Source organism: Triturus cristatus, chromosome 10 (assembly GCF_964204655.1).
Source record: "Triturus cristatus chromosome 10, aTriCri1.1, whole genome shotgun sequence".
In the NCBI taxonomy this organism is placed as follows: Eukaryota; Metazoa; Chordata; class Amphibia; order Caudata; family Salamandridae; genus Triturus; species Triturus cristatus.
In genome coordinates, this window is record NC_140593.1 from 328,627,025 (window position 1) to 328,771,203 (window position 144,179).

Here is a 144,179-nt window from a genome sequence, read left to right on the forward strand (position 1 = left end):
ACCGTTCTTTAGCCCACTCTGCCACCCCAGTTCAGACATGGCCATATGCAAATCAGTCTGACCCTGTGCCTCATGGGAACAGTCCAGCCCGAACTGCCAAGCCATGTCTTCCCTGGACCGGAAACAAGCTTCCTAGGACCGGTTTCTGGCATTTCAGCCGTCTTCAGCCAGGCTTGCTTGAATCCAGTGGCAAAGTGAGCAAGGGACTCACGTCTGAGCATACCCTGCCAACTTATGGCGAACAAAGCAAAAACCAAAGGAAATGATGGACGGAGTGTTGAACATTGCAAGCACTCACCCCCAGTCAACTGATCTGGGTTTAATCCATCACCGTTCTTTAGCCCACTCTGCCACCCCAGTTCAGACATGGCCATATGCAAATCAGTCTGACCCTGTGCCTCATGGGAACAGCCCAGCCCAAACTGCCAAGCCATGTCTTCCCTGGACCGGAAACAAGCTTCCTAGGACCGGTTTCTGGCATTTCAGCCATCTTCAGCCAGGCTTGCTTGAATCCAGTGGCAAAGTGAGCAAGGGACTCACGTCTGAGCATACCCTGCCAACTTATGGAGAACAAAGCAAAAACCAAAGGAAATGATGGACGGAGTGTTGAACATTGCAAGCACTCACCCCCAGTCAACTGATCTGGGTTTAATCCATCACCGTTCTTTAGCCCACTCTGCCACCCCAGTTCAGACATGGCCATATGCAAATCAGTCTGACCCTGTGCCTCATGGGAACAGTCCAGCCCGAACTGCCAAGCCATGTCTTCCCTGGACCGGAAACAAGCTTCCTAGGACCGGTTTCTGGCATTTGAGCCGTCTTCAGCCAGTCTTGCTTGAATCCAGTGGCAAAATGAGCAAGGGACTCACGTCTGAGCATACCCTGCCAACTTATGGCGAACAAAGCAAAAACCAAAGGAAATGATGGACGGAGTGTTGAACATTGCAAGCACTCACCCCCAGTCAACTGATCTGGGTTTAATCCATCACCGTTCTTTAGCCCACTCTGCCACCCCAGTTCAGACATGGCCATATGCAAATCAGTCTGACACTGTGCCTCATGGGAACAGTCCAGCCGAACTGCCAAGCCTTTTTTCATAGGGTCGAAAACATGGATGGCTCAGGTCTCCGACGTATTATTTTCAAAGGGAATCAGTGACACCTTACAACATGGAGGCGTGATTCTCATGTGACTGGCGGATGCTGGTGTGTGTGCAGGAAATGCTAAGCTTTAGCATATTAATTTAAAAAATATGATGGAATTAAAACTGATTTGCCAAACACTGGATTATCCACTTAACCTTTTGTGTCAAATTTCAGAGCTAGGCACATGACGTTGCTTTAGCATTGGTTTTGATTGCTGCTATGATAGGCACTACAAATGTACTGTGAAATCTGTGATATGCCTGCTGAGAAAGTAAAAACCAAAGGAAATGATGGACGGAGTGTTGAACATTGCAAGCACTCACCCCCAGTCAACTGATCTGGGTTTAATCCATCACCGTTCTTTAGCCCACTCTGCCACCCCAGTTCAGACATGGCCATATGCAAATCAGTCTGACCCTGTGCCTCATGGGAACAGTCCAGCCCGAACTGCCAAGCCATGTCTTCCCTGGACCGGAAACAAGCTTCCTAGGACCGGTTTCTGACATTTCAGCCGTCTTCAGCCAGGCTTGCTTGAATCCAGTGGCAAAGTGAGCAAGGGACTCACGTCTGAGCATATCCTGCCAACTTATGGCGAACAAAGCAAAAACCAAAGGAAATGATGGACGGAGTGTTGAACATTGGCAGCACTCACCCCCAGTCAACTGATCTGGGTTTAATCCATCACCGTTCTTTAGCCCACTCTGCCACCCCAGTTCAGACATAGCCATATGCAAATCAGTCTGACCCTGTGCCTCATGGGAACAGTCCAGCCCGAACTGCCAAGCCATGTCTTCCCTGGACCGGAAACAAGCTTCCTGGGACCGGTTTCTGGCATTTCAGCCGTCTTCAGCCAGGCTTGCTTTAATCCAGTGGCAAAGTGAGCAAGGGACTCACGTCTGAGCATACACTGCCAACTTATGGCAAACAAAGCAAAAACCAAAGGAAATGATGAACGGAGTGTTGAACATTGCAAGCACTCACCCCCAGTCAACTGATCTGGGTTTAATCCATCACCGTTCTTTAGCCCACTCTGCCACCCCAGTTCAGACATGGCCATATGCAAATCAGTCTGACCCTGTGCCTCATGGGAACAGTCCAGCCCGAACTGCCAAGCCATGTCTTCCCTGGACCGGAAACAAGCTTCCTAGGACCGGTTTCTGGCATTTCAGCCGTCTTCAGCCAGGCTTGCTTGAATCCAGTGGCAAAGTGAGCAAGGGACTCACGTCTGAGCATACCCTGCCAACTTATGGCGAACAAAGCAAAAACCAAAGGAAATGATGGACGGAGTGTTGAACATTGCAAGCACTCACCCCCAGTCAACTGATCTGGGTTTAATCCATCACCGTTCTTTAGCCCACTCTGCCACCCCAGTTCAGACATGGCCATATGCAAATCAGTCTGACACTGTGCCTCTTGGGAACAGTCCAGCCGAACTGCCAAGCCTTTTTTCATAGGGTCGAAAACATGGATGGCTCAGGTCTCCGACGTATTATTTTCAAAGGGAATCAGTGACACCTTACAACATGGAGGCGTGATTCTCATGTGACTGGCGGATGCTGGTGTGTGTGCAGGAAATGCTAAGCTTTAGCATATTAATTTAAAAAATATGATGGAATTAAAACTGATTTGCCAAACACTGGATTATCCACTTAACCTTTTGTGTCAAATTTCAGAGCTAGGCACATGACGTTGCTTTAGCATTGGTTTTGATTGCTGCTATGATAGGCACTACAAATGTACTGTGAAATCTGTGATATGCCTGCTGAGAAAGTAAAAACCAAAGGAAATGATGGACGGAGTGTTGATCATTGCAAGCACTCACCCCCAGTCAACTGATCTGGGTTTAATCCATCACCGTTCTTTAGCCCACTCTGCCACCCCAGTTCAGACATGGCCATATGCAAATCAGTCTGACCCTGTGCCTCATGGGAACAGTCCAGCCCGAACTGCCAAGCCATGTCTTCCCTGGACCGGAAACAAGCTTCCTAGGACCGGTTTCTGACATTTCAGCCGTCTTCAGCCAGGCTTGCTTGAATCCAGTGGCAAAGTGAGCAAGGGACTCACGTCTGAGCATATCCTGCCAACTTATGGCGAACAAAGCAAAAACCAAAGGAAATGATGGACGGAGTGTTGAACATTGGCAGCACTCACCCCCAGTCAACTGATCTGGGTTTAATCCATCACCGTTCTTTAGCCCACTCTGCCACCCCAGTTCAGACATGGCCATATGCAAATCAGTCTGACCCTGTGCCTCATGGGAACAGTCCAGCCCGAACTGCCAAGCCATGTCTTCCCTGGACCGGAAACAAGCTTCCTGGGACCGGTTTCTGGCATTTCAGCCGTCTTCAGCCAGGCTTGCTTTAATCCAGTGGCAAAGTGAGCAAGTTACTCACGTCTGAGCATACCCTGCCAACTTATGGCAAACAAAGCAAAAACCAAAGGAAATGATGAACGGAGTGTTGAACATTGCAAGCACTCACCCCCAGTCAACTGATCTGGGTTTAATCCATCACCGTTCTTTAGCCCACTCTGCCACCCCAGTTCAGACATGGCCATATGCAAATCAGTCTGACCCTGTGCCTCATGGGAACAGTCCAGCCCGAACTGCCAAGCCATGTCTTCCCTGGACCGGAAACAAGCTTCCTAGGACCGGTTTCTGGCATTTCAGCCGTCTTCAGCCAGGCTTGCTTGAATCCAGTGGCAAAGTGAGCAAGGGACTCACGTCTGAGCATACCCTGCCAACTTATGGCGAACAAAGCAAAAACCAAAGGAAATGATGGACGGAGTGTTGAACATTGCAAGCACTCACCCCCAGTCAACTGATCTGGGTTTAATCCATCACCGTTCTTTAGCCCACTCTGCCACCCCAGTTCAGACATGGCCATATGCAAATCAGTCTGACCCTGTGCCTCATGGGAACAGTCCAGCCCGAACTGCCAAGCCATGTCTTCCCTGGACCGGAAACAATCTTCCTAGGACCGGTTTCTGGCATTTCAGCCGTCTTCAGCCAGGCTTGCTTGAATCCAGTGGCAAAGTGAGCAAGGGACTCACGTCTGAGCATACCCTGCCAACTTATGGCGAACAAAGCAAAAACCAAAGGAAATGATGGACGGAGTGTTGAACATTGCAAGCACTCACCCCCAGTCAACTGATCTGGGTTTAATCCATCACCGTTCTTTAGCCCACTCTGCCACCCCAGTTCAGACATGGCCATATGCAAATCAGTCTGACCCTGTGCCTCATGGGAACAGCCCAGCCCGAACTGCCAAGCCATGTCTTCCCTGGACCGGAAACAAGCTTCCTAGGACCGGTTTCTGGCATTTCAGCCATCTTCAGCCAGGCTTGCTTGAATCCAGTGGCAAAGTGAGCAAGGGACTCACGTCTGAGCATACCCTGCCAACTTATGGAGAACAAAGCAAAAACCAAAGGAAATGATGGACGGAGTGTTGAACATTGCAAGCACTCACCCCCAGTCAACTGATCTGGGTTTAATCCATCACCGTTCTTTAGCCCACTCTGCCACCCCAGTTCAGACATGGCCATATGCAAATCAGTCTGACCCTGTGCCTCATGGGAACAGTCCAGCCCGAACTGCCAAGCCATGTCTTCCCTGGACCGGAAACAAGCTTCCCAGGACCGGTTTCTGGCATTTCAGCCGTCTTCAGCCAGTCTTGCTTGAATCCAGTGGCAAAGTGAGCAAGGGACTCACGTCTGAGCATACCCTGCCAACTTATGGCGAACAAAGCAAAAACCAAAGGAAATGATGGACGGAGTGTTGAACATTGCAAGCACTCACCCCCAGTCAACTGATCTGGGTTTAATCCATCACCGTTCTTTAGCCCACTCTGCCACCCCAGTTCAGACATGGCCATATGCAAATCAGTCTGACACTGTGCCTCATGGGAACAGTCCAGCCCGAACTGCCAAGCCTTTTTTCATAGGGTCGAAAACATGGATGGCTCAGGTCTCCGACGTATTATTTTCAAAGGGAATCAGTGACACCTTACAACATGGAGGCGTGATTCTCATGTGACTGGCGGATGCTGGTGTGTGTGCAGGAAATGCTAAGCTTTAGCATATTAATTTAAAAAATATGATGGAATTAAAACTGATTTGCCAAACACTGGATTATCCACTTAACCTTTTGTGTCAAATTTCAGAGCTAGGCACATGACGTTGCTTTAGCATTGGTTTTGATTGCTGCTATGATAGGCACTACAAATGTACTGTGAAATCTGTGATATGCCTGCTGAGAAAGTAAGGCTTTTTCCCCTGGTAGACACAATATGGGTGTGGCAATGACCTGCAGAATGAGGATGTGGGAGAGAGGGAAATGGCCACAAACTGCTGCGAAAGTAAGGCAGCAGGTGTTTCCTCAGTTGGAAACGCAAGCTGTGGTAGTGGAATATGCGATGTTACATCGCATGCGGTACAACGCATGCGATTACAACGTGGTCATTACAACGACCACTTTGTTACAATGGATACCATTACATCGCAAGTCATTTATACGACTTGCTGTAGGGGGCACACTGGATTTAGGAATAGTATAATTTACTATTCCAACTCCAGCGAGCGCAAGAGTTGGGAAGGTGATGGAATAGTAAATTATACTATTCCTTGGTTCAAAGTGCCTCCTACAGCAAGTCGTAGAAACGACTTGCGTTGTAAGGGTTAGCGTTGTAACAACGCGGTTGTTGTAACAACCGTGTTGTAATCGCATGCGTTGTACCGCATGCGATGTAAACGCTGCTTTGCGTGTAGTGAGACTGGGGTAGGAAAATACAGATTAGTGTCAGGTTCTTACCGGATAAGGTTCTGCAGGAGCGCCACCGAGTTCCCACGATGCTGTTGCTAATTCCCAACTTTCCACTCTCACACCGTGTATCTATCAAACCCTAGAATACACAGGTAAGTAGGGAAAGAGGGGAGACAAAACAAGGAAAGAGGGGTAGCATCCAGAGAACTGCAGTCTTCCTCTCAGCTGTGGTCTGGGGACCGTGGAAATCTAGAAAGGCACAGAGACTAAATGAATAATGTGAATGCACTTTTGATCCTCCCCCCACCCCCACTGTATTGAGGGACAGAATAGCAGGATGCCTACCTAGCGAGGGAATAGTGATGGTTGCAAGGTAGAATCTTAAGGAGGCTACCAGGACAGGCGCTGGTGTGAAGCAAGACAAACCATCTTGTGTTACAGCGTCTTTCTCCAAGATATCATAAAAGACAAACAATACAGGGATAAGTAGTACTTCCTACATGTGACTGTTACACCCTCAAACTACCCCTGCACAGTACCTTGGTTTAGCAGGAACAGGACTTTGAACGGAGTCAGGGAAACCACTGCCAGCCGAAACGGAGGATCCAATCCAAAACCAGGACCTTAGTGCGAGGAATACTGCAGGACACTACTGGACTGGAGAGTGCTTGGCTTGAAACAAAGGTCCAGGTGAAGGAAAGACGGAATCTGAAGGGATTTTGACACTGGGGGGAGTGAGAGCGGTTAAACCCGGCCGGCCCACGGGACACAAATCCGGTAAGGTGGGCGGAGCACACCGCTACCCGCTACTGTCGGTTAAGACCGGGAGTAAGGAGAACAAAAGCGCCTGCGGCGCGTTAGAGGGAACAATGCCCCGAGCGAGAGGAACAAACACCTGAACGCGAAGCTCCGAGCTCACCGGAAGTCAGGCTTTTCAACCTGCCTGACCTCGTTGCGCCTGCGCAGTAGTGGGCGGCCATCTTGGAGGGGAGCTCGTTCGTCCGTGGGTTGTAATCGGCAGGCATGACAATTAGAGCACAGGCAGGGATTGGAGGACCGGGGTCTAGCGTGATGGACATCAATTCGGGAGATGGTGCCAAGTGGCACAGGCAATGGAGCAAGAAATAGGGGTTGCGGAACCAACTCCAAGCCAGCAAAAAAAGTTGAGCCCTTGGGTGAAAAAGGATACAGGCACCAGGAGGCAAGGACACAAATACCAGCACTTCTACAGCACCGCTGCTACCAGGGGCCTCTCTTGGGTAGTAAGGCTGGAGGTGTAGTCTTGACATTTTCCAACAATCATGTTGGTTAAAATACATGATATGAGAATCAGGGAATAAGGGGGGTTTAAGGGGCAGTAAGTAGAAAGGGAGAGGACTGTGCAGCCGCGGCCCAAGCAGGTAAGAGTGATGGGTCGGTGGGGCCTAAGGGGGGTACAACAGACGATAATGAGGGAAAATTAAATAAATAATTAATTTTTCCTCATCAGCATCTGTCGAAATCCCTCCCACCGGTCCACACTGCCCCACCGCTCTTACTTGCACAGGCCGTGGCTGGGACTGCAAATTGTTAGGAGTACTTCAAAATCAATATTTTGTAAACTAACAATTTTTCAAAACTTTAAAACAGGGACAATAGTGTGTGTGTGTGTTTTCTCTGTGTGTATGTAAAAATCCCAAGTGAAATCCGACAAGCACCTCACCATACCCAGCTTAAAGCACCTGTACCCAACTATTTACTATAGAATACTTTTATTAGGGGAATGTAACACCCCCCCCCCCCCAAAGCTAGGCCCCTGTCTGCCACGCTAAGCAATGAAAAGTCAGCACAGGTAATACCACAAGACTTGTCCTTTGCTCCTTGCCAAAAGGCTGCCATTCCGTTAACACAGGGCTCTTCAAACCTTTTAATGCTGCATCCTACCGGAGTAAAAAAAAAATCATTGACCCCCGAATGACAAACATATTTTTTCTACAGTTATTTTATACAATTGGCAGCTCTAAACATATTTAACAATTCAAGCATTACAGTTATGTGCAGTATACCTTATAAAGTACAATCAAATATATGATTCCCAACATGCTATAGGTGCCCTGGTCTCTCTAAAGTATAATATTATCCATAGTGGCAGAAATGAGGCAGGGGTGGAAGTTTGAGGGTTATTTGTAGGCTCCACCCCTTTGACTCCAAACTTCCAGCCAGGATATAGGTGACAACATATGATTCTGATGGCCCATTGCAGAGTGACAAACTGCCATTGTTTTTCCACTATTAACACAATATTGTTTACAGCAAGATGTTCCTCTTGGGCAGTGTTTGGAGCACCCCTGAGATCAATACAGGCACCCCCCCCCCCCAAACCTCCCAGTTTGAACTACCTTGCTCTAACACATGCTTCCCTTTCTCAGAGACTTACTCCTGGCCAAGCATCTGCTCTATTAGCCAAGGCAATACAGATGTTGCAACATGACAGTGGCTCATTTCCACACACAACAATGCCAGGCCTGGTTCCCCAGAGTGGATAATTGCAGGGGACACAGAGCACTATAAATGAGGGAAGGCTCAAACTCCTTTGCAATCAGTTTGCTTCTCTCTCATGGTGAGCGATACAGTAAGCTCAGGTCTGCTTTGGTTATCTGTAAATGCAGATCTCCTTGGGACTGGCGGAGGGCAACCACAGTGCACAAAGGTTTGCTTAAAAGCCCGTGGCTGGTGCTATCAAAAGTAGGGGTGGCAAATACCAAGCCTGCATACTCTGGATCCACCTCATGCCCCTTTTATTCCACACCACGCACCTTTTTTCTTTTGTGGTAAATAATTTAATTTCCGGGACTTAATTTGATACAGAAAAATAATAAATATAGCTCAGTAAAATAAGAGGCAGAATCCGTGATATTAGAGGTTCGGAATGGGCTTTATTCCAATGGACGATTCGAATCGCTGACTCCAGGTTCCATCACCACGGAGGTTCAGGAAGTGAAGTACATATTTTATTGATAAGTAATCACTTTTATACAATAGGCATTACAGTGAAGCAAATGCAGGAGGCGTAACAATTGATAGTGAAGATAAAACATACATGCGTAGCAAAAGTAGGCGTAACTGGGTGTAACTAAAGAACGTCATCAGGTATGATGTCATAATGGGGTGGTTCCATGAAAGAATTTCGCAATGTCAGCAGAAATACTTGACAGAAATGCACGCGCAGCGGCATAACGTATGATTGACGTGCGACTAGGGGGTGAAGGGGATTTGACATTTAACTCTACATGTGGCGACAGATGTCTGGAGGGTCAAGTCAACCTAATCCCAAATCATATCTAACATCCTATGTTTAAAGAACTATGTTATCCAAAAGAGAGGTCTCTTAGAATAGAATCTTATTCTATACTGACTATACTGACTGTTAGTGCGTGTACAAGCGTCTAAGTGTCTACACTAGATGCGAGGGCAGAAGTCTTCCATAATAATAGGGCTATGAATTACTTGCATAAAGACAGAGAAGCCGGGCCTCTGCTCGGTAGCTGGAAGGATGTTTACTTAAACTACCAGACAGGAATGCATTGGGCAGGGAGCGGAGCAGATAATTTCGAAGGTGAAATACAGTTTTTGGCAGGCTACAAGCTGATGTCAGGCACCGTTAGCTGCGCAGAGAATGAGGACAAAGTTCATGGATACAGATGCAGGCTCAGACTGGAGCTCTCAGAGGCAGAAGGCAGGAAAAACTTGATGGCAGAATCAGGGCCTACTTGCCTGGACTGTAAAATGGCATAAGTGAACCATATAAAGCCGGTGGCCTTTCGTACTTAGGAATGGAATATCCGGCCCATTCATGGCGGATCTGAAAGAGGACATGTTAACGGTGGACGCACATGTATTTGCGTCTTCATAACTGGAACTGGAGGGAACATACATGTACTTGTGATTTATACATGAAACCGTTGGGGTCCAAGATAGGGGACATAACTGATCATAAAAATCCATATTTCCACATTCCCTCCTTGTCCCCTACTTGCCCGTCAAGAGATATCAATCTTCATCAATCCATTGATCTGTTCATATAGCATCATTTGTTCTTCTTTTTTCTTCTGGGACGAACGAAATCTTGGTGGTGGAATACACGATGTGGCACACAGACCACAAATCGCTGGTCCACATTGTAGGCATAAGCAGCAACTGAATAGTATGAGAAAGCCAATACCTAGGAAGGATAGGACCTTCCATCCAAAGGTATATAATACACTCCAAAACCAACCGGACCAAGTCCAGGTGCCTGGATTCTGGTGTATCTGGCTTACAATCTTATGAAGACGAGTTATGGCTTTATATACAGATGGCGAATTTTCTGGTACGAAAATGCAACAACTTGATCCGATGACCCTACAAGCTCCGCCCCTATCGGCCAGGATGACGTCAAGGACAAGACGATTTTGAAGCACAACAATCCGCATAGCAGACTGCTCTTCTGTTAAATTGCCTAAAGCGGAAATAGTTTCGTTCACTACTGCTTCAAGGGTTCTAGTTAATCTACGTATCAGCTTACTATTAGTGACGGTACCTATATAGGGAAAGAGACCTTTATTGAAATCTGTGTATTTTTCCCATGCTGTTTCAGTGTAATCGACTATGGGGAGATCTCTCCTTTCTCTATTCTGTACTAAATGAATATTTCTGTGATAATCAGGAGGAGCTAGAAAAACAGGTGGCAAAAGGAATCCGATGTAGCAGGTACCATCCCAATCTAGAGGCAGACGTATATATGCCGTCTGACCACATATAAAATAGGAATGGCGGGAAGCTCTAAATGTCGACTTGCCTTGATCACTAAATTCTATTACAGTGGTGCATCTACTATGGCCCATATGTATGGAACCATTCTTTCTTACACATAATTCACCTTTTACTGGAAATACTGACATGGCGGGCAAAATTGGAGTAGCTTCGGATTCGACATTTAGGATCATAAGATTAAGCGTAAAATTACCTAATCCATACACTTCGTTTTCTAGATCAGTTCCTGTTCTTTTGGGGAGTCCCTCCTTGTTGGGGTGGCAGACTTTAAGTAAAACTAAGTTCAGATTTCCCCATACCCCGTTGTCTTGGTAAACTGCGGAATTAATTAAACTAAACCATGCTCCACAGGAGCCGTTGTGTGTGAACGGGTATGGAAAGAGAGGTAGAATTCCTTTATAATTCTGATAGGGAGGGAGTCGGCCACATATCCAACAATTTGTAGCATTGCTAACCTGATGGGAATGATGTAACATACTAATAAACGTGTTATTGCGCAGCGCAAATCTATATGACAATTCATGCGGAGGTAATTCACTAAAAGAATGTTCAGCAGTAACATTATAAACATGTCTAGAAATAGGATAATATATGTGCAACAATATACTTGCAGTAATTATTAAAAGACTTAAGAAAAACAAAATTAATAACGTCACTGTGCAATGACTACGCAGTGATTTACAGTACGCATGTCGTTTCAGCTTTATCCTTTTGTTTCTTTCTCTGTACAGGTCTAAGGGGTACATGTCAGAGACAAATTCGACCGCTTCACCTTGGAGAGGACTTAAACAATCAAATTGCCTGACTGGTTAGACCTGAGTTTTAGTTTATATAGTTCACGACTATTTAATTCAACCAAAGGAAGTTTAGAGTCACTCGGGGAAGACACGCAAGGTGTGTCGTTTACATCTGATGGTAGTCCATGAAATTTCTTGAAATGACTTGAATGTATCCAGCCTTTTCGACCCTCGATCTTCACGGCTGTCCTCGTCGTTAATAACACGAGCTGAGGCGACCTCCACCTAGGGTCCAGCTGAGACTTCCGATCAAAGTTCCTCACTAAGACCAGGTCTCCTGGAATTACGTCATGGGGTTTCACCTCAGTGTTGTCGGGAAAAGCTGCAGCTACCTGTGAACGACAAGATTGTAGTGCAGACATCAAGGAAGCCAAGTAATCTGTCAGCATGTTACAGTCAATATCAGTTATTTTGCGTGGTATAGGCGTCCCCCACATATTTGGTGGTCTGCCAAAGATCACCTCATACGGGGATAGCCCTGTTCGAGAGTGTGCTACCATTCTCATGTAAAAGAGTGCAACTGGTAAAGCTACTACCCAGTCGACACCTTTCTCTCTACAAATTTTGGACAATCTAATTTTCAGGGTCTGATTATGTCTTTCCACGAGACCTGCTGCCTCGGGGTGTCGGACACAGTGAAACTTCCACTGATAACCTAACAAAAGTGAAACGTGTTTCATTAGTTCGGATGAGAACGGCTGGCCGTTATCTGAGTAGACAACACGTGGTAAACCGTACCGTGGGAAGAATTCTCGAACTAACTGTTTGGCAGTAGTCGGGGCAGTGTAATCTGAAACCGGGTATGCCTCTGTCCAACGGGAAAGAGCACAGACAATTACGAGAACATATTTGAATCCTCGACATCGTTCCATCTGGATATAATCCATCTGGAGGACTTCAAAAGGGTGATCAGGAGGCTGAAATCCACCCTGTTCTACGGGAATGCTTTTTCCTGGGTTAAACTGACAACAGATCATACAGGTACGGACTTTTTGTTTAGCTGCTGCTCGTAAATGTTTGTTGAACCAAATGTGTTGGATGCTGTCTAGCATAGCTTTTTCTCCTAGATGTGCTGGACTATGTACAGTGTTAATAATGACTTGGACCATTGAATCAGGAAGGAACCACACAGATTTTTCCTTCGTCATCCATCCTTGATCCGTTTGGATCCCTCCTAATTCAGTCCATTTCTTTATTTCGTCTGGAGTAGCATGTGTCTGTATGTCAATTACGTCAAGAGCGGGATCCTTAACTGTCATACAATGTGTTGGCGTCGGGACTATTGTCTTTGTCATGTCGGATGTTTGAGTTTGAGCAGTCTGTTTAGCTGTTCTGTCAGCTAGATCATTGCCTTGAGAAATGATATCAGTAACTTTCGTATGAGCTTTACATTTCATAATTGATATGGCAGTGGGTAGATGTATTGCATCTAATAAGGCATGAATGAGGGGTCCGTGCTGAATGTGGGCACCGTGAGAAGTTAAATAACCTCTCTCTCGCCACAGCACGCCGAAGTCATGTACAACTCCGAATGCATAACGTGAATCAGTGTATATGTTGACTTTTTTATTTGTGGCTTGAATACAGGCTTGTGTCAGAGCGATGAGCTCTGCTGCTTGAGCGGACAAGGTATTTATACAATTTGTTTCAATAATTTCAGTGTCTGTTGTGACTGCATAAGCGGCCACTAACTCTCCTGTACCTGTTCTCATACATGAACCATCTACATACAACGTCAGGTCTGGATCTGACAGTGGAACGTCTGTCAAGTCTTGTCTAGGTTTCGTCGTGATAGTGATAACTTCAATACAATCATGTGCAAGTGGGTCTGTTCCCTTTACAGGTAACAGTGTGGCAGGATTCAATGTACTACAACGTCTGATTTCTATATGTGGCTGAAACAATGTTAATTCGTAACCGGTGAGTCGTGCTATAGTCAAGTGTTGTGTCTGTGTGCGGTTCAAGGGAACCTCTACTGCATGTGGTACTTGTACTGTCAATGGATGTCCTAATACTATGGCATCGCTTTGTCTGATTGCTAAAGCTGTTGCTGCCACTGATTTTAGGCATGCAGGCAAAGCCTGAGCTATGGGATCTAATGTACTAGAAAAATAAGCACACGGTTTGTGTGATCCTGCTTGTTCCTGAGTGAGTACTGACAAAGCAGTACCTTCGCGTTCTGTAACAAAGAGTGTAAACTGTTTATTGTAACATGGTGTTGCTAGGACAGGTGCTTGACATAAAGCTTTCTTTAAACTTTCAAAAACGTGTGTATGTTCCTGAGTCCAAGGGAGGACAGTCGATGTGGCTGCCTCCTGTGTTGTCAATTGAATGAGTGGTTTTGCTAGAAATGCATACTGAGGGATCCACTGCCTACAATATGAAGTGAGGCCTATGAAAGCCCGCACCTCCTTTTGTGTCTTGGGTATCGGCATATTTGCAATTAGCTGGATGCGATCTGGTGTAAGCTGCCTTCCCTCCTTGGACAGCGAGTGACCAAGGTAAACAACTCGCTGGACACAGAATTGCAGCTTAGAAGGGGACACCTTGTGCCCCTTTTCGGCCAAAAATTGTAATACCGTCAGTGATGCTTTCTCGCATTCAGGTTCGTTTCTAGCGGTGATCAGCAGATCATCGACATATTGAAGCAGGGCAGTGTGGACTGGCATGTGGATACTGTCGAGTTCTCGTTTCAGTGCTTGGCTATAGATGCTGGGGCTTTCTGTAAATCCTTGAGGTGCGCGTGTGAATTTAAAGCTACGTCCATTTAAACTAAATCCGAACAAGTATTGGCTTTCCGGATCTATTGGGACGCTGAAAAAGGCATTCTTGAGATCAATTACAGTAAAGAATGTTGCTCCGGAATCAATAGCTGTCAGTAATGACGAGATATCTGGGACCACAGGGAATTGTGGCACAATGCATTTGTTCAATTCGCGCAGATCAATAACCAATCGATACACTGGCGGGGCCTTTGGATCTGTTCGTTTAAGAATCGGAATTATCGGGGAATTACATACATTGGAGTCTGTTTCCACAACCACTCCTTGGACAATGAGCTCGTCAATAATTTGCAGTAAAGCCACTACAGCATCTGGTGGTAACTTATATTGTCGCATTCGTGGTAGTACCACTCCTGCCTTTAGTGTAACTCGGTATGGTGTAATATTCATGCAACCAACATCAGTAGGGCCTTGTGCCCATAAATGTGTAGGTAAAGTCTGCAATCGGGGATCCATGTCTCGAGACACATAGTGACCTTTGAAATCACGTAAAAACAATCTTACTCCTTCCGGAGAACAACATATTATAGCTCCTAGAGCTTTCAGTGTTTTTATACCTAACAGGTTTTCTGGACATGATTTAGTAAGCAATAAATCTGTAGTTCGGGTCAAGGGTCCTATCGTAAGTGGAAGAGGCTGTGATACTTCATTAACAATAGGTTTTCCTGAAAAACCAAGGGAAATATTCTGTGAGCCTGAGAGGGGTGCCCCTGGAACTTCACTACGTTTTATAGTTGTTCGACTTGCCCCTGTATCAAGTAAAAATTTTCTATCTTGGCCTAATAGTTCACTATGTACATAAGGTCCTTCTTGGTCTACAGGGACCTCGATAAGGGGTAAGTCAACTTCCCTCTCTAGGCTGGTTCATGCGTATCGTTGATAATCAGGATAGTCATACTGTGCGGTCTGGTACAGCTGTCGTGTCGTGGTTTGTGTGGCAGCAACAGGCAACGCTGGTGCGGCTGGCACAAACTGTATAGACTGTTGTGGAGCTGGCATGGACTGTGCATGCTGCGGTGCTCCTTGTTCATTCTGATCCTGTCTAGGTGGCCGTGGTCTTTCTTGTGTTTTACCTGTGGCGATATTACGCTTCAGGACTGGGCAATCGTGTATGTAATGACCTGGTTGTTTGCAATAGTTGCATGTCCCTTTTACAGGTCCTGCTGAATCACCGGACTGTGTCGTACCCTTTTTATGACCTTCAGCTCGAACTGTCTGGGAGACTAGCATTTTCATTTTTGTGTCTTTCATGCGTTTCTGTTCATGTTCTTGTTCCTCTCTAATTCTATTGTAATGGTACTGTAACATTTGTAACATTTGTGATGGGGTATTACCTTGCCAGGTACTCTCGAATTTTAATACTCTGTTCTTCACCTGGGGCAAGGAATTTTCAACTAATTTTGTCACAAACAGATGTGGGTATGACTCGCTACTTGCTTTTATACCACTATTTATACCAAAACATTTTTCGAATCGGGCATAGAAATCACTAGTGTCTTCATCTTGCTTTTGTTTACAGGCTGAGATTGCACCCCAGTCTTCCTTTTTCGTGGTTAATAAACGTGGCAGTACCTGTACTAGTAAACCTGGTAGTGCTTTAGTTTTATCCCCAAGCCCCGAACCTGGACCTCGGGCCTTTTCTTCATTTTCTAATGCTGTCCAGTCTATCTTTTGGTCTCCCACCTCCCACTCTTTTTCCTTGAGTTTTTCATAAATGCCAGCAGGCATTAATACCTTTAATATTGTCATAATGTCGGGCTAGGTATACTCTCCCATGAGTAACATGTCTTTAATTTCTCGGTGAAAACCCGCTGGGTCTTTGTCATGACTGGGTACCACTTTCTTCATTTCTAACAATTCTATTTTCGATATGGGCGTATATACATATACACGTTTAAACTCATTGTCCTCGCCTTTTATTGGGTGTACTTCTCGTAAGGGATTCTGTCTGTCCATGTAATACGTCGTTCTTTCCTTGATGGGCAGTGAGACATGTTCTGGGCATACGAAAAGAATGTACTGCTTTCTTGATTCTAGTATATCTCTAATTAACTTAGTACCTGAACCTCTCCATCTATTCGAGAGTAATTCAGTCAATATATCGGGTAAAAGACCAGGATCGGAATGTTGACTTTGATAAAGTATAAGAAGTTGTTGAATCATATAAATCCCAGCTAAACGCTGTTCATCTGGGGTGAGGTTCAAAAATGTGTGTGCTACTGCATCATCACCATATTTTCCGGGACTGTCAACCCAATGAACCGCTGACCTGGCTAATTCTTGTTCATCCATAGAATCGAGTAAATGGTAACCCCTTCGTTCTCGGAGTAATTTGTCAGCGGCTTGGAACGAATGCTCGGGGGACCTTATATTCATTATAGGTGTTTGGAAATTCCTGTTATTATCTGAACATATCGGACGTATCGGGTCAGTGAAACATCTAGTACTATTACAAGATCTTCCTCTACCTACATAGGCTATGGTTTCTGACTGTCCTGTGGGCAGTCCTGATCCTTCCTCCTCCTCATTTTGTTCAAACTGATCTACCACTAATCTCTCTTCGTGAAAGCGTTCTATTTCTTTACGGATCTTTCGGCACATGGCTATTATACATTTTTGCCTGTCATGTCTCCCCTCTGATATATTCTGGCTCCATCTGGTAAGGGTTTGCATTATTTCCGGATCTACCCCCGGTCGGTCTTGATTTCTGATCACACAGTTTATGAGGAAACGTAACAGTTCCCCCTGTATCTCCACTTTCTGGTATTCCATAGCTCTGTAAATACATTCAGAATCTCGCCCTGTTTGGACAAAATGATATATATTGTCTAGATGCATAGTCATTCCTGGTAGCTTTCCTAAATACACCGCAGCTCGTCTGATACGTAATGATGCCAGGATCATTTCGTCCTCTTTTCCGGGCACAGGGTCATATCTACAATCTACAAGAAGTTCCTTAAGCGTGCGGGAATTTATGAGTTTGGGGGTACGTGGATGTGCTGATTCTTGAAAAGTAAGTTTATTTATTCTGGGTGGCGTAGAAGAAATGTTGGTAGCACCTCCGGTAGCCCCGTCTGGGGTATCGGGCGTGAAAGGATTCGTTGAACGCGATACAGCAACTATAGGTGTGGACACAGCTGTAGAAGCAGCTGTAGGAACAGATGTGGAAACAGATGTGCTTGCCGGAACTTGTGTCAGGATTTGATGCTGTAGGGATACAGATACTGGATCTTGGCGTTGAACCTCCCCGGCAGACGGTCTATGTGGGGCGGAGTTAGCATACTCGGGAGCTGCGTCATCTAAATATGAGGAAAGAAAAACATCTTCTGCTGTTCTAGGATGCCCCTTAGGATGCATTTTTATTGGGAATAATGGGGGCGGCAAGTCTTTTGGTATCTCCGGAGTAGCCTTAGGTAATCCCTCGGCCAGAAGGGGATACATACCATTCATAAGGGCATTTCTTTGTCTGTCTACTTGTTCTGATTTCACTCGTGTACCTTCTTCAATCAATAGATTTTCTCGGACTTTATTTGAATTTTCCTTACTCTTCTCTTCCTGTCTACGTGCTTTTTCTGTGCGTCTATACGATTCTTTACGCCATAATTCAATGGCGTCTTTCTGTGACTGTCTGGCTTTCCTTTTCCATAATTCTTCCTCTACTTTCACGATGCAATCTGCATCCCAGGTCCCAGCTGCGGGCCACCTCTGACTTTCTGGTAATTCCTTAGTGTAGTCTACCCATAGATCAAGAAACAATATGGCGTCTAGGCCATGCTTATGATACATGAAGTACCCTGGAGTGTCCCTAGGAGGAATGGGAACAGCTTCTTCGAGTACCCCTTTTCTAGTTGTGATCCGTCTTAGTTTCGAGAAGAGCGGCATATTGAGAACTGATCTGATACTTGGTCTTGAATAAACTTAATACAATGAACACAATAATGAACAGTCATTCACACCACAATATGCAGGACGTATTTACACATTTAACATTTAACGTTTTAAATGAGCAACAATGATGATGACGATCTAAGAAAACTTAATCACAAGACATAATCCTCGACATTAACGGAATTATTCTGAATTTATATACTTGATATACTAGATATACTGCTAAACAGTACAGATACACTGCTAAAACAGTGCAGACCGGATTTGTGTACCCAAACCCGTCTGGACCGGCACAACTTATGTGCACGCCAGAACGCCTCCCCAGTAATGGTACTCACCGGGTAGCTCGGAACAGAAGGCCTCGGAACGGAACTGAACTGAACTGGACTCGACTCGACTCGAAAACTTCGGAAACTTCGGAACATCGGAAACCTCGGAACTTCGGAATTTCGGAACTTGGTGGGCCTCTGTATACCTCGGATCTTGCTCTCTCAGCTAGGCTCTGGTCGGGATACTTCGCACTTCCCACCGCCTCGTCTGGGTGTTGATCGCAGCCTCAGTCGCCCCCGCTTGACCGGAGGGAGATACAGGAAATCCTGCTGGTACGCGTTGTTGTCCGTCCAGCTGTGGCAGGAGACCGGGCCTGCAACGCACCGCCGGCGCGTGAGATGAGAAAGTGTCCCTGTTCGGGCGCCATTCATGTGGTAAATAATTTAATTACCGGGACTTAATTTGATACAGAAAAATAATAAATATAGCTCAGTAAAATAAGAGGCAGAATCCGTGATATTAGAGGTTCGGAATGGGCTTTATTCCAATGGACGATTCGAATCGCTGACTCCAGGTTCCATCACCACGGAGGTTCAGGAAGTGAAGTACATATTTTATTGATAAATAATCACTTTTATACAATAGGCATTACAGTGAAGCAAATGCAGGAGGCGTAACAATTGATAGTGAAGATAAAACATACATGCGTAGCAAAAGTAGGCGTAACTGGGTGTAACTAAAGAACGTCATCAGGTATGATGTCATAATGGGGTGGTTCCATGAAAGAATTTCGCAATGTCAGCAGAAATACTTGACAGAAATGCACGCGCAGCGGCATAACGTATGATTGACGTGCGACTAGGGGGTGAAGGGGATTTGACATTTAACTCTACATGTGGCGACAGATGTCTGGAGGGTCAAGTCAACCTAATCCCAAATCATATCTAACATCCTATGTTTAAAGAACTATGTTATCCAAAAGAGAGGTCTCTTAGAATAGAATCTTATTCTATACTGACTATACTGACTGTTAGTGCGTGTACAAGCGTCAAAGTGTCTACACTAGATGCGAGGGCAGAAGTCTTCCATAATAATAGGGCTATGAATTACTTGCATAAAGACAGAGAAGCCGGGCCTCTGCTCGGTAGCTGGAAGGATGTTTACTTAAACTACCAGACAGGAATGCATTGGGCAGGGAGCGGAGCAGATAATTTCGAAGGTGAAATACAGTGTTTGGCAGGCTACAAGCTGATGTCAGGCACCGTTAGCTGCGCAGAGAATGAGGACAAAGTTCATGGATACAGATGCAGGCTCAGACTGGAGCTCTCAGAGGCAGAAGGCAGGAAAAACTTGATGGCAGAATCAGGGCCTACTTGCCTGGACTGTAAAATGGCATAAGTGAACCATATAAAGCCGGTGGCCTTTCGTACTTAGGAATGGAATATCCGGCCCATTCATGGCGGATCTGAAAGAGGACATGTTAACGGTGGACGCACATGTATTTGCGTCTTCATAACTGGAACTGGAGGGAACATACATGTACTTGTGATTTATACATGAAACCGTTGGGGTCCAAGATAGGGGACATAACTGATCATAAAAATCCATATTTCCACACTTTTTTCTCACTAGTGAAAGTCTTTTCTCATCCCTGTTATCCTTCTTTGGCAGTGTTTTTTTCTTCTTTACCTTCCTCCTTCTTTCTCCCTTTTATTTTTTTCTCTCTTTTACTTTGGATCAAAGCTTTTTAAGAAAAAATAGGTGCAGGCTCCAAAAATTGGTGCAGGTGATCCTTACCTGCAACCACCGACTCAAACCAAGTACTAGGCAGCTCTTGGGCTCCACACTCTGCAACAGTAAAGTATCAGTAAAAAGGTAGGCATCCTTTGATGCTCAGGAATGGGCTAGGGATTGCCCCTTAGGTTATCCGGTCAAGGGACGAGTTCACCTCCATACCCACACCCATAGCCCCTTTTCCTCTGTCTGGTAGTATTACATAATCTCACCACAGGGGAGCCACTAGGAGTCAGGTGTTAGCCGCACACTGGTAGGAAAGCCTTTTGATTTTCGGCAGGAAAATTACAACTTTCCAAATGTGTCATTTCCAAAGGAGTAATATAAAATCCTACTGGATCATTAAGTTGGATTTTAAATTACTATTGCAATGAGTCTTTGAACCATTTTGCTAGCTATTCCCAAATTTCATTTAGCACTTCATAAAGGTAATAGTGTAAACCAGTGTTAACCTATGAAGGAGCTAGCTTTGCCATAGTGAAAAACAACTTTGGACATTTCTCACTGCCAGGACATGTAAAACATTAATATTATTAAGGATTTTATGACGTACCTTAGGGGAGACTTATAAGTATTAAAAAGGAAGATTTAGGCATGTCAAAAGGTTTATTTTGCCAGGTCGACATGATAGCTTAAAACTGCACATACAAGGTGCAGTGGCAGGCCTGGAGACATGCTTTACGATGCTACTGTAGTGAGTGGTACAGTGTGTGCTGCCTCCCACTAGTAGCATTTAATTTACAGGCCCCATATACTAGGAACGCAGAGTAAATTAAATATGTCAATCAAATGTACTCCAGTTTTACAATGTATAACAGGGAGAGCACAAGCACTTTACCCCTGGTTACCTGGGGTAAAGTGCACCAAGTTCTACAGATAACAAAAATAGTGTCCAGTAATGAGGCCAAAATCCCAGCAGAGTCTGCAGGAAGGGCATATTTCCAATATATGTGCACAGGGAGGCACCCTTCACACTGAGCCTCGATACTTCTGTTTTTATTGGTAGGAAGATAAGCAGCTCCCCTAGGTGAATCGCAACACCCCAAAACCCTACATATCAGTTGCTACCAGCCAGTACCCCTAAACTCTACAAATCAGTTGCTAGCAGCAAAGATTCGGTTGAGCTCACACTGTGCTACAGTAAAAGCAGACCTAAAAAAAAAATCAAGAAAGAAAAAAGGCAAGAAAGAAAGAAGGAAAGAAAGAGAAAGAGAAAGAAAGAAAGAAAGAAGGAAAAAGAAAGAAAGAAAGAAGGAAAGAAAGTGAAAGAGAAAGAAAGAAAGAAGGAAAAAGAAAGAAAGAAAGAAAGAAAGAAAGAAAGAAGGAAAGAAAGCGATAGAGAAAGAAAGAAAGAAGGAAAAAGAAAGACACAAACAAAACAAGAAGGAAAGAAAGAGAAAGAGAAAGAAAGAAAGAAGGAAAAATAAAGAAAGAAAGAAAGAAAGAAGGAAAGAAAGTGAAAGAGAAAGAAAGAAAGAAGGAAAAAGAAAGAAAGAAAGAAAGAAAGGAAGAGAAAGGAAAGGAAACAAAAGGACAAGAAAGGACAGGAAAGGACAGGAAAGGACAGGAAAGGAAAGGAAAGGAAAGGAAAGGAAAGGAAAGGAAAGGAAAGGAAAGGAAAGGAAAGGAAAGGAAAGGAAAGGAAAGGAGAGCAAAATGCAGTCAGTCAATGGGAAGTTAACTAGTGGCTTAATTAGGCTCACTGCCTCATGCTGTATGCTCTAGTGGGTGAAAGCAAAATAAGAAGGACCCATGAACAGATTAAAGGATGAGAGAGGTGGCTGAAAGTCCACATATGCAAGTATAATATACATATTTTACTAAAATCAAAAGGTCTTGGCTAATGCACATTGCATAGTTTATATTTACAAAAAAAGGTCGACCTCCCGTTTTCCATTCTTGTTAAAAGCCAGTAATCACCTCAGGAAACGGTTCTCAATAACATTGTAAACATTTTACCAACACAAGGAAAATCATTGTTGCCTTTCATAAATTCATTGAAAGAGGCAGGCTGTCTGTCTGGCTGGGTGTCTGCCAGTCGCTGCTCATCAGCTGAAAAGCGATTTTATACAAAGAAGTAATATGAAAATGTTCATTTCATAGTATTTCTTCAGTGGAATGGACTAGCTGAATCACTTTTTTAATGGAACTTTGGAACATGAAGGCCAGGACAATCACAGAGCAGTGTCAGGGGCTTGTTTCTCTTTAATGCAATGGCCTTGGCAAGCAGACATCATTGCAGAATGTCAAGGATTCGTAATCGTGAGAAAAGGAGTCCATGTCCATTTCCCCCCTTAAAACGAAAACGAAAACTGCCTATATTGATATCACAACACAATTGTATATAAATGCACTGAGGATATTAGTTTTTGTGATGGTCACAAATTGCAGCTGTGAACCTTTATTTACAAAAATTAAAATCGATAACAGCAAGCTAGACATCTCGACTTTGAAGAGCCTGAAATGCAAGTTCTTAGGGTAGTTTTTTGCAGCCTGTAAATTATGTAAGTAATGTAAGTAGAGGGCTTTTTAAATCTGTAACATATTTCATGTGTAACTTGCCTAATATCAAGCTTATTTTATTGGGGCCCCAATAAAAAGGTAGTATCAATGAAGTTGTCGGCCGAGCTGCTTATGGTGTTGAAACACCATCAGCTTCTGTGTGAGAACAATCTTGGAGGTTTGCCAGACCAACCATTCTTTGACACCTCAGTTGATGGACTCAAACGTTTTTGCTGGATCGCGTTAGGTGAGAAAATATTTAGTTAAAATTTAAACTCAACAAGGTGGGACACAAAGGCTTACCAAGAGAAAGAAAGATTAAATTAAGGTGGTCTGAGAAGAATATACACCTTTTTAGAAGAAACTAAGACACAAGAAGGAAATTCTAAAGGGATGCAAACAATTGAGAGTCCTCATTGATTTACCTGAATGTTTAAAAGGGACCTTAGTATGTTTGTGATTTTCTTGACCCAATGCCAATTATACTTTCTACTTCACCCCACATTGTCCTACAGAGCAGTCTAATACTGTTTATAATATCTAATTCGTATGGGCATTGGCAAATTTTCCTCTTTGCAACACTCATTGCAGGGAGAGGATGTGGCACAGTTGCCAGAGCTGCCGACTCAGATTCGCATCTTGCCGTCGGCTGAACATCCGGTGATTGTGGGCAAATCATTTAATCCCCCCTGTGCCCATGGACAGCACCTGGATACCCTCACGGGTGATAAGCCGCGCTATATAAATCTACAAATAATTTTTTATTTGTAATAATACCCTGTTACAGCAGAATTGCTAGGTCATGAATTTTGACTTATTTCAAACTCTTTGTAAAGAAATGCATGTTACAAAAGATTAGCAAAATATGTTTAGGAGATCTTAAAATGAGACTAAGAATGAGGAATAGATTGTACGTATGCAAGTTATATATATTTTAGATCAAGTGATAAGAGGTGAAACATGCAAAAATGTATTCGTTTTGTCTATTTGCTATACAGATACTTTCTTGTGGCAAAGCTTCACTGCCTATCTTGTAGAAGCAACAAGGGTCAAAATTGAACATAGACCGAACACTGAGCCACAAAATGATCATACTGGGGCCACATGGGATGTTTTCATTAAGTTCAGGATATTTTTTATTTTATTGTTTACGGAGCTATTAGACAAGTGTAAATGAATGCTTTGATAATGGAAGGCTGGGCATTTAGAAATATCTGTGATAAGTGATTTGTAAAAACATAAAATATGCCTCTGGACACGATAGAGAGATGGTGATAGGTATCTTAAAAGGTGTCTTAACATCTGGTAGAAGACTGAATAATAAGGGGATAGGCTCAGGAGTTTCAGATGTCATGTTGCCATAAGAATAGCAATACTTTGAAAAAGGATCCAGATCAAATGTAGCAGATGTGTTACCAACCCCTTCATCATGTGACTCTACATTTAATGTAATACTAGGAAATATTTACTAAATGAACTGAAAGAACAAGAGGTTTGAAGGATGTTTAGTGAAGAAAGTCATGAGAAACAATTCCCTTAACTTCAGTGTCACCTATTGGTATCCTGGAATTGTTTATTAAAGAGAAAGGATCTTGATCAGCAAAGTCAGGTATTCTCTATATTAAATGCATATACCAAATCAGCCCTTTAGGTCAGCACCATACCATAGGAAGTCTGCTATGAGTTAGCTAATTACTGTATTGCAAAGATCAGAACAATTTATTGGAAAATAAAACAGGCTGCCTTCTCGGAGATCCGACTCATATCCATTCCCAAAATATGACAGGGCCAATGTTGGGACTCCTTTTCCATGATCTCAGAAGAGGAGATCCTATCTGCTAACTTCTGCACCAGATCTGGCTCTCTGGCAAACGTTTACCCTGAGTCAACTCTCTATACACATGCTTCAAGTATTGCTATGAAGATGACGGAAAACGCACCAGACTGCCTATGGCAGTGGTGCCAGAATCCTGGAAAACAGGAGTCGTCCCTTTCCTACTACAAAAAGAAAACCGTGCAGGGAAAATTGTTTTCTAACCAACTGGGATATATGTCACAATTTCGAGGTTGAGATATAAACCTTTAAAAATATTGTAAACATAATATTAACTACCACAGTATCTTCAAGGCAAGTATTCATAGTGAAGTCTGGATTTACTATTTTTGTATACCAATTTTATAAGTTTAATAAGAAACTCTAAACAAAATATGAACTAATGAGAAGAAAAACAATAAGCAGCAGTTAAAGTAATCCGATCGAAATATGGCTTTCAGTGAAGAAGTTCACGCCAGCAGCGAGCATGGGGGAAAAATCACAACCATATTTTCCACACTGAGGTGTTTGTGAGATTTGGGGCATATTTTGACCTCCAGCACTGAGAGATGAACTTTCTAGAAAATTCTAATGTGATGGATCCCTGGCAACTGGTAGGGGGAAGAAGTTAATCTGAGTCTTATGCCTGGATGAAATCGAGACCCTTGTGGATGACTCCGCGAATGCAAGATCACTACTGCTCGATCTTTCTGTCGCCTTTGGTAAGGATGGCTCATTATATGTCTAGCCAATGTCTATCTGAAGTTGGCATTAGTGGAATGGTCCTAAAATGATCCAATTCTTTTTTTACAAGTGTTCTCAGAGCCTGGCCCTACCCTCTATCAAACCTGATAAAGCTCAGATTGGGTGCATGGTGCAAATGGGCACTACCATTGTTCCTATTTTGCTTAATGCCAACACAACCCTATAGTAAGATCTGATCGTAGCATTTGGCTACAGGACTCTCTCATACGCCAATGATATGCAGCTAATTATTAGGCTAAATAGGTAATGTTCCTCTTCCATAATGAAACTGAGAACTGCCTGGAAACTATTCAGCAATGGATGAGAGAATTTTCCTATAGCTTGATCTGAGCCTGACTGAGCTGATGTTGATTGGCAAGAACATCACCGAGTGGATAGCTGGCATGGGACTACCACTCCCAAGCTCCGCCTTTCAAGTATTTAGGGACATGGTTCAGCAGGAGATGACACTCAAAAACCAAGTGAACTTGGTTGTAAGCTCCTGTATTTATCTTACATGCCTGCTGAAGCAAGCCTTTCCTGTTCTTCCTAAGAAGGACCATTCCACTCTTGGTGCAACTTGCATATATTCCAGGGTGTAATACTACTGTAATAGTCCCTATCTGAATCTTCCTAAGGACTTCTTTTTTTATTTTATTTTATCTTTAAGTTGTTCACAGACAAACATGCAAAGTAGTCGGTACATTGATAATCACAGAATGCAATGTCAACGCATCAAGTCGCCACATATTATAATAACAGTACACCACACCATACATTTATCACATTGTTGAATATCTGGAGATATGGTGCTGGCGTTTAGTAAACGCCCACAGTACCCACATCCAAGCTATCAGTCCCTGGCGAACGGATTGTCACACTTTCAGACTTTGAGTTTCTCGCTCTGAGCCAAGCACTAAAGGGCTCCCAGATATCTTTCGGGCAAGAGGACAAGGGCATGAGTTCCCAGTAGTTCGTAAGCTGTTCTTGGAAGTTACATCTTTCACCCATTCTGCGATTTGTGGGCATCTAGGGGCCCCACTTCCTAAGTACTTCTTAATTTCTCCTGAGCAGGTCAAGAAAAAGGCAGTCAAAACAATGATCAAACTACGCAGTTTTGATTGGGCCTCAGCTGTCAGAAATGGCATGCATTGGACAACTGTATAACAAAGGATACAGTTTTAAAAGCTCTCACTAGCCCATTATTATTTTTTAGAGAAAACTGAATTCACTCTTCATTTCTTGCAAACCACTCCTGGATCTGCCCTGCACTTAGCTCAGGCCCTGCAGTTCTGTATTCCTATTGTTAAAAGAGAGCATGTGAAGTAATTCCAAATGTTAACACCCTAGGAGAGGAATACCCTGCTTTTGAAAATCCAATGTATCTCAAATCACAGGTCTTTGTGTTTTTAAGCATTATTTTTACCCAGATCTTTAAAAGTACATCTTTCTGGTTCTAGGAATTCGATTTGATGTCAAATAATGTATTAAATGTTACTATATTTATCTAAATTGGTGTGGTAGTAGTAATCCCTGAAAAGAGCTTCAAGAAACACAAAGTTTAAGCAAATTCAATTCCACATTCTATACAGGTATACCTCCAGCTCAGTTTAGGTTTGACACAGGATACTGGGATGAGAAACTTGAGCCTGTTTTTCAACAGATAGTAACTGAGGGAGCAATGCCGGCTTCTTGGAGAGGGTCTATAATTGCTCTCTCTTCAAGAGTACAGATAAATCTTCTGCAAAACGTTACTGTTTTGTGGCGCTTATCTACAATGAGGCCAAGTACTTTGCGAGCACACTCCTCACGGAATTAACAGCTTGGGCCTCTGAAAAGATGTTGCTCTCAACATCAGATAGAGAACCTAGCAGGAAATGATCACTCAAATGTTTACCTCCGTATCCAGAATTGCTCCCAAGAAAGTTATATTTCTTGACGGTTGCAGAGTTGACTTCTCCTCGTTTAGAGTGAGGCCTAATCTGGCAAATAGTTCTATGCAAGCCTCTGTTGACAACTGGGCTGACGCTTTCGATGGAGCCTTGACTAGCCAGTCGTCGAGGTAAGGAAACACTTGGTGTTTCTGTCTCCTTAGAACCGCTGCCACTGGAGCCAGGCATTTTGTAAAAATCCTCGGGGCCGATTTCAGACCAAAAGGAAGCACCTTGAATTGGTAATGATCTTCGGCCACCACGAACCGAAGGTACTGCCTGTGTGAAGGATGGATTGGGATATGGAAATACGCATCCCGTAAATCCAGTTTGGTCATATAATCCCCTGGGTTTAACAGCAGCAGAATATCCTGGAGGGAGATCATTCTGAATGTCTGATCCTTGAGGTAAGTATTTAGGGATCTGAGATCCAAAATGGGGCTCCATTGAAGAATGTTTTTCTTGATCAGAAAAAAACGGGAATAAAATCCCCTTCCTTTCTGCGAATTCGGTACCGGTTCTATTGCTCCCTTTCGGAGCATTGTCCGAATTTCTTGACGCATCTGATGTAAATACTTGACCTCTTGAAATCTTGGAGGTGAACAAGGGGGGATTTCCAGAAACTCTAGAGTATGACCGAATTGTATTATGTGGAGGACCCATTGGTCCGTCGTTATCTGCTGCCAATTTTGATGATGATAGGAAATTCTTCCACCCAGGGGAATATGCGACATATGAGGAGTAAGTGTCACCAGAATGTCATTGTCTTCGGGTGGTGTCTTTCCCTTGGCGACCTCCTCCACCTCTAGGAGTAGATTTTGTGAAACCTCCTGTCTGTCTCTGTGAATATTGTTGACGATATGGTTGAGATGATGTGGAGTAGGAAGAATAGCGGCCTTGTTGATAACCTCCTCTATAAGAAGGTTGGCCCCTACCTCGTGAGCCACGAAAAGGAACTTTTCTATACTGTAATATTCCCAGAGATTTCGCTGTTTCCGTATCCTTCTTGATACTCTGTAAGGCCTCCTCCACATGCTTTCCGAACAGATCTTCCCCATTGAATGGAAGATCCAAGATCTTATTCTGGACTTCAGGCCTAAAAGATGTTGAAAAGGCCATAGTCCTGCCAAACTAGATGGGATTCCCCAAACACACTGGAGCCACAACTAATATCTCGACCCTATCCCTATTGATTGATGCAGCAAAAGGAACAAGGTTGCCTATGTACCTGTGCTTTATTGACAATAGGTCTGCTTTTGACGATGTTTACTGTGGCAAACTTTGAAGCAAACTAACTAATTGGAATATTCCAACTGCTCTATTGAACCTACTCATACTGCTGCACACGGATACCAGGGTGCAGGACAAGTTGGGTCCTGGGACATGCCTCTCCAGACTTATTTCCACAACTAAAGGGCTGAAGCAGAGGTGTGTTCTCGTGCCTACTTGGTTCAATATTTTTTGGCCCATTTTCACATCAAAATGAAATGCCTGCAGTTCCTACGCCCTGAAATTAGGAGGCATCGTCCTTTCCTGTGTCCTATACGCTGACGACTTGGTCTTAATAAGCCGCACCCAGGTTGGGCTGCAGTGCCTGCTTGACGTCACACGGAACTACTCTACAAAAATGGGTCTGGTCATCAAGTTAGAGGAAACAAAACAATGCCAATTAACACTGCAATGAGAAGACCACCAAGCTAGTACCTGGCCAAGCAACAGTTGGAGACAATAGGCGAATGTAAATGTCTGGGAGTCATCATAGATAATAGTGGGTCGTTCAATCCCCAGAAAGATGCTCTGAAGAGAAAACCTTTAAAAACTTTAAGAATAATGATCTGGGCCAACACTGACGCCATTACTCAGAGTGATTCAAGCAAAGCTGGCACCAACTATAACGTATGGGAGTGAACAACCCCTGCATTGGAGGGATGCATCCACTTTGGACAGCATCATGGTCAGGACACACAGAACGATCGTTAACCTTACCAAATATACATCTCGAGCGAGATCAGGCTTGAATTTGGGCTTATATTAACTGTTGTCATAAAATCAGGAGGGCAAAGCCGAATTCCCTGAGCTCACACCTCTGGATTGAGCTACAGAGCAGGATAGCTCCCTCGCCAGAGATTACCTCAAAGAGTCGCTAATTATATTGTTGCCTGTTTTATATTAATTGCGCTGTATGATAGGATTGAAAGTATGGTTACAATAGACTATATCAACTACATGCAACCTCTTCTGTTGTAAAACTAAATAGAAACAAGCATTGGCAAAGCCAATAGGTTTCGCCTGTGCAAGATCTATTGGCTTTGCCAATCTTTTTTTTTACAAATTCCATAGCAGCATCAAATTTAAGCACTATGACGTGGCCACCGTTGACTGTACCATAGTGCATTCTTTCACTTTAAGCCATATTACACAGCAGCTGCTGTGCAACGAATGAAAAAAACATTGACAAAGCCCTTAGATCTCGTATAGACGAAACCTATTGGCTATGCCAATGCTAGTTGAAAGAGTGTTAAAGGCTGGCTGTTTACTGTGAAAAGATGTTATCAAGTGCTGCAACAGTTGTTTAAGTCGCCACATTAAATGGGCCTTAAAGACTTTGAATTGCCCAAGAACACAAGATGTTAGGGTGACACAGAGCCAAATGAGCTTTTGTAGTGTAAAATGTATCAGCTCTGTTTGTAATCTCATATCCTGTTACGGCAATTATCAATTTCTTTGAACTTTTTGAGCCATGAAACGAAAATAGGGCCCCACAATGCCCTTGCACGCAGTGCATATTAGTAAAGACACAACATGCAAGAATAAATAAACCATACAAAACAACACACAGTAAATTAGAAAACAAACACATGAATACAGTCACCAAAATGTATTTGCAAGCAGTGTACATAACGTGCAGTAGAGGAAAGAGAAATGTTGCTTTATTTTTGGGTGAATCTTATTTTTAAAACACACGTCATATGCCCCTATTCAGGTCTTTAAATGGGCCTGGTCTCACCAATGCTAAGCACCGGCAGTTTTTAGGTCTCACCTGGCGTTGCAGCGCAAATGCGCGGCTAGCTCTATGAGGCTTCTTGTAATCAAGCCAATTTCAGAAGTGGAGTCTAGGCTCCGACCCTTCTTTCCATAGGACTGCATCATCGCACATGCTAAAACCTGGCTTTCCATTGGGAGTTAGACTTTTTAGTCGCTCCCTGTGACCACCCTGTCTCCTTTTGGCCCTGCCCACCCGGACTGGATCTTTTATTTGCCGCAGTACACAGATTCTTTTAATTAGTGGGTAAGCACTTCTTTTTTTACCATTCGTGTAATGTCTGTTTACCATGGTGGTCGCTTCAATACTTATAATGGCTGACATTTTTTGGGGGGGGGGTTTGTTTCGGTAACTCGTTATTTGGTTTTTCGGGCTCTGTGTTTTTCCGACCGCCCGGACCGATAGTGCATGCGTCACCAGAGGTAGGACTGAACCTACCCAGCGAGGAAGCTGTGCGCCACACAGCCAGCACTGAGGTGAAGTGAGTCCCCCCCTGCGGCACCAAGAGTGGACGTGCACCCCCGCCAAGCAAGCTGGTCGGCCGCACCCGCGCTGCATCGAGAAGTGAAGACCTGGCGCCACCAAATTGCCCCCAGAGAAAAAAAAAGAAGGAAAGGACAAGCTGCAGTGCCCTCCGGTTGTCTGCAGCCCCATGTGCTTCACCCGCTACCTGTACACACGGGCCCTCCTCTACTCATGCTGCCTGTCCCTGCTCTGTGGGCACTCTGAGGGGTCCAGGAGCTGCACCCTGAGAAAACAATGTAACAACTAAGAGCTGCTCCTGTCTCCTTTCCTATAATATCTTAAGGAATTGCAAGTAGGGGACGGTTAAATGTTTGTGTTTGGCTGCTGCCATGGAGGGTCGGTGTCAGGGTGTCCTCCCAACAAGGTAACAATTAAGAGCTCCTCCAGGCCAATGGTAGGAAAAGGACACACTGTTAGAGGTCACGCTTCATGCACCCTTTCTCTATGTAAAATATAGAAAACTACAAGTCCCAGAATGCCTGGCCAGAGGGAGTACCTTGTATGCCTTCCCATGCTGCTTTACGTCCAATCAGGTGACTGTTGTCGGCATATAGGCTGCCTGCTTACAATCAAGGATGCTTGGCCTTACTTCCTGGTTTAGGACCACGCCCCCTTGTTTCCCGTTTGAAACCTTCCCGGATCGAGTCCTTGTTTCCAGCTGATTCCTCGTTATTGAGCCGCTCCACGAGCCTGAAGTATCGTGAGTAAAGCTGCGTGGGAATTAACTAAATTGTACACCTTTGTGGGTAAACGCGCACTGCCGTGCGCTCTCAAGGTGCTTTGTCTGCTGTTAGCGCTTTGTTGCTTAAAGTGCGAGAAACGCTGGGTGAATATTCGCCTGTTCCGCTAGCGCGGTGTCCGCGCTCATTGAAGTACCCAGACCCCCCACAGTACAGGAGACGCTGCAGTCTCTTCCGTTGCCACAAGCGCTGGTAGCGCGGGACGCTGAGACACGTACAGACATACGCTGCAAGTCTACATCCAGACCTTCCATACCTGTACTTCTTCGACACTCGTAGTGTCCAAAATCAGTGACAAAGAGAAAGGACTATTGGATTGTTGAAAAGACTTTTTTTTTGTTTTGTTTTTTTTATTGAACTCTCAACTAAAGCGCATTGTAAGACGCTGTTAGCATTATTCATTTGAACTCCAACTTCTCCCTGCTTGGTTAGAATCTGCCCTCTTTCCCCAAGTATCAAAGAGGCGAAAGATCTTCAAAATTGGAGTCATCCTTCTGTTCCTTTTATAGAAGAGACCTTCAGTCCACCTCCCCAGTTATGAGTGTGTGAGTATGAGAAGGCATATAATGTAAGATAGTCATTGTGGGTGGTCACACGGGGTTACAACACTTTCTTGTTGTTTTGTGTTTTCTTGTAGAAACCCTGACACTCTTGATCTCCCTGCCTGTATCCCGGTAGAAGACCTGGTGGCCCTTTCTGGTCTCTTCGCGCTCTGGTGGGTCTATGTCTTCCTGTAGTGTGTCTATACCTATAGGAGTCTGGACCCTGTGAGAGCAAGGAGACATAATCTTCGCTCCCGTGGATTGGACTCTCTGTCGTGGGACCACGAACCGGACACACACTGGTGTCTCTGGCTGTGATATAGACAGGACAGGCCGGTGCCACTGGAAGGTCTGCAATGCTGGAACACAGGCAGAGAAGGGACAGGCTGGCGTCTACAGGACACCGTACTGCTTATGAATGTTCTGTAGGGAAGAGGCAGGGAAAGAACACACCAGTGTATTTGAAGAGCGCGAGGGAATGGACAGGAAAGGTACAGGCAGGTGTCGTTTACTGTTCTGTTGGTTTGAGGGCAAAATGCTCAGCCGGTTCCTTTGAAAGGCCGATAGTTTGAGACTTAACCCAATAGTACCTAATAACGGCACCGAGACAGAATAGTCAAGCACCTATAAACACACACAGACACAAGACGGTCTGGAGCCCCTTTGTCGGTAGGATTGGGTTAGAGTCACTCACAAGGAAACCTGACTTTTTTTTTTTACAGTTTTATATAGCGCGTGCGACTTACATGAGCATCCAACTACATACAAAAGGATCAGATGCCTTCTTTTTAAGGCACTTGGAGATTAAGCATTTCGCCCGGAATCACAGGATGCCGAGCCAACGCCAGGACTCAAAACTGGTTCTCAAGTTCCAAAAGGCTGCAGATGTAGCCGCTTAGACATGTCTCTTTCTTGCCTGACGTCAGTGCTCCTGCCTGTCTGCCTGTCTAGCCATCTCTTGGTTTCGCAGCAGCCCGATCCAGCCCTGCTCGTCACGGGATGTAAAACTGGCAGACAGCTCTCGGACATGAGTAAAACAGCCTTTGTCTGAGAACTCCTTGGCTCTGCCCTCTCACTTGCCTCGCAGTCTCTCGGCGTGGCATTTCCTGTTCAGCCCCCCAGAGCTGCAGTTGTGGGCTCTGCCCTGTGCCTTCTGCCGTGGGGTGGCTCTTCTGGTGTCAGTGTGTTTATCTGCGCCAGCATCTCCATGGCAGATCTGTGTAGGGCTTCAGTAATCTCAGCTCTAGCTCCAGACGCGCATTGTTCAGCACCCCTCTTCCAAATGAACTTTGTTTCAGTCAGTTTTAGGGACACTAAACCCTGCCTGCCTTGTTATTTTATCATTACAGTCCAGCCTCTGAGTCCCCGAAGACCCACCAAACGGAGTAAAACCGGGCTGTGTTTATTTGTTTGCTTTGCAGTGGATTCTTAATGACACACGAAAATGCTTCCAGGCAGCTGCGGGAATTTGATAACCACTGACTATAATTGTATGCGCCATGCGCGCTTTCACATTCCAAGCAGCCCGCGACAATGGGGGCCGCTTCTTTGAAGTGAAATAGGTCTCCCATTTACAAGCGTTTGAGCTATTGGCAATGTAAATGACAATGCCTTTTATTTATGTGTTAATTATCAAAACAGATAAATAAAAGGCATTGTCATTTACAATGCCAATAGCTTAAACTCTTGCAAATACGAGACCTATTGCATTGCAAATTCTTGTTTAAAGGGGGGCTAGAAACAGGTCTCTATCAGGCTCTGCTTTGTGCCCTGCACAGGCAGTCCGTTTTTTTCCGGACTTCAGTGACAGCAGGCACACCGATGTGCACATGCGCACTAATCACTTGTGGAGAAGTTATGGCATGCCGTCATGCCGTCATGCCAGGTGAGCGTTGTTGGGGAAGGGAAATTCTTTAAAGAGAGTCGTTTTCTCTCTGGGTTTCCCTTTTTGAAACTCAGGAGCAGCAACATTGTCGTGGTATCACCAGGGCTTTAAGTGGAACCTTTTTCAATATTATATAGAAGCCATAGTTGCTGCTTATTTATCTTATGCAACTAACAACCGTGGACAAAGCCAATAGTCCTGACTTGTTGGTATGATGTTACTTGTTGTATGGCATATCTGGATGCAATGACAGAAACAGTAAAATACAAGTCGGGCGGTACACTATGCTAACCACAGATTTTTAGTTTACATCTTTTTAAGCCACGCCCTAAATTACGTTGGCCATGCCCCTTTGAGAGACCCCCTAGTCTTTTCATCCCACTTAAAGCCCTGCCCATATTAAAAAATGCACCCAAAAGTCTAAAATACATTTTCTTTGTTACAGGGTCTACATTTTTGGTTAAATATTCGTAAACATCAAATCGAAACTGATCCATCCAATGCAGTTGCACGCAGTGTAATTCACGACGTAAAAACGTGCAGTGAAAAGATGATAAACTCTGTGAAAGAAAACACAGTTAATTGGAAAATAAACAAACACACAAAGGCACTAGCACAAATTGTAAAGGCACGCTGAAACTCAAATCATATGCACAAAGACAGTGGCACAAGCTTTATTCAAAATTCAACAAACCTGAAAGTAATATGCACACATTACAAAATATTAAAGGCACGGGAAACTTGGACATGAGATGAGTCCCCATTTTGAAAGCGCGAATTTCTACCTTAGGTGGCCTATGCAATGGTACTGTACTCCACATATTTTAAGCTTTGCCGCAGGATTTTCTCATCCCCGTGGGTCAATTCCTGATGTTTAATACTGTAATACACAATGGGGCAGATTTACAAGCCCCTTGCGCCACTTGTGCGTCACTTTTAACATGGGAAAAATGACGCAAAAGTGGCGCAAGGGGCTTATAAATCTGCCCCAATGTACACACGTCCTGGCCGCAACACACCGAACCACCTCCCCCGCAAAAAGTCCTGGCCTCAATACTGCAATAGTTCATCCTAGAAGAGCAGTTGCAAGGCTGTACAAAACTCTGACACAAATGACCAAACCAAACTGTCAAGTATTGAAAGCAACATAGGAAGCTGCCCTGAATGACATTGTCAGACAATGCATGGGACCATCTTACCCTAAAACCATCTAGGGCATGGGTACTCGCATACATTTCCCTGGGGGTCTGTGGCATGCTCAAGGGCCCCACTGATGCCGGCAATGCGAGGGTCGGGGTGATGAAAAGTGGGCGTATGGGGACATAAAGCAGATGCATGGTGCGGACAACGAACCGAGCCTTCACATGACATCTGTCTGCCACCAACGATCTATTCTCATGACCAAGAATTAAAGTCAAAGCATTAACTTCTTTTTTTTTCTTATCATCTTTATTCAAATTTTAATTTTTTCCATGATCAGCACAAACTCTTAAACCATATTTATACAGTGAGATTTCATCCAGATTTTCCAACAACTTGCTTTATAAAAAGAGATGAGCATTCGCGAACCATGAACCATCCATATAAGAGACAGAAATAAACAATAATACGTCTGTTACATAATATAATCCAAGAGTTAAAGTAAATGGGGCTCTACCATACATCAAACATTTAGCTGCCTGCGAGATTTGTAACATTTTAATTAGTTTTGTGTGACTCCTTCCATCTTGCTAAGGGGGCCCAGATACGCCGGCCAAGTAGTCCCGCTTTTTTTCCCTTTCTCTAATATATAGCTCGGTCCAAAGTAAACATTGAAAATAATCGTGAGAGCCACTGCTGAAATGTAGGAGGCAGCGGATCCAACCAGACGGAAGCAATGCTAATCCGGACTACAGCCATAGCCAAAAAGAGAAATTGATATGCCGGATCTTGGACATCCCCAATGCTAACTCCAAGCAAGATCGTGGCAGGGGTTAGCGTGACTTTCAGCCCCAATGACAGGTCGAAGAACTTCCCAATAGAGTCTAGTAGGCTTTCAAGGCGTGGGCAAGAAGCAAACATATGTATAAGATCCGCCGCAGACAGCTGGTTCCTACCGTCCCACCCCATTGTGCTATTCTCACCGGGGTATAATACAGTGTAAGTGCTGTGCTTGAAGCCCAGCCGTGCAGATAAAAGTCTGACCTAATTCTAAAGAATCAAGGAACCTCTCTGGTTCAGCACCCACCCGTTCCATCCATTTTCCCGCATGCTTAGCCAGATCATCTGGCTTCAGTGCAACCAATTCAGCATATAAAAGCCTAATATGGCCCTTCCTGCTATCTCTAATAGTATCTATGACTTCAACTTGATGAAAGCCGTGAGACCCCCCCCCCACCTTCTTACTAAAAAAGCTTCGGAGCTGCAAAAATTTGAAAAAATTACCTCTATCTTATCCATACTCCAACTGAATGTCACTAAACTGGCGAAAAACCTCCTCCTGTATTAAATCCCTGACTTTTCGAACCCCCCTCTCTGACCAACCTGCCATGATCCCATCTGAGAAGATTTCGGGAAGCATAGGATTTTTATAGAGCTGAGTGTAGTAATTAATTCGCCCAAGACTAATCTTTTTTTAAAGTGCCGCCCAGATTTTAAAGGCGGCCAAAAGAGTCCTAAATTTCGTCTTCTTGTAATAACTGGGCTTGCTAAATATCATAAAACAATTCTCAGCATAATCCCCGAGCAACAGCTGATATACATCAGGAAGTGCTGCTTCCTCATTACAGTTGGCAGAAGAAGCACCAAATAGTATACTCGTATATTGCATCCCAATAATAAATTCTGAAATCCGGAATGGCAAACCCCCTCCCCCCCCCCCGTTCACATGGGAGTGACATAAACCTGAGAGCCCTCCTAGTTTTCCCATGTGACCAGATAAATCGATTCACTATATTCTCCAACGTTACAAACCAGATCTTCTCGAATTCCAACGGTATTGCCCTAAACAGATAGAGGATTTTTGGTAGAAACATCATCTTCACCACGTTGCCACGGCCAACTAAGGACAGGTGTAGATTATTAATTCTATCAAAGTCAGTTCTCGCCTTTCTAATTACAGGCCCAATATTCCTGGCAACCAAACTCCCCAAATCAAACGTAATCCTAATACCTAGATTCATTGCTGATTCAGTTATTCGAGAATCGGCCATAATAACATACCTGTTTTTGATCATTTGAGTTTTAGCTTTATTCAATGCATACCCTGAGAATCTACCAAAATCCTGTGTTACCGCCTCCACCACCATGAGCGCAGCAGTCGGGTTTGCGGTGATGATAGCAACGTCATCGGCGTAGGCCAATACCTTGGATTCCAGGCCATGGGACACAATAGGATTGATTCAGCTATTAGCCTCTAATAGCCGGATTAGGGGATGGATATATATGGCAAATAGCAGGGGTGAGTATGGGCATCCCTGCCGTGTTCCACGCTCAATATTGAAAGGTACAGTATAACCACCATTTAACCTGAGGCGAGCTGTAGGTGCCTCATATAACACTTGGATCGCTTTAATAAATCCTCCCCCTAAGCCAAACCATTTCATGGTCTCCCACAGGTAATCCCAGGAGACCCTATCAAATGCCTTCTCCTCATCTAGTAACAGAGCTGCCATAGGGTCCCCTGAGATCTCTTTTGCGTCGAAGAGTGTTATTAATCGGCGGACATGCTGCATTCTAAACCCATGTTGACATGGGTGAATTGTGTTCCTCATAATGCCATTTAGCCTTGTTGCCATAGACTTTGAAAAGATTTTGACATCACTGTTTATAAGAGTTATTGGCCAATATGAGCCAGGCTGCCTCGATGGTTTGTCTTTTTTCAGAAAAATTACTATATCCACCCCAATATGCGGTCTCGAGGGACACACTAGGCAAGCAAGCCTGAGAGGATTTCTCCGACAACGCTCGAGATCCTCCCTACCCCTCCAGCACCATGAGGCGCATTGTTGCCCGCTAAATAATATACAAAGTTAAGATACCGTATGTATTAACGCGCATGCTTATTGGTTGCAGCACGTATCTTTAATTCTAATTTAGGTCACTTTTAGGAGAGGAAGGCATAGGGCTGGACCTTGTACCTGCCCTGAAGAAGAGCTGAGGGGAAGCTCGAAACATGTTGACACCCACTACGGACAACTGACGCATTATAGCCAGACCCCCTAGGGACTCATCCCTTTTTAATATATCAACTAGGAGAAAGAATAAAAGTCATTTAGCCCACTAGTTAGATATTTTTAAAACTCACTCCACTCCATACACAACACCACACCACACATAGTCTCACGAAAGTGCTCCTACGTATATCCGCAAGTCGTAGTACGCCTCAACCCGCAGCGGGTTGTGATGGCCCCTATGATGAAGCATGTTACCGTGGGGAAACCCTGGTGAGTGAGGGGACTCAAGAAAGGACATTTTTCCTTCTTTTTTCTCATTGTTTTTCACCAACATTTGAGTGATCATTTCCTGCTAGGTTCTCTATCTGAGAGTTCAGATTTTTTGATTATATATCCGCCCCGGCCCATGACTCCGGAGCAGGTCCGCCCCTTTGAGCCTGCCAAATAACCTCAAACAGATCAGATCTTATTATATCTGCAAAATTTTTATAAAACTCTAGCGGAATCTGGTCAGGGCCCGCAGCCTTGCTAGATGGTAAATTTTGAAGAGCACCCATTATTTCGGCTTGTGTTAAAATACCCTCAAGTGCCTCCCTATCTATTGAGTCAATCTGTTGCAGGGGTATCTTATCTAAATACTCTTGTATTACATTTGGCGCCTCTAACGATTCGTTACTATAAAGCTGTTGATAATAAAGCTGGAAGACCTCCATGCCCCACCCGCTCGCTAAACTCATGGCAGTGTTTTCTTTTTTGCTAAATATGTTTCTGCAGCTTTAACCGCAATCCGCTCTCCAACTTCAGCTTTATTTACCGCCAACAGTAGCATTAAATTTAAATCCTCGGTAGATCTACTCATATTAACAGCGAGGGCCAGTTCCTCTTCTATTTTAATTAGCTAATTTCTAATTGCTTCCTCCTGTTGTGCCTCCTTCTTTTGATGGTGCATGCTGTAACTCATTGTTTCCCCGCTAAACCCGGCTTTAAATGTATCCCAAACTATCCCTATGCTTGCGGTCTCCCTATTAAAATCCCCAAATTCCTTAATCCACCCCTTCATATGAGAGACATAACCTGGGTCGTATAACAGTCTCCGTTCAAAAGTCCAACCCCGACTTAGCTTAACCCACCCAGAGAAGGTAACTGTGAGGACTAATGGGTTGTGATCAGAGAGTATCCGTGGATACTTCTCAATCCTAAAATTAGAAATAAACTGATGTGATGCAAAAAAATAATCCAGTCGTGAAATACCCTTATGTGGTGCAGAAAAAAACTTACTACCGGGGTCTTTACGTTTCAGCTGGGCCCATGCATCAGTAAGAACATTATTACTAATCAGATTTGTGAGAGCAGCGGAAACCCTTCTTTTCCTACCCAAGTATCTACCTCCCGAGGTACCCCAGTGAACCCCAAGCCCATTAATATTAAAATCCCCACAGATTATAACCGGCATAGGCCACATTGCAAGTTCAGAGTCCAAAAGCTCGAGTACCTCAGGGTCATCACCAGTTGATCCATATACTGAGAAGATAGTATGTTTTTCACCCCCTACAGAACATTCGGTCATGGCCCACCGACCTCACTGATCAGCTGCTTTTCTAAAAACCTTTGTATCACTCCTACGGGTTAGGATTGCTACCCCTCTTGTACGTGTGCCATGTATGATATCCCCCATAAGCTTATATCCTAGCTGTTCCAGGTTACCTCCCCTAAAGCCTTCTATATGAGTTTCTTGGATGCAGAGTATATCTATGCGTAAAGATTTAAACAAAATTGCAGCCTTTTGCCTTTTACTTTGGTAGTTTAATCCACAGATATTAACTGTAGCTATTCGTAAACTCATATGAATTAATTCCCCAGTTTCGACCAAATATCACCATCATCCTGTCAGGTGCCGAGTCTAGGCGCCTACCGCGGCATAGGGTGTAGACTACAATTCCCAGACACCCCGCTGCTTGATGGGCGGGGCCTCCTCGTCATTGCCAGGCGGCACGAGGCACCCGCGCGCGTAATCCTGCCTATTCCGTGCCATGAGGATTCACGGCTTCCCAGTTCCAGAAACGCTGGACTAAGGAGACTTCCTCCCCCCGCGCCGCTTGGAGAAAACCGATGCTGAGGGAAGCGCCGCAACGATAGAACACTCGTGCAGAGACCGCGTGCTGAGGTAAGCGCTGCCGTCTCTGCTGTTTGTAACCCAGGCTGCTGGACTTTGTATTTGCTTGGGGACGCAAACATGTTTTCAAGCCAGCGCTATTGGAAGCGCTACTTAGACTGGGAGTCGCGCGTTGCCCTCCATTGGCTCCTGGCATTTTGCAGCTTAGAAGGGCAGAAGAGAGCGCTGACGTAAGCGCTATCCTGCCCGGCCTCCCTGGTTTCCTTCCTTCCTGGAACAAGGTCGTGGGGGTAGTGATCGAGTTGTAGAACACAAAGCGGGGCTTTGAACAGATCTACAGCCCGCCTTTTGGAGCAGAAGTTCAGGTGACTTTTCCGCAAATACAGGGAAGTGCTTCTTTGACTATTTTTCACTACCTTGGATTACATTGGCGTACTGTGACTTCTGAGTCCGGGAGTATTAAGGGCTGATGGGGGATGCATTAGTAACCTTCTCCTCTTTTGGACACGCCTAAACTGTGAGCAGGAAAGGAATGAGTGTGGGTATGTATGTGGCCGAATGTTCGTGTTGTAACTGCTAGTTTGATTGATGGTGGTTTGACATGTCTTGCTTTCTCGTTGTAGGTATACAGCGTGTTTTCGGGAGAAACGTATCTTCGTGTTGGTACATGTGTCGTAGTACGGAAGGACGGCTCCCTAGGTAATAGACAGGGTTAGTGAGACCATATGAGGGTAGCAGAGGTGTGTAGACTATGTGTTAACCGTGTGTGTTCTTTTGTTACAGGTCTCCTCATCCCCACTGTTCCTACCCTAATTCCTTTCCCTCGCCTGATTGCCTTAATACTTTGTGTTGCATTATTCAGAGTTGGGGACGTCGGGAGCTGGACCCCTTTGTGCTTCGCCCGGATCCTAAGGAGTCACAGTGGATCTGACACATCCTACCGCCTTTTAACATATCAGAACTTAATTTTGTTCTTACAGAACTCATTCTACTCACATTTTGATTACCGAAGGTCATCTCTATACCTCCCCTCACATATAGTACTGTGTCATGTTGTGCTGACCCTGACCCATCCCACCCCACTGCCCCACCCCCACCCCCCCTACAGCCCTTACAGGCAGATAGGTCAAGCATGACCTATATATGGCAGCCGATCTCGCACCTCAAGGAGTGCCGGGCCTCTCACAGCCCCGAGGCCCCCTGAACCCATACACCCATGTGGATTCACCCCCGTATGTCAATCTAAATTAGTGACGAAGACCAAATCACCCAGCCATAAAGCAAATAGTTAACCTCAAATCGGCTATGTACTTCATCACCCACATATCTAAGTCTGAATCAGAAATCTGGGCTAAACATCTGAAGTTGAGCACCCTTGTGTGATACAAACTGTTCCAGTCCGACCCCTGGCCTCATTAAGCTCAGTTAAGTATTCTTGAGCTTCAATTTCAGAGAAAAACAGTCTAACCCTTCCATTTGAGATAACCTTGAGCCATGCAGGAAATAACAAGAAAGCTTTGCAGCCGACCCCCTGAAACAGAGCTATCATCTGTCGAAGTCTCCACCTCTGCTCGACCGTAGCATGGCAAAAATCCGGCCGAGCGAAGAAGGTGTGACCCTCATAAGTCCGCTTTGAGTCAGGTCTTGCCCGATCTATTATAGCCTGCCTTAATAGAACATTTCCTACAAAGATCAAAATAGCTCTAGGTCACTCCCCTTGGCTATTAACGTTTGTTCTCTTAGTCATTGGGAAGCAATCTGCCCACTGAATTTCCATCTCCCAATCCCTGTGGGCGAGGTCAGGAAAGGCACCTTTCAACAGGGAGACGACAAGGCCATAATATTCTCCCCCTCCACATTTTCTGTCAGACCGAGTAGCCGTACATTGTTTCAGCATTGCCTGTTTTCAAAGTCTTCGAGCTTCCAGCAGACATCCAGAGATTGCTTTTCCTGGGATTCTTTAAAAGCTTGTAGCTTGTTGACTTCTACCTCTACGGCAGCGGTTCTTTCTTCCACTTGTGTTACCCGTTCAGACATGTTGGTGCACACCTTATTAACCTTGCGGATAGCCCCTTGCAGGTTTTTAGTGGCCTGTAGAGATTTTTTGCTCTCCTGTTTAGCCTCCACCTGCATCTGTTTAAGGGTAGCATATAATAGCTCCAGTGTTGGAGAAGGAGCAATGTTTTCTGAGTTGTTAGGACTACTGGGGCCACCTGGAGCCCCTTTAGCAAGGTTGGACCCACAGCCCAAGCTCGTAGTCAATATTGTTGCAGAATAGTCCCATTCAGGTTTACGAGCTGTGGTGGAGTCTGATTTTGACGGCCTGGCTTTAGGTTTGGCCCGTCGCTTTGAATTGGTGGATCGGCTGCGTGGTGTTCTCTGTGTTACAGACGACTCCCCTGAGACAGTCTCATCCGATGTTTCAAGCTCACTGAGCTCCGATGACTCAGAGTCATCGTTTAGAGAATAAAACGTATCCCCTTCTGGGGAAAATAAGGAAGCGCTAAACCATAACGGTATGGAAATCTGAACGCTATAAACACTAGGCCTACTGCAGATATTACCCACATCCTTCATCACCACCACAGGCTGTGCCTCCGACTGTGCCGCAAACTGTATTTCCGCTTGTGGAACTGCTTCCATATCGACGCTTACCAGCAAGCCATTGCCGTTGTCGGACTCTGTGGACACAGATTCAAGGATCGCTGCCTCTCTATCCAGTGTATTAACAATAGCGGTGGGAGGGCATCGCCCGGCAACCATAGGGCTTTCCTCCCTACTCGAAAACTTAACTGACTCACCAGACATCTGTGATTGTGGTCCCTTCATCGGCCCCTCAGCTTTTTCCTTGCCAGATGCAATCATTTCAGTCTATTCAGTCTCCTGACTCCATACATCATTCAACTCCAGTCCTGGATTTCGAGCTATGCCAGTATCGGCAACAGGCAGAGGTAGAGGGGCACACTGATCCGAATCCGTCTCCTCGATCACAATACCCGTCGCTATTCTACCCACATCATCCTAGCTGGATCCGCCCAGGTCAGCCACCATAAGCCCGGCATCTTTCTGGAGCACTGTGAGACCGGGAGTAGCGATGTTCGAAGCCGCTATCACCCTGAATGCCTCGGCAACCGTCGGCTGCCGCAGGGAGCCCTCCGTAACAGCTGCAGCGGCGCAAAGACGGTTGCTACCCGCAACACCGGCTTATTTCATTTTCATCGCACTGTCTTCGCATTTCTTTCTGAGGCCCCCTCGCCGCACCTTGCTTGAACCTTGCGCTGTGTCCACTGCGCCATCCTTCAGTTTCTCTTTGGATCCCTTTGGCTCATTTGGCTCTTTTAATTATTTCGCCGTCTTGTTTGTTCTGGGAGCCATACTTTGTTGAAGATGTCGGCACAACCTCCGATGTAGCAGAAGAATCAGCCGGAGGATCACGCCAGACCCCTTTGGCCACTGCAAGGGCAAACCGCGGCTCCCCGACCTCAGTACTCGAATATCCATGCCAAGCCATCTATGCGGGTGAGTCCACAAAACCATATTATTCCGCTCCTCCGAACATTTTAAGGTGCCTCAGGGAGAGTGAGAGTCGGCACTGCTCTCGCTGAGGTCAGTTGGCGGCCATCTTGCCTACTGTAAAACATGAGAGGAAAAAAAAGATACTCATCTGGTGGCTGATTGCAGTGTGTGAAACCAGGAAACTTGGGATCATACTGGCTTTCCCACTTGACGAAACTGTGTGATCCTAGGCAATTTGATAATTTCACTTTGCCACCTATTACTTCATTTATTTTTAAACACACTTTACTGCCTTTTACATGTATCTCGCATATCAACAGACCGCAAATACATGTGAACATTCTGTATGTTTTCTCCTAGATTTTGGTTGTCATCTTTTACACTTACAGTTTGTTCTTACAATGTTATTATTGTTTCAGGAGCTGTAATGCATTCCCGAGCTCAACATGTCTGCAGCCCGCCTCCCTCCCCACCCTCCTTCTGAATTTGGAACTTAAACTCTACCCCTCCCTCCTCCCCCGGCACTGCTGTCTCCTATTGTTACAGGATAACTCCCTGTGATCACATTTACTATTTCTTGTTGTGTGTAGTTCTATCATTCGGTCGCCACTATCTAGCTCTAAGCCCTTTGCCGCCTATTACTTCATTACCACATATGAGAGCCCCTTAAAATAGATGAGTTCAGGATGTGTGCTGTACAAAACCTTCTCTTGTGTTTTATTTAATAAACCATAATTTTGTTCCAATTATAGAACAACCAAGGCTACACACAAGGTCCACCTGACAAATGTCTTGCCTCTTGTTTCATTAATGGCATTGTTTTCAGAATGGGGGCGGCAAGAATGTTTCCAAGGACATGTTTGAAAACAATCACTGCTAATAAAGGCCTCTCAATGCAGTGATTTAATTTGATCTACTAAGGTAAAACACTCACGCATGTTAATAAAATACACTTTTTTGGAGTTTACAGATAGTTTATCATATTTTTACATATTTAGTGCAAGAGATCGTAAAAACTAAATATGTTCTTAAAGATAAGTTGTCTAGCACACCTTCTTTTCGTCTTTACTGTTACTTTAGTTAACGTGTAAATAAAGGGTGCCTGTTTGTTTCACAGCTTTCTGAATGTCCATGCCCTGTCAAGTGAACAGCAGCCCAGTGCTGCTGTTCACCAGGGGGCCGCAATAAAAGGTCTGGAGGGCCGCATGCAGCGCCAGGCTGTACTTTGAGTATTCCTGATCTAGAGGAATGCACAGTTTAAATGAATTCAATATAACATAATTCAGTGAACGCCCTTAACCCCCTACAGTTTACGCAGAATATTTTAGACCATTCCAACCCAATACCAAAGATACAAATCAGATAAAGCAATCCTGCTCCACATGTTCTGGACATGCACTTAATACAACAATTCTGTAGACAAATTACAGAGTCAATGCAAAAACCCACCAACATACAATTAGATAGGTCCCCAAAATAGGCCTAATAACTTGCCCCAAAAACACAAATTTGAAAATAGATTTATAGATTTGGCAGTCATACAAGCTAAAATACTGTTGGGTCAGGAATGGAAATCAGAGAGCACACCCCCCTACACCCCCTCCATACAGACACAATTGAACAAGGAACTACACAAAAACAATGACAAAACAGCAGAAACAAAAAAGCAAATGTGTCTAAACAACTGCCTGGGACACAAACACATTCAATCTATCTAAGGGAAATGTTGATAAATCCCATTAAACATAAACTCTGCCCCAGACACGGACATTCTATTACACACCAATACCACAGTTGCGGTACCCGCTGAGCCACTGCCATTCAAGAGATACACAGCATTCACTGCCTCCTCTTCCCTGCTATCCTTCCCTGTTCCCACATTTTATGGGTTTACCGTGATTCACAACCTCTCCAGCATTGAGCTCTTTGCACCATTCAGAGTTGTTATGAGTACCAACGGCTCATCCCTGGTATAGTGCCAGAGGGTGTTCAACTTGATTGCAATCACACCTGCATATGTCTGCCTAACAAAAAGTCTAAATTTGACATATATTTTATTTTTCAATATTATTTAGTCCCCTGTATTTTCCATTTTCTTTTCTCTTCCCCTCTTTCTACCTAGTTCTTTTTTTAAAACATTCAGAATAATTTTGTTTAATTTCTAATAGAATTAAAGGTTCTACTGTCAAATGGACATGAATGTAAACTGCTTTGTTCTTGCTGGTGTACCAGAAAACAATCAAAGGGGCATATTATCAAGGGCCGGCGATAAATATCGCAAAGCGAGCTTGCATATTTATCGTTGGCTATCTCTGGAATTTATCGCCCGGTTAGCGCGTTATCAACAACGTGCATCGCCAAGGCGATAAAAATTCCAGAGAGTTGGGATATCGTCGTTTTCCATGGTGGAAAACGGCGATATCCTAGATGATAGGGCCTGTGGTTTTAGCCACACAATCCACCCCCCATGTTAGGTATGCCTTAGTCAAGAATTTAACAGACGTTAAATTCCTGCGTTAAGGCATACTTAACGCGATTTTATATATCGCTAACCCTCCTTGATAATATCGCGAAGCTGCCTTCGCGATATTATCCCATGTTGTTTTCACAGCCACGCCTCTTTTGCATCTCATTATCGATGTGCGGCGTGTGAAAAAGGGGTGATACATCAAGGAATCACGCGCTACCGTGCCCTTGATAATGCGATAATATTATCGACGCTTTTCGCCCAAAAACGGGCTCTAAAGCGGCGATAATATTATTGTCGCCCCTTGATGATATGCCCCTAAACAATATATCAATCATTCAAGAGTTCTTAATTTCGGCCATTGTGGCCATAAAAGCACAAGTAAAAAGTACGGCACAGTTCATACATTTACATTTTCCAAAGGTAAAGTGCATGTGCATTGCAGTGTGAAAGAATTCCGAATATAAGTTTTAAAATGTAATAAATACATAAAAATACACATTTGTAACATTTAAAATTTGAAAAGGGTGAGGTTGGTAGCAATTTGTAATCACAAAAATGGGGTGATATGATCGAATTAGACGGGGCCTAATTTTAAAATGGCTCGGCATACACGCCACATAAAGAATAAGTATCAAGAGACTAAATACACAATAGGCATGCTAGTATCATTTTTTAGTATCCTATAGGCCTCCGCACAGTGATTTGTTCCGAGGTTTCTACATACATGTAGTAACCATCGGTGTCTAGCCTTCTTGTATGCCGGACAAAAAAAAAATACGTGTTGGTCAGTCTCCGAAATGTTATTGCAGACTGGACAACCCTGAGTCAGAGTGCCCCCCCCAGTTGTTTGTAAAGGCACGAAATGGCAATACTCCGTGCCTAAATTGTAGATAGAGCTTTTTGGCAAGGAGAGGCTGGATGACATCGAGAGCAGGTTCTAGCCTTTATTGCTCTTTAACCTCTAGGAAGGATACAGTCAATATACCAGTCGCGGGATTCCTCTTTATCTGATTAAGTTTAAATTCCCTAAAGATCTTTGACAGGGTCTTCTTGGATATTGATAAAGCAGCTTCCTTCAGCGTTAGCCCATAGGTCGCCCATCCCCATAGCTTCTAGAGTTTTTGATGTAAGCCAGCCATGGGATTTTACTTGCTCCCTGTAAGTTTAACACTTCCTTCAGCTCTTCTCTAAAAACGGCTAATTCTGGGGTACTCCATAAACGGTGCCAATGTAAGAGGGGTCTGAGGGCAACTTCCTCTGCAATTGGGCCGACCCCAAGATCCATTCAAAGTGGCATAAGTGGCATACTTATGGGGAGACCTAAGAGTTGCCTGGCAAAGGAATTCTCATTCTTAGAAAGGGGGTTGGATGGCCGATGGCCTCAGATTTCTGCCCCGTACATGGCCGCCCCCTTTTATAAATTTCCATCACCGTTCCAACCATTTTATGAGTACATTTCCTGAGCATCTTTGCTAACCCCCCGTTGCCTGGGCCAACTTTAGGCTAGCCTTCTTTATGTGTGCGCTCCACTTCATTTTCTCAGTAAGTGTTAATCCTAAATATTCGAAGACGGTCACTTTCTCTAGTGGTTTCCCATCTAGCTGAGGGTTTGGTTGTGTTGTGTTTCCTGAATGAAATGCCATGCATTTAGTTTTCTGTGAATTTATGTCTAAACCCCTACTTTTGCAGAATAAATTAAAGATATCTAGGGCCCTCTGTATTCCCACAGGGGACTTCGATATTTAGCGGGTATCGTCGGCGAACATCAAGGCGAGAACCTTGAGGTTCGCCAACCTGAGAGCATCTATGTCCCTCCCAGCAAACAGGATCTCCACTAGGCCGTAATATATAAGCAGAAAAGGGTCAGGGCCAACACGCACCCTTGTCATACCCCTCTATCTATGGAAATGGGGTCAGTGAGCAATTTTTCCCGTGCCTGATTTGGGCTTAATTACATTCATGGAGCTCTTTCATCTGGTGGCAGAGGTAGAGACGGGCCCACAAATTTAATAGAATGGACCACAGTTTGTCCCTGGGGACCAGGTCAAATGCCGATTTTAGGTCCACAGAGAGCAAATAAAGGCTGCCACCCTCGAGAAGCACTGTCTTCCAGTACAATAGTTGCAGCCTAAGAATTTGATCTATTGTGGACATTCTGACTCTAAAACCTGCCTGGTAGGGGCTAAGTATACAATACTCCTCCATCCAGCTCTCTAATCGGCCCAACAGCACTCATGCGTATGTCTTCTGGGTGACATCCTTGATGCTGATTGGGCGATAGTTAGCGGGAAGGAGTGGTGAGCCCTTTTTAGGCCTCGCTGAGCCAGCGCAGGCGCCGCAAGAAATTTAGTAAACAGGCTTTTCAAGGTGCTACCAGAGGCTTTTCCTGGCCCCAAGCTTGCGTTCACGAGCACGTGCACGCGCGCAGCCGCCATCTGCCTTTCTTTCAAGGCTCATTAAGCCTTACAGCATGCTCCTCCACCCCCCGCGCGGGCCTCGCTCTGCCTCTGTCTTGCTCGCCCCTGCCCCTCCCCCACCCCCACCACAGAGCGTGTCTCGCGGCCGCCACTTTTGCGCGCACCACTCGCTTGTTTATTTTTTTTTCCAACTCCCGGGCTTGTTTCTTCTCACTTCCAGCCACCCACGGCTCTCCCCTCTCGTGATTCTTTCTCTTTTTTCGTTTAGCACGCGCGCGCACACACAACTCCCGCTTCTCCCCCTCCCCAACCACATCTCGCGGCCGCTCGCACACACGTGACCAATGCTTGTTACATTTCATTCATTTCAGCATTATTTCGGCCACTCGGGCCATAAAAGAGTATAATAAGATAAACATACAATAAAAAATACATGTTGAGCGCCACATGTTAAAATACATCAATTAAGAGTTACAGCATAGCAATGGGAAAAAGTGTTCAATCACCGTGTTTAGATTTTATGCAGCGATTACGATTTATCCACATGGCTGTTAAGAATTTCGCAACTGCAAATACTGTGGGTGCAGATAGATCGGTTTTTAAAATTCTATAAGCTGGAATATGCTGCTTAAAGCCCAGATTTTTTAGAAGTGGAAGGATCCAATATCTCCTTGATCTATGATAGGCTCAACAAAAAAAAATTATATGCAAGTCAGACTCAGATGGGTGGCCACATGCTGGGCATTGTGATGCTGAATTTGATTGCGACCAAGTGGCAGTATGAGCTCCTAGAGGCAAAGTGCCATAACGCCATTGTAGATAAAGTTTCCTAGTTAGCGTTGGTTCAATGTCATCTAGGACTGATTCCCGGTAATATGTGTCTTTAAATTCCAGAAAATGCTCAGTTAAGCACCCCGCCCTAGCCTTCATAGATAAAACACGTAGATTGTGCTCATAGTAGGCCTGAGAAATGGTTTTGCGGGAGATCATTCGGCATACATTAGCTGGGTTAGACCACAAATCGGGTCTTCCTATTAACTCGCAAGAATGTTTGACGTAGAGAAGCCATGGTACTTGGTCAGCTCTTGTAAGGCGCAGAATCTCTTGTAACTCCATTCTATAATTCTCAAGCTCTGGAGAGCACCATAGTTTGCGCCAGAACATTAGGGGTTTGAGACCAAGTTCCACCATTATGGGTCTTAAGCCCATATCCAATCTTAAGGGTAGTAATGGTGTACTTGGTGGTAGGGCTGTCAACTGCCTCAAGAAGTTATTCTCGATGATCTGTAATTTCTGGTTAGGTGTGTGTCCCCAGATTTCACCGCCATATAACCCAGCCGCCCTAGCCTGAGTTTTATAGATGTGCAGGCGTGGGCCTAGTGGTTTACAATTCAGCCCACTCAACGTCCTAGAGATGGCACCCGTCATCTGGGTTAACTTCAAGTTTACTTTTGTCTGGTGTGAGTCCCACTTCATTGATTGGTTAAAAATAACTCCCAAATATTCAAAGGTATATACCCTCTCAAGACTAGAAGCCCCTATCCGCGGGCTCGGTCGGGTTACGGCGGGCGGGTTGAAGATCATATATTTAGTTTTTGTGGTGTTGATCTCCAAGCCGTGCGACTTACAAAAGTCGACAAATCCATCGAGGACCCTTTGTATGCCCATAGGAGATTTGGAGAGCAGCAGGGTATCGTCTGCAAACATAATTGCTGGTACCCTGCTGCCCGCCAACCTAGGGGCATCAAAATTACTTATCTCATTTAGGTGATTGAAAACCCCGTTGACCAAGAGGCAGAAGAGGGTAGGTGCAAGCACGCAACCCTGTCTAACCCCCCTGTCAACGGGGAAAGGTTCCTAAAGGGTACCTCCTCTGACACGCCTTACCCTTGCAAAGTTGCCCTGGTGTAATTTTTTCAGGATTTTAAGCAAGTCAACCGGGGCCCCTAAAGCTGTCAGGACTGCCCATAGTTTGTCCCTGGGGACTAAATCAAATGCCGCTCGCAGGTCGACGAATATGGTGTATAAACTACCCCCCTCAATTGTTACTGACTTCCAGTAGAGAAGGTTTAAGCGGAAAATTTGATCCACCGTTGAAACCCCCCTCCTGAAGCCTGCTTGGAAGGGATTCAGAATGTTGCAGTCTTCAATCCAGACCTGCAGTCGGTACAGAATCAGTCTACCAAAGATTTTTTGTGGGACGTCTATAAGACTAATAGGTCTGTAGTTGGCTGGGAGCAGAGGGGAGCCCTTTTTGTAAATAGGGACAATCTCTGCGCCCAGCCAAGTAGCAGGAACCTCCATACCACGCAAAATGCAGTTAAACAGTAAGACTAGATAGGGAGTCCAGACATCCGGCTCCTGCTTAAAGAGGTCACCCGGAAGACCGTCCAAGCCAGGAGCCTTGCCTGATGCCAGACCGGCTATAGCCACTCTAACCTCCTTGGCTGTAAACAAGGGCATTTCTATGGAATCTTCAACCAGTAGAGGATGAGAAGCGACCGGTTCCCCGTCCGGTAGCTGATATAGTGAATGAAAATGGTCTGACCATGACTTTGATGAAATATTCGGCTCTAATGCTGGAGCCAATTCCGTTGAACCAGTATTCACTGTTCGCCAGAATAAGCGTGAGTCACCCCTAGCCAGAGATACGGAGAGGGTTTCCCATCTTTGGTGTTCCCATTCTTTTTTTGCATTACATGTTAAGGTTTTATAAGCAGATCTCTTGGCTCTAATTACCTCACTTCCCATACCCGCCTTAATAGAAGTCAATAGGCTTAATTTGGCGTTGCGGCAGGTCTTATTGTACCAAGATGGTCCAGCAACGCAACCATTTACCCTCTTTGGTATGCGAGTGAGGATTGCGGATACTGTCTCAGAGAGATCTCTGTGGCACTGCCCTAGTTGTTCTTGTTCGCTCTGAGTTGTATCGCAGGCCTTGAGTGCGTGAACCTTTTCGAGTATGGGAACAACCCTCACATAGAGCATTGATATCTTCTCTGGGTTAGAGATAAATCTCTCCCACTTTACTCTACGTCTATTTTGTGTGAGGCCAAGCCCAGCCTCCAGGGACACCCTCTGTCTCAATTTAGGGACTAAGCCAGGGTGAGCAAATTCCAGTTCCAGCGCGTTAAGGTCACTGTCTTCCCTGGGCAATACCCGGAAGTCAATAATACATGACCACAGTGCTAGGGGGGCCAGTATATAATCCAGTCTTGACTCCCTGCCTTTGCTATTGAAAGTGTAGCTAGCTGGTTTATCCGAGGTTGCCCTACCATTACATGCCCGCAGGCCATATTTCATGGTTAGAGCGGTAATTTGTGTGGCAAGAGGGGTCCAAGCTCTAGGGGCCGATGCTTGCAAGGGAGGTATGGACCATTCCATATCCTCTTCCGCGGCTAAGTCCACCAATAGGCCCGGGAGGGGCTCGTAGTGGGAATTAAGGTGTCCACCTATCAGGAGAGAGATACCCTGCGGGATGTTATCTAAGACTACTGCCAGCTCCTCTATCGTATGCGAGGTCTGCGAGATCTTAGTTGGTCTGGAATATACGTTAATCAACAGGAGACTATTTGCGTTCGGCCATTCAAGCCGGACCACAAGGATGTCGGCCGAGTTTTGTGGAGAAACAACAGCCCTACATCCCAAGTCAGTGGATACCCAAGTAGCCAAACCTCCCGAGGGATGTCCTATGCCAGCCCATTTTGCCAAGGCAGAGAATGTAGCAAAACCCACATGAGGGAGATGTTCTCTCGCCCAAGTTTCTTGGAAGAGGCAGATGTCTTGGGCCTGAATATATGCGCTCCATTCCGGACAGTTAACTTTATTTGCCAGACCCGCCACGTTCCAGGATAGGATCTTAAGGCAGGGGCGATTAGGTCTTTCTGATGCTATAGTTGCAGAGGGAGCCTCCCTCGTATCCTGCTCTAAGGGTGGGGCTTCCTGTGTACTCGCCACAAGGAGTGCAGATTCCTCGTGTGGGCTAGACATTGGGAGGAGGATGCCAGGATCTTTCTCTATGGCTTGTTGTACTCCAGTAGTTGGGATCTTTTCAGGTGGAGCAAATAACCTAGTCTGTATATTAGTAAAGCCATTAAGCCCAAGAGATACCTCCTCCTCTAGCTTTGTTGGTCAATCCACCATGTCGAGACTACTAAATCTATTGTAAATGGGAAAGCAGTCGAGACGTGGTGGCCTAAAATGGGGGATAGCTCTTAGTGCTCTAGGGACCTGGTTTCTTGCCCTTCTAGACACTAATTCCCAACAGTCCTCTCCTGGTTCGCAATTAGCAGTAGGATAGAAAAAGGACAAAGGAAGGGGGTGAATCTGTGACCCTTGTGCCTGATGAGGCCAGCTGCAAATGTGCGAGACAGTGGAAGGATCTGTAAAATTGATCAAAGCTCAATCTCCCTGGATTGATTTCCTGGTATTTCATATCCAGGGGATTCGCCTCACGGTCAGCACCTCACTATATATTCCTTCTGGTAGCGGCCTATTTATTGAAAGCCAGTGGATTACCTTATTCTTCAGGGCCCCCGTTGATTCTCTAATAGAAGGATTTAATTTGGGGATGCCAACTAGAATTACGGTATATGGTATTGCTTCTGGCGGTAGATCAATAGTTCTATAATTTGGGTCATAACCGTTGGTGGTCGTAAGGGATGCGACTATCTTCGGTTGTTCGCTTAAGCCATTAGCCTTTGTTGTAGGAATGTGGGTCAAGGGTACTGCAGAGGTGATGGTGGGCTCCTGCAGTTGCATGGGTTGTGAGATCAAACAACCCGCCTCCCCTACAGTCTCAGGGGTGAGAGTGTTAATGGTAGCTAGTGAGTTATTACGTGAGATCTGATTGTGTACATTGGCGCCCTCCGGTACACGAGTCGGATCCTTCTGTCGATGCACTAAGGCTTTTTCTATCTTTACTAAACAGCTTAGAATAGGGTTAAGTAAATCCCTCAAAAGTATACCAATGTTCGATAATGTGAGGCCCTCCTCTCCTGGAGCAGCAGTTATGTTTTGTTTGTCTTTAAGCTGGATACTAGAGAGTAGAAGCCCTTGTTTTTGAAATCTACTCGTGACTTTTTTAGCCGTAGTGGTTACATTGTTGTCACGGAGGGAAGAGCGTTTAGTGATTTTAGTTTTGCCCCCTCTTATACTTTGTGCCCCTCCCTTTGTTTTTGGGATAGCTCCTTCCCTGACATGTACAGTGGTAGAGTCATGCTGAACTATGGGAGTTGGGGTTGACTCTTAATCAAGCAAACTGGGTTCGGTGGTGGTGGCTAATGTAGATAAAATAGGTAGTGGGAGGGGTAGTGAGCTAAACTCAGTGTGAGTGGAGAAGTCATATTCGGATAAAGAATTCTTAGAGTTACCATGTACCGAATGCTCAGATACATTACGCACTGTTGCATTTACCCCCCCCTCTTCCATCATTATACCACTGACTGGAAGCACAGGAGATGAAACATGTTGCAGGGGGCCCAGAGAAGATCTTCTAGCCCATTCTAGCTCTTGAGAAATGCGCCTTTCCAGTACAGTAATTTCATCTATAAGAAGGGACCCTGCTTTGGCAAAATATGTGTCCAATGTACCTGTGGGGGCCCCCAAAGCCGACGATGTTTTACTCCTAGTTGCCCTTGGAGACATCCTTGACTAGGCAATTGCACAAGACGTGCCGGTTGAACTAAGGGCAAGGAGATTGTCCTCTTCCTTCCTCGTCCGCCCTCGAACGGCCTCAAACGGCCCGCTCTTTGCCCGGTCTTCGCCCCGGGCTTCGACCCGCACGCATCCCGCTAGCGCGTGTAGGCGGGGCTTTGTTAATATAGAGGAGAGAGGCAGGAATAGGGGAGGAGTCGGGAAGAGGACCAGGTGCAGCTGGTGTGCAACGCGCACAGCACCCTGGTCCTCGCAGTCCCGTGTGCGTGGTAATCCGGTTTCAAACAACGATGTTTCCCCTTTGGCAGAGCACAGCATACAGCGTGGCGACCTTCACAACGTGAGAGCTGATGAGAAAGGGAAACCCAAATGTTCTGCAACCAAGTCCAAGCCTTCGAGCGGCTCCCGCGAAGCGGGGGCCGCGAGGCGTGATAAGGTCTGCGGGGGAGGAGTCGGGAAGAGGACCAGGTGCAGCTGGTGTGCAACGCGCACAGCACCCTGGTCCTCGCAGTCCCGTGTGCGTGGTAATCCGGTTTCAAACAACGATGTTTCCCCTTTGGCAGAGCACAGCATACAGCGTGGCGACCTTCTCAACGTGAGAGCTGATGAGAAAGGGAAGCCCAAATGTTCTGCAACCAAGTCCAAGCCTTCGAGCGGCTCCCGCGAAGCGGGGGCTGCGAGGCGTGATAAGGTCTGCGGGGGAGGAGTCGGGAAGAGGACCAGGTGCAGCTGGTGTGCAACGCGCACAGCACCCAGCTCCTCGCAGTCCCCTGTGCGTGGTAGTCCGGTTTCAAACAACGATGTTTCCCCTTTGGCAGAGCACAGCATACAGCGTGGCGACCTTCACAATGTGAGAGCTGATGAGAAAGGGAAGCCCAAATGTTCTGCAACCAAGTCCAAGCCTTCGAGCGGCTCCCGCGAGGCATGATAAGGTCTGCGGGGGAGGAGTCGGGAAGAGGACCAGGTGCAGCTGGTGTGCAACGCGCACAGCACCCTGGTCCTCGCAGTCCCGTGTGCGTGGTAATCCGGTTTCAAACAACGATGTTTCCCCTTTGGCAGAGCACAGCATACAGCGTGGCGACCTTCACAACGTGAGAGCTGATGACAAAGGGAAGCCCAAATGTTCTGCAACCAAGTCCAAGCCTTCGAGCGGCTCCCACAAAGCGGGGGCTGCGAGGCGTGATAAGGTCTGCGGGGGAGGAGTCGGGAAGAGGACCAGGTGCAGCTGGTGTGCAACGCGCACAGCACCCTGGTCCTCGCAGTCCCGTGTGCGTGGTTATCCGGTTTCAAACAACGATGTCTCCCCTTTGGCAGAGCACAGCATACAGCGTGGCGACCTTCACAACGTGAGAGCTGATGAGAAAGGGAAGCCCAAATGTTCTGCAACCAAGTCCAAGTCTTCGAGCGGCAAACATTTGTTTGGGGGCCGGAACAAGAGCGCGTGTGTTTTGACTCGCTGTTCGTTTCTTGCTATAACATTTTTTACATCTCCCCGCAATGTGCACACATAACGGGAGATGCTGCGCCCCCTCATCCGTGTTAACATACTTTTAATTTATGTGTTTTTGGGACATAGCAAATGTAAATATGTACAGTTTGTCATCTCAGGCCATGCTTGTTTGTGAATATTCCAATATACACAAGAGGGTACGTCAGGATGGCGCGCCTGTTCCTGGGTCCGCTTTTTTTGGCTCTGCTGCTGTGCGTTGTCACTCTGCAGTTTATGAAACTAATGTGGATGCGCTGCCTACTGCCTCTCAGAGCAACCCCTTGCCCCCATCCTCGGCAACCTTTCGACCCTGGGTTTTAGGCTGGACCCTGAGACCCTCATGCAGGTACGGTACAAATTGCACAGAGCGCTCCTTGTGATCTTGACTTGTACATCAGTCTCGCTTTTATTCCGAATTCTTATGTGTTTCAGGAAAAGGACCCAAGCGAATGTGACACTATCTTTTTTAAAGCTATTTGGGCTTCAAGATATAAACACAAAAAGTACCAGATAAAAAAGCTTTGCAGATTGATGCAGAGCGCGCGCCGCCAATGCTTGTTGGAAAGTTGCCATCCTCCTCCCTCGTTATCTGTCCTCTGCGAAATAAGTGTTTATACTTGCCTATTTCCCACATGACATACATATATCTGCCGTATGCACACCTTTGTGTTGCGTAAGAGTGAAACATTTCTATGTTGTTTTGCTTCTCCTGTGTAAAACGTTGAAAGTTGTTGAACTCCACTAAATGTAAATAAGGGTTTTGTCTGTTTACTTCTGTTACCGTTTTACATTTTTTTTAGATACATATCCATATAAGGTGGTGGGGCGGATGTCCTAGATTTTTTACTGTGAGGCACGTTTACGTTATGTTGACAAGTATCTGTACTAGAAGAAACTGGTTGAAAATGGCAAAAATGCCAATGTCGCGGGCTACTGTGGAACTAGGCCCGCTCATTTCGCCATTCTGTCCGCACTCTGAAAAACAGAAACCATGTTTGTGCCCTCTAGTGGCATGTCAAGCAAGCTAACGCTTCTGTCTCCCAGATATGCGCATAAACGACCTTAACTTGCTTCTAAATGGCATCAAAGTAACTTTCGAAAGTTGACATTTTATTATTTCAACGTTACCAATTGTGATAATGTATGTTTGCACACCGTTACAAAACGTTAACACTATTTCATAGAACTGTGCAGCAGAATCGAACTCCTCTAAAATGTGACACGACCAGTACTCGCATCGTGCTTAATATCTAAGACTAGACCGTGTGTGAGCTGTCGCAGCATTGGCAGATATGGGCATGGCGGGTGAGCTCTGTAATGCCTGCATTTTAGCCCACAGCACCTTGTACCCTTTAACTTACAGTTTCATTTTTAACAACGTAAACGTGAGCTCAAAATCTGAGCATGCAAAGCCGCCGTTGGCTTAAAAGTTAAAACAGGCTGACCGAGTGACCAATGACAGCAACAGAAACAAGTTACCCAGCACAATATCCTTGGTGCAACAACATCAAGTGTTGCATGGCTAAACACTTATAAGGTCCCAAAGGCAGGACCTATTGGCTATGTCAATGCTTGGTATAAATTGGAATAATTTCCGGACCCAGCCAGGTCGTGGGAATCGACATTCCATGCATGATAGCATTAAACAGGGTCCATGAATATAGGGCCCAAATATTAGGCTCATTACGGAAGAGGTTATCTACTTAGGGCATCCATTATCTCTTTTAAAGAAATTATTGGAGCATCTAAAACGAGTGACTGCTAGTGGGGGCACTCATTTATGGCCTGCCCTGCTTCACCCTCTACCCTTGCATATAGGGGTTCAAAGTGGGCCTTCCAAACTTCTACCCCCAGGTTTGGTTCTATTGCCAGTTTACCCTCTGTGCAGCCAGTATTTACTAAATTCCAAAAAGTACTCATGTCCCTGGAACATAAGGCACTTTTCAGGCTTTCCCATTTATCTCCCTCCCATTGTTTCTTTGCCACGTTGATTATGTTTTTGTGGGCTATCCGCTTGTCTTTTATTAAGGGTCTGTCTTTGGATTTGATAGCTAGAACTAGTGCTTGCTTAGCCTTACGGCAATCGCCATTGCACCAAGGGTGACCCAGGGACTTCTTTCCCCTGGATTTTGTAATGGGAAAAAAAATATTTTCCAAATCAGATACTAGACCTTGGGGGTTGTTCGCAATTTCAAATAAGGCAGTGGTAGATACAGCAATTTCACTACGTTGATTTGCAGCCTCGAGATATGGGATGACAGTTTGTTAAAAGGGAGGCTAGCTTTTCCTGAGATTTACAAAGTGCCCCCCATTTAACTCTCCTTCTGCAACTAGTTAGAGTTAACTTAGGGCCGGTTGGAGGTTGGCCTGTGTGAACATCCCTGGGGCAAGGCGGTACCATCTCGAGAATCAAGGCATTGTGGTCACTGTCATATCGAGGCACAACCTTGAAATCGATCACCCGGTGCCAAGATTTGGTGCCCACCAAGATATAGTCTAGAATGGAAGAACTTCCCGGTCTGTTGTAAGTATGATTCACAGGGGAGTCAGATTTTGTACGCCCAGGGAGTGATTCAATGTGAGGGTGTTCATTTGGAGTACCAGTGGAGTCCAGGCCCAGGGTTAGCCTTCGGCTCTGGAATGGCCCAATGCTGGTCCTCCTCACTGATGTCACCCACAATTAGGTCTATCAGGGGTTCAAAGTCACCGGCAAGGATCACCAGAGTGTTATCAGGAATGGTATGCAGAAAAGTTGTCAATTGCTCGAGGGTTGTCGACTCCTGGCTATGGCTAACTGTGCGGGAATAGACATTGATTACAGCTATTCTAGTCTTGGCGGGGAAGCTCAGAATAACGCAAAGTATATCTCGAGAGGATACCTCAACCTGTTTTCCGTGCATCCCAGGTGCACGGCAATCCAGGTACAAAGTCCCCCTGCGGGTCTTCCCCTTCCCCCACTTGTAGCTGCTAGGCAAAAGGTCGCATAGCTTAGTCTGTGAGTGTCCTCCTTAGCCCAGGTTTCCTGGAACATGCAAATGTCATTTTCTTGGATGAAAGCTCCCCACTCCGGATTTTCTAGTTTTGAGGTGAGGCCCGCAATGTTCCAGGATAGGACATGGAACTTGGGTGTGTCGTTTGATGGCTGTTTTGGATTACTGGGTTCCTCTGTGATTGCCCTAGAGCCGTTCCCAGTAGTGGGACTGTCGGCTCTAGGGGGTGTGGTGTCTATAATCACCCACTGATGGCCTATGTGTGTCTGTGGGGCCTCAATGATGTGCCTATTGCAGTACATTTGGCAAAGGCCCTTCCACTCCCTCGCTTTGGGCTCTTCCCTCTCCAACAACCCTCTTGATGACCCGATGGGCTTTCTGTCTAGAAATAACAGGACTCTTGCACAACTCCCTCCATTCAGGGAGATCCCACCAATAATCCCTCTGTGAATTTAGTTCCATTTTCAGTGGCTGTGCTAGTTTTAGTCAGTCTACTGCTTCTAGGGATGCAAATCTATTTGCAAGTGGGAGATTAAAAAACAGTGGGCTTGATTGATCCTGCCCAAAGTGATATTTTTGCTGGTACTAGTGCCTAAACCCTGCCCCACAGACTGGCCGCAAACTATTTTCTGGGGCAAGTCTCGGGGGGTAGAAGTACCCCAGTGGGAGAGCCAGATGCCCCCTTCCTGCCTTTGCTGGTTTCACATTAGAAGGGACCTTATAACCTGGGGGTTTCTGATATTAATCACAATGGTGTAGCCAGGTATATCTTTTGGCCTCTGGCCCACCCATCCCACTCTACGTGTAAATAAGATTTCACTAGCATCCTTATACGAGAACTGGAGTTGTTTTGTCAGCTAAAAAATGCATTTATTTTTTAGATCATAATGCGATTCCCTTTGTCCCCTGTTAAGTTCTGGTACTCTAGTTAGGATCATGACATACAGCGTTGAGTCCTAGGGGAGATTAATACATGGTAGGGCTGGTCTTCCATCTACTACTTTTATTTGTGTGTCTTGCCCCTCTTTTGCTCTATACTTTGGCCTCAAATGCTGCGCATTGGCTTCAACTAAAGGCATTTCTGGGCAGGGTCTTTGGTTTCTGCCACTCTCCCAATCCCGTCTGGGCTCCTGACTTTGTAGGCGAATGGTATTTCTTGGCTTGCTAGGAATCTTCACATGCTTAATTGCATCCTCCTTGTTACTCTGAATTTGCGCGGGCAGGCTCTGGTTGGTTTCTGGGGCGTGGTCTACTCTCGAGTGGACGGGACGGGTTTGGGACATGCGCTGCTGGGGGGTACGTCCACCCTAAAGTTAGCATCTACCTTGCCAACATAGGTTTCTAGCAAAGATGTAAGTTTGTCTACCCGGGAGGTCAACTCCTCCTTAATGATTTTTCTTATTTGCAACTGCAGATCCATTACCAGATTTGACACCCAGGATGGTTGTTCTGAACCTTCATTCACCTGTCCGACCATCCCTCCCTTCCCCAAGTCACCGTTCTCTACAAGTTTCATAGCATCCTTCTTCTGATTTCTCCCAGCCTTCATAACAATTTTGGCATTCTCTTGCTTTCCTGGACCAGAAGGGGGATCCTCAGTGTGCAAGTCCGAGGTAGGTGTATCGTGTACCAGGGCACATGTCCTGGACTGGGACCTAGAGGAGACGGAATCTACAGTTAGCGGGGCAGATTGTATATCAGAGCTAGTCGGGGGAGGGACTAGGTCCGGTGTTATCGATAGCCGTCTTTTGGTCAGTTCGATTTCGGTTGATACTGCCCCATAGCCCTCTGGAGCATCTTGTTGATAGAGGCTGGTGGCTTGTTGGTGACTGCATGGTTAATGTTTGTTTTTTCTATATGCAGGTGCGTCTCCCCATTTTAACTAGTTAGCAAGGACTTATTCTGCCTTATCGATGATCTTAAATTGCAGAGAAAAGTCCGGGGCAGCAAAAAGGCTGCACACAGCACGCGACTCCCACATAGGAAGGAAGGAGGGAGAATTGCAAAAGCCTCTGGCCTGGCTTAAGACAGAATTAAAACAGAAAATAGGACAATTGTGGTGTAAAAGCACCCACCTTAAATTTCTACTTCCGACGTGGCTTCGTTTGCTAGAGATGATTTTCCACGGACAACTAAGGGGGGTGGCCCAGTCAAGCCTCTTCCGGGCCCTGAGGGGCGCAGACGTGCCTGCCCTTGGCCCGCGCTTTGCATGGACACGGCCAGGGCACGCCCGCACGTGTCCCGCGCTGCGGGAGTCCCGGACGCAATTATTTGATGTGTGACGTGTGCAGCGTGAGCGCCACCCTGTGGTCCTTGGGGGTTGTGGTCTTCTGTCCCCTCCTCAGGACGTGTCAGATGGCCGGCAAACACAGCAGTCACTAACGGGCGCAATATCAGAGTGAGGCACGTACACTGTCCTTGATCACCCTGCGATTTAAGCGCAAAAATCCCTCCTCCCCCCAGCACTCCTGTCTCCTATTGTTACAGGATAACTCCCTGTGATCACATTTACTATTTCTCGTTGTGTGTAGTTCTATCACTCGGTCGCTACTATCTAGCTCTAAGCCCTTTGCCGCCTATTACTTCATTACCACATATGAGAGCCCCTTAGAATAGATGCGTTCAGGATGTGTGCTGTACAAAACCTTCTCTTGTGTTTTATTTAATAAACCATAATGTTGTTCCAATTATAGAACAACCAAGGCTACACACAAGGTGCACCTGACAATTGACTTGCCTCTTGGTTCATTAATTTCATTGTTTTATGAATGGGGGCGGCAAGAATGTTTTCAAGAACATGTTTGAAAACAATCACTGCTAATAAAGGCCTCTCAATTCAGTGATGTCATCTGATCTACTAAGGTAAAACACTCATGCATGTTAATAAAATACACTTTTATGGAGTTTACAGATAGTTTATCATGTTTTTACATATTTAGTGCAGGAGATCTTAAAAACTAAAGATGTTCTTAAAGATAAGTTGTCTATGACACCTTATTTTCTTCTTTACTGTTACTTTAGTTAACGTGTAAATAAAGGATGCCTGTTTGTTTCACAGCTTTCTGAATGTACATGCTCTGTCAAGTGAACAGCAGCCCAGTGCTGCTGTTCACCAGGGGGCTGCAATTAAAGGTCTGGAGGGCCGCATGCAGCACCGGGCTGTACTTTGAGTATTCCTGATCTAGAGGAACGCACAGTTTAAATTGATTCAATATAACATAATTCAGTGAACGCCCTAAACCCCCTACAGATTACGCAGAATATTTTAGACCATTCCAAACCAATACCAAAGATACAAATCAGATAATGCTATCCTGCTCCACATGTTCTGGACATGCACTTAATACAATAATTCTGTAGACAAATTATATAATCAATAAAAAAAAAAACCAACATACAATTAGACAGGTCCCCAAAATAGGCCTAATAACTTTCCCCAAAAACACAAATTCGAAAATAGATTTATAGATTTGGCAGTCATACAAGCCAAAAGACTGTTGGGTCAGAACTGGAAATCAGAGAGCACACCTCCCTACCCCCTATCCATACCGACGCAATTGAACAAGGAACTACACAAAAACAATTACTAAACAGCAGAAACAAAAAAGCAAATGTATCTAAGCAACTGACTGGGACACAAACACGTTCAATCTATCCACGGGAAATGTTGACAAATCCCCTTAAACATAAACTCTGCCACAGACACTGACATTCTATTACACACCAATACCACAGTTGTGGTACCCACTGAGCCACTGCCATTCAAGAGATACACATCATTCACTGCCTCCTCTTCCCTGCTATCCTTTCCTGTTCCCACATTTTATGGGTTTACCGTGATTCACAACATCTCCAGCATTAAGATCTTTGCACCATTAAGAGTTGTTATGAGTACCAATGGCTCATCCCTAGTATAGTGCCAGAGGGTGTTCAACTTGATTGCAATCACACCTGCATACGTCTGCCTAACAAATAGTCTAGACTTAACATATATTTATTTTTTCAATATTAATTAGTCCCCTGTATTTTCCTTTTTCCTTTCTCTTCCCCTCTTACTACCTAGTTCTGTTTTTAAACCATTCAGAATACTTGGTGTGTCATTTGTAATAGAATTAAAGGTTCTACTGTCAAATGGTTGTGAATGTAAACTGCTTTGTTCTTGGTGGTGTACCAGAAAACAATCAAAACAATATATTAACAAGCATTGGCATAGCCAATAGGTCTCGCTTTTGGGACCTTCTAAGGATTTAGTTATGCAGCACAATATCCTTGGTGCAACCACATCAACTTTTGCGTGGCTAAACACTTATAAGGTCCCAAAGGCGAGACCTATTGGCTATGCCAATGCTTGGTGTGGTTGTGTGTGTTGTTGTGTGTGTTTGTGTGTGTGTGTGTGGTTGTGTGTGTGTATGTGGTTGTGTGTGTGTGGTTGTGTATGTGTGGTTGTGTGTGTGTGGTTGTGTGTGTGTGGTTGTGTGTGTGTGTGGTTGTATGTGTGGTTGTGTGTGTGGTTTTGTGTGTGTGGTTGTGTGTGTGGTTGTGTGTGGTTGTGTGTGTGGTTGTGTGTGTGGTTGTGTGTGTGTGGTTGTGTGTGTGTGTGGTTGTGGTTGTGTGTGGTTGTGTGTGTGTGGTTGTGGTTGTGTGTGTGGTTGTGGTTATGTGTGTTGTTGTGGTTGTGTGTGTGGTTGTGTGTGTGTGTGTGTGTGTGTGTGGTTGTGGTTGTGTGTGTGGTTGTGTGTGTGGTTGTGGGTGTGGTTGTGGGTGTGGTTGTGGTTGTGTGTGTGGTTGTGGGTATAGTTGTGGGTGTGGTTGTGTGTGTATGGTTGTGTGTGGTTGTGTGTGTGTTTGTGTGTGTTTGTGTGTGTAGTTGGGTGTGGTTGGGTGTGGTTGGGTGTGGTTTTGTGTGTGGTTGTGTGTGTGGTTGTGTGTGTGGCTGTGTGTGTGTTTGTGTGTGTGTGGTTGGGGTTGTGTGTGTGTTGTTGTGTATGTGTGATTGTGTGTGTGGTTGGGGTTGTGTGTGTGTGGCTGTAGGTGGGGTTGTGTGTGTGGTTGTGTGTGTGGTTGTGGTTGTGTGTGTGGTTGTGTGTGTGGTTGGGGTTGTGTGGGTGTATGTGGCTGTGTGTGTGTGGTTGTATGTGTGGTTGTGTGTGGTTTGTGTGTGTGTGGTTGTGTGTGTGTGGTTGTGTGGGTGTGGTTGTGTGTGTGTGGTTGTGTGTGTGTGGTTGTGTGTGTGGGTGTGGTTGTGGGTATGGGTGTGGGAGTGGGAGTGGTTGTGGGTGTGGTTGTGGGTGTGTGTGTGGTTGTGTGTGTGGTTGTGTGTGGTTGTGTGTGTGTGTGTGTTTGTGGGTGTGGTTGTGGGTGGTTGTGGTTGTGTGTGTGTGTGTGGTTGTGGGTGTGGTTGTGTGTGTGTTGTTGTGTGTGTGTGTGTGGTCGTGGTTGTGTGTGTGATTGTGTGTGTGTGTGTGTGTGGTTGTGTGTGTGTGTATGTGGTTGTGTGTGTGGTTGTGTGTGTGTGTGGTTGTGTGTGTGTGGTTGTGTGTGTGTGGTTGTGTGTGTGGGTGTGGTTGTGGGTGTGGTTGAGGGTGTGGTTGAGGGTGTGGTTGAGGGTGTGGGTGTGGGTGCGGTTGTGGTTGTGGGTGTGGTTGTGGGTGTGGTTGTGGTTGTGGGTGTGGGTGTGGTTGTGGGTGTGGTTGTGTGGTTGTACGTGTGTGTGTGGTTGTGTGTGGGTGGTTGTGTGGTTGCTGTGTGTGTGTGGTTGTGTGTGTGGTTGTGTGTGTGTGTGGTTGTGTGTGTGTGGTTGTGTATGTGTGGTTGTGTGTGTGTGGTTGTGTGTGGGTGGTTGTGTGGTTGTGTGTGTGTTTGTGTGTGTTTGTGTGTGTAGTTGGGTGTGGTTGGGTGTGGTTGGGTGTGGTTTTGTGTGTGGTTGTGTGTGTGGTTGTGTGTGTGGCTGTGTGTGTGATTGTGTGTGTGGTTGGGGTTGTGTGTGTGTGGCTGTAGGTGTGGTTGTGTGTGTGGTTGTGTGTGTGGTTGTGGTTGTGTGTGTGGTTGTGTGTGTGGTTGGGGTTGTGTGGGTGTATGTGGCTGTGTGTGTGTGGTTGTATGTGTGGTTGTGTGTGGTTGTGTGTGGTTTGTGTGTGTGTGGTTGTGTGTGTGTGGTTGTGTGGGTGTGGTTGTGTGTGTGTGGTTGTGTGTGTGTGGTTGTGTCTGTGGGTGTGGTTGTGGGTATGGGTGTGGGAGTGGGAGTGGTTGTGGGTGTGGTTGTGGGTGTGTGTGTGGTTGTGTGTGTGGTTGTGTGTGGTTGTGTGTGTGTGTGTTTGTGGGTGTGGTTGTGGGTGGTTGTGGTTGTGTGTGTGTGTGTGTGTGGTTGTGGGTGTGGTTGTGTGTGTGTTGTGTGTGTGTGTGTGGTTGTGGTTGTGTGTGTGATTGTGTGTGTGTGTGTGTGGTTGTGTGTGTGTGTATGTGGTTGTGTGTGTGTGTGGTTGTGTGTGTGTGGTTGTGTGTGTGTGGTTGTGTGTGTGGGTGTGGTTGTGGGTGTGGTTGAGGGTGTGTTTGAGGGTGTGGTTGAGGGTGTGGTTGAGGGTGTGGGTGTGGGTGTGGTTGTGGTTGTGGGTGTGTGTGTGGTTGTGTGTGTGGTTGTGTGTGTGGTTGTGGGTGTGGTTGTGGGTGTGGTTGTGGGTGTGGTTGTGTGGTTGTACGTGTGTGTGTGGTTGTGTGTGGGTGGTTGTGTGGTTGCTGTGTGTGTGTGGTTGTGTGTTTGGTTGTGTGTGTGTGTGGTTGTGTGTGTGTGGTTGTGTATGTGTGGTTGTGTGTGTGTGGTTGTGTGTGGGTGGTTGTGTGGTTGCTGTGTGTGTGTGTGGTTGTGTGTGTGGTTGTGTGTGTGTGTGGTTGTGTGTGTGTGTTTGTGTGTGTGGTTGTGTGTGTGGTTGTGTGTGTGGTTGTATGTGTGGTTGTGTGCGCGGTTGTGCGTGTGGTTGTGTGTGGAGTTGGGGTTGTGTGTGTGGTTGTGTGTGTGACAGTAATACTAAAAGCATCTCAAAATAAAGGAACACAAACATTGAGTTTGTGGAAAGAGAAAGCACGTTGTAAGTCAAACGGGCGCAGCAAAGCATTAACACAACAACAAAACAAACAAGATCACTTAGCGAAGACTGAGTGCTGATAATGGATACACACAGCCCATCATCTTAAGAGTTTGATTGCAGCCAATGTGCACTCAAACCTGCCCCCTCCTTGTGAGTTGCACCCCATATTTCATGAGTTGTAACTGCTGCACCCACCATAGCGCTTTGAGATCTAAAGCGCTACATAGGTCTAATCGATTAACCAGTCGCCAACATGCTGTGCTTGTAAAGAGAATGTGCCAAAAGTTTCCAGCTTCCTTATCAACGCCAACGAAAGGACTCCCTGAATGGTGCAACGGACATGAAGCAGCCGCTGCGATCAGAAATAAACACTGTGAACGTTGTCCAGTTTCACAGTAACATTTCCTTAATGTTCTTTAAGTCACAAAACAGTAATACTAAAAGCATCTCAAAATAAAGGAACACAAACATCAAGTTTATGGAAAGAGAAAGCCCATTCTAAGTCAAACGGGCGCAGCAAGGCATTAACACAACATGTTCTTTGATGTTTGATGTTCTTTGAACGAGAACAACAAAGGGGCGCCGCGAAAGTGATCGCGGGCGAAAGTGAAAGTGATCGTGGGTGCTTAATGAGCATGGCAAGGTTTGCCAGCCTCTGCTCCTAAGCACGTGCCCGCGCACATGCACTGTAGGTCTAGGCTGGCCATGGTAGCATTTTTTTGAGCCCTCACAAAAAGTCTCGCCAGACCAGCGCATGCGCTGGGTCAGGCGAGACCTAAAAAAGGATCTTTCAATGACTAGGTTTCATGTACTGCCTGCTCCTATCACATTAACACAGGGAATTGAAGATCCAGCTCTCTTAGGAACATGGAAGATGCAACATCCGAGAGAAAGAGATTTCAAATTCTATTCAAACGCACATAAATAATATACAAAAATCAGTACAGAGCTTTGACTTGGAGGTTGACCCATCATTCCCTGTAAGAGACTTTTCAAAAGGTAAATATGTGCCGCCATATTGGGTTACTGTGAGAAAGAGACCGGGGCTTGTGAAGTAGAGGCACTGAAGGAGTTAACTCCCTTCGGTCCTTCTCCTCTACAGGACGAGGAACAGCCCCTTCGACGCCATATCCAATGGGAGTCCGCAACGCAGAGACCAGGGGCGGAGCCTAACCCAGAAAGAGAAATCCCGGAAGACGCCGGGGTGTGCGTGTTCAAGAGGCTGGAGGTGGAAGGAACAGAGCAGAGCACCCAGAAGGATCGAGGACGAGAAGCAGACGGAGTATCCCAGCATCGAGGACGAGAAGCAGACTGAGTATCCCAGGATCGAGGACGAGAAGCAGACGGAGTATTCAAGGATTGAGGACGAGAAGCAGACGGAATATCCCAGGATTGAGGACGAGAAGCAGACGAGACCCACCATCACCGGGACGAGAAAGAAACCACCGAGTGGGAGGTGTGGACGGAAAACTGGTGGACACCCCCGGAAGACGCCACAACGCCGCCGTAGCTCTGGAGAGCTGCGGCCCTCGCGGTACGTGGGTCGGGGCAAGGGCCATAACCAAACAGGAGGAGAGCGGGTGGTGGGCCCAAGGGACTCGGGGGAGGGGGGGATTCACGGAGCAGTCACAAGTGGGGGGGAGAAAGAAACCCACGATCTGTAATTTTTATCTCACATCACTTCCCTCACAATCCCTCACTACTTTCTGTTTCCTTGATTCTATGAGTTGTATGACCATGACTACCTGAACCAGCACAAAGTGCGGGGAGAAGCCTAATGTGGGTTTCCTCTTTTTGATTTTGGTTGGTACCATCATTCCTTTCTTTCCGTAAGTTCTAACAAGCCGCTGTCTGGGGCACAAGCAGGGAAACACCCTTTACTCTCTTCTTCGGACGCACTAACGGTGACGGCACCTTTGCACTGTGTGATAAGAAAGAAAAGCATATAGGATATATGCAGTGACCGCCTTTTTTCTCTCTTTTGTTGTTGGTTCCTTTCGCCGGGGTTGTGCCATCACCGTCCGAAGACGAAGACGAGCAACATCACTATCGCCAACTCCCTGGACGTACCCAAACAGCCATTTCTCATCATCACCTACCTTACCATATACTGGCAAAGTTTCTATATTGACCTGGTACAATAAATGAAGCCATCATTCAACCGTCTCTAAGGCCTCCTCGCTTTATTTTCCGCCCATCCCTCTCACAGTTACTTTTGTTGTTAAAGAGAAATCGGTGAGCTCTGTTGCTTCCCAAACAGAGATTTTCCAAGTGATTATTAGGGGCATCTGGATCTCTAAGCAATCGGGGATATAGGTGGGCATGTTTGTGGAATAGAGGATGACCTACGAAATTTGGAAAGGGGATACTGTGACGCATGTGACAAACGCTAGTTGACCTTAATTCTAGGTTTGAGGGGAGAAATGAGGCTGCAGAAGGGGAGATCACGCTTCCCAGCAGGAGAACTAGAACCATATTGTACAGAGGGTCAAAAGACCAAGCAAAGCGCTTGCCCTCTTACGTTGACACTCTTGGAGAGCGCAGACGTTGTTCACATTAAGAGTGACAAGGGCAAAGTCGAGTATGAGGCTGATACATCTTGCAAAAATTCATTTATTTCAATGATGATCTGTATCGTTCCAAAATTACCTCTATAGCAGCCGATATCCTCTCATTCCTTGTCATGATTGAACTTGAATGGTTAGATGATGCCCAACCCCAGTATTTAGATGTAAATTTTCCACGGAGTAGATTATCCGTATCATTCTTAGTCTGTCAGCGGCCAGTGCTGTTCTACAAGGAATACACTCAGATATTAGTGCCTTATCTACTGGCAATGAATGAGGATGCAAGGATGATAGGCTTGCTACTGTCCTCACTTTGGAGGCCCTGATTCTTACAGTCATCAAACTGGATGAGCCGCATGACTGATGAGACTCATATTGCCTGTTGTCAATGATTAACATTGATAACAAAGTCCTAACTGATTGCTAACAAAATCTTTATTTATTTATTTTATTTATTTATTCAATTTATAAGGCGCGACAGCTACCCAAAAAGGGTTTTCCAGCACCTGGACGGAACTAGATGCAGCCAACAGTACAGAAAAGGAATTATTGATTAAATAACCAAGTTTTTAATGAACGACGAAACTGGGTGTAGATGGTTTCCTTGCGAATAGCAAGAGGAAGGGAGTTCCAAAGGGTAGGACCGAGAAACAAAAAAGATTTGCCACCCATTCTGGCAAGTTTGAACCTAGGCACTGAAATTTTTTCGAGCGTGGCAGAGAGGAGATGGCGAGTAGGTATGTAGGGGCAGACAAGAGTGTGCAAATATTCAAGTGCTAAGCCCCACTTGGTCTTGAACATGTAACTCAGTGCTTTAAATTTTTATCAGTTTTTCAATTCTGAACCAGTATAGATCTCGAAGGTGGCCAGAGATGGGAGAAAACCTAGGGACCCTACAAAGGAGTCTTGCTGCTGAGTTCTGCACCAGTTGCAATCTACGGGTCACAGCCTTGTTAGCACCCAGAAAAAGAACATTACCGTAGTCCAGCCGTGAGGTGATAATGGCATGGACTACTGTTTTCTGGGTGGCATTAGGTAACATCCAAAGGATCTTCCTAAGCCATTTTAGAATGGTAAAACAAGTAGCTGTGACCTTGACTGCTTGATGGTGCATCGTCAGAGAATCGTCGATATAAAAACCCAGGTTACGGACATGATCCACTGGCCGCGGAAGAGCACCCATCTCATCAGGCCAGTGGAGCCAGCCCCAAAGGTCTTTCTTTTTGCCAAGGATTAAGACCTCGGTTTTATTACCATTAAGCTTCAGATAATTTTGGCTCATCCATGTTGCAATTTGTTGGAGCCCCATCTGAAGACCAGAAGAGAAGCAAGAATCAGAGTTGGAAAGTGAAAAGATGATCTGAGAGTCATCTGCATATGTAAAGAGAGTCAGACCAGCTTTGTCTGCAATGTCCACTAAAGGCCTAACGTAAAGATTAAAAAGCAAAGGACTTAGTACAGAGCCTTGGGGTACTCCAAAGCGACGAGTGGACACTAGAGCTGTCTGAAGCAGAAAAAATCTGAAAGGAACGATCATCCAAGAAGGAGACAAACCAATCCAGGGCTGAGGCACAGATACCGAAAGACCACAACGTGTTTATTAGCATAGGATGGGAGATAGTATCAAACGCCGCGCTCAAATATAACAGTATGAGCGCAATTGTGTCTCCAGCATCCAGGTGAAGGCGTAGTCTTTTAGTGACCCCTAGTAGAGTGGTCTCCGTCGAGAAGCCTGCTCTAAACCCAGATTGCGAAGGATGGAGGATTTTCATAGTTTCAATAAACTCGGAGAGGTGGAAATGAATATGTCTTTCAAGAATTTTAGAAAAAACAGACAGAAGGGAGATTGGCCGATAGTTAGCAAGGACCATAGGGTCCGCAGTGTTTTTTTTTAACAAAGGAACAACCATTGCATGTTTCCAAGAAGAAGGGACTTTGGACTCATATAATGAAGAATTCAAAGCTTTCAGGATAACATGCATGTGGAAAGGGCCAAGTTGTTTTAGAATGGAGATGGGTAATGGGTCATTAGGAGAACCAGATTTAATTTTGTCAAGAATAGTACCAAGGGAACTCAAATTAAGAGGGGGCCAGGAAGCTAACAGGGGAAGGGTAGTAAGACATTCCGTATAAACAATAGCCAAATTTGAAGACGGCAACACACAGGCCATTGTAGTCGGTTGTTGTTGTAAGGGTCGGTACAAAGAAGAGTTGGTTATGTCCAGGTGAATTTTCTCAATTTTACACGTGAAGAAGAGAGCAAGATCTTCGCACTGATTTTTATTTAAAGGCAGAGGATTTACTATGGTTTCAGATCCAGCAAGATTTTTTACTAGGCCAAAAAGTGTTTTAGGGTAATTAGTGGCGTCAGAGATAGTTTTGGAAACATAAGTGGCTCTGGCAGTTTTACATAAATTGTGGTAAACTTTTATGGATTTTTTGTAGACTTCTTTCAGATCTGGCACATAATTTCTTCGCCCTTTCCTTTCCAGTGCTTTACATTTGGATTTCTTAATTTTTAGGGTCTTGTTATACCAAGGAGCTGAGGGACGATGGTAGATCAGTTTTTTCTTAGTCAAAGGAAGACACAAATCGACAGCATCAGAAAGCCAGGTATGAATGTTTTTGGACATTACGTAAACCTGTGAGTCGAGAATAGGTACATTTAAGCTGAGAGGATTATTCAGAGCAATTGAGTCTATTTTTTTCCAGTCTCTTTTAGACGTCATAAACAAGGGGAGTAAGGACGTAAAGATAGATGGGAGAGAAATTATAAACTAAAAGGAAAGACTGGAGAAAATGAGATCAAGAAAATGTCCTGCATCATGTGTGGGGCCAGAATTACACAGGTTGATATTCATGGCCGCGAGATCTGCAATAAAATTGATGCATGTAAGATTAGAACAGTCTTCCAAATGTAAGTTCAGATCACCAATTAGTGAAAAATTCGTAGAACTCAAAAATAAAGGAGATAAAAGGCCAGGCAGAGTTGTTGCCCAAGAGGTAGAGGGGCCAGGTGGGCGGTAGACCAATAGGCCAGAAAAAGTAAATTTAGGATTCAGTGTAATTTTTAAAAAGCGCGGCTTCACAGTTAGGAAAATCTACTGGGTCAAGTTTACATTGAAGGTGTTTTTTAAAAATAATGGCAATTCCCCCGCTCTATCCATTCTAACGATGGCATAATTGGATGGTTGAGCTATTGCAGTATCAGGACCAGAGCTTTCATTAAGCCAAGTCTCAGTGAGAAAAAAAGTATCAGGTAGTTCCTCAAGGAGAAGATCAAAAATATCTATTTTATGCTGAGGGAGTGAGCGACAGTTAAGACTGAGAAACAGAAACTTTTAAGTGGGGGAGTCATTTAAATCCGTAATAGGACTAAGTTCCTTATCCATAGTAAGACATGGCTGGGAGAAGGCAAATGAGCAGTTAGAGCCCAAACAAGTATTTTTAGCAACGTTGTCAACTGCCAGCTGTGTGCAATCAGATTTACTGATCGGGCGTAGGGCCAAGAGTTGTTTTGCAGAATATACCAGCCTTCAAAGAGGCATATTGCCTGTTGTCAATGATTAACATTGATAACAAAGTCCTAACTGATTGCTAACAAAATCCTTCCCTTAGTAAGTTACTTAGACCGCATCACTCAAGAGTCATACCTGGAAGATTCACATCCCCTAACCTTCACACAGTTTTTGTCATGATCCACCAGTTAGACCTTGTGATCGACGCAGTTACTGCATTTCTCAATGCCACAAAGGTGTTTGACTCATTAGAATGGAGCTATCTTTTTTCAATAATTGAACAAATTCGTTTTGGTAGCCACTTTGTCAGCTACACTAAACTCCTGTACAATAACCCTATGGCATAATACGACAGAATGGCTGATCTTGGTGACTTTATATATGTCTAGGGGCACCAGACAGGGGTGTTTTCCATCTTGTCTGTAATTGCCATGGAACCCATAGCTGTAGGGCTAAGACAACCATGCTGAGAGTTACCTCAGTTTCAAAACAAGCCACCTCATCATATGACCGTACACTGACGATGTCACCCTATTCATTAAAGATTATGCTGTCAATATTCTATCTAACATTCTGGTATTTAATATATTTGAATCTATGGCAAGTATCTCTATTAACATGAACAAGACTGTAGCCTTCCCAATCACCTGATCAATATTTCAATGCCCCCTAGAATTCCCTTTGGAATGGTCCACTACATCTGTCAAATACTTTGTTATCCACATTAGCAGAGACATTGAAACTGCTGTGAGTGAAATCTATGGCATGGCTGTTGCCGACCTTGAAGACCAGATTATAAAATGTATGAAACTACTGGTATCCTTAGTAGGCAGGTTGGCTATAGCCAAAATGGTTGTTCTTCTAAGGTTTTTGTATCTGTTTGTGAATGCACCCATCCCTTTCACATAGTATTTCTTCAGGTACAGCAGGAGGTTGGAGGTGCCTTGCTCTCAGCACTCCAACATAAACTGATCTTCTATTTGAGCCTCCTGGCAAGGAGGGAGATTTGTAAAAAGTGGTACCAACCTCTAGCCCCAAAGTGGCACAACTGTCAGAGGTCAGTGAGGTATTTCAAGGAGTTGAACAGGAAAAATCAGAATAGGTCAGAGGATGACGGGCTTTGGTACCTGTTGAAGATAGCATGAGTAACACCTCGTCCAATGATTGAACCCCTCAGGTCAGCGGTGGCTGGGGACCTCAAGCCAAGGTGCCACAGCCTAGAGAATTTGACTAAGCTTAGCCCGATATTGAGCACTATTGGTTGGCAGAGTTCAGATTGTACTTATAGGAGGTGATATGAGGACAAAAAAACTGTATTTCTTCTGGTTGTGCTATTGCATGATTAAACTCACTTGGGCTGGCAATCAACCACGAATAAAGTGGGAAACACTTACTCTCCCCTTTGACCAAGGAGGACTATCCGCTCCTGATTAAGAACTGTACTACCTCTGCGCTCAGACCCTCTGTGCATTTCTAGTATCACACGATTGACATTACTATGTTGAACACTCCACTTATTGCTTTGCTGCTCCGATGGACCGCTGTAGCTAAAGTGGTGGTGCAGGCACCGCCGCTCTGACTTCCCTATTACAAGTTGAGCTGCAGGACCGCCATAGGACCCTTGCTACCGCCAGGGATCCACGATCCCTGACTGTCTAGCAGTGGTCTAAGGCCCACAATATGCTGGCGGCGCCGCTGCTGCACCGCCAAGCATATTACGAGTTTCCTCACAACCATGGTTTTCATGGGTGTGAACCTGCCATGAAAACTGTGGTGGTGAGGAAACTAAGGGGGCCCTACAGGGCCCCCTGGTGCCTCAGGACCATGGGGATGCAGGTAGGGGAGCACATGGTGTGCTCCCTTAAATGCATGGAGCCCCAGTTCCTGCATGGCATGGACTTAAAAGTCCATGCAGTGCAGAAACTTGCTGTGGTATTCTCATTGCGATGCCTTTCTGGAGCTCACCGCTTGGTACCGCCAAAGTACCGCCCACCAGACCAGGAGAAAATTCCTATTCTGGTGGGGTGCCTCAGTATGGCTTTGGCGGTGTGGCAGCGTGGTGCTGGCGTGGCGGTCCGCTGCCACACCTTGCAAGTCCTAACCAGGCCCTTCCTCCAGATTTCCTGCCCACCCCTATATTTGCATCACTGGTGATGGTAATAGATTCTCCATCTCCCATATACTTAGGGCCTGATTATGACTATGTCACGGTGGTGGTTGGGCCTCGCCGCACCGGCGGTCCGACTGCCCTATTATGAGTTGGGCGGTCCCCCCGCCATAGGACCACTGCTACCTCCAGGGATCCCTGGCGGTCTTGCAGCGCACCGAGGCCCGCAATATGTGGTGGTGCCGCTGCAGCACCATCAAGCATATTACGAGTTTCCTCACAGCCACAGTTTTATGGTGGTGAGACTCCCATGAAAACTGTGGTGGTGAGGAGACTAATGGGGTGCTACAGCGTCCCCATGAGGCTCAGGGTCATGGGGATGCATGCAAGGGGGACATGGTGTGCCCCCTTGTATGCATGCAGCCCCAGTTCCTGCACGGCATGGACTTAACAGTCCATGCTGTGCAGGAACTAGGTTCTTGCATTCCCATTGTGTTGCCCTTCTAAGGCTCATCGCCTGGGACTGCCAAAGAACTGCCTGCCAAAGCAGGAGAAAACTCCTAACCTGGCGGGCAGTCTCAGTGCGGCTTTGGCATTGTGGCAGCTGGGCGCTGGCGTGGCGTGGCGGCCCGCTGCCACACCACCAAAGTCGAAATCAGGTCCTTGGTGTCCGCCTATACTATGCTCTCAGCAGGATGCCTGTGATCCATGTCAAATTATTGGTTAGAATATACCACACCCCAGTGTCCATGCAACTTCTTGGATTCCGAGATGTGCTGGCCAGAATGCAGACTTCCTCCATCTGGTGAGGCCACACTCAGCCATGGCCGGTTAGTGAGCTGAAATAATGGGGGCTTTGACAGACACGATTGACATTACTATGTTGAACACTCCACTTATTGCTTTGCTGCTCCAGTCAAAGACATCCCATCCCATGCTAGCAAGTATACTGCTTTGCTTATGCTAATGGATAGGAGGAGAGTGGCGATTCATTAGGGATGAGCCCCCTTACCAGATGTCGGGACTGGGTGAAGGATGCTGTGTATTGCAGGGAATGGCGGAACTCCTTCTGGGAATTGATGCCGACCTAACCCGGAACTAAGGACATAGGGGACCCCTCAGGACATACCACCTTCCGCATTCAGCAATATGATCCGAGAATTCCAGTCAGTACTGCACTGACACAGACCACGCCCTGGAGATGCCTGTGTGTCAAATTCTGCAAGGTTGCCATGGTTGTAATTCCAGCTTTAAGGAATGTAATCTTCTCTGAGGTAAATTCATATCTTTTTCGAGTGCGCCAATACTTGGTGGCTAATGATTAGCTTTTCATTGTGAATGAGACGTACATCTAAGCCCCTTCCTTTACTCTCTGTGTGTGGTGGGTTATCTCTGTTAATTTTTGAAACTTTATGAATAAAGCACCAACAAAAAAATGAACTTCTTTCTTATAAGGAAAAAGGCAAAATAAGTAAAATCGCTCTACAAGGGCCAAAGACACCAATTCAAGATTTCACACAAACAAGCAGGTCTTCTAAATGCCTCAGACAAGCTAGAGGGGAACTGGAACACACATTATTTTTAGAAGCCGCACGTAAATTACTTTTTGTTAATCAAAAACAATCTGAACTCTGCGAAAAGGCTGATTGATTCTTTCCACATAAGCTTAACAAATGATGGGCTAGAAATCACATTGCAGCTGTGGAAGAAGACTGAGAGGGGATTTACAACACAACGGTGGGAACTGTCAGAATATTTTATGACTTTTAGTGCAACCTCTGTATTTCACAGGGATGCGAAGAGCAGCTGCATGACATGTCTTGCCGATTTCACATTCCCTACCACAGATCCAGATGAGTTGGTGCAATAAGAACCCATTTCCACATGTGAGAGTGACTATCAAGTTTTTAACGACTAATAAAGCTTCAGGCATATCAGCTTTACATTCATTTTACACTTTTACAGGCCTTTCAGGTGTATCAGTAGATCCGTTGATTAAAGTTTTTAATTATTCTTCCATTGGTGCAGAGTGATGGAAACATTGACAAAAATCTACATTCATCTTATAGTTGAAACTTAAGCACTCATCCAAATTGGGCTCAAACAGGCCAGTGCTGTTAGAAATTGGGTTTCCGGTTAGCAGAGGTATGTACCCTTTCTAAGCATGAACCACAATACTAGTCAGGGTAAGTCACAACATACCGTAAATTATCCTTTGTTTACCCTCTGGTAGCTTGGCACAGAGTAGTCAGGCTTAACTTGAGAGACATTGTGCAAAGTATTTGTGTAACACTTTACACAGTAAAACAGTGAAAATACCACCGAAAGAGTCCACACCACATTAGAAAAAATATTACAATTTTATAAATAACACAAGACCAAAACAACAAAAATCCAAAATGTAGAAGTCAAGATATTAATTTTAAAAGAATACATGAAAAATAGTGCTTAGAAGCAATAAGTGTTTAAATGGGATATCTGACCATGCTAAACTGGGGCAAAGTCAAAAGTTCAGCCCGACTGCAATGGAACATGGGCCAGTTACAGGAACCCACTTGGGCCAGCTGAACCAAAGTACCTTGATTCAAAATATGTCATCAACCAAGATGTGAGGTGCAGCTAAAGCGATGCCTCTGTGTTGAGCCATGCAGTGGACGAGATGTGTTGATTTTCTCCACGCAATTGCGGCAATGCATCGGTCCTGAGAGTGAGGTATTGGATCCAAATGCAACGTACGGTTGCTGCCCCCACAGTAGGTGATGCGTCGATTTCGACGGTATCATGCTGGTCCCGAAGGTGATGCGCTGGGTCTTCTCCACGCAGTGACAAGGATGACCTGGTTTTGACTCACACAAAGGCAAAGATGTGCCGGTTCCAATGATGATGCGTAGGTTCCGGTTGCAGCAGCACTTTATACCCACTTCCAATGGCCCAGGACTGGATTGGCACCACTTGGCAGGGCTAGACTTGCAGCACGCAAAGTCCAGGTGCTGTACCAGGATGAGTTGAATTCTTTGATGTCCCTGAGACTTAAAACAGGAGGCAAGCCAGAAAGCCCTTGGAGTAATTCTGGGTTCAAGTGATGTAGGTCCAGTCCTTCTCACCCAGGCAGCAGAACAGCAGGCAGCAGGGCAGCTCAGCAGGGCAATAGCACAGCAAGGCAATAGTCAAGCAAAGCAGCAGTCCAGCACAATGGAGGTCCTTCCAGCAGCCCATCAGTTCTTCCTCCTGGCAGAGCGGTCACAGGTTCAGAAGTTTACTGAAGTCATTGTGTCAGATGTCCAGTGCTTATACCCTGTTGTGCCTTTGAAGTGTGGGAGACTTCAAAGAAAGCTTTGAAGTGCACAGAGGTCCTCCCTTCCTGCCCTCATTCCAGACTCACTACAGGGAGGTATCCTGCCCTTTGTGTGGGGACAGGACAAAGCCTATGCAGGTGTAAGTGTCTGCCCCTCCCATCCTGCGCAGGATGTCCCATCAGGATGTTGATGGTCCACTAGTCATTCCTAGGCTCCCTTTTTTGTGGGGATGTCTAGAGGGAATGCACAAAGCCCAGCTGCCACCCACCCTAGACTTGTATTCAGAGACAGACAGCAGGCACAGAATGGCAAAAGTAAAAAAATGCCACCTTTCTAAAAGTGGGATTTTTAGACTTGCAATTTAAAATCCATCCTCACCATACGTTGTGGTTTTAAATTGTGAGTCCAAAGTCACCAAACTTGAAATGTCCATCTATTCACAATTGGGAATAGCACTTAAATGATGTAATAAGGTAATCCCAATGTTATCCTATGGGAGAGATAGGCAGTGAAAAATGAAATTGGGAGTTTTCACTATAAGACCTGTAAAACCTAAAAGTGCATTTCCTGCCTTTTAAATGTGTTGCACCCTGACGTGAAGGTCATACAGGGCCTACCTTAGGGGTGATTTATATGTGTAAAAAGGGAAGATTTAGGTCTGGCTGAAGGTTTGCCTTGCCTGGACGAAATGGCAGTGTAAACTGCACAGACAGGATCTGCAATGGCAGGCCTGAGTCATGGTTAGAGGGCTACTTAAGTGAGTGGCACAAGGAGTCCTGCAGGCCCACTAGTAGCATTTAAACAGGTCCTGGCATGCAAAAATATTTGGGGAAAACCACCTTAAGGCTGTCAGATCTACAAGCACCATTTTTAAATACATATGTAAATAAATTCACCAAATTTCGATTCCTCCTCTTAACCTAATGTGGCCCAGTCTAATGTCTAGCTGCCAGGTGGGATTTGTTCAGAAAAGACAGACCTGGGATAACATACGTCAAGCTGTAGACTTAACTGACATAGCGGAACAAACTAAGTGAGGTTAGCGTTTCTCAGATTAGATGCAGCAAAGGCATTTGATATGGATGGTTTCTAGAAAACCTGCTTTACATGGCAGGATTAGGCAAAGTGATGCAAACCTTCATTCCTTCTATGTTTAAACACCCAAAGGCAAAAATGAAAGTCAGCAGAGAAATGACAGCTAACCGGAGCCAAAAACGATCATCCACTCTATTTTTTTTATTTCTTTGCAACCATTCTTAAAAAAGATTTAAAATAATCCCAGAATTAAAGGTATGACTACTCAGAATGGACAACACAAGTTAGCTTTGTTTTCAGACAATGTAATTTGTTTTGTAATACAACCAGAAACTTCCTTCCCTAGTGTGGTATCAGAGCTCTTGCGTTTTCCAGCATTTTCCGCATTTTAAAATTAATTGTGTCACGTTAATGGAAATTAATGTGTCATATCCATTAAAACTCAGTCTTAGTCCACTATAAGAGGTGGGTTCTATGTACACTTACAACCCATCAAATATTAAGGAATATTTCCCCTTCTAAGTTGGCCAATCTATATGGCTGCAATCTTCAGCATGTACTAGATGCACTCTTCAAAGATCTATATAGGTGGGGCAGACTAGAGATTTGATGGTTCAGAAGTGTTTTGTCTATTTGAAAGAATTTCATCCCATGCATCATGAATGTGGTACAGACACTACCTCTCAGGTTCCCTAAACCAACCATTAATACTATTCAGCAGAAAAAAGTAGCTTTCAGATTGCACATTAGCTCTCAGAAAATTCCCAAAACAACACTATGGTGCCGATTCCGATCCTGTAAAACCCGGGTACGAATGGTCGTACGGAGCGTATTCTCCATACGACTCGTACCCGGGAAATCCACCTTACAAAGCAGCAAGTACGATTCGTACAGAAATTCCATTTCCGTACGATTTGTACAAAACTACGTGCGGCGAAAAAATACCCACAATTCCGATAAGGGACAACGCGTACGTGACGTCCGTACGGAGTCAGGCAGCGTTTTACGGACCAGCAAGTACGATTCGTGCCTACGTCACTCCGCACGTAGCATTTTTTACGGGAGCCAAAAACTGCCGGGAAATTGAGGACGACGCAAACAAGGAGCACCGGTACGCGACGGACAGCCATGGACCCCATCCTATGTGTCATTCCGGCCCTCCTAGCCTACGACCTGGTGCACAGAAACCGACGCAGACGCCGCAGAAGGTCAGAACAACACCCAGGGGCAAAGGGGTGGAGTGGGGGGGGCGAGGGGCAGGAAACATAACACCCCCCAAGTTAAAACATATATATCCTGCACATAACTTACCCCCATGGTCTGGTCACTTCGGGGGCGTGTCCACCAATCCCACGTACCGCCACAACAGAAGTGGACGTGGACGCGTACCCGTCACCACTACAATGGTGGTACAGCCCGTACCCACGCTCTGGGGGCGTGGGTACGGGCCGTACCACCATTGGGGTGGTGATGGAGGTGTTTGCGCCGTAGCCACGCTGTGGGGGCATGGGTACGGCCCGTACCACCAGTGGAGTGGTGATGGAGGGGTACGCGCCATACCCACGCCCTCACAGCGTGGGTATGGCGCGTAACCCTCCATCACCACTCCACTGGTGGTCCGGCCCGTACCCACGCCCCCACAGCGTGGGTACGGCGCGTACAGCCTATGAATGCGGGGTTAGGGTCCATCCCACCTGTACCCCTACGGCACCAGTACAGAATGGATACAAGGCGTACACACGCCACGAATGTTGGCATAGGGCCTGTTGTAGCATATAAGCAGTATATTGGTGTGTGTGTGTATGCACAGGACAGGAGTGTACTGCACCAAGGGGGCGGGTGGGTTGGTGGGTGGATGGCTGCAGAGGACTCCCAGCAGTGGACAGAGACATGGGGGAGGGTGCATATCACTCCCAGCAGTGCCCAGACATATGAGGGGTGGGTGTATATCACTCCCAGCAGTGCCCAGACATATAAGGGGTGGGTGCAGAGGCATCCCAGCAGTGCCCAGACATATGAGGGGTGGGTGCATATCACTCCCAGCAGTGCCAAGACATATGAGGGTTGGGTGCAGAGGCCTCCCAGCAGTGTCCAGACATATGAGGGGTGGGTGCAGAGGCCTCCCAGCAGTGCCCAGACATATGAGGGGTGGGTGCATGTGACTCCCAGCAGTACCCAGACATATGAGGGGTGGGTGCATGTCACTCCCAGCAGTGCCAAGACATATGAGGGTTGGGTGCAGAGGCCTCCCAGCAGTGTCCAGACATATGAGGGGTGGGTGCAGAGGCCTCCCAGCTGTGCCCAGACATATGAGGGGTGGGTGCAGAGGACTCCCAGCAGTGCCCAGACATATGAGGGGTGGGAGCAGAGGACCCCCAGCAGTGCCCAGACATATGAGGGGTGGGTGCAGAGGACTCCCAGCAGTGCCCAGACATATGAGGAGTGGGTGCATATCACTCCCAGCAGTGCCCAGACATTTGAGGGGTGGGTGCATGTCACTCCCAGCAGTGCCCAGACATATGAGGGGTGGGTGCATGTCACTCCCAGCAGTGCCCAGACATAGGAGGGGTGGGTGCAGAGGCCTCCCAGCTGTGCCCAGACATATGAGGGGTGGGTGCAGAGGACTCCCAGCAGTGCCCAGACATATGAGGGGTGGGTGCAGAGGACCCCCAGCAGTGCCCAGACATATGAGGGGTGGGTGCAGAGGACTCCCAGCAGTGCCCAAACATATGAGGGGTGGGTGCATATCACTCCCAGCAGTGCCCAGACATATGAGGGGTGGGTGCATATCACTCCCAGCAGTGCCCAGACATATGAGGGGTGGGTGCAGAGGACTCCCAGCAGTGCCCAGACATATGAGGGGTGGGTGCAGAGGACTCCCAGCAGTGCCCAGACATATGAGGGGTGGGTGCATGTCACTCCCAGCAGTGCCCAGATATATGAGGGGTGGGTGCATGTCACTCCCAGCAGTGCCCAGACATATGAGGGGTGGGTGCAGAGGACTCCCAGCAGTGTCCAGACATATGAGGGGTGGGTGCAGAGGCCTCCCAGCAGTGCCCAGACATATGAGGGGGGGTGCAGAGGACTCCCAGCAGTGCCCAGACATATGAGGGGTGGGTGCAGAGGCCTCCCAGCAGTGCCCAGACATATGAGGGGTGGGTGCAGAGGACTCCCAGCAGTGCCCAGACATATGAGGGGTGGGTGCATATCACTCCCAGCAGTGCCCAGACATATGAGGGGTGGGTGCATGTCACTCCCAGCAGTGCCCAGACATATGAGGGGTGGGTACATGTCACTCCCAGCAGTGCCCAGACATATGAGGGGTGGGTGCAGAGGACTCCCAGCAGTGCCCAGATATATGAGGGGTGGGTGCAGAGGCCTCCCAGCAGTGCCCAGACATATGAGGGGTGGGTGCGAGGCCTCCCAGCAGTGCCCAGACATATGAGGGGTGGGTGCAGAGGCCTCCCAGCAGTGCCCAGACATATGAGGGGTGGGTGCAGAGGACTCCCAGCAGTGCCCAGACATATGAGGGGTGGGTGCATATCACTCCCAGCAGTGCCCAGACATATGAGGGGTGGGTGCATGTCACTCCCAGCAGTGCCCAGACATATGAGGGGTGGGTGCATCATCCTCAGATGACCACAACTCCATGGGTCCATGAACGCATCCCCAATGTGCGACTATGTTGAGAGTGCCATATCAACACATCATTGACAGCAGTGTTCCACTCCCATGAGGATGGATGTCATTCCCCCACTGCATGACACACCACATGTGGGTGCGATGACAAATGACACATGCATACCCACCCCTTGTGGAGGCTGCACAATAGACACACTGAGATCATGTCACAAGACTGTATAGCACAATACACACACTGAGATCATGTCACAAAACTGTATAGTCATGTGAAACCCACTAAACTAAGAGAGCCAAGGAGAACACACACTGTCACGCACATTCCAGGACTGATAGGAATGTACAGGTGCTGGCACAGCCACCAAGTTGTTGTCTCCCATGGAAGGAATAGGGTGGACCACCCACAGATACAATGCCCACAATTGTCAGTCAGGTGACCAAATACCCTGCAGAACAAGTACTATATGTGTGCTAGGCTGGGAGTACCCACATGCATAGTGCGGAGAAGGGACCATTTTCCCATGAAAGCATGGCAACATATTCTATACACAAGTAACGTGACTACCAAGGATGGCACAGACGATGCAGCCGGACACATTGCTGAGCAGGTATGGACATAGTTGAAGGGATCCATCAGCCACCAAGGGAATGTAGACACAGGTCAGCACAACAATGGTGCAACTTCCTGCAGGGAAGATGTCAGGTGCCACAGAGGAAGGAACACTCCTTGGGACAATGTCTCAAAACCCAAAGAGCATACACGACCAAAGAATCAATGCAGAGACCTTGTGATGCCACACAGATACCAGGGTCCACCCCATGAGCAGCAGACTACTACATTTCCCAGATACCCAACACATGATCACCACCCCAACTCAAGGAGCATCAGCACCAACATCAATACCTGAAAAGCAATTGTCAGCAAAGTAAAACTAAATGCTTTATTCAGCATGAAAACAAAAAGTATAAAAGGACACTATTTACAAAGGCCATAGGCCAGTCCAGACACGAAGTCCTGGGGGGGGACACATGGCCATGCGTCTCCCCTAGCTTGCCTGCACATCAGATACCTCTGGTTGATCGACCGGGGTGGGGGCATCATGTGGGGAAGGACCAGGCACCGCAGGGACAGGAGGGGGTAGGGCAGGTATTGGGGGTGCAGGGAAGGACGACTCCACCACAGAGGGTGGGGCAGCACCAAAGGTGGAAGTCAGTACTGCGCTGCACACATCCGCAAGATCTTGCAGCGTCTCCCCTGCACCCGAAGGAACCACAGGCCTCAAGGAGGGGGGGGGGGTCGGAGGGATGGGTTGCAGCGCTACTGGGGGAGGAGGTGGACAGGGGAGGGGACTCCACTCCCCTACCCGTGGAGTGCCTTGCCCGTTTGCGCGCAGGTGAAACAGTGGGGCTGAGGCCCAGCACAGCCAAGTAGGTCTTCTTCTCAGACTGTGGGGCAGGGGAGCCGAGGGGAGTGACATCGGAGGGACTGGGGAGTGAGGCATGCGGACTCCTACTGTGGCTGCGTGTCCGCCTGTGTGCCCTAGACCCAGTGGGTGTGCCTTCTTCCCCTTGAGTGTGCGTGACAGGAGGTGTGCGCTTGCCCTTCCCTGTTGGTGTGCTGCCTGTGTCTGGTGTGGTGCCTGCCGGGGAAGGTGTGTGTGTGCTTGGGACAGGAATGGGAGTGGGAAGTGTGGATGGCGCAGGGGTAGGTGGGGGGACGGAGCGCTGCAGGAGACTCACTGCTGCCGTCAGTGACGAGTCCATGGACCTCAGCAACATCCGTTGGTCAGACATCACTGATGACACGCCCTCCATGTACGACACCATCTGTGTCAGCAGTCTGGTGTGGCCATGGAGGACAGTCAGGATCGATGTCTGCCCAACCTGCAACGGCCGCTGAATGTCCACAGACTCGGCAGTGAGGGCAGCAGGGGAGACAGGGGCAGTGGGTGCGGTGCCTGGCACGAAGGAGACACGTTGTTGCCCTACACGGACAGAAGGGACCCGAGCAAGTGGGAGTGCGGTGATGGGAATGGAGGGGGCGGTGACAGTTGCAGTACTGCTGCCAGCTATTGGAGCAGCCTCCGCCCCCTCAGGGAGTTCAGCCTCAGACCCGTCTGTGTCGTAGTCGGTGGTGGTACTACCCGGTTCCTCTGCTGCACTCCCCTCGCCCTCCGTGCCACTTGATGCTGCCGACTCGCCAGGTGTGGTGGCACTGGTGCTGGATCCCTCCTCCACGTCCGTGCAGGTGTCTCCCTCGGTGTCCCCCGATGATGCTGTGGGCAAGGTGAAGAGACAGGAAATAATCAGTCAGCTGTGTACATCTGACACATGAGTCCAAACTAAATAGGTCACAGTGCATATCATGAAAAGCATCATGAGGAACATCTAGAATGCCCAGCACATATGTAAGCCCTGCACTCCCCAGTTGGTTCACCCAACATGCCCCCTGAAATAATGAAAATCAGGACACCACAGCAAATAACTGGATATCCAATTATACAGAGAAGCTAGTGTCTGTGAACAGTGGAGCACAGGCAGACCATGACGGCATGCCACCTCCTGGTCACTGTGAACGAAATAGTATTGGTGCACCCAATGCCAAATAACAGACGCCAATGCTGAAGGGGTCCCCACACTCATAGACCTGTGAGTACTGTAGAAAAGCAAATGTAATACTATCTGATCCATTGGGAAGCACAAAACTTTACACAATTGACATATTTGGAATGTGTGAATGTCCCACCTGTGGAACAGAACACACATGTGCATGAATATCAGAAGTCACACAGGGAGGTGCACACAAAACTACATTTACACAGTCATAGTATGAGCTGTCCGCATAATGGCAAGAAGCCAATGTTAAGAAGAAATGTGGTATCAGGAAGTACACATACATGGCACCTCGGTGGTCGGGATGACTTGACACCGGTAAGTTGCCTTCAGCAACAACCAAGGACTAACCCAAATGCTAACACACTGTGGGAACATAGATATGTATAAATCCTAAAGAACTTTTGGCCTGAAATGTGCCCATGTTCTAATTGTGCCAGCGTGTACCACAAAAGTGTAAAAGTGGTACTTGTGCACTCCCTTGGGAGACCTCTGTCATGCAGGCACATCATTGTCCTTCACAAAAATCAAAGTGAAGCATATAAACTATTGGGACATGTTGACAAGTGTAGTGAGTGCCAGGGCACATGCCTTCTTGAATAACAACTTAAAACATGCCACCTGTCACATGGCCATCCGTACCATGATGACACAGGACAATGCATTAGCAAATGGCCCTGAAATTGTGTTGGAATAAGGAGCACCTGCACTGAGGAGACACCCTGATGTGAACGAAGAATGTCCACACAGATGTCAGCACACACAGACCAAACCACATAGCATCTGTAAGTAAGTAAGTAAATATTTTATTTGTACATGATTAATTAAAATCTTTACAAGTCGAATAAAAAACATTTAAAAGGACAATTAAAAATTGCAAAGAGAATTAACCAAAGGGTATTTAAAAGTTCTCTCTGTCCTGTGCGTTTGCCAAGTTGATTCAGATTAAAGTGTTGCATTGTTAAAATCAACAGTCCTCAAGCTCTCATGTATCTGACTCCGGGCAGTTCAAAGAATTTTACGACCTGACAGTTTAGTTTTGTTTTGCTGGGATTGAAGCAAAGTTTGACTGCCTGTCTGCATGTCCGTATACCATAGGTTTTGAATGAGTCTCGCAGGAATTTGCATCTCAGATCTTTCAGTTTGGGGCAGATGCACACTGCGTGGACAAGGTCTTCCTTTCCTGCTTTACACAGACGGCATTGTGGATCAAGATTTTTCCTTATCCAGGGCGGTAGGTGAGGATATACCGGGATTACGCCCAGACGCATTTTTAAAAATTTCTCTTTCATTCTTAGGTTCATGCCCACATTGAGGTAAGCCTGTGGTTGCATTGGACCATAATCATTAAGGATTACCCAACCATGTGCTTTTTTTGTCAGGGCCTCCTTGTCTTCAGTTTTAGAGATGAGTCTAACTACTTTTTTGGCTGTTTTTTTAAACGTCACATGGTCTGTTGGAATGTCCCATAAGTTGGATAGGCCCAGCACTTCAAGAGAGTCAATTAAATACTTCCTCGCTGATGATTTTTGATGCTGAAGAGTCTCATCCCAGATGTTAGAATTTAGGGAATCATTGTTGGCGTTACGTATCTTGTGCCAGGCAGTGACGTATGCACACCGTCTTTCTAAGGTTTGTTTCGCGATGCCAAATTCCAGTCGTATTTGTGCTGAGGAGACTTGTTTTGGCAAGTTAAAGATGAGCCTGTAAGAGTTTGAGATGATTGTGTCCAGAAGAGTGGCGTCTTTTCCTTGAAGGGGTTCGCTCCCGTAGGTGAGTGTTGGTTGCAGTTTTGCGCGAAGTACTTGGAGAAGTGGATAGAAGGTCAGATCTGGGAGTTTAGTTTTTAAGGATTTTAGGGCAAGGGAGGTTGCCATTCCCTTGCCTCGCAGGGAGTCCAGCTGGGGTTTAAAAGTGATCTTCGAGTCCAGTATTATGCCCAAGTATTTGTAAGTTGTTACGTTTTCCAATCGTTCTCCATTTATATGCCAATTATGTTCTCTTTTCTTTTTGTAGTTTACTGCCATAACCTTAGATTTATTGAAATTTATCTGCAGTGCATTTTTATTTGAAAAATCGTAGATGGTGTTTAGAAGGTGCTGAAGACCAATGGGTGTCTGGCTGATGAGCACCAGGTCGTCTGCATACAGCAGGTTGGATAGTGTGGTCTTCCCTAGCTTTGGTGCATGGCAGTATTTTTTGTCTAGTTCGCCGGGCAGGTCGGCTAGGAAGAGGTTGAATAGCATTGGGGCTAGGACACAGCCTTGTTTGAGGCCCTTTGTTGTTTTTATTGGTTTTGAAAGATGTGTGCCTGCACCAAGTTTCACTTTAATCCAGGTGTCAGAGTGTAGTGCTATCAGTACGTTTAAGAGATGAACAGGTATGCCCCATTTGGTCAGTTTTTGCCATAACATGTTGCGGTCTACATGATCGAACGCTGCAGTATAGTCGATGAAGGAGAGATATAAAGATTTATTGTTATCTCTTGCTGATTCCATCAGTAGAGTCAGGGCCGTGATGTTTGTAATTGTTCCTTGGCCCTGACGGAATCCGGTTTGGGTGTTCGGGATTACCGAGTTTGCGGCGGCCCATGAGGTTAATTCCTCTAGTATGTTCCCTGCAAAGTATTTAGCTTCTACGTCAATTAGTGCTATCAGACGGTAATTTTTTGGGTCTTTTTTGCTCGAATGTTTATGGATTGGACTGATTATTGAACCATGCCATGACTCTGGTAGAAACTGATTAGTTTTTGCGTAGTTGAATAAAGATGTTAACGCTACGCTCCAGAACTCTACGTCGTTTTTGTAAAGCATTGATGGTAAGCCATTGGGTCCAGGGGCTCCTGTTGGTCTTCCTTTCGCTATTTGTCTTCTGGTGTCTTCAGTCCCAATCGTCGATGGCTGTGGATCTGAGACTGTTGAGGTGTCGGCGGCATTCTTTAAATCGTTCAAGATGAAAGTGCTGCGTTTGTTGTTTGCTTCTCTTTGGTGGTATCCTGGTACTACCTCCACGTCATCCGTGCTCAACCTCCTTAGCACTTCCTCTTTAGTTGTAGCCTCGCTATTAAAGTGACTGGCTAGATGGTTTATCCATGCTTCTTCTGTGATGTTAGAATCTATGCCACCATGGTCAGGATTTTTTATTTCCTTGATCATTCTCCAGAATTTAGAGCTGTTTTTTTGTTTCGCTTCGTGGAATAGTTTTGCCCACAGTTGATCGTTTTTATTTTTCTGTTTCTCCCATTTCTTCTGTTTTAGTGTTTTTTTAGCTTCCCTCAAGGTTGCCTGCACATCTGGAGCACACACCCGTCCCAATAATGGATGAGCAGGAAACTTGTTTTTTAACTTGTGACACATGCTGCAAAGCACAAACTTGACACCCTGCACAACATGCCTGGGTCACTGCACGTTGAGTGCCTGTCCAGACAATCATCACACACTGGTCAGACCTGGCAAGGAGACATAAGGTATGGACATGTAGTCCTTGCCCGCAAAAACAACCCATACCTGAGACAATGTGATTGAGACAGCTCAAAAAGTGACACCTCTCAATCTGGGTTTACTAAAAAGTGCATCAGGAAATCCTAAATGTACTCCACATCACCTCGTGAGGCTGCCAACACATATTTGTGACACAATACCTCAACAGATTGTTGGACATAGACACACAGGCACTGGCCAGTGTGAGGATGCAGAAGCAAAATGGGGTCAGCCTGTACAATGGGCACACTTTAGATAAATACAAATGAGGCCAGGGAACAATGCCACGGAGGGAAAACTATGCTTAACACATTGAGAATGGGCACAGTGTTGGATGACACACATGATACCGAGGCAAGTGTGTCTTAGGGTACTGAAGTGGGCACACTGCTCCATGGGCCTGGAATTATCTGACTGTAACATGAGCTACCGTCCCGGCACTATGCATATCTCCCACTCATGCACATCATGTCTGAGGCCACAACATCGGTCATGCATGCTGCAAGTCTGTTCATTTGAACATTCACACTCCTATGTTGAGACTCAGCATCAGTGCCAACTGATATGGACCCCCAAATTACTGAACAGGACAGGGCACAGGCAAGGTAACAACACATGTCTCAGACCCCACCCCCACATGATGCAGACAGCAATGTGCACTTGGATTAACTGCCAGCCTAGATGAGCATGTGCAAGGGAACACATGTCAAGGAGGGGAAAGGAGGAAGAACAGCAGTGGATGACTTTGGGGAACAGGAAATGCAATGCACATATTAACCCTGCCAGTGTATCGATGCGACTGGGCACTTCCCAAAGCTGGTGACACACAACAAACACACATGTACCTACCCCCTTGCTGCTGCTGCATTGCCTGTAACTGCCTATCCAGGTCAGGGAAGACCACCGCCAGGACACGCTTCATTTGGTGGGTCAGGCGCCGGCGCCCGCAGTTCTTGCCTTCTCGTGAGTCCCCCAGCAGGAACCGGGCGAGCCTCCTGGTCCAGCACCGGATGTCCTGCCAGCGTTTCCTCACCTGTGCCAGGCGCCGACTGCGACCCTCCAGAGATCTGACGGCCCGCTTCCATATCTCCCCCTTCTCGTAGGCGGTTACCTGTGAGGATGACAAAGTGAGACAACATCACTACACCTGCTCCATGTCAATGAGACACACATTTGAACATCTTTGATATGTTGAACAGGGCATAGTATGCTGCCAACGAATGGCACCTTTGTCATAGGGACATTAGGCTCAGTGGAAGCCCCAATGCACTACATGGCATTGAAAGTACACAGGTGGCATGAGGGGTGCGACACACTCCCTGATCATGGCACACACTGGACATCACAAGCAACACAAAGCTGATGGCCAGGACCTCCAAGCAGTCACATGCCCCAGGCCACTGACCCAACAACAGCAGACTACACAGACACACACAGGCACAGATCATTCACCTGCCAGTGGCAACAGCCGATACAAACCTATCTCTGCACATGTGCCACTTGCCTGGGGGGTGTCACAGGCGTGGGGCTAGCCCAGCAAGTCAGACACACAGCACGGATCACTTCTCACATCAGATGGGTCGAGCTGTTGCCTCCTCCATGCAGCTGTGGTGCAACACTCCACATAGACACTCACCCACATGACAAGGAACATTCACACACATCAATGTTCAGATCATTTGGACACTCTCACCACAGGTCCACTCAACTCACACACATCTGTGGGTACAGTCACCTGTCACACGGGGGGAACACTGAATCACCTCAGGACTATAGAACAAGAAGGGCCAAGAGGATTAGCTATGCTGAATGTGCCATGCAGCATGCAGTGAATGTCACAGTAAGCACAATGCAAGTGAGGAGTGCACACATGAACCACATCATGCTCTGCATGACAGACATGAGCCATTCCCCCCCCCCTGGGACCCACTCTAAACAACATTTCATGTCTGTCACACCTGGACACAATGCCAGAAGGGCCAGTCACAAAAAGAAGGGGCACAGTCAAAGGTAGCGGAGTCAGCACTCACCTGCACCCCTGGTCTACCATACAGGCTGGGGAACTGTGGGAGGATGACGTCAGGCAACACCTCATTCTCTTCCTGTGTGAATGGCTGGGCCCTCTCCACAGACCGCGATATGGTGCCAGAGGAATCACAAGCAGCAGCAGTGGTGTTGAATCAAAGGTTGTGCAGGCAAGTGCCCTCTCATGGGTTCTGCCTGACTTATATCTGCCTTGCTGGCCTATTTCAGTAACAGGAGTGCAGAGTGATTGGTCAGACTCCTTTGCATCCTACGTTTCCTCCAATCCCTTTAAACATACACCAGTGATAGCAGTAGCATTTTTTTGAATTTGCAGCATCATGTCAAGTCAACAACCACGTTGCAACAATGTATATTGTGGCCAACTGCTTTTTCCAGGCCACATGATGGAAAAATGTGAACTTCAAACTGGGTATCCATGACAACCAGCATGCATGTAGGCCCTAATACTTGTCCCTTATGTGTCCCCATTGTAAATTTCAAATCCCCACACAGGTACGGTGCGTTTCACACGTACCCCTATGGCACCACTACTCTAGTGCTACGGGCCGTATGTGCATGTGTAGGGCCCGTAGCACTATGGTGGTGTTGCCGTACGCGTACGCCATAGTGCTATGGGCCGTACCCGCGTGTGTAGGGCCTGTAACACTATGGTAGTGTTGCCGTAGGCATACGCCATAGTGCTACGGGCCGTACCCGCGTGTGTAGGGCCCGTAGCACTATGGCAGTGTTGCCGTAGGCGTACGCCATAGTGCTACGGGCCGTACCCACGTGTGTAGGGCCCATAGCACTATGGCAGTGTTGCCGTAGGCGTACGCCATAGTGCTACGGGCCGTACGCACGCAGGTACGGCCCGTAGCACTATGGCAGTGTTGGCGTAGGCGTACGCCACCGTGCTACGCGCCGTACACACGCGGTTACGGCCCGTAGCACTATGGTAGTGTTGGCATAGGCGTACACCACCGTGCTACGGGCCGTACGCACGCGGGTACGGCCCGTAGCACTATGGTAGTGTTGGCATAGGTGTACGCCATCATGCTACAGGCCGTACACACGCGGGTACGGCCCGTAGCACTATGGCGTACGCCTACGGCAACACTGCCATAGTGCTACGGGCCCTACACACGCGTGTACGAGCCGTATCTCTATGGCGTACGCCTACGGCGACACTCCCATAGGGATAGGACCAGTGTGTACACGTACGTGTGTACGGTGCGTACACAAACGCGTACTCCTACCCAAACCCCATATAGTGATACGACCGTACACATGCCCTCAGAGCGTGTGTACGGTGCGTTTCACAGCTTACACTGGTGACTGGAGGCGCACAGGAAAGGAATGGAGGTGTCTGACTCGCACAAGGATGGACATCAAGTCATTGTCAGTGCAGTGCTTCATGTGTAGGGCCTAGGTGTGTCAGGCAGTGAGCTGGCACATGTCTCCTCATGTTTTAACCCAATAGTTGTGTGATGACCTGTGTACACATGTCATGTGTGATGGGGCACTATGTGGCGCACTTCCCCTTCACACCTTTTACATGTGTGCATGTAGTTCAAACTTGTCAAGCACTGCATCACTGGCATGGCACAGTCACCAACTCCCGCAACTGTCCCCTGATGCCAGGTACACGGATGATGACACCTGACATCTCACTACCAGCATGCCCCGATGTGACTATGTCATGTGTGTGTCATGTGTTTCCATGATCTTGCTGTTGGTGTTCCGTCAACGTCATCTGCTGTAGCTGCATCCAACATGTGTCTGTGTGTAGATGCCCATGTCACACTATTACGCACACCAGGACACATGTGGAATAACACGTAACGTGTGTCTGTATGCATCGAACAGGGACTTGCGAGCTTAGGACATATCAGCGTAGTCTCAATGTCTGTGTGATCATTTTTTACATGTACCCCTTCATGGCAAGGTGTGTGGTCTGTCCTTTATCCATGACATGTGACCTGTGCGTCTAGCTTGCCGGCAGCTGTCTGTATGAGATAACATCCTTCAAATGCACATATGTGGATGTATGTCACTCCTGTAATGTGTCTGGCTGTTCACTCACACTGGCCCACAGCTACTTTCATGGCATGTCATGTAGACCTTGACAATCCACGTCTGTAGCTGGCTCTTGGTAGGAGTATCACCTGGCTGGCATACGTGTGCAGGATGTATTGCACAGACCAGACTCTGTATGTAGCATATGTGTATTAGCTGTTGAACATGTGCTCAGTTCATTGACATTGGTGTAGTAATGTACTCAATCTTCGTTATTCCTTCCAAATTTCTGCAGGGCACCGCCTCTCCCCCGACCAATGCCAGACTTGGCTGCCATGAGGGAACATGACTACATACGCCACTACAGATTCCCCCAACAGTTAATTGTGGACCTGACAAACAGGCTGGCCCCACACCTCCAACTGCGACACAGTTATCCGACTGCATTGACCCCCAAGATGAAGGTGATGTCAGCCCTACATTTCTTTGCCACCGGTACATTTCAATTGACCATAGCTGATGTGGGTGGCATGTTCAGACCATGTTCAGCCGTGTCCTGCATGATGTTTTAGAAGCCATGTTGGAGCACCTGGATGAATTCAACCATTTCCCAACTCGTGAGCAGTTGACAGGTATCAAAGGTGAGTTCTATGCCCTGGGAGGGATGCCCCATGTAATTGGGTCCATTGATGGGACACATGTGGCTTTGGTACCACCACAGGCACAGAGGGTAGCCTTTCGTAACCGTAAACATTACCACTCCATTAATGCCCTTGTGGTGTGTCTTGCTAACATGGTGATTTCCCATGTCTGTGCCTGTTTTCCAGGGTCAGCACACGATGCCTACATCATGAGGCGTAGCAGGGTGCCAGAAATGATGCAGCAGCTGCACAACGAACGAGCATGTCTTGTGGGTGGGTAGACTCTGTTTGTCCAGTATTCAGCGGTATCTTAGTATGTGAGGGCATCTCCTGACCCACTTCTTTACATGATGTTTCCATGTAGGGGACTCTGGCTATCCCAACATGCCATGGCTGGTGACGCCTCTCCGCAACCCGAGAACAGCTGCAGATCACCGTTACAACAACGCCCATGGGCAGACCAGGCGAGTGATTGAGAGGACGTTTGGCCTCCTGAAGAGCTGATTCCGTTGCCTCCACAAGACCGGCGGGTCCCTCCCATATGCACCGGTGAAGGTCTGCAAAATCTTCCTCGTGTGCTGCATGCTGCACAACATGGCAGTGGAGAAAGCTGTGCCACTCAGCCTGGATCCCGATGAGCAGGAACATCCACCCGTGGAGGATGGCGGCCTTGGTCACGAGGCAAGTGAGGAGGAGGAGGAGGAGGAGGAGGACATCCGGAGTCAGCTCATACGCAACTTCTTCTCATAATGGTGAGTCCCTGGGTCTGAGTGTGCACGCTTGGAGCCTTGTGTGGCATGTGTTGCAATGTGTGTGTCCAGCTGACTGTATGCGAAGTGACTTTGAGGTGTGTGCTGATGTGTCACTCGAGTGCTGATGTCATTCCACACATTTTAGCTGACACACTCAATTGACAACTAGCATGGTGTCAACCTTATTCATGTAGAGTACATGACCATGCATGCGGATGACTACTTCTTGTGTGTCTCTCATCCCCAGGTATTTGCGCATGCTGTCTGCTCGTGGCATCGTTGTGCTCCTGCTATTCCTCATGAGTAATGCAACGTGTGCTGAATCAGCGTTACATGCACGGACATGGTGAGAAGTCTCCTTTGGGTAAGGATTGCAGCAAGGCTTTTTGGGTGTGGTAGTTGTTTGTAATGTGTGGGCACTGCTCCTATGCAGGTATTGTTACTATGCATACATGTCGACTCACCATGGGGCACATAACATGTAGCATGACTCACATGAATTGATAGTCACACTTCGTGACAGTCATCTGTTAAGGGATTGTGGATTTTGATGAAAGCATCTATGTGTGTACAACTTCCCTCGGAAACATACGGGAGGCTACGGGTGGACAAATTGCGGGACATCCCCATGAGAGGCTCAATGGGGAATTGCAGCCTCTCCGTGTGCAGCAGGGGATGTTTGGCTCACCCCCTTCACTTGTGTGCCACTCCCATGGATTGACAGCATCTGTGGTGCGAAGGGGGTGTCCAGTGTGGGTCCCACATGTTATTTCAAAAGACCATGTGAGTCTCTTAATATTGATGCATTTCCATAAGTGTGAGCCTTAGTAATAAAGGTGTTCCTCAGCCTCCAAGGTGCCTCATCTCTGTCAATGCAGGTCTCTTGCCACTGTGCATGCGCCATCTCTGGCATGGTTGTCAAGGATTGTGCATATGAGTCTATGTGTAGATTAGCAACCTGCATGCTGTTCTACATGTATTTGATTCTCTATTGTGCATGACGTCCATGGCTGTGTATGTGTTTTGGTATGTTGGTCCCCACAACAAGTCGTCAACACCTTCTGGGGTGTGTTTCCTGTGCGCAGCTTGGCCTTCAGTTTCATGATCCGGTGTCAGTCATCTTTGGGGATTGTGCATCCTTTGTCTCTGGGTGTGCCATTGAAAACCGGTCACTCCTTCTTTGACATACACCTGTTGCAGTAGTCCTTTCTGACATCCTAGTCTTTGTGTGGAAATTGTGGCATAGTTCCCAGGACATGCCGCCTGCTGTTGCAGCCACTGCAGCAAGGGCACACGAAGTTTCCTGATTTGGCAACACACACACATCAAAGATGCTCCTCTCTTCCTCCATCAACCCATGCATTTGGCTGTCATCAGCTTGTCTGTGCCACAGTTGCGGCCACGCCGTCCCAAAGGCTGGACCGTCTGCACATGCAACGTGCACATTGCACGAGCCTCATGTCCTTGCATGACCCACATCACACTACAGTCTGATGTTGCAGCCACCCTCCAAGCAATGTCCATCCACACATCTGCCGCCAGCTCTCAGGCATACACTAAGCGCACACACAACACCTTTGCATGATGAGTGTGCAACTCCGACTGCCTACACAGTGCTGCCACGCCTTCCAGGCCCTGTCACACCCACCAGGTCATGTCCCTCCTACTCCCTACCGGCTCTGTACCCCAAGGACATGGGAGTGGGACTCAAGGCTTCTGCATGTAGTATGCTGTCGTTGTGAGGCACATGGCACAGGTATCATCTCTCAGCGTGTCAAAGTACAATGTGTCCAGGACCCCCTCTCCACCATCACATGTGCACACAACCTCATCATCAACTCGTATGCCATTGACAGCCAGGTGCTCCTCACCCTCACCAAGGGCGCAGACATTGCCTGTTCCAATATTCTAGATTGCATGGGATCCATTGATGAATGGCAGAACAGCAGCCACCTGAGGCTGGACTTGTACAGGACTGAGGTCAACATCTGAGGATTGTCCCCTTATAGCTGGGTCAACTGCTTGTGTCCCACCCGCAGAAGCCCCGCACAAGCACCCAGTGTCCATGCACACAAGATGGTGTGCATAATGGATTGCTTGCTCACATTTGCCATGGTAATCACCAGCATCTGTGCCTCAGACTGCAACACCCTCTGCATTATGCACATGATCTCCAGATAGATCCACTCCAAGGTAAGACGGACCATCCCCCAGGTCCACGACAGCATCCATGTCAAATACTGCCCTGCCCTCTACGGGGCAGCCACATCCAAACTCCCAGGACACTTTCCACATCCAGGCTGCATCTGCACACCTCAGCTGCAACATCCCGTGCCCCAGCCACATCACCGTCCAGCAGAGATAGCTGCAATGGATCACTGTGTGCTGCAGGATGACCTTCAGACTCCCCACCCACACTCAGGAGGCAGGCCATAACCCCGACCCAACACCAACCTTGTACCACTGTCATCCGAGACCCCGTAGTGCCATCTCCGTGCATCCAACCTTGACCTGGCCACCATTCTTCAGATCCACCGTACTCCAGCATGCAGGACATAGTTCTCCCACCTGGGAACACATACCTGGGACACCCTCCCCGGGAACCTCCGAATGAGGCATGACCTCTACGCCTTAATGGTACTCTTCCAAATAGGTATGTCGGCACAGTATTGCATGCACCCCCTCAGCAGCTTGAGGCCATCACAGGTGAGTATTGTGCTCCATGTCTGCATTGAATGATACATTGTGACCCATGTGTGTCCTGTACCAGACTCCGATCCCAGGGTATGGATGTGTGGAGTTAGTTCAACACTCAGGCATAGTTTGACATTCACACACACATATGTTGGGGAATAATGCCAAATGACAGCAACATCTCATGACAAAATAAAGTATTTATTTTTGGTGGGGTAAGTCTTTTGGTAGATGAAGTAAGGTGCTCTACCGGGTGCATAGAATCCAAAGTTCACAGGGGTAGATGGCATCCTTGTCAGTTGGAGTCATCAGAGTCCAGACCACAGTGTTGGTCATCATTGGTCAGACTGTGACCAGCAAGTCCATGTGGCAGAGAATGTCATTGGGTGAGGTGGTGCTGTTGCGCCAGAGGGCCAGGTGCCAGGCCAGGTGACCTGGGAGATGTGGATGGTCCGCTGACTCTCACGGTCTTTTCCGTGGACGACCCACCTTCCTCCGGGGACCCTCAGATGCAGGCCTTGACGATGTCTGTGATGCTCCGTCGGACGAATCCTCCTCCTCCTCCCTCCCTGTGGCTGGTGCTGGTCTTCGCCTGGTGTCAAAGGAAGGGTTGCCCATGTTGTCGGCAATCTGACGGAGTGAACGGCTCATGTCCGTTTGCACCGCCAGGAGCTCAGCCAGTCTTGTCTCCATCCGTCCTTGGTGTTGTTGTTGACTGGCATGTTGCTCGGCCTGCAGGTTCTTCATCTCGTCGAGGGTCCCCTTCCTCTCTGTGAGGCTCGACACTACCTGGCTGATGCCCCTGGTGTCACGCCGGTATGTGTCCAGGATGTGGCATATGTGTGACATACCGGTTCCCTCAGCTAGCTGGTCAGGTTCGCGCCTCCGCCTGCCTCCACTCCCACCACCCCTGCCCACACGAGCCTGGCCTGCCGTTGTGGGCACATCGGGTCTACGGGACCCCTGAGGGATGGCATTATCGGGGTTGTCTGCCTCCTCCTGGGTGCCCGGAGAACCTTGTCCCTCCTGGTCAGACTGGCTGTGTTGTTCAGTGCGAGCAGGGCTCCTGGGTGTCTCCTGGTATGTGGCAGGAATGGGGGTGGTGGTTGGCACAGATGTACCTTACGCAGGTGCTGCAGGGGCTTGGGCACCAGAGGGGCCAGGTTGGTCGGGGTCATCCACGGAGTGGTGAGAGTCGTCGCTGCCGGTGGATCATCTTCACGCTGAGCCTGGGACTGTGATTGTTCCCCCCCATTGTTGGGGGGAGGTCGATGACGTTGCCCTGTGTGTGGGAGAGAGACAATGTTAATGCTGTTTCATGCCACACCCATGTTTCATACATATTCAAGTTGTCACAGATTCTCCAGGTAGTTGGATGTGCCTAGCATTCCTCTCAATATCCACTTGGGGATGGGTATGTTGCGGGGGACAGTTTGGTATGTTCTCCTGAGTGTTTGACCAGTAGAATTTTGACTCGGATGCTTATTTGGCGATGGATTGGTCTTGTGTCACATGTCCATTGTGAGAGTGGGTAAATCCGTTGCCTGCCCCGGGGGTGTGTGCTTGTGTGAGGGGGGGTGTGTGACCTGGCCTGCTGTTGGGTGTAGTGCGATTTGTCATTGGGTCTCCCAGGTGATGTGTCTGTCCCCTCATGATGCATGCTGGCATGACAGTGAGTTTGAGTGCCTGTGCTAGATATCTGAGCTTGTGTAGTTGGTGTTTGAGTGTACAGTGGTCACAGAAGGGCCTTGTGCTGCATACAGCAGGGCCAAGTGTCAGCTACCTTGTCAGTACTTTGCCAGTCCCTGTGCATTGGGCATGGTGCATGGGTATGTACCTAGGCCATATGGGCTGAGGGCATTGGTGTCTGCTTCGGAGTTGCAGGCGGAAAGCCGGAGGTTAGCACGCTGCACCTGAAATTGTATTTTTAACTTTGTCACGATTGTCTTCACTTACTGCTGATTTTAAAAAACAACTGCAATTGACCACGAAGCTCACCTGAGCAAAAGCGCCGTCCTCACGCGCTCAGCCTGCCCGCCCAGACCCTCCAAACACAGCGAGTCCCCGCTGTCAGAGGGGGAAAACGCCCACACCGCCAGCGCGGTCAAAGGCGAAGCCACGCCCACTGCGAGGCCACGCCCACCGGACTACTTAAACGCTCGTAACAGCACAACATTCATTCCTGATTAATTTCCCTCTGAGGCGGAAAGCCGGAGGTTAGCACGCTGCACCTGAAATTGTATTTTTAACTTTGTCACGATTGTCTTCACTTACTGCTGATTTTAAAAAACAACTGCAATTGACCACGAAGCTCACCTGAGCAAAAGCGCCGGCCTCACGCGCTCAGCCTGCCCGCCCAGACCCTCCAAACACAGCGAGTCCCCGCTGTCAGAGGGGGAAAACGCCCACACCGCCAGCGCGGTCAAAGGCGAAGCCACGCCCACTGCGAGGCCACGCCCATAATACCTACTACAAATGTGTCGGCCATTCCAGCGCAGCGGACGAGCGCAGCGGGAGCGCCGTTTGCGCGCCGAAGGCGCGCCTAAGGCAAGCCCGTCTGCGCCCGTCCGCGCACGACCGGGCCTAGGGCCAGACCCCCTGGCACCCAGAGCCTCCACCAAAACCACATACTCCCGTCGTGACCTCCTAAGCCTCAGACCTTCTATCGCCTCCTCATGCAGATATATCCATGATATGAATGGACCCTTTGTCAGCTGCACGAACTGCCAGCCAGCCCAGCTTAAACTCCCCACACGAGTGCTGAAGCCCGCAACCCTCAAACTTGCCTCGCTGAACTGTCGCTCCCTCCCTAAACATGCGACACCAATCCACCACTTAATAGAAGACTACGAGATTGACATTCTCTTCCTAACGGAAACGTGGCTTACTCCACACTCTGACTCGGACATAGTGTTAGCCACTCCACCGGGATTCCTCATCCAGTCTCTCCCTCGACCACTAGGCAGAGGTGGAGGCATTGCTATAATCTACCGAGACTCTTTCACCTGTAACTCCAGCGACGCACAAATCTCAGACTCTGAAAGCCTCCAATTCTCAATCAAACTAGACCCTACGAATTCCCTCTCAGGGATTCTAGTCTACCGTCCCCCCGGCCACCCCGGCTCCTTTCCCAATGCCCTCCTAGACACTGTAGCAACACAGGCTCACTCCGTCACGAATTTTATCTTAGTGGGAGACTTGAACATCCACTTCGAAGACACTTCAGATTCTGGAGTAGTCGACCTGATCACTGAACTAGCGACCTCGGACCTCCGTCTCCTTAACTCAGGAGCCACTCACATCAAAGGCCACCTGCTAGACCCAGTGTTCACCAGCACCCCCGCGATGCAAGCAATAGACTCCATCCCCCTTCCTTGGACGGACCACTTCTTGGTCCTATTCCAACTTCCAGGATCCCTTAGGAAACCTCAGAAACTGCCCACCTTCACTAGAGGCAGGACTTGGTCCAAACTCCCCATTGAAGAATGGGCCAATACCCTGATATCTACTACCCCGACTCATGAAGATATCCGGGACAACGCCGATAGCAACTTCAGAAATTGGATCACGACCTCCCTTGACTCTGTGCTCCCACTCAGAATGCGCGAAGACAAAACCAACAACACGGGCTCTGCACCGTGGTACACCCCAGAACTTCGTCAGCTCCGCAAAAACTGTAAAAGAGCCGAACGGCTTTGGAGAAAAGACTGGCATAATGCCAGCAAAGAGGCCTACCACTCCTCAGTCAAAATCTATAAAACTGCAATTAAGCTCTCCAAAGCCTCCCACTATGACACCCGGATAAAGGAAGCCTCAAATTCCTCTAGGGAATCCTACCTCATCGTGAAGGAGCTATTAAAAGTTCCCATCTCTCCCTTGTCCACCACCCCCCAGGTAGACAGAAGCAATGACCTAGCCGCATATTTCAACAATAAAATCGCCCGTATCCTCACATCCCTCCCTCCCCCTAGCCTCCCCACCCGCAGAAACATTACTCAGCCCCCCGATCAGACGGGAATACGTCCCCAACTCGAGACATTCAGGCCAGTAACGCATAACGAGGTGGACGCTACCCTGAATAAAATAAAAAGCGGATCTCCTTTAGACCCTGCACCCTTGAGATTTCTCAAAAACGTGGCCCCCGCTATCACCCCTACACTCACGGAGCTTATCAACTGCTCACTTGCACAAGGATCAGTTCCCGACAGCTGGAAAAGTGCAGTGGTGAAGGCACTCCTTAAAAAACCCCAGCTCGATCCAACTGATATGGCAAACTACCGACCCATATCCCTCCTCCCGGGGATTAGCAAGATCACCGAGAAACTGGTGAATAGTCAACTCTCCCGATTTCTCGAGACAAATAACATCCTATGGCAATCCCAAACCGGGTTCCGTCCGGGACACGGTACAGACACCGCCCTGCTTGCCGTCTTCGAGGAAGCAAGGCGCATTCTAGACTCAGGAGGATCAGTGGCAGTGATCCTTCTGGATCTGAGTGCCGCCTTCGACACGGTCAACCACCGTGTCCTTCTTCATCGATTGGCGACAGCAGGGCTCACCGGGATGGCACTCAGCTGGATAGAGTCCTTTCTTACTGGACGCACGTTCCAGGTCTGGGACGGGGAATTCCACTCGTCCACACTTCCCCTTACCAGCGGGGTTCCTCAGGGCTCCTCCCTGAGCCCCACACTTTTTAATGTGTATATGGCCCCTTTGGAAGATGTGGTATCACCATTCGGGATAAAAATCGTGAGCTACGCTGACGACACACAATTGGTCGTCTCCCTATCCCAACTAGACGACCACCCAGACAAATTACCAAACTGTCTCACCGAAATTCACGGGTGGATGTGCGAATCGTCATTGAAACTCAACGGTTCCAAAACCGAAGTGATGCTCATGGGCAAACAATGGGCGACTGTTAGACCTGTCAGCCCTTTGGGTGGTCCCTCCTCATCATTATTTATTTTGTCCCACTTTTGCCTCAAACCCTGTTTGAATTTTTCCTTTTTGGGAACCACCAGACTTTTTCGTGTTGCTGCAGATTCAGGGAGCCATTTTAGCTACCCCTGAAACTTCTGTCTGAGGGCCTGAAGCACAAAATGGTGGCCACCTGTGACATCACCAGCATCCACTGGAACCTACCAGCACCTTCCAGAACATTCCAGAACTCTGTGACAGTTGGAGGCGGTTTGGAATGTTGGGGAGTTAAGAGAGAGAGTTGGCAGTTGGAGCTGGCAGTTGGCACCTGACTGGTGAAGAGAGAGCAGCACAACAGTGAAGGAGGAAGGAGTGAAGCAGCAGGGGTGGAAACTTGTGCCTGGAGTGGGGTCCATAAACCCACCCTTGATACTTGTCCCTACTGATGGATCCCAGCCTGTAGCCCTGTGTGGGAAGAAGCCAGAAAAACTCATCCTAAGGACCTGGACAGCAGGAACAGGCCTTAGAAGCAGAAAGCAGCAAGATCCTGACCTGGAAACTGGTTTCCCTGGAGTCCGGCGTCGAGTAGCCTAAGACCTGGAGCCCGAGGTGGAGAAGCGGCGCTGACTGAAGAAGCAGACGTCGTACCCGGAGCCGCCTGAGGTCGTGAGAGGGCGCCGACGGAGGTCGTGAGGAATACCAAAGGTCGAGGAGGAAGTTAACCGAGGTCGAGTGAGCGGCGTCATCGGAGGAGTGAAGTCTGCCCTCCGGAGTCGTCGGAGACCGAGGTGAAGTGTACCGGAGGTCGGGAGTGAGGATCGCACTCCGGAGTCGCCCGGAACCTGAGAGGAGGAGCACCGGAGGTCGGGGGTGAGGATCGCACCCCGGAGTCGCCGGAAGTCGACATCGAGGCCGGGCCGGCCGACGTCATCGAAGCCGAGAGCGCCATCGGACCGGAGCCGCCCGAGGTCGACATCGAGTAGAGACTGCCCGACGCCGTCGAGTCGGAGGTCGAGATCGAACCGAGGCCGCCGACATCGGACCGGAACCGCCTACCGGCGTCGTCTAGAACTGACATTGTGCCGAGGCCGCCGAGACCGAACCGGAACCGCCTCACGGCATCGACACGACTCCAGCGGCGTCGGAACATCAGAAAAAGGGCAGTAAGTGGAGTAGAGGGCGCCTAAGGCCCTGTGGAGACCTGAGAGACTACTCTAAGGGGCTAGGGAGGTGCTGGAACCAACCTGACTGTGCCAGGGGTGAATTGGGACTAACCTAGAGAGGTTGTGTGGAGAGAGAAAGCCAGGGCACTGGTATTCCCCCCTTGATCTACCTCAGTTTAGGCCTCAGCCTTGTCCCAGCCAGGGAGTAGTACCCCGCAAGCCTTCCACAACCCTACAAGCTGTGCCTGGGCCAAATCAGCCCTTAGGGATTGAAAAGTGATCTGATTACATGAGTGCTGCTGTATACTTTTAATTATTTATTGGGGGCACTGTATTTATTGTGTTAACCTATTTATTGCTTCACTATATTTATTGGTCTACAGGACTTGTTGGTGTACAATATTTATTGGTACAGTATTTATTGCCTCAGAATATTTAATTGCCTGTATTACCTGCACTTTTATTTATGTCCTTTATATTTATGATCACCCCTATTTATTGAATCTTCAGACAGTATTTATTTGACCTGCACTATTTAAAATTTGTATATTGTGATTGACTTATTTATTTTTCCAATCAGCAACTAAGAGAAAAAAAGATAAAGAAAGAATATTTTCATAATTTTTACGGTGTAGAGTCGTTTTTGGAACGGATGCACGCATGGTTATTGTATGGGTATATTGTATGCTTAGCACTGCGCCTGTTTCCTGACCACTCGAGCCAAGCTACCACAGTGTGTTCGGGGAGTCCACCACCACCCTGCGGAGTGGGAGTGGGCTGTTTCCAACATAATTGGTGTTCAGTGGTGGGATAGAGCTGTGCCTACGCATACTCAACAATAACTGTGGGTAGTCCATAGGCCTACACCGGGAGTTTTCTCAAAGCGGCCTTCCTAATTGTGGGTTTTTGTTTTTTCCAAATTTACTCTGGTGGGTGGGAGGAGGTATTAATAAAGGTACCCCCCTGCATTGTTACTGCACAAAACCTGTCCTCTAACCTGAGTGGGCAAGATGGAGTTTGTACTAGAAAATCTAGAAACGTACACTGTGGCCCAACTCAGGGAGTTTTGCCAGCGGGAGGGGGTGTACTGTCCCCCAGGAGCAAAGAAGGGTGCACTCCAAACCAGCTTAAGGGCTTGGGGGGAGGCACGCCGAGAAAGCAAGGCTGAGGAGGAAGACAGGGATGGAGAGCCTGACCCCCAGGGGGCTGAGATGTACCAACCTGAGGTGGGGAACCTGTCAGCAGGGCCCAGAACCATTTCTAGGAAGGGCAGCAGTGCCTCTAGCGGTGGCTTGTCTGAAGTGGAGCTAACGGACCGGAGGGAGAAAAGACAGCTCACATGGGACTTAGCAAGGCTTGAAAAGGAGAAGGAGGAGCAGAGGATGGCCCATGAATTGCGACTGAAAGAAATAGATCTTCAGATCTTGAGAATCGGGGCACAACCTGTTCCTAATGGTGGCAGCCAGACCCAAGAGACCACCAGGGAATCTAAACCATACCTGCCAAAGGACATAGTAGCTAGCTATTTTGTGGGCGACGATATCGCCAAGTGGCTAGCGGCCTATGAGGTCTCACTGAGGGCCCATGGGGTTCCAGAGAAGTACTGGGGAGGGGGATTGTATAAGTACATGCCTCCAGCTGGTAGGGATGCTTTATTGGCCCTCGAAGAGGATGAGCAGACCCACTACCCCACCATGAAACTGGCGCTCATCAGAAAGTTTGGACTAACACCTGAAAAGTACAGACAGAAGTTCAGGGGTAGTCACAAACTGGGCACACAGAATTGGGTGGACTTCCTGGACTATGCAAAGAAGGCAATGGAAGGTTGGATTCAGGGCAGTGAAGTGAGGAACTACGAGGAGTTGTTTGACCTAGTACTGAAGGAACACCTGCTCGAGAAATGTTTCCCTGAACTGCGGCAACACCTGGTGGATAGCAAGCTGACCAGTCCCCGGAAGCTTGCTGAGGAGGCGGACATTTGGGCTAGTACCCGGGTGTCCACAAGGGGGACTGGAGGGGATACTCAAAAGGCCGGACAGGGCGCCCCCCAGAAGAAAGAGGGTGGGGAAAAGAAAAAGGAGTTCTCCAAAGGCCCCCAAAATAACTTCCAAGGGAAGGGAACAGGATTCACCTCTAAGGCTAACCCACCCAGAAACCCTAATCCTGGCCAGAGTCAGCAGCCAAGGGTTGTCCATTGCTACGAGTGCGGTGGCGTTGGACACTATAAAGGAGATCCGAAGTGTCAGAAACGATCACCCCCTCCCACTGGAGGAAAGACCCCCGGAGTAGCTAGTGTAGTGCTCGGGGAGGAGATGCCCTTAACTAAGGGAAGGGAGTGGGCGGGTGTCACTTTAGTGTCCCTGGGAGAACGGGAGATGGTTCCTAAGATCCAGGTGCCCGCAAATACCGCAAAGTATGGGCAGTGGGTCACCATCAACGGCCAAAGAGGGGAGGCTCTGAGAGACACAGGAGCCAGTATGACTATGGTGCGTAGCCAACTGGTGTCTCCAGAGCAGGTAATTCCCGATGTACTCCACCCAGCCGCGATGGCTGACGGCAGAACAGGCCACTATCCAGTGGCCGAGGTTCCCTTTGAATGGGGGGGGGTTGCAGGTTCACTTCGAGTTGCCGTAAGCCCTGCCGTGCCAGTCGATTGTCTGCTGGGAAATGACATGGAGCACAACGCTTGGAAGGAGGTGGAATACCGGACTCATACCGAGATGCTGGGTACACCTGACTGGGCCTGTGTTAGCACAAGGTCCGCGACTACCCGAAGAGGGAGTTCATTCCGGCTGGAGCCTGGAACAAAGGCCCAGCCAGCTGCCAGTCAAGGGAAGAACCGAGGACAGGGGGAGCCTGCCTCGGCGTCTCCACCCCGTAGGACGGATAGGCCACCGGAGGTGGTGGACCAGGAGTCTGCGGAGGGGGACGTTACCAACCTGGAGGACCTACCCATCCCGGCCGAGTGGCACGTGGAGGGAGGCCCGTCTAGGGAGGAATTCTGCCAGGGCCAGAGGGAGTGCCCTACCCTTGAGGGGCTGAGGCGACAGGCCGAAGCCCAGGCAGCAGGGAACGTTGAAGGGAACTACAGTGTTTACTGGGAGGATGGCCTCCTCTACAGTGAACCCAAGGCACCCCTACATGGATCGTCACGAGCCTTGGTAGTCCCTCAACGTTATCGAGCCTTCCTTCTGGAGTTGGCTCACGAGATACCATTGGCAGGACACCTGGGGCAAGACAAGACCTTCGCCCGTCTTGTCCCACACTTTTATTGGCCTCAGATGAAAGTGTCGTCCGATACCTACTGCCGGACATGTGTGTCTTGCCAAGCCAGTGGGAAAACAGGGGTGAAGCTGAAAGCTCCCCTGGAACCACTTCCTGTCGTTAGCACCCCCTTTGAAAGGGTGGGCATCGACATTGTGGGTCCGTTAGATCCGCCAACATCAGCTGGTCACAGGTTTATCCTGGTCCTGGTGGATCATGCCACACGGTACCCAGAGGCAATACCTCTGAGGACCATAACAGCACCTGTTGTGGCTAGGGCCCTGATGGGAATCTTTACCCGAGTGGGTTTTCCCAAGGAAGTTGTGTCCGACAGGGGGACCAACTTCATGTCAGCGTATATGCGGGCGATGTGGAAGGAGTGTGGAGTGACCTACCGGTTCACAACTCCTTACCACCCCCAGACCAATGGTCTGGTGGAGAGGTTTAACAAAACCTTGAAAGGCATGATCAGAAGTCTGCCTGAAAGCCTGCGGAGGAAATGGGACGTCCTCCTACCCTGTTTACTTTTTTCCTACAGGGAAGTGCCACAGAAGGGAGTGGGCTTCAGCCCCTTCGAGCTTCTGTATGGGCACCCTGTACGTGGACCTCTCAACCTGGTGAGAGACGGATGGGAAAGAACTCCCAGAAAGCTTCCCCAGGATGTGGTGAGCTACATGCTGGCCTTCCGGAGCCAAATGGCTAAGTTGTGGAAGCAAGCTTCTGACAACTTGGAAGCCAGCCAAGCAGTGATGAAGGCGTGGTATGACCACAATGCTCACCCGGTGGAGTTGGAGCCTGGCCAGAAGGTGTGGGTGATCGAACCCGGAGAGCTTAGCGCCCTCCAGGATCGCTGGTCAGGACCCTTTGAGGTGTTGGAGAAGAAGGGTAAGGCTACCTACTTGGTGGACCTGAAGACCCCTCGTCAGCCCCTGCGGGTGCTGCATGCCAACCGCCTCAAACCCCACCACGAGAGGCCCGAAGTCATCTTGATGATGGTGACTGACGGAGGAGAGGACGTGGAAAGCGAGCCTCTCCCTGATCTGATTGCGTCTCAAGAGAAGGATGGGTCGGTGGAGGGAGTGATTCTCTCCCCATCTCTAACTCCTGAACAGCAGGAGGACTGTCGCCAGGTCCTGGGGCAGTACTCTTCGTTGTTCTCCCTTGTCCCGGGTAGGACTCACCTGTGCGTCCATGACGTGGACACAGGAGACAGCCCACCTGTGAAGTCCAAGATCTACCGGATGTCAGACAAGGTGAAGGCCAGCATTCATAGTGAAGTCACTAAGATGCTGGAGCTAGGAGTGATTGAACCTTCTAGCAGCCCCTGGTCCAGTCCGGTGGTGCTAGTACCGAAAGCTGCACCACCGGGTGCCCAACCAGAACTGAGGTTCTGTGTGGACTACCGGGGACTGAATTCAGTGACAAAAACTGATGCTCATCCGATCCCTAGGGCGGATGAATTAATTGACCGGCTGGGAGCTGCCCAATATCTAAGTACCTTTGACCTTACTTCGGGGTACTGGCAGATCTCTTTGACTGATGGAGCAAGGGAAAGGTCAGCCTTCTCCACGCCCAATGGCCACTACCAGTTCTGTGTGATGCCCTTTGGGCTCAAGAACGCACCTGCCACGTTTCAGCGCCTGGTAAACCAGATCCTCACCGGAATGGAGAGTTTCTCTGCTGCTTATCTGGATGACATAGCCGTCTTCAGTAACAGCTGGGAGGATCACTTGCGTCACCTGCAAGCTGTTCTCCAGGCCCTGAGACAAGCTGGATTGACGATCAAGGCCAGCAAGTGCCAGATCGGGCAGGGGTCGGTAGTGTACCTTGGACACTTGGTGGGTAGGGGAACGGTGCAACCCCTCCAGGCGAAGATCGAGGCCATCATGGCCTGGGAACCCCCCAAGACACAGACTGAGGTCCGAGCATTTTTGGGCCTCACGGGATACTATCGCCGCTTCGTGAAGGGGTACGGTACCATCGTAGCCCCCCTCACGGAGCTCACGTCCAAGAAGCAACCTCGACGGGTAGTCTGGACGGAGGCTTGTCAGCAAGCCTTTGAGAGATTGAAGAAAGCCATGTGCGAGGCCCCGGTCTTAAGGGCCCCAGACTTTTCCAAGGAGTTCATTGTCCAGACAGATGCATCAGAACATGGCATTGGGGCAGTGTTATCGCAACTCAACGAAGAGGGTCTGGATCAACCCGTGGTCTTCCTATCCCGGAGACTACTTCCCAGGGAACAGAAGTGGAGTGCAATAGAGCGTGAAGCCTTTGCAGTGGTATGGGCTCTGAAGAAGTTGCGGCCATACCTGTTTGGATCGCACTTCCTGGTTCAGACCGACCACAGACCCCTTCGCTGGCTGATGCAAATGAAGGGGGAGAATCCCAAGTTGTTGAGGTGGTCTATTTCCCTACAGGGAATGGACTTTCTGGTGGAACATCGGCCTGGAGTGGACCACGCCAATGCAGACGGTCTCTCAAGGTATTTCCGCCTTAGTGATGAGAACTCCCAAGGGGTTGGGTAGCTCTCCCCACTTTCAGCTGGGGGGGACGCGTGTTAGACCTGTCAGCCCTTTGGGTGGTCCCTCCTCATCATTATTTATTTTGTCCCACTTTTGCCTCAAACCCTGTTTGAATTTTTCCTTTTTGGGAACCACCAGACTTTTTCGTGTTGCTGCAGATTCAGGGAGCCATTTTAGCTACCCCTGAAACTTCTGTCTGAGGGCCTGAAGCACAAAATGGTGGCCACCTGTGACATCACCAGCATCCACTGGAACCTACCAGCACCTTCCAGAACATTCCAGAACTCTGTGACAGTTGGAGGCGGTTTGGAATGTTGGGGAGTTAAGAGAGAGAGTTGGCAGTTGGAGCTGGCAGTTGGCACCTGACTGGTGAAGAGAGAGCAGCACAACAGTGAAGGAGGAAGGAGTGAAGCAGCAGGGGTGGAAACTTGTGCCTGGAGTGGGGTCCATAAACCCACCCTTGATACTTGTCCCTACTGATGGATCCCAGCCTGTAGCCCTGTGTGGGAAGAAGCCAGAAAAACTCATCCTAAGGACCTGGACAGCAGGAACAGGCCTTAGAAGCAGAAAGCAGCAAGATCCTGACCTGGAAACTGGTTTCCCTGGAGTCCGGCGTCGAGTAGCCTAAGACCTGGAGCCCGAGGTGGAGAAGCGGCGCTGACTGAAGAAGCAGACGTCGTACCCGGAGCCGCCTGAGGTCGTGAGAGGGCGCCGACGGAGGTCGTGAGGAATACCAAAGGTCGAGGAGGAAGTTAACCGAGGTCGAGTGAGCGGCGTCATCGGAGGAGTGAAGTCCGCCCTCCGGAGTCGTCGGAGACCGAGGTGAAGTGTACCGGAGGTCGGGAGTGAGGATCGCACTCCGGAGTCGCCCGGAACCTGAGAGGAGGAGCACCGGAGGTCGGGGGTGAGGATCGCACCCCGGAGTCGCCGGAAGTCGACATCGAGGCCGGGCCGGCCGACGTCATCGAAGCCGAGAGCGCCATCGGACCGGAGCCGCCCAAGGTCGACATCGAGTAGAGACTGCCCGACGCCGTCGAGTCGGAGGTCGAGATCGAACCGAGGCCGCCGACATCGGACCGGAACCGCCTACCGGCGTCGTCTAGAACTGACATTGTGCCGAGGCCGCCGAGACCGAACCGGAACCGCCTCACGGCATCGACACGACTCCAGCGGCGTCGGAACATCAGAAAAAGGGCAGTAAGTGGAGTAGAGGGCGCCTAAGGCCCTGTGGAGACCTGAGAGACTACTCTAAGGGGCTAGGGAGGTGCTGGAACCAACCTGACTGTGCCAGGGGTGAATTGGGACTAACCTAGAGAGGTTGTGTGGAGAGAGAAAGCCAGGGCACTGGTATTCCCCCCTTGATCTACCTCAGTTTAGGCCTCAGCCTTGTCCCAGCCAGGGAGTAGTACCCCGCAAGCCTTCCACAACCCTACAAGCTGTGCCTGGGCCAAATCAGCCCTTAGGGATTGAAAAGTGATCTGATTACATGAGTGCTGCTGTATACTTTTAATTATTTATTGGGGGCACTGTATTTATTGTGTTAACCTATTTATTGCTTCACTATATTTATTGGTCTACAGGACTTGTTGGTGTACAATATTTATTGGTACAGTATTTATTGCCTCAGAATATTTAATTGCCTGTATTACCTGCACTTTTATTTATGTCCTTTATATTTATGATCACCCCTATTTATTGAATCTTCAGACAGTATTTATTTGACCTGCACTATTTAAAATTTGTATATTGTGATTGACTTATTTATTTTTCCAATCAGCAACTAAGAGAAAAAAAGATAAAGAAAGAATATTTTCATAATTTTTACGGTGTAGAGTCGTTTTTGGAACGGATGCACGCATGGTTATTGTATGGGTATATTGTATGCTTAGCACTGCGCCTGTTTCCTGACCACTCGAGCCAAGCTACCACAGTGTGTTCGGGGAGTCCACCACCACCCTGCGGAGTGGGAGTGGGCTGTTTCCAACAGCGACCATCCCCCGGCGATCTGGCCAGACGTGTTCGGGGAAATCCCCTCCCCGAAACACGAAATCAAGACCCTCGGAGTCTGGCTAGAACCCGACCTCTCAATGAAGACCCAAGCGGCCAAAACGGCCGGGACCTGTCTTGGGCTTCTGCGGACTATCCGCAAAATCTTCCCCCTCCTACCGCCCGTGTCCAGGAAACTACTAGTTCAGGGCCTCATAATGTCGCGGTTAGACTACAGCAATATGGTCTACCTAGGTGCGCCGGAAGCTACCTTAGCGAGACTGCAAAGAGCCCAGAACGCAGCAGCTCGCCTAATCATGAGCGTACCTCCCAGAGTATCCGCCAAACCCGCTATTAAGGCTCTGCACTGGCTCCCAGTCCGCCAAAGGGTGGAATTTAAAGCCATGTGCACGGCCCATAAACTAATCAATGGATCGGGACCTGCGATTCTCAGCGGCTTGGTCACCCCCTACATAGCACCGAGAGCTCTACGGTCTGAGAACGAGCACCTGGCCAACATCCCCAAATTCAAGAGAACACGTACCGGAGGCCGACGTTTCTCTGTAAAAGCGTCCACTGGTTGGAACTCCCTCCCACGCTCCCTCAGACTGGAGCCCAACTACCTGACGTTCAGGAAAAAACTTAAAACCCTCCTGTTTCCTAAATAAACCCTTCGCCCTTATCCCCCTCAGCAGGTTTTAATCTTCACAGCGCGGGGATGCCCTCGGGTCACCAGGCGCTCTACAAGTTGCTAAAATAAAATAAATAAATAAAATGTGTTGTGTGAGCCCCACCCTCCCAGCATCTCGGACATCCAGTCTTGGGTTTGTGGTTGGTGTGGCCTGGTACATGGCATTGCCTTTATTTGTGAATGGGGCATGGAGACGTTAGTGGCATGAGCGTGGTTTTAGAGTGTGGTTGTGTGCGGTGAGGGCTTGGGGGAAGTTGCGTGCATTTGGTGTATTTGTGGTGTGGATGGCATTCCCCCATGTTACGTGAGTTGTTTGTTTACTCACCAGGCTCTGCGACTCCTTCAACTCCGTGTACTCCCACCGGCGGAAGCATGGCCATCACCTTCTCTTCCCAGGGATGGTAATGTACGGGTCTGCGGGGCAGCCCGCCTCCAGTGATGTTACTCTGGGCGTATTCCTCGTTCATTTTCCTCTTGACTGCACTGCGCAGATCGTACCACCTGGATTGGCATTCATGCCTGGTCCTTCGGATGGGCGCAACAGCATTCACCTTATCGACGATCCTCTGCCACAGGCTTGTTTTTTGGGCTATGCTGGTCTGTCTGACCAGTGGCTCGACTCTGATGACTTCGTGGACGAGGAGGTCCAGCTCCGCCCTTGTGAACTTTGGATTCTTGTCTGTGGGCATGATGTGGGGTGTGGGTGTGGATGGTTGTGGGTGTGAATGTGACGGTGTGTGTGTGAATGTGAAAAGGGGGTGTTTGTGAATGAGGTTGTGTGAAGGTGTGTAAGTGAAGGTGTAGTTAAGGTGTAAGTAAGGTGCAGTTGTTTGTCTGTGGGGTCTGTCAGCAGTGGGTCTGTTGCAAAGGCTCATGGGTTGTGTGTGTGGGCCCTTTTTATTGGTCCATTTGTGGGTGTGGCTGGGTTTGAATTTGTGGTGGGTGTGTTATAAGAGGTGGTTGTGATTTAGGGCCTCTGTTTGCCTGTTTGGATGTGCCAGGTCAGTCATAGAGATGTATTTTGTCATGTTGACGTGTTTTGTGGTGTTGTGCGAGTCGAATTGACCCTCCTTGTGCTGTTTTACAGTGTCCTGGTTCTGTCCGAGTCTTTTTCGCGTAGGTAAGGTCCATACATACGTGATGCTGGGTGAGGGTGCTGGGGTACGGTGTTGGGGTACAGTGCGTACAGCTACGGGGTTGGGGTACGAGCCTGGGGTGCGTCGCGTACAGGTGCGGGGCTGTGCTAAGGTCTTGGGGTACGGTGCGTACAGGTGCGGGGCTGTGCTACGGTGCTTACAGGTGCGGGCATGTGCTACGGTGTTGGGGTACGGTGCGTACAGGTACGGGGCTGGGCTACAGTGTTGGGGTATGCCGCGTACAGGTGCGGGGCTGTGCTACGGTGTTGGGGTACGGTGCGTACAGGTACGGGGCTGGGCTACGGTGTTGGGGTACGGTGCGTACAGGTGCGGGCCTGTGCTACGGTGTTGGGGTACGGTGCGTACAGGTACGGGGCTGAGCTACGGTGTTGGGGTACGGTGCGTACAGGTGCGGGGCTGTGCTACGGTGTTGGGGTACGGTACGTACAGGTGCGGGGATGTGCTACGGTGTTGGGGTACGGTGCGTACAGGTGCAGGGCTGTGCTACGGTGTTGGGGTACGGTGTGTACAGGTGCGGGGATGTGCTAGGGTGTTGGGGTACGGTGTGTATAGGTACGGGGCTGGGCTACGGTGTTGGGGTATGGTGCGTACTTGTACGATTCGTACGTGAAAATATACGGATACAAATCCCGGATCGGAATCGGCACCTAAATGTAGGAAGTATTGGCTTTTCTGATGTTGAGGCATATATTAGGGCCGTCCAAATTAGACTGGCCCTTAAGTGGCCACAACAGCCTTGGAGCCTGGTGAAACAAGATGATTCAGTCATTCCACTATCTTACTTGTGGTTGCCACTAAACACAGTGGATCAGATAACACAACCCTTAATTATATCATGGTCTTATTAGAACTTTGGCGGTTAGTAGTCAGAATATTTAAAGTTACTACTGATCCATCACCAACGACACCTGTAGTCGTCCCCAGCCCAGACTTTCCTCCTGGAATAACAGATGCCAGATTTCGGATTTGTTGGACATCCCTATTGTCAGTGGGCAATTTGTTTCAGAGTGGCAAATTCAAAAGCGGTGGAGCCTGTGTAGAAGCTTTCAATATGTCACCCACAGGCAATTTTAGATTGATTCAGTTCCTTTGTTGGTCTCAACCAGATCAGTGTAAAGACAAAGGGGCCAGAGAAAAGAAACTTATTGGAAAAGATTTTACAGAAGCCTGTGCACAAAAGGAATCTCCAGTCTCTACAAATTCTTAGGACAGACTCAGCAGCCTATTAAATATAAATATGTGGAAAATAGGAGGCAGAATTTGTCATACAGATACCAGAAAGCATATGAGTAACAATTTGGATAAAGGAGACCAAATCCTCTCTTGTGCTCACAAAACCAGAAAATGTCATACAAAATACTGATGTGATGGTATTTTACACCAGGTAGACTGCAAGACATGTTCGGGACATCTGATTATTGCTGCAGAGAATGTGTCGGGAGGGGTTCAATGCCACACATGTGGTGGACATGTCCAAGATGCTAGAGACTGATACTACAAATTGCAAAAGATTTAGCAATTTGTAGTATGAAGTTTGAAGAGAACTTCATCCGCAGCTGTTCTTTAGTTACACAGAGAATGATGGTTCTTGTCCACTGGAATCCACAATCACGAAACATATGTTTTTTAGGGGCTCAGCTCTGGAAACAAGTAGATCCTCTATCTATCGTTGAGTCTTTGCTGAGCTAAAATATGAATAATAGATACCATGGAAAGACTCCCAGTTATAATTCATGCATGATGGGATGAATACATTTGTTCATATTTGGTCCCTCTCTAACACTTATGTGAAGCGACAGGAAACAACTAGACTTGTTATGGCTGTAAGGCTGTCTGTAGTGCAACAATCAAACATATGTCATATGTCGCTGACAAGAAATGACTACATCGATGTTGCTGTTTGTGGTATATCCTTCCTGATATGTCAGCAACTAAGAGAAAAAAAGATAAAGAAAGAATATTTTCATAATTTTTACGGTGTAGAGTCGTTTTTGGAACGGATGCACGCATGGTTATTGTATGGGTATATTGTATGCTTAGCACTGCGCCTGTTTCCTGACCACTCGAGCCAAGCTACCACAGTGTGTTCGGGGAGTCCACCACCACCCTGCGGAGTGGGAGTGGGCTGTTTCCAACAGCGACCATCCCCCGGCGATCTGGCCAGACGTGTTCGGGGAAATCCCCTCCCCGAAACACGAAATCAAGACCCTCGGAGTCTGGCTAGAACCCGACCTCTCAATGAGGACCCAAGCGGCCAAAACGGCCGGGACCTGTCTTGGGCTTCTGCGGACTATCCGCAAAATCTTCCCCCTCCTACCGCCCGTGTCCAGGAAACTACTAGTTCAGGGCCTCATAATGTCGCGGTTAGACTACAGCAATATGGTCTACCTAGGTGCGCCGGAAGCTACCTTAGCGAGACTGCAAAGAGCCCAGAACGCAGCAGCTCGCCTAATCATGAGCGTACCTCCCAGAGTATCCGCCAAACCCGCTATTAAGGCTCTGCACTGGCTCCCAGTCCGCCAAAGGGTGGAATTTAAAGCCATGTGCACGGCCCATAAACTAATCAATGGATCGGGACCTGCGATTCTCAGCGGCTTGGTCACCCCCTACATAGCACCGAGAGCTCTACGGTCTGAGAACGAGCACCTGGCCAACATCCCCAAATTCAAGAGAACACGTACCGGAGGCCGACGTTTCTCTGTAAAAGCGTCCACTGGTTGGAACTCCCTCCCACGCTCCCTCAGACTGGAGCCCAACTACCTGACGTTCAGGAAAAAACTTAAAACCCTCCTGTTTCCTAAATAAACCCTTCGCCCTTATCCCCCTCAGCAGGTTTTAATCTTCACAGCGCGGGGATGCCCTCGGGTCACCAGGCGCTCTACAAGTTGCTAAAATAAAATAAATAAATAAAATGTGTTGTGTGAGCCCCACCCTCCCAGCATCTCGGACATCCAGTCTTGGGTTTGTGGTTGGTGTGGCCTGGTACATGGCATTGCCTTTATTTGTGAATGGGGCATGGAGACGTTAGTGGCATGAGCGTGGTTTTAGAGTGTGGTTGTGTGCGGTGAGGGCTTGGGGGAAGTTGCGTGCATTTGGTGTATTTGTGGTGTGGATGGCATTCCCCCATGTTACGTGAGTTGTTTGTGTACTCACCAGGCTCTGCGACTCCTTCAACTCCGTGTACTCCCACCGGCGGAAGCATGGCCATCACCTTCTCTTCCCAGGGATGGTAATGTACGGGTCTGCGGGGCAGCCCGCCTCCAGTGATGTTACTCTGGGCGTATTCCTCGTTCATTTTCCTCTTGACTGCACTGCGCAGATCGTACCACCTGGATTGGCATTCATGCCTGGTCCTTCGGATGGGCGCAACAGCATTCACCTTATCGACGATCCTCTGCCACAGGCTTGTTTTTTGGGCTATGCTGGTCTGTCTGACCAGTGGCTCGACTCTGATGACTTCGTGGACGAGGAGGTCCAGCTCCGCCCTTGTGAACTTTGGATTCTTGTCTGTGGGCATGATGTGGGGTGTGGGTGTGGATGGTTGTGGGTGTGAATGTGACGGTGTGTGTGTGAATGTGAAAAGGGGGTGTTTGTGAATGAGGTTGTGTGAAGGTGTGTAAGTGAAGGTGTAGTTAAGGTGTAAGTAAGGTGCAGTTGTTTGTCTGTGGGGTCTGTCAGCAGTGGGTCTGTTGCAAAGGCTCATGGGTTGTGTGTGTGGGCCCTTTTTATTGGTCCATTTGTGGGTGTGGCTGGGTTTGAATTTGTGGTGGGTGTGTTATAAGAGGTGGTTGTGATTTAGGGCCTCTGTTTGCCTGTTTGGATGTGCCAGGTCAGTCATAGAGATGTATTTTGTCATGTTGACGTGTTTTGTGGTGTTGTGCGAGTCGAATTGACCCTCCTTGTGCTGTTTTACAGTGTCCTGGTTCTGTCCGAGTCTTTTTCGCGTAGGTAAGGTCCATACATACGTGATGCTGGGTGAGGGTGCTGGGGTACGGTGTTGGGGTACAGTGCGTACAGCTACGGGGTTGGGGTACGAGCCTGGGGTGCGTCGCGTACAGGTGCGGGGCTGTGCTAAGGTCTTGGGGTACGGTGCGTACAGGTGCGGGGCTGTGCTACGGTGCTTACAGGTGCGGGCATGTGCTACGGTGTTGGGGTACGGTGCGTACAGGTACGGGGCTGGGCTACAGTGTTGGGGTATGCCGCGTACAGGTGCGGGGCTGTGCTACGGTGTTGGGGTACGGTGCGTACAGGTACGGGGCTGGGCTACGGTGTTGGGGTACGGTGCGTACAGGTGCGGGCCTGTGCTACGGTGTTGGGGTACGGTGCGTACAGGTACGGGGCTGAGCTACGGTGTTGGGGTACGGTGCGTACAGGTGCGGGGCTGTGCTACGGTGTTGGGGTACGGTACGTACAGGTGCGGGGATGTGCTACGGTGTTGGGGTACGGTGCGTACAGGTGCAGGGCTGTGCTACGGTGTTGGGGTACGGTGTGTACAGGTGCGGGGATGTGCTAGGGTGTTGGGGTACGGTGTGTATAGGTACGGGGCTGGGCTACGGTGTTGGGGTATGGTGCGTACAGGTATGGGGCTGGGCTACGGTGTTGGGGTACGGTGCGTACAGGTACGGGGCTGGGAGACGGGCCTGGTGTGCGGTGTGTACAGGTGGGGGGCTGGGGTACGGTCCTGGGGTACGGGGCATACAGGTGCGGGCTGGGAGACGGGCCTGGGGTGCGGCGCATACAGGTGCGGGGCTGTGCTACGGTGTTGGGGTACGGTGCTGACATACGGGGGTACGGTGCTGACATGTGCGGGTGAGGGGGGCTGTACGACTCGTATCCGGGCACAAGTTTACCCGTGTACATGTAGGCTACAGCGTTCGCTCCGTACGGGGCCTTTTACATGCGGTTGTGTTTTCGGACGGGCGGTACGGATCGTACTTGCGCGCTCAGACTTCTGTTTTACGATTTGCACGTAAAAATGTCCGGCTCCCTATCGGACACTTTTCCCGACGCTATTCGGACGTAAAATTTTACGGCTCCCTCTCGGACCATTTTCCCGACGCAATTCGTATGTATTTTTCACGTACGAATCGTACTTCGCAGTTTGTACGGTACTTGTACGATTCGTACGTGAAAATATACGGATACAAATCCCGGATCGGAATCGGCACCTAAATGTAGGAAGTATTGGCTTTTCTGATGTTGAGGCATATATTAGGGCCGTCCAAATTAGACTGGCCCTTAAGTGGCCACAACAGCCTTGGAGCCTGGTGAAACAAGATGATTCAGTCATTCCACTATCTTACTTGTGGTTGCCACTAAACACAGTGGATCAGATAACACAACCCTTAATTATATCATGGTCTTATTAGAACTTTGGCGGTTAGTAGTCAGAATATTTAAAGTTACTACTGATCCATCACCAACGACACCTGTAGTCGTCCCCAGCCCAGACTTTCCTCCTGGAATAACAGATGCCAGATTTCGGATTTGTTGGACATCCCTATTGTCAGTGGGCAATTTGTTTCAGAGTGGCAAATTCAAAAGCGGTGGAGCCTGTGTAGAAGCTTTCAATATGTCACCCACAGGCAATTTTAGATTGATTCAGTTCCTTTGTTGGTCTCAACCAGATCAGTGTAAAGACAAAGGGGCCAGAGAAAAGAAACTTATTGGAAAAGATTTTACAGAAGCCTGTGCACAAAAGGAATCTCCAGTCTCTACAAATTCTTAGGACAGACTCAGCAGCCTATTAAATATAAATATGTGGAAAATAGGAGGCAGAATTTGTCATACAGATACCAGAAAGCATATGAGTAACAATTTGGATAAAGGAGACCAAATCCTCTCTTGTGCTCACAAAACCAGAAAATGTCATACAAAATACTGATGTGATGGTATTTTACACCAGGTAGACTGCAAGACATGTTCGGGACATCTGATTATTGCTGCAGAGAATGTGTCGGGAGGGGTTCAATGCCACACATGTGGTGGACATGTCCAAGATGCTAGAGACTGATACTACAAATTGCAAAAGATTTAGCAATTTGTAGTATGAAGTTTGAAGAGAACTTCATCCGCAGCTGTTCTTTAGTTACACAGAGAATGATGGTTCTTGTCCACTGGAATCCACAATCACGAAACATATGTTTTTTAGGGGCTCAGCTCTGGAAACAAGTAGATCCTCTATCTATCGTTGAGTCTTTGCTGAGCTAAAATATGAATAATAGATACCATGGAAAGACTCCCAGTTATAATTCATGCATGATGGGATGAATACATTTGTTCATATTTGGTCCCTCTCTAACACTTATGTGAAGCGACAGGAAACAACTAGACTTGTTATGGCTGTAAGGCTGTCTGTAGTGCAACAATCAAACATATGTCATATGTCGCTGACAAGAAATGACTACATCGATGTTGCTGTTTGTGGTATATCCTTCCTGATATGTCAGCAAATGAACAGTGAACACTGGTTTTGATTAAGTGCCAATGCTGGAGCTAGTGCCAGTATTTGATAACTAAGAGGATTTATCATTATATGGCCCTGATTCCAAGTTTGTTAGAATTAATGTTCTATTTATCACACCTTCTAAAAAATGATGATCTCACGGGGTTTTTTATTTATCAGATGTGATAAACGATACCTATCACACGTTTACCACACTAAAATCTGCATGGTGCGGTAAACACTGTATAATTTTCCCCTTTTGAATTCCAGCAGGATTTACCCGTCAAAATGTAACGAAGGGTGAGATATCAAACACACGTTGGGCCTGATTATGAGTTTGGTGTTATTTATCACACATAATAAAAATAGATACAAGACACATTATTTATTGTGTGTGATAAATAAAACCTATTACGAGTTTGTGGGAAATAACATGCAGATTTTGGTGTTTAACCGTAAATACCGTACAATTTCCCTGGTTAGATTTCAGAAGGTTTGGACATGCCAAAATTTAATAAAGGTTACGTTATTAAGCCCATCTGCAAATTTTACAAATTATACAAATATATAAAGCAAAACTTATAATTCTCACCAGTTCATAAACGGGGGTTTATGCATGAGTCGGATTTGGGAAACTGCATTTACAATGCGGGCTGAACAAGGCTTGCCTGAACCACACATATGCATTAACGGTCTAGATGTGTGGATGGGCAGGGAAAGGAACCGGGACACGACGTGGTAAGTGGGGCTGGGCTGGGTTTTAGCGGGCTAGTTTTAGGGCTGAGGGCCGGTTTCAGGGCTCAGGGCAGGGGTGGTCCAGTAGTTTTTGGTGTTGTGGGCCGGGATTTAGGGCTCAGGGCAGGGGGGAAGGGGCAGTTTTGAGGCCTGGGGTCAGTTTTAGGGCTCAGGGTGGGAGCTGGGTTTGGGGTAGATTTTTGGGCAGGGGGCCGGATCTTAGGGCTCAGGGTGGGAAGTAGATGTCGTTTTCAGGGCTGGGTGGATTACAGGGTTGGGGTATTGGGTTTTAGGGCGCAGGGCGGGGGACTGGGGTGTGCACTTCGCCCCGGTTATCCCTTTACCAATCATGCCTTTACAATAACATTAGTTGTAAAGGCATGCATGCTGAAGACACGGTCGTGGTTCAGACCGCGTTGTTTTTAAAGGCTAACTATAAAGATAAAACATCGAAAAGGAAGGCAAATTTGCTCTCCGATCACTGGGATAAGCTGGTTATCTGCGCCAATCTGGGTGGCAGCGGCCCATTTTGGACGGCAGTTAGGAGAACGAGGGAAATGGGCAAAGAGCTTACTAAAATTAGTTGCAACATAACTAGTACAGCCTGGGAGACCCATTTTTCTAATATTTATGCTGCCCCCTCTGATGAGCAACCTCTCCCTAACCTGAACCAAACAGCAGGCTTAGAGATTTCGGACTTAGAAGTCAGGAAAGCTATCAAAGAGAGCTTAGGCAACAAGGCGCCCGGGCCAGACGGCCTCCCTATAGACATCCTTAAATTTAACGTTGATCTTTGGACACCAATACTTTTAAATATTTTTAATAGTCTTCCACATGTAGCCATGCCTGCCACCTGGGCTACTAGTATTATTGTCCCCATTTACAAAAAGGGAGACAGATCTGACCCAGTAAATTATCGTCCCATCTCCCTCCTGGACAATACTTTAAAAATACTAGGACGAATAATTTATAACAGGGTACTGGTATGGGCGTCTGATTCTGACTTTTTAGACCCCTGCCAGATGGGGTTTAGGAGTGGGGTAGGAACAGTCGAGCAATGCCTAAACTTAAAATTGATAATAGATAAATACTGCATTGCTCGCTCATCCCCCGTTTACCTAGCTTTTATGGATCTTTCATCTGCATTCGATCTTGTGAATAGATCCAAGCTATGGTTAACTCTCCTGTCAAATGGTCTCGATGCCACTCTTGTTAGATTCTTAGCCTATCTCCATACTGACTTGAAAGCTCGGGTACGTATTGGTATGGGCGGAGAGGTATCGGGAGCCATTAAGATAGGGAGGGGGGTGAGACAGGGGTGCGTTTTAGCACCCCTGCTGTTTATCATTTATATTAATGGCCTGTCCAACTGTTTAAAGAAAGCTACCCCCGATGTCCCAATCATTTTAGGAAATCCCTTGCCCGTACTTTTATATGCAGACGACGCTGTCCTTTTGGCACGTACACCAAACGCTTTACGTCTGCTTGTACATAGTTTTGTAAATTTTATGGAGGGACTGGATTTAAAAGTTAATTTTAAAAAGTCTTTTATTATGCCTTGTGGGCCGGGCAAAAGGAAACTCGGCACTATTCAAATTGGAACAGATAAACTCGAATCTGTCCATAAGTTCCCTTATCTGGGGTTGGTTTTCGCTGCGAACGGCTCCTGGAGTGGGCATGTGGCCCACGCCACGAGCAAGTTCTCGAAAGCCAACAACTCCGTCCTGAGTCTCCCACGCCCTAAGAAAATCGGCGCCACTAAAGCTATTGTTCAAATTTTTAAATTACAGTGTTCCCCTGTTGCTACGTATGGAGCCGAAGTTTGGGGATCGGCCAGCAGCATTGGTATTCAAAGAGAGGAAAACCGTTTTTGCAGGAAACTGCTGGGAGCACCAATTTCCTCTTCCAATTTCATCTGTCATAACGAACTTAACCTCCCATTCATAAACGACTTTATTAAAGCAAGACCAGCACTCTTCTGGATCAGAATCTGGAGGAATGAGGCTGCTGCCCTTACGCAAAACATCATTAGGGACTGCCTCAATAGTGATAATGGCATACAGATCCCCTGGTTTAAAGAAGTTTTTAAAATATTTAATGAAATAGGAAGAGGTATTTTGTTTACTGAGCCAACGGCTATTGAACCAAAGGACAAACATGAGGTTCAAAAGGCACTCTATGCACTTTATCGTAATGAACGGCTTGGAATTGAACTACAGAAATCAGGGGTCAAAAAATACATTGGTAATGGTCTCTGTATGCAAATCATGCCACCCTACCTATCACTGCCTATGTCAAATTGGGAACGATCTCTACTGTTTCGTCTAAGGGCAGGAACTGTTAAATTTCTGCTCTCTTTTCCTCTGGGGTATCAACACCATACTGTCCTTACCCCCTGCCCCTGTGACGGTACAAGTACTCAAGATGATTTGCACTTTCTGTTTTTCTGTAAATATTATGTGAGATATACCAAATGGCTTTTAACCCCATATTTTAGAAAGCTCAGACCTCTTACACTTCAGGAATCCTACATGCTGCTGCTCACCCTGGACAATGATGAACTAACATTTCGCACTAGCACTTTTCTAAGACTAGCCATACGTGCACGCAAGACTATGGAAAGTCCTTGTAATCAGATTCAGTCAAAAAATACTACTGCTAAAACCTTATAAGTTAATGGAATTTACTGTCTATCCTCTGTATGAATTGCTTTGTTACTATGAAATGTAAATTATTTAACTGTTTTGTATTATGTGTATGTATATGTTCTTTGATGTGTCGGTACTTTTATTAATTTTAACAAATTCGAATAAAGGTCTTTTGAAACTTGAAACTTGAAACTAAAGGCTTCCTCTGTACTTTCTTGTTAACCGCTTTATGTTAGTTTGGTACAGGAGTGCCGCACTCTAAAGTAGAAATGCTGTGTAAGTGATCTGCTCCCACACCCTGGCCGCAGAGGGTAAGAATTTGCCGTAAAAAACACACACACATACAGATAGAACCAGAGCGACTTGTATTTTTGGTTTTCTTGAAAATGCAAATCCCTGGCTACATAAATAACACACCCTTTCACTGCGCAGGATCTGGGCGCTAATTGGCACCTCTCTAGCTGCGATGACATCCCACACGCGCGGGCTCTCATCAGAAGCCTTTGGGGCGATCCTGCACCGCAGGGGGTCGTTAATCCTGAATGCAAATGAATGCCGCCATCCCTCTCAGTCCTGGGTCTGTGTGGAGGAGTGTGCGTTTATTTCCTTACATTACAAGCAAGCATGTAATTTACATCGCGTATAAGTAGTTGCTCATCGAACCACTGCTGACATTAAAGCTTGCTGTATCTCTTAACATCCTCGACATGTGAACCCAGTGAGGTTCATTTTGATCGAAACTCGGCTATAATTAATTGCTTTCCTCGAAGCACAGCTGCACCAAGCAGGAACCCCGTTCCGAGGGCTCCTTTGATCTATGGCTCTGTGAACAAGTTATTGTACACAGTCTAATCTCAGAGGCTAATTAAGGTGCGCCGAGCACGCCGCACAATTAATTACCAGCTTCAGTACACTTTCGTTTCTTCTCATAAAATTCACCTGTTGGAAGCACGTGTATTTTGTGAGTAGAAACGGGCCCGAAATCCACCTTGGGGAGCACTCGGTCATCTCGTGGCCTACATGATGTCCCGCCAGGGCCGGCTTTAGGGCAGTGCGATTGGTACGGCCGCACTGGGTGCTCACCTGTGGAGGGGGCGCTGACCTGGTTGGGGGGGGCGAGGAGGTGATTTGTTTAGCATAACTTATGATTGGACAGATAAAGGGCACTTTTGCCCAGTGGTCATGAGGGAATCCGAGGAGGTCATGAGGGGTGGGAGGAGCGTCGCCAAAAATTACTGTGGCACTGGGCGCCATCAGCGCTAAAGCCAGCCCTGTGTTCCCCATTCTGATCGTGGAAGGAAGCTTTTATGAAAAGCACAGCTTACCCACTAACACAGTTTGGCACTGCTCATGCAAAGAAGGTGAATATCTTGTAGCTATTCCTTGGCTTCTGTGGCATGATAGAAAACGTACATAAATTCTAGCCAGAGTACCATACAGAGGAAAGAGAGATGATGGAGTGACTGATATACTCAAGGCTGAGCAGGCATGCTACTCGCCGAAAAGTGCTTCGACACCTCATCAAGGGTAGCAAGCACTTATATCATTGCAAACCCTTCCCTCTTCTATCCCTCCACTATCCTTTTCAATCCAACTAACAGACTCACATATCCACCGGTTAAATTAATTTCATACTTTCCTAATCTAATTCACCACTAATCCTTTTTGGGTTCCGGAGTAGCATGCTATTCACTGAAAATGACTTTGACACCTCATCAGGGGTAGCAAGCGCTATATAAATACAAACCCTTACCTCTTCCATCCCTCCACTATCCTTTTCAATCCAACTAAAAGACTCACATGTCCAATGCTCAAATTAATTTAATATTTTCCTATGCTAATTCACCACTAATCCTTTTTGGGTTCAGCAGTAGCGTGCTACTTCCCAAAAAGCGCGTCGACACCTCATCAGGGGTAGCAAGTGCTATAGAAATACAATTACAATACAATGCACAAATCCAAACTAGGTACACGTAACAAAGAGTTGAATCCATATGTAAACCTTGTAGGCTTTGCTCAGATATAATGGTCTATCAGATAGACTTTAACAAGCCAATTTCTAGTAAATAATTATTGATTTCTGTGTCAGATGTAGGAAATGACAATTCACAAGGTCCTGATGGACATAACCCACAGTTAAAAATTAAAGAATCTTATTTTTCCTATTGACTACTCTCTCTCGTGCATAGGGATAAGATTTTGGCAAACTGTTGATTCAGCCAGGGTGCTGACAAAAATATAGAGTTGGTAATATTGTGACCTATTTACGAGAAACTAATGCACTGTGGAGCTGCAAGTCATTTTGCTGCATTAGTTTTGAAGCACAGGGATGCAACATATTTACAACAATATGTTGCATCTCTGTGCTTTTCCCTGCGCTGGCGCACAAACTGCTGCCATGTGCCGGCGCAGGCACCGGATGCCTGCGTCGTGGAGCGATTGTTTTTGTGCAGGAAGGAGCTCCTTCCTGCACAAAAACAATCAATTGCAGTGATTTCCTCCTCTAATGCGTGCTGTAGAATTCAGCACGCATTGAAAGAGGAAATAAACGAGGAGAAATTAAAGCATTTCTCCTCATTGCGCCTTGCTATGCCAACCTCTTGGGTGGCGAAGCATTCTGACGCATTTCCAGGTTTACGATTGCTCGTACATCTGGAAATGCATCAGTGGACATGGGTGTTGCGTTAGAACACCCACAGCAACACCCATGCCACGCCCCTAACACGCAAAGTGTTGCGTGATAAGGGGCAATATTTAAAAGCACACGTAAAGCACACGTGATGCACCGGTGGCACAAGGGGCTTGTAAATAAACCACAGTGTCTTACAAGAATATCGCTGCCTTTATATCGTGACAACCCAAATATCAATGTGAGAAACATCGCAGGTAAGAGCATAGTTTTTTAATGTTATTTTTAATACTGTTTTTAAGCATATTGTTTTATAGAATAGAATAAAATGGTAGCATAGTAGAATATAGAATACAGTTATATCATGTTTTGTATATTATAGCACTGTTATAGATGTTATAGGTTTTAGTTATTTTATTAAAATTTTAAAGTAGTTTGGGGGGGCATGGCAGGCAAGATTGCCATCAGCAGCTAAACGTGCGATCTCCTTGACCCCCGATTTGAATCCTGCAACATTCTGGGCTGACGTGGGCTCTACAGATACCCACTTAGCCTGGATGCGACCCCCCATAGAATAGTGGAGCACATGTGTAGAGCTTGCATCTGGAATCTCTCCTGCAGGGGCTGAGGAATCGCGAGAAGGACCCAACTTGCTGAGGTGGTGTGGCCAAGATGGCACTGGTGGCTGAGGAGCGCTGAGAGCAGAACGGTGAAGCTGACAGGGCAAGGAGCCGTTACTGGTGGCCAAAGAATTGAGGGAGCTTGAGGGGTTGCTGGCAGCAAAGCAGAGGATATGACGGCTTGAGCAGTGCCCAGCAGAGGTGGACAAGGGTGTTATATGAAGACCGCAGACCCTGGACGTGCGCAGAGAGAGGTGTGGAGGCGGCTGCAAGAGAACCGCATGCAGAACCTCAATGCAGTTCTCCACCTAGCTTGGGAGTTGAGGTAGATAAGCCTAGAGGCGTCCCACACTAATCGTGGCTAGCCTGTGAATTTTGCCTTTGGCAGCAGGCCAAATTACCCTGGGGCATTGTGATCAAAGGGGGCACAGGTGAGGGAGTGGTTGGACGGGTGGTACCCTGACCTTTGGCAGTAGGAGGCTGCAGGGTGGCTGGTGGGAGGGGGCACACAGCAGTCCTGCTCATCTTACCTCTGGCCTCATGAGGGGAGGAGCCATGGATTGAGCAGGATCAGCTGGAGGGCACTGAGACATCCTGCTGAGCGAGGACTGGTGGCGCCCCCCACACCCCTGTCTGTGGGAGATTTGGGACCTGTGGAGTTCACCTGTGGAGCAACTGGTTTCTTGCGGTGTCTCCTTGGGACCTGAAACACCATCAATCAATCAAGTCTTTATAGGGCGCAGAAAATCACCTGTGAGGGTCTCAAGGCACTAGAGCTGTTGGATGCTGTGTGGATGTCTGATCAATCAAAAATCCAGATCTTCAGTTCAATCTGAATTGCTGGAGTCTGGACCATCTGCCACATAAACGTGTGTTCCCCCCAATGGGCTAAGACAGAACGCTGAAAGGCACAAGGCAGACAAAAAAGGACCAGTATGCTGGCACAGGGGGCCATGGGAGGGGCCCTCATGCTGAGACTGGGAGTGGCACGGTGGTGCAGGCAGGCTCCACTGGGGCCCAAATACTGGCAGCGATAGAGACTTTCCTCTCATCCCTAGAAGTAAAAAATTGATGGCAAACCGCAGGATGTTAACTTGCTCCACAAAGACTTGCATGAGGTGGCTGAAAGATCTTTGGCCATGTAATGCACTGTAACAGCCTCACAGGAAGAAGATCACTCGTTGACGGCAATGGGAGGCTCACTCAAGGAGCTCATTAAAAACTGGAGGAGAGGGTCGAGGACTCAGAGTGCTGCACACAATGCTCTAATCTCAGATGTGTGGGCTTCCCTGAGGGAGCTGACGAAATCATCCCGGAACTGTTCTTGGAATGGTGGCTTAAAAAAGTGATGAACCCAGATGCGCTATCTAGATGCTTTGTGGTGGAGATTCGGTCCTGTGGGAGAGGCAGGAGGCCGTTAATCCGATTTGTGAGAATCATGAAATCTGCATTTTTCTGGATAATACGGGAGAGTCCAGCGCCTCAGACAGTCCTTTATGACCGTCAAGCACAAATTGAAAAAACATGGCGCTGAGATACATATTCTAATTCCCCCAAAAAATGAAAGTACTGCAAGGGGCAAATCATACATTTTTGATACACCTGAGGAGACCTGGGACTGGGCGGAGGCACAGGGAGGAGCTCGCCCACCCACCTTGGCAAAGAGTGAACAATGCTCACAGACACCACGGAGATACGGGCAGGCCCACCAAGTAGGCATGCTTACCAGAATCAAGTAATGACACACTCGGAACCCCCGGTGGTAGTCAGGGCTGACAGAACATTGGGCATAGTGGAGCAGACAACAGAGAGATAGGAGGTCAGGGCCCTGGTGGTGGTTTACATTATAGGGAGTGAGGGTAAGCAGATGCAGTTGTGAAATGGCTCAACGCCCCCCGCTGTAGACTATGGTAAACAGGTGTATGTTGAAAGAAACTGATAATTCACAAATAAGGGTAAGACATATTCCTAGGTTGGGCTCAAAGAGAGACTACAAAGACCTCAAGATTTGGAGATATCAGGGATACCGAAGGACCAGTGGATCACTCATGCGCACAGTATTTACATACAGTACTGAGTTGCATAGTATTATAATCCATGGTTTGCTTTGTATGTGAATTTTTTGTGCACCCTAGGGACCCTGGGGAGGTACCGTCTTCTGGCTCCAAGCCAGTAAATACTGCCTCAGGAGATGAGGTGCTGAATACATCCCCCGTTGTTTGCAGATCTAATAGTTGTGCATGTGATAAACACTGGTGTACCCATATAGTTAAGGTGGGAAGGGGGTTTAGCATAAACGCTTTAATGGGTTGGAAGACGCAGTTGGTAGAAAGAAGTGTTTACCCAGGAGGAGGGAAATGAGAGGGGACATTGTTAGATAGCTCAGTGGTGAACTCTTGGAACAGAAACCTGCATAGGAGAAGGTGGGAAACAGGGACAATCATTGGTGGAGACTGGAGGCTCCTGGAGGGATGCTACGACACATGTGACCAGTACTTCATGAGACGGAATGACACCCACAATCAACATAGTCACCTGGAATGTACAGGGTCTAAACACCTATGTGAAAAGGCATAGGGTCCAGTCATTCATAAGGAGGCAGGGAATACGCAGAGTCCTACTTCAGGAGACCCATCTTTTGGACAGGGAGGAACAGAAACTTGGGAAAATGTGGCGGGTGAGAGCTGTACTCCTTGTGGAAGTAACAGCTGTACTCCTTGACTTACTCCAACTACGTAAGAGGAGGGTCTCAATTTGGATTGCCCCTGGTGTCCTATTGCAGATGCTATACCTCAAGGCTGATGTGGAGGACAGATATGCCCTGTCATGATCTATGACATTCTGGATGGGAGTGACATATACCTCCTCAAAATTTATGCCCCTAACACAGATGATAAAGAAATCTATAATGCAATAGAGAAGGAGCAGACAGCCCACTCACATGCGCGGGAGATTTTAATTGTTGGTTATATGGCCAACTGGATAGGCAACCCTCCCCCCAGACAAGGAAAGAAGCCAAATATGGTGGCTAAACTCCAAACGTTAATGATGAATTTTAACTGTGCAAATGTCTGGAGGGCGGCCCATTCTGAGAGTAGGATATTCTCATGCTGCATCCTGGCCACGGTGCACACAGCAGACTGGACAGATTTTGTATCACTGAAACTACAGCACACAAGGTGGGGGGACAGCAATACCGGGCATTGTTTCTACACATCTAATGAGCTGGTCCTGTTTACCTCTGAGGTGGCTGAACCCTGAGACTCTGAGAGATGAGGCCTTTAGGACTGAGCTCCTTTAGGACTGAGTTGAGACTGCCGAGCCTCTCGGTCCCAATATTGCTAGACACAATAGAGAGGTTCAGAGTAGCCTTGGGACTATGCATCAACAAAAATAAGACAGTGCTGTTCCCACTTGGAGGATTACTTGATAGGGGCAGAATAGTGCTACCAGACCCAGAGCTCCAGTGGGAGCCAAATATTTTCCTATATTTAGGCATACAGATAGCACATACGCTGGCTGAGCAGTATGACCTGAATATAGGCAAATTGATGATGAGACTTTGTTACTCGATTAAATTCTGGAATACGCTCCCTCTATCGGTGATGGACAGGGTGGCGATTAGCAAGATGGTGGTCTTACCATGGACCAGGACCACGCTGCGTGGCACCCTCGCCTACAGACCCCCCAGACGCCGCACCCAGTCCGCAACGACCATTGCCGACCTGGTCGTACCCCGCGCCATCACCTCTATGAACGATATCCTACTCGAAGACCTGAACTTTCACCTCCGCAAACCGCAATGACCCAGACTCCATCACCCTCCTTGACAACCTCTCCAACCTCAGACTGAAGCAGCTCGTCACCACCCCCACCGACAGAGCAGGACACACCCTCGACCCCATCTTCGCACGAGGGACAAAAATCCACTTCAGCCGCACCTCGCAGCCCCTCTGAATGGACCCCCACTGCGTACACTTCACTTTCAATGCCACCACCACACCCAATCCCGTCCCACGCCAGCCAGGAAGGAACTGGAGCAAGACCACAGCGGAAGTCCTCACCACCCTCCTCCTAGACCCCCCCTGCGCCACGACCAACAGCAACTCCGCAGCCAAAGAACTCTACCGCTGGATATCGATCTGCGCCGACAAGCTCGCACCCCTCCGCCATCCCGACAAACAACACCCCCTGAAGGATACCTGGTTCACCGCCGAACTCCAAGAAGCCTGGTGCTCCTGCAGACGCCTCGAGAAAACCTGACAAAACCGGAAAACCACGAAAGACCTGAACAGCTACAGGAGCGCCCTGAGGGAATACCACCAGCGCATAAGAGCCACCAAACTGACTTTCATCAAGAACAAAATCTACAACCAATGCGAAAGAACTTTTCAATGTCATACAGCAATTCACCAAACCCCCCAGCGAAGCTACGGACGTCACACCATCTCAGGAACTCTGCAACAAGCTCAGATCCTGCTTCCATCTGAAAATCAAGGCCCTCTACAACTTTGACGTTCAGCCACCGGACACCACCCCCCACCACCTCCATCAACCAGCCGACCATCACAAACTGGAATCCAGCCACCGTCGATCACACCATCGCGACCATGAAGAACACCCACTCAGGAGCCCCCACGGACCCCTGCCCACTGCACATCTACCACAGGGCTGCTGCCGCCATCGCACCCGAACTAGGATGGACCGTCAACGCCTCCCTCGAATCAGACATCTTTCCAGATGACTGGAAGCGAGCAGAGGTGAAACCCCTCCTCAAGAACCCCTCACCCGACCCGACGGACCTGAAAAACTACCGGACCATCTCTCTCCTCCCCTTCGCTGCCAAAGTCACCGAGAGACTCATAAACGCTCAGCTGACCTTCTTCATTGAGGAGAACCCCATCCTAGACTCCTCCCAGTCAGGATTCCGCAGCAAACACAGCACTGAAACCACCCTCCTCACAGCTAATGAAGACATCCGCATGCTACTCGACCAGGGCCACACTGCGGCCCTCATCCTACTAGACCTCTCCGCAGCCTTCAACACCGTCTCACATCGCACTCTCGCAGCCAGACTCCACGTCACTGGAATACGAGGAGCCGCCCTCAGCTGGATCCAATCGTTTCTCTCCGGCAAAACCCAGAGAGTCAGACTCCCTCCCTTCCTCTCCAAACCCACAGAAATCAACTGAGGAGTACCCCAAGGATCATCACTCAGCCCCACGCTCTTCAACATCTACATGGACCCCCTCGTCGCCATCGTCAGACAGCATGGGCTCAGCATAGTATCATACGCCGACGACACCTAGCTCATCTTCTTCCTCACAAACAACCCCGAAGACACCAGACTCTGCTTCCAGGAAGGAATGAAGAACATCGCAGCCTGGATGAAAAATAGCTGCCTGAAGCTCAACTCAGAGAAGACCGAGGTCCTCATCTTCGGACCCTCCACCTCCGCCTGGGATGTCACCTGGTGGCCCTCTGCCCTCGGTAGTCCACCCACCCCTACTGACCATGCACGGAACCTCAGCATCATCCTCGACTCCTCCCTCACCATGACCCGCCAGATCAACTCCGTCACCTCCACCACTTTCAACTGCCTTCGCATCCTCCGCAAGACCTTCAAATGGATACCCCCCGAAGGCAGGAAAACCGTCACCCACGCACTCATAACCAGCAGACTGGACTACGGCAACACCCTCAATGCTGGAATTAACAGAACTCTCCTACACAAGCTCTAAACCATCCAGAACACCGCAGTCAGACTCGTCCTCGGGACCCCACGGCAACAACACATGACCCAACACCTACAAGACCTCCACTGGCTCCCCGTCAAGAAGAGAGTAGCCTTCAAACTGCTCACCCATGCCTACAAATCTCTCCACAACATCGGACCCAAATACCTCAATGAGAGAGTCTCCTACCACGTACCCAAGAGTAACCACCACTCCATCGACTTCGCCCTGGCAGAGACCCCCCGCATCCGCAGAAACAGAGCAGGCAGAAGAGCCTTCTCCTACGTCGCAGCCAAGGCCTGGAACGAGCTTCCAGTCAACATCAGACGCTCCCCTACCCTGCACATCTTCAGGAAGAACCTCAAGACCTGGCTCTTCGACTGACCAGAGCTGCAACCCCCCCTCCCCCCCAGCGCCTTGAGACCCTCATGGGTGAGTAGCACACTTTATAAAACCCTAACTGATTGATTGATTGATTTACCATGATGCTTATAAATCCTGCATAATGTGTTCTGTATAAAACCCAGAAAAATGTTTCAAGAATTGGACACTTTGCTAATCCAATTGGTATAGGCTGGCAGGCGGAGCAGAGTTAAACCAGAAATACTGAAAAGGGATAGGGAGAAGGGAGGCCTAAGAGTCCCTAACCCTCAACTGTACTATTTGGTGGGACAACTCCAATAAGCTGGACAGTGGTGTCATGGTGAGCAGAATGCAGAAAAACTAATGCTTGTGGGACTAATGGGGGACACAGAGCTTCGTCAACGAATGATGGAAGAATCGGGGACCCCAGAGCATGGTCTCTTCGAGGTAAAGCAGGTGGTAGATGTTTGGGAAAGGGCAATCAAGGGTGTGTTTTAGGGCACCCTACACAAAAAAAACTATTGCCCTGGTGGCTCCTACCCTTTTGATGAATCCGAAACACTATGAATGTAAGACCATGGCTGGTGGGTGGTGTCAGACTATGGGCGACCTATATGTGGACGGAGTGTTAATAACTTTTACAAATGCACAACACATATTCGGCCTTGGCCCTGGGAAATTCATGCAGTATACCAAAACGTCAAGTATGGTGCAGAAGATCTGGACAGATTTCCCACAGAAACCAGCGGAATCACAGACACTCACACTGAAATTAGATCAGGAATAAAGCAGAGGTCTGATCTTGTACATATATGCAGAGCTAAAGGAAGACGGAACAAGCCCCTAAGTAGGGCCCCTGACGGACGAGAAGGGATGCTGCCAGAACCAGTGACAGACAGGTAGAGCATGTGCACAGGTGCAAGAGGTTGCCAGAAATGCCAGATTCAAACTGGAAGAGTTCTACTATCTGCACCAAGTTTACTTCACACCACAAAGGTTACACAGAATGTCACCTGACAAATCCGAGAACTGCCCTCGATGTAACCCCACACCGGTCATCTTCAGGCACATAACCTGGGACACAAGACTCTAAAGTACAAAATAGATTTTCATACTGGGACTAATCCTGGCAAAACGATGAATTGCCATTCACTGGCTTGCTAGAGCACCCTACTCAGTAGACAGATGGAGCTCGCGCCTAAGTGAGTGTGGCATTGTAGAAGAAAGGAGATTGCGACAGGTGCGCAGAGATGAGAATGCAGAAAGGAATTTGGGATTATGGGGGAAATACTGGATGGAGTGGGAAGGATGCCACACTCTGCAGACACACAGCTAGAAGTAGCCTGTGAGGTTCCCCCTGGGCAGGAGTCCCCATGCAGGGTGCAGGGACAAGGGGAGGAGACACAGGAGATCATGCTATATCACTCTCACCCTGCCCTCCATCCACCTCAGCGGGACAATAGGGGAGTCAAGATAGGACTGAGATAATATCCCTCCAGGACAATGTTAGGATGTTGTGATACTTGTAAAGCCAGATGCCTGCATCCAAATGGAAAGTGTGAGACCTGTTAGCCTTAGGGTGGTCTTCCCCCAAACATTTTGCCTCACCCCCTCCATTTTTGCTGCACTTGTTTTTCTTTGGACTCAGTGCACATTACCACTACTAACCAGTTCTAAAATCCTTGTGCTCACTCCCCTAAAAGATATTCACATTGGCTTATACCAAATTGGCATATTTTAATTTACTGATAAGTCCCCTGTATAAGTGGTATACCATATAGCCAGGGCCTGTAAATTAAATGCAACCAGTGGGCCTGCAGCACTTATTGTGCCACCCACTTGCGTACAACCTTAAAAATGCCCCAGGTCTGCTTTTTCAGCCTGAGTGCAGTTTTAAACTGCCATGTCGAATTGGCATTAAAACCACCATGCCAAGACTTAAACTCTCCTTTTTTACATATAAGTTACCCCTGAGGTAGGCCCTCGATATCCCACAGGGCAGGATGCTATGCAATTAAAAGGTTTGCCATGTACTTTTCAGTTTTATATTACCTGGTAGTGAAAAACGACTAAATTCATTTTTTACTACTGTGAGGCCTACCCCTCCCATAGAGTAACACTGGGAATTCCGTATTACATTTAATAAGCTGTAATTTCCAATTGGAAGCTGTTAGCTATGTCATGTGTGGGGTGTCTTTGGATTTGTGGTGAAAAGCCCTATTGGTAAAGTCAGGTTTCTCATCACAATTTAAAAAATGCCACTTGTAGAAAGTTGGCATGTTCTGCCCTTAGCCCTTTTATGCCTACAACCTGGCCTGGGTCACTTCACTAGGTGTGACTGACAGTTAGACTTTGTGAATCCCCCCAGACAGCCACACAATAGGGGGATTAGGTGTGCTTCAGTGGGCCATCTGCTGGCAGGATGGGGGAGCGGAGCTGAGAACAGCTCCATTTACAACGGAATAGGCTGTGCTCTGCCTTCACACAAAGAGCCTAATGACCCCACATTGTCACTGCAGTCAACTTCGAGCCAGGGCAGGGGAGGCAGGCCATTCCATGCTCTTCAAAACCACTGTCTGGAAGCTTCTCACACCTTCCGGAACCAGGGCACCAGGGTATAAAATTAGGATCTTAGATTAAAAGTAGGACCTTAGACACCAACTCCTCGGTACACTTCTACAGGCCATCCTTCTCGTCCCTAGAGGGCCACTTTCAGTTTGCAGTGATACTTTTTGTACTCAAGAACACCTCTGCCACCTTCCAGAGGTTGGTGAACTCTGTCTTAGCTGGGATCGAAGCCTTCAGTGCTGCATATTTAGATGACAAAGCTGTCTTCAGCAGCACCTGATAGGACAATCTATTCACCAGCAAGAAATGCTTCAGGCCTTGTAAAAGGCAGGCCTGACTATCAAGGCCCTCCATTTTTGCTGCACTTATTTTTGATGTCCTTCAGACTCTGTGTACTTTACCACTGCTAACCAGTACTAAAGACCTTGTGCTCACTCCCCTAAAACATGGTTACCTTGGCTTGTAACCAATTGGGTTATTTAATTTACTTACAAGTCCCTTGCAGAGGAGTGATATACAATATTCCCAGGGCCTGTACATAAAAGTCTGCCAGAGGGCCTGCAGTACTTATTGTGCCACCCACTTAAGTAGCACCTTAAAACATCTCCCAGGTTGCCATTGCAGCTATAATACAGTTTTAAACTGCCATGTTAACTTGACTTAAACCCCCTTGCTAAGTCTTAAACTCCACTTTTATTACATATAGGTTACCCATAAGGGTGCTGAATACATCCCCCGTTGTTTGCAGATCTAATAGTTGTGCATGTGATACACACTGGTGTACCCATATAGTTAAGGTGGGAAGGGGGTTTAGCATAAACGCTTTAATGGGTTGGAAGACGCAGTTGGTAGAAAGAAGTGTTTACCCAGGAGGAGGGAAATGAGAGGGGACATTGTTAGATAGCTCAGTGGTGAACTCTTGGAACAGAAACCTGCATGGAGAAGGTGGGAAACAGGGACAATCATTGGTGGAGACTGGAGGCTCCTGGAGGGATGCTACGACACATGTGACCAGTACTTCATGAGACGGAATGACACCCACAATCAACATAGTCACCTGGAATGTACAGGGTCTAAACACCTATGTGAAAAGGCATAGGGTCCAGTCATTCATAAGGAGGCAGGGAATACGCAGAGTCCTACTTCAGGAGACCCATCTTTTGGACAGGGAGGAACATAAACTTGGGAAAATGTGGCGGGTGAGAGCTGTACTCCTTGTGGAAGTAACAGCTGTACTCCTTGACTTACTCCAACTACGTAAGAGGAGGGTCTCAATTTGAATTGCCCCTGGTGTCCTATTGCAGATGCTATACCTCAAGGCTGATGTGGAGGACAGATATGCCCTGTCATGATCTATGACATTCTGGATGGGAGTGGCATATACCTCCTCAACATTTATGCCCCTAACACAGATGATAAAGAAATCTATAATGCAATAGAGAAGGAGCAGACAGCCCACTCACATGCGCGGGAGATTTTAATTGTTGGTTATATGGCCAACTGGATAGGCAACCCTCCCCCCAGACAAGGAAAGAAGCCAAATATGGTGGCTAAACTCCAAACGTTAATGATGAATTTTAACTGTGCAAATGTCTGGAGGGCGGCCCATTCTGAGAGTAGGATATTCTCATGCTGCATCCTGGCCACGGTGCACACAGCAGACTGGACAGATTTTGTATCACTGAAACTACAGCACACAAGGTGGGGGGACAGCAATACCGGGCATTGTTTCTACACATCTAATGAGCTGGTCCTGTTTACCTCTGAGGTGGCTGAACCCTGAGACTCTGAGAGATGAGGCCTTTAGGACTGAGCTCCTTTAGGACTGAGTTGAGACTGCCGAGCCTCTCGGTCCCAATATTGCTAGACACAATAGAGAGGTTCAGAGTAGCCTTGGGACTATGCATCAACAAAAATAAGACAGTGCTGTTCCCACTTGGAGGATTACTTGATAGGGGCAGAATAGTGCTACCAGACCCAGAGCTCCAGTGGGAGCCAAATATTTTCCTATATTTAGGCATACAGATAGCACATACGCTGGCTGAGCAGTATGACCTGAATATAGGCAAATTGATGATGAGACTTTGTTACTCGATTAAATTCTGGAATACGCTCCCTCTATTGGTGATGGGCAGGGTGGCGATTAGCAAGATGGTGGTCTTACCATGGACCAGGACCACGCTGCGTGGCACCCTCGCCTACAGACCCCCCAGACGCCGCACCCAGTCCGCAACGACCATTGCCGACCTGGTCGTACCCCGCGCCATCACCTCTGCGAACGACATCCAACTCGAAGACCCGAACTTTCACCTCCGCAAACCGCAATGACCCAGAGTCCATCACCCTCCTTGACAACCTCTCCAACCTTGGACTGAAGCAGCTCGTCACCACCCCCACCGACAGGGCAGGACACACCCTCGACCCCATCTTCGCAGGAGGGACAAAAATCCACTTCAGCCGCACCTCGCAGCCCCTCTGAATGGACCACCACCGCGTACACTTCACTTTCAATGCCACCACCACACCCAATCCCGTCCCACGCCAGCCACGAAGGAACTGGAGCAAGATCACAGAGGAAGTCCTCACCACCCTCCTCCTAGACCCCCCCTGCGCCACGACCAACAGCAACTCCGCAGCCAAAGAACTCTACCGCTGGATATCGAGCTGCGCCGACAAGCTTGCACCCCTCCGCCATCCCGACAAACAACGCCCCCTGAAGGCCACCTGGTTCACCGCCGAACTCCAAGAAGCCAGGTGCTCCTGCAGACGCCTCGAGAAAACCTGGCAAACCCGGAAAACCACGAAAGACCTGAACAGCTACAGGAGCGCCCTGAGGGAATACCACCAGCGCATAAGAGCCACCAAACTGACTTTCATCAAGAACAAAATCTACAACCAATGCGAAAGAACTTTTCAATGTCATACAGCAATTCACCAAACCCCCCAGCGAAGCTACGGACGTCACACCATCTCAGGAACTCTGCAACAAGCTCAGATCCTGCTTCCATCTGAAAATCAAGGCCCTCTACAACTTTGACGTTCAGCCGCCGGACACCACCACCCCACCACCTCCAACAACCAGCCGACCATCACAAACTGGGATCCAGCCACTGTCGATCACACCATCGCGACCATGAAGAACACCCACTCAGGAGCCCCCACGGACCCCTGCCCACTGCACATCTACCACAGGGCTGCTGCCGCCATCGCACCCGAACTAGGATGGACCGTCAACGCCTCCCTCGAATCAGACATCTTTCCAGATAACAGGAAGCGAGCAGAGGTGAAACCCCTCCTCAAGAACCCCTCACCCCACCCGACGGACCTGAAAAACTACCGGACCATCTCTCTCCTCCCCTTCGCTGCCAAAGTCACCGAGAGACTCATAAACGCTCAGCTGACCGCCTTCATTGAGGAGAACTCCATCCTAGACTCCTCCCAGTCAGGATTCCGCAGCAAACACAGCACTGAAACCACCCTCCTCACCGCCAATGAAGACATCCGCATGCTAATCGACCAGGGCCACACTGCGGCCCTCATCCTACTAGACCTCTCCGCAGCCTTCAACACCATCTCACATCGCACTCTCGCAGCCAGACTCCACGTCACTGGAATACGAGGAGCCGCCCTCAACTGGATCCAATTGTTTCTCTCCGGTAAAACCCAGAGAGTCAGACTCCCTCCCTTCCTCTCCAAACCCACAGAAATCAACTGAGGAGTACCCCAAGGATCATCACTCAGCCCCACGCTCTTCAACATCTACATGGCCCCCCTCGCCGCCATCGTCAGACAGCATGGGCTCAGCATAGTGTCATACGCCGACGACACCTAGCTCATCTTCTCCCTCACAAACAACCCCGAAGACACCAGACTCTGCTTCCAGGAAGGAATGAAGAACATCGCAGTCTGGATGAAAAATAGCTGCCTGAAGCTCAACTCAGAGAAGACCGAGGGCCTCATCTTCGGACCCTCCACCTCCGCCTGGGATGTCACCTGGTGGCCCTCTGCCCTCGGTAGTCCACCCACCCCTACTGACCATGCACGGAACCTCGGCATCATCCTCGACTCCTCCCTCACCATGACCCGCCAGATCAACTCCGTCACCTCCACCACTTTCAACTGCCTTCGCATCCTCCGCAAGACCTTCAAATGGATACCCCCCGAAGGCAGGAAAACCATCACCCACGCACTCATAACCAGCAGACTGGACTACGGCAACACCCTCAATGCTGGAATTAACAGAACTCTCCTACACAAGCTCCAAACCATCCAGAACACCGCAGTCAGACTCGTCCTCGGGACCCCACGGCAACAACACATGACCCAACACCTACAAGACCTCCACTGGCTCCCCGTCAAGAAGAGAGTAGCCTTCAAACTGCTCACCCATGCCTACAAATCTCTCCACAACATCGGACCCAAATACCTCAACGAGAGAGTCTCCTTCCACGTACCCAAGAGGAACCACCACTCCATCGACTTTGCCCTGGCAGAGACCCCCCGCATCCGCAGAAACAGAGCAGGCAGAAGAGCCTTCTCCTACGTCGCAGCCAAGGCCTGGAACGAGCTTCCAGTCAACATCAGACGCTCCCCTACCCTGCACATCTTCAGGAAGAACCTCAAGACCTGGCTCTTCGACTGACCAGAGCTGCAACCCCCCCCCCCCCCCCAGCGCCTTGAGACCCTCATGGGTGAGTAGCACACTTTATAAAACCCTGACTGATTGATTGATTGATTTACCATGATGCTTAAAAATCCTGCATAATTTGTTCTGTATAAAACCCAGAAAAATGTTTCAAGAATTGGACACGTTGCTAATCCAATTGGTATAGGCTGGCAGGCGGAGCAGAGTTAAACCAGAAATACTGAAAAGGGATAGGGAGAAGGGAGGCCTAAGAGTCCCTAACCCTCAACTGTACTATTTGGTGGGACAACTCCAATAAGCTGGACAGTGGTGTCATGATGAGCAGAATGCAGAAAAACTAATGCTTGTGGGACTAATGGGGGACACAGAGCTTCGTCAACGAATGATGGAAGAATCGGGGACCCCAGAGCATGGTCTCTTCGAGGTAAAGCAGGTGGCAGATGTTTGGGAAAGGGCAATCAAGGGTGTGTTTTAGGGCACCCTACACAAAAAAAACTATTGCCCTGGTGGCTCCTACCCTTTTGATGAATCCGAAACACTATGAATGTATGACCATGGCTGGTGGGGGGTGTCAGACTATGGGCGACCTATATGTGGACGGAGTGTTAATAACTTTTACAAATGCACAACACATATTCGGCCTTGGCCCTGGGAAATTCATGCAGTATACCAAAACGTCAAGTATGGTGCAGAAGATCTGGACAGATTTCCCACAGAAACCAGCGGAATCACAGACACTCACACTGAAATTAGATCAGGAATAAAGCAGAGGTCTGATCTTGTACATATATGCAGAGCTAAAGGAAGACGGAACGAGCCCCTGAGTTGGGCCCCTGACGGACGAGAAGGGATGCTGCCAGAACCAGTGACAGACAGGTAGAGCATGTGCACAGGTGCAAGAGGTTGCCAGAAATGCCAGATTCAATCTGGAAGAGTTCTACTATCTGCACCAAGTTTACTTCACACCACAAAGGTTACACAGAATGTCACCTGACAAATCCGAGAACTGCCCTCGATGTAACCCCACACTGGTCATCTTCAGGCACATAACCTGGGAAACAAGACTCTAAAGTACAAAATAGATTTTCATGCTGGGACTAATCCTGGCAAAACGATGAATTGCCATTCACTGGCTTGCTAGAGCACCCCACTCAGTAGACAGATGGAGCTCGCACCTAAGTGAGTGTGGCATTGTAGAAGAAAGGAGATTGCGACAGGTGCGCAGAGATGAGAATGCAGAAAGGAATTTGGGATTATGGGGGGAATACTGGATGGACTGGGAAGGACGCCACACTCTGCAGACACACAGCTAGAAGTAGCCTGTGAGGTTCCCCCTGGGCAGGAGTCCCCATGCAGGGTGCAGGGACAAGGGGAGGAGACACAGGAGATCATGCTATATCACTCTCACCCTGCCCTCCATCCACCTCAGCGGGACAATAGGGGAGTCAAGATAGGACTGAGATAATATCCCTCCAGGACAATGTTAGGATGTTGTGATACTTGTAAAGCCAGATGCCTGCATCCAAATGGAAAGTGTGAGACCTGTTAGCCTTAGGGTGGTCTTCCCCCAAACATTTTGCCTCACCCCCTCCATTTTTGCTGCACTTGTTTTTCTTTGGACTCAGTGCACATTACCACTACTAACCAGTTCTAAAATCCTTGTGCTCACTCCCCAAAAAGATATTCACATTGGCTTATACCAAATTGGCATATTTTAATTTACTGATAAGTCCCTTGTATAAGTGGTATACCATATAGCCAGGGCCTGTAAATTAAATGCAACCAGTGGGCCTGCAGCACTTATTGTGTCACCCACTTGCGTAAAACCTTAAAAATGCCCCAGGTCTGCTTTTTCAGCCTGAGTGCAGTTTTAAACTGCCATGTCGACTTGGCATTAAAACCACCATGCCAAGACTTAAACTCTCCTTTTTTACATATAAGTTACCCCTGAGGTAGGCCCTCGATATCCCACAGGGCAGGATGCTATGCAATTAAAAGGTTTGCCATGTACTTTTCAGTTTTATATTACCTGGTAGTGAAAAACGACTAAATTCATTTTTTACTACTGTGAGGCCTACCCCTCCCATAGAGTAACACTGGGGATTCCGTATTACATTTAATAAGCTGTAATTTCCAATTGGAAGCTGTTAGCTATGTCATGTGTGGGGTGTCTTTGGATTTGTGGTGAAAAGCCCTATTGGTAAAGTCAGGTTTTTCATCACAATTTAAAAAATGCCACTTGTAGAAAGTTGACATGTTCTGCCCTTAGCCCTTTTATGCCTACAACCTGGCCTGGGTCACATCACTGGGTGTGACTGACAGTTAGACTTTGTGAATTCCCCCAGACAGCCACACAATAGGGGGATTAGGTGTGCTTCAGTGGGCCATCTGCTGGCAGGATGGGGGAGCAGAGCTGAGAACAGCTCCATTTACAACGGAATAGGCTGTGCTCTGCCTTCACACAAAGGGCCTAATGACCCCACATTGTCACTGCAGTCAACTTCGAGCCAGGGCAGGGGAGGCAGGCCATTCCATGCTCTTCAAAACCACTATGTCTGGAAGCTTCTCACACCTTCCGGAACCAGGGCACCAGGGTATAAAAGTAGGATCTTAGATTAAAAGTAGGACCTTAGACACCAACTCCTCGGTACACTTCTACAGGCCATCCTTCTCGTCCCTAGAGGGCCACTTTCAGTTTGCAGTGATACCTTTTGTACTCAAGAACACCTCTGCCACCTTCCAGAGGTTGGTGAACTCTGTCTTAGCTGGGATCGAAGCCTTCAGTGCTGCATATTTAGATGACAAAGCTGTCTTCAGCAGCACCTGACAGGACAATCTATTCACCAGCAAGAAATGCTTCAGGCCTTGTAAAAGGCAGGCCTGACTATCAAGGCCAGTAAGTGTCAGTACGGCAGGGGTCTATGGTGTACTTGGGATACCTAGTAGGCAGGAGTATGGTGTAGCCTCTCCAGGCCAAAATAGAGACTATCCTGACCTGGGAGCCCCAAAAAACTCAAACAGAAGTGAGGACCTTCCTGTGCCTCACTGGGTATTACAGGTACAGGTGTCAAGGAATATGGCACCATTGTTGCCCCCTTGACTGAGCTGACTTCCAAGAAACAGCCCAAGAAGGTGATCTGGACATAGGCCTATCAGAAAGCCTTTGACGCCCAAAAGTTGTCCATGTGCACATCCCCTGTGCTCAAGGTCCCTACCTTTTCCAATAAATGTATTGTTCAAACAGATGCATCTGAGAATGGTATAGGAGCAGTCCTATCAAGCTAAATAAGGAGGGCCTAGGCAGACCTGTTGCATTCATCTCTAGGAGACTACTTCCCTGGAAACAGAGATGGAGTGCTCTTGAGAGAGAAGTCTTTGCTGTGGTCTGGGCACTGAACAGTCTGAGACCATACTTGTTTGGGACTCACTTCTGGGTTCAGACAGACCACAGGCACCTTAGGTGACTAATGCAAATGAGGGGTGAGAATCCAAAATTATTGAGGCAGTTCTTCTCCCTACAGGGACTGGGCTTTATGGTGGAACACCATCCTGGGTTTGACCACACCAATGCAGATGGTCTATACAGGTTTTTCTGCATTATTGAAGAGAACTCCCAAGGGGTTGGGTTCTCCCCACGTTCAGCTGGGTGGGGACATGTGTTAGACCTTTCAGCCTTAGGGTGGTCTTACCCAAAACGTTTTGCCTCAACCCCTCCATTTTTGCTGCACTTATTTTTGATGTCCTTAAGACTCTGTGTACTTTACCACTGCTAACCAGTCCTAAAGACCTTGTGCTCACTTCCCTAAAACATGGTTACCTTGGCTTGTAACCAATTGGGTTATTTAATTTACTTACAAGTCCCTTGCAGAGGAGTGATATACAATATTCCCAGGGCCTGTAAATAAAAGTCTGCCAGAGGGCCTGCAGCACTTATTGTGCCACCCACTTAAGTAGCACCTTAAAACATCTCCCAGGTTGCCATTGCAGCTATAATACAGTTTTAAACTGTCATGTTAACTTGACTTAAACCCCCTTGCTAAGTCTCAAACTCCACTTTTATTACATATAAGTTACCCATAAGGTAGGCCCTAGGTAGCCCATAGGGCAGGGGGCTGGGTAATTAAAAGGCTGGACATGTACTTTTACGTTTTAAATGTACTGGTAGTGAAAAACCCGTAAATGTATTTTTCTCTACTGTGAGGCCTACCCCTCCCATAGGATAACTTTGTGGATTTCTTATTACATTTAATGATCTGGAAGCTGTGTCATGGTGTCTTTAGAACTGTGTGAAAATCCCTATTTAATGGTAAAGTTGGGTTGTTGATCGCAATTTTAAAAAGGCCACTTTTAGAAAGTTGGCATTTTTCTGCCCTGTTGTGCCTAGAACCTGGCCGGGGTCACATGACTGGGTGTAACTGACAGTTAGACTTTTGTGAATTCCTCCCAGGCAGTCACACAATAGAGGGATGAGGTGTGCCTCAATGGTCCACCTGCTGGCAGGCTGGGGGGCAGAGCTGAGCACATCACCACATACAACTGAATAGCCTATGCTCTGCCCTCACACAAAAGGCCTCCCAACCCCACATTGTCACTGACCTGAGACACTAACCCTTCAGTAATCTTCTGGACTGTGGCTACTCTACCAGGATGAACAACTGCTGTGCTGCTGAAAGGACTGCCACTCTGTTTGACAGCTGATCTACTGCTGCAATGCTGAGTTCCTGTCTTTCTGTCCTGCTGCCCTCTTGCCCGGGGAAGGAGAAATGGACCTGCAACTTCATCTTGAACCCATGGCTACCAGAGTGACTTCAAAGGTTAGTCTGCTGATCTGACCATTAGGGACATAACAGGCTACCCAACATCCTACACCAGAACTTCAATTCAGCTGAAGTGAGCATCTGACTCAAAAGTGGTACCATTCAGGTCCTGGACAGTTGGTGTGGCTCGAAGAGCTATATTCAAACTCTTGGTCTCGGTGCAACCGTGAACAGGCCCTTTCGCACTGAGACCTCACCGGTCACACGGCGATTCAACGTGAAGCGCCGTCAGCCTGACCCTTCGCGATACAGAATCAACCTCTTGCCGGGACCGACATTACGATGCTCCAACAACACCCGCCTGCGATGCCTGGCCTGATTTAAGCACTACGCCGAAATCCTCCAGCAATGCTCTCCCTGCTCCTCGCAGCCCCCTCCACAGCAAACAGGACTCTTGGCATGGATTAAGAAGATAAAACTTCAATGGGCCTAACCTGGTGACTGCAGCCTACCTGCACTTCATTGTGGTAGGCCTAGACTTCGACTCGGACCAGTGCTAAGAAATATCCATAATTGGCACTTTGGGCCTCATTATGAAGTCGGGCGGACAACACCGTAGCAGTCTGGAACCTCCTGACCATAGGTCGGTGGTTCCAACCTCACAATTTGGGTGCAACCACCCATAGGGCGGTCGGGAAACACCCATATTGCTATTGCAGCTTGTTTGGCGGGCGGAAAAGGCCAGCAGCACAAGCTGTTATAGCAAAATGGATGTTTGGAAACATCCCTGAACTGTGTGGCAGGCCCCTCAAGGGTGTTTAGTGGGAGTCTGGGGGAGGGAAGTGAGCTCTGCTATGGGCCCCCAAAGTCACTATCCACCTCCCTTTTCATGGTGGGCGGACCACCATAAAAGGGCAGGTGGAAAGTGCCATCATAATCTGGATGGCGGAGTCGCGCCCGGCTCCGCTGTCATTAGGGGATTATGGTGCCTTCCAAAGCACCGACAGGCTCAACAGCCCGTCAGCAGTGCATTGGAATCCCCATCAGGTTTCACTCCAACCGCCGTCATCCTAATACGGCGGTCGGACTGAAACCTAAGATGTCTGGTGGA